The sequence below is a fragment of the Magnolia sinica genome, chromosome 18, assembly GCF_029962835.1.
Source record: "Magnolia sinica isolate HGM2019 chromosome 18, MsV1, whole genome shotgun sequence".
In the NCBI taxonomy this organism is placed as follows: domain Eukaryota; kingdom Viridiplantae; phylum Streptophyta; class Magnoliopsida; order Magnoliales; family Magnoliaceae; genus Magnolia; species Magnolia sinica.
The window spans coordinates 11,126,970-11,271,148 of NC_080590.1; the positions used below are offsets into that span (position 1 = coordinate 11,126,970).

The following is a 144,179-nucleotide window of genomic DNA, read 5'->3' on the forward strand; positions in this document are numbered from 1 at the left end:
GTAGAACAGAGAGAAATTCATTTTATGAACTTACATCTAGGTGGCTTAATTGGAGTGGAAGTCCTCTTGTAATTGTATATTAGGGCTTTATGGCTGTTGGGGTATTCATTCCTTGGTTTTTATGTTTCCTAGGGAATTTTAGAGTTGTCTTAGTATTTCTTAGAGAATGATTAAATTATGTTCGGTTGATGTTACGCCCCGAAATTCGGATGCAAAGTGTGCACTCTCAGACCCAAGTTACAAACCATGACTCATACACAAAGTGTACTTAAAACGATCAATTGTACAATTTATTTGGAGGCACATATTATATGCCCCGTAAGTTCCATCTAAACTCATCTATTTATCATTCACACACAATCATTTAACATTTATATCTACACATTTCCAACATTCACAACCATCACATTCTTTAGTCACAAAATTTTAGCTATTAAATTAACAATCTACCTATTTGGGACCTTATTTAACAATAATTATCCATAATTCCTCAATAAGTAATATCCAATAAAGTTGACTAAAACATCAATAATACCAAAATTTGAGTAAACAATTAATTTAAGATATGAGCTAAAGATTTTAAGTAGCATATGTTCCAATTAATTAATATAGTTATTCTAACGCAGCAAATTCATGTTTAGTTAAATAGGGTCACATTTCCCATGGATCATCCACTAGCTCGGCCTCATTCTCATGTGCTTGTGCCAAGAGTTCTGCCTCGATCACATTTGTATGGTTATTCGTCAACAAACATAAGCTGGCCAGGCCTAGTGAGAAAACCCAACATGGTTCATGCACGTCAAAATTAAAATAGCACAACCTAGAATGCACAGTGGTATAAATGCATATGATGTATGAACGCATCAGATGGGATCATCGTCCATCTGCTTGGGTTGGATAATCGTCAATCCGCATTCACCTCTTGGGTAGGCTTCCACCTTTTGTTAGGCATGAGCATGGCCTGCATTTGGTAATGATTCTATCAAGATCGACATCCTTCTAGGGAGGTATCTCAGGATCAACTATGCATGAATATGCGATGAATGATGTTAGGTTACACCATTCCTTAGATGTTTACATATGCATGTCTCTTTCAGGATATACATTACAGGATATACACATGTGAATCTAACACACAAAATTACCATAATGCAACATATGTGCATACATTATAGATTAACATGTGACCACATTAACGAAATCAAACAACAATTGCGATAGCACATCAAAACAGTACATTAATCAATTAAATGAACATAAACAAAACTTTTTTAATTCCAATAAAATGAAACATGTTGGGATCACTCACCTGAAATTTGGCGACAGTGATTCTGAGATGTTTCAAAATTCAACTAACTCACAAACTCCTAATTACATGGCATAACTAAATCATACTTCCGTTTGAGTAAGTTTACATGGGCGACCTTCCTCTGATCGATCAAGTTTAAGTTTTGGGGTTCACATTAAGGATTACTCATCTAAATTGGATTCCTCTAAATCTCACCCTTAACACAGGGTTTGTGATCATTAATTCTTAATATGGGGCTTACTTGATTAAATCAAAGTGGCCTAAGCATTCCAACATTGTTAGAATGGTCTAGGGTTGTTTAATGCATCATTATTTATATTTTCACAATTTAAGAATATTAAATTTTGAGTTTTGAAACCAGACAGAACCGAATAGTAGCATGCTGATTGAATCGACTCGCATTGATGACATGTCGATCGATTAAGAAAATCTTGAATTATTACCATTTGGTTTCTGGTCACCTTTTGACATTATCAATCGATCGAAGGTCGTCGGTTTTAACTCGGTTTTGATGATTCGACTCAAAATTCTTGGGCATACTATATTTTTTATATTTAAGGATTGATCACTCCTATGGATCAGATTCAAACTGTCAAATTGGCTTCCACAAAATTGATTTAGGGATTAGCCAATATATCATTTAGATTTGGACCATCCAAGATCCATATTCGTTTTATGATATGTTTTGATAATCATATCCTTTGATCAACGTGGCCCACCAGACGATCAGATCCATTTAAGATTTTGAACGATGCTGTAGATATATCTTAAAATCAATGTAGATGGTATGGATCAAATCTAATGCATCTAATGATCTATTATATAATCAAATATACAAATTAACATCTAAGGTTAAATCTGATCGATGTGGCCCATTTGATGGTCAAATCGATTTGAAAATTGGGGCCCTAATATGTTTTGGCCTCAGGGATCACATGATTTATGCAGATTAGATCTGGTACATCCAAATGACCCCACACTAATCTCTACGACATAGAAATTTCACTTGAGATTTATGTCTTTTCATCGTATGCACCAAAAAGAATGATGCAATTAACGTGCGGCCAATCTACCTCGTTCATTGCATAAACCTGGTGAAAATACCTTAGATTAACAAAAATAAACAAATAAGGATACACACAACCTACCAATAAAGAGCTTTTCTCCACAACTGTTTTCTTATGTCTAATGAGAAGGGGAGTTATGATTTCTCGACCCTCGTACATTTGCTTCATATTAAACCCCAAAGAAAAGATAGAGAGAGAGGGAGGACTGTGGAGAAAAGCTCTTAATTGGTAGGTCTTGTGTACCATTCTTTGTTTATTAATATTAATCCAAGCTATTTTTACAAGATCTATGCAATGAACGGGGCGGATTGGCTGCACGTTCATCGCATCGTTCTATTCGGTGCATATAATGAAAAGACATAAATCTCATGCGATATCTCTATCGTAGAGATTCGTGTGGGGCCATCTGGACATACTGGATTTGATTTGCATGGATCAAGTGATCCTTGAGGCCAAAACATACTAGGGCCCCAATTTTCAGATCGATCTGACCATCAGATAAGCCACATCGGTCGAATTTAATCTTAAATGTTACTTCATATATTTGGTTCTATATCGTCAGATCCGATTTGTACCATCTATGTTAAATTATGGATAGATTTATAATGATATCCAAAATATTAGAGGGATCTGATGGCCACACTAATCAATGGAAATGTTATTATCAAAATATGGATTTTGGATGGTTTAGATTTAAACGATCTATTGGCTAATCCCTAAATCGATTTTGTGGAAGCCAATGGATGGTTTGGATCTGATCCATAGGAGTGATCAATCCTTAAATACAAAAAAATAAAGGAAACCCAATAATTTTGATCATCAAAACTGAGTTGAAATCGATGGCCGTTGATCGATTGAGGTTTATTCGATTAAGAATGTTAAAAAGTCTCCAAAGACTAAAAGTCAAAATTCGGGATTTTCTCGATCGAGCGAGCGACCTTCGATCGAACCTTGAACAATCGACAAGTCATCAATGCGAGTCGATTCGATCAGTGGACTGCTGCTTGGTTTTGTCTAGTTTCAAAACACAAAATTTGATATTTTGAAATTATGGAACTATAAAGTAATGATGTATTAAACAATCTTAGATCATCCTTGAACAATCGACAGGTCATCAATGCGAGTCGATTTGATTAGCGGACTGCTGCTTGGTTTTATCTAGTTTCAAAAAACGAAATTTTATATTTTGAAATTATGGAACTATAAAGTTATGATGTATTAAACAATCTTAGATCATCCTAATGACACTGAAATGCTTAGGTCGCTTTTGACTTAATCAAGTGAGCCCCACATTGAGGAATAAGGATCACAAACTTTGTGTTAAGGGTGAGATGTAAATAAATCCATTTTGAATATGTGTAATTCTTCATGTGGACCCTAAATCAGGACTTGAATCAATCAAAGGTGGCCAATCATGTGAACTTAAACGGAAGTATGATTCGATTATGCCATGTAATTAGGGATTTGTAAGTTGATTGAATTAGGTACCATCTCGAAATCATCGTCACCAAATTACAGGTGAGTGATCCCAATGTGTTTCATTTTCATTGGAATTAGAATAGCTTGTTTGAATTTGATGTGATATCTTCATGTTGTTTGATTTTATTAATGTGTTCACATGTTAATCTGCAATGTATGCTTATATGTTGAATTATGGCAATTTTGTAAGTTAGATTCACATGTATATATCTTGAAAAAGACAAACATTTGTAAACTTTTAAGGAGTTGTGAAACCTAACATCATTCATCGCATTACACATTGCGTAGTCAATCTCAGGGGACTTCTTTGGAAGAAATGCTTATCATGGTAAAATCGTTATCAGATGTGGGCTATGCCTATGCCTACCAAAAGATGAAAGCCTACCCAAGGGGTGGATATGGGTTTGCGATTATCCAACCCAAGCAGATGGACGATCATTCCATCTGATGCATTCATACCATTGTGCACTCAATGTTTCGGTACTATTTTAATTTTAATGTGCATGAACCATGTTGGGTTTTCTCACTAGGCTTAGCCACTTATGTTTTATTGATGGAAAAACCGTATAGATGAAAGGGTAACTGATGAGTTGACCTAGGAACAGGAGGATGCCGTTGAACCTGTGAACAATCCACGTGAAACGTGACCCTATTTAATTGAAGATGAACTTGTTGCGTTGGAATTACTAGATTGATTAATTGGAACATGTGCTGCTTAAGATCTCCAACTCCTGTCTCAAATTAATTGTTTACTCAGAATTCGGTATTGTTGATGTTTTAGTTAACTTTTTTAGATATTACTTGTTGAGGAATTATGAATAATTATTGTTAAATAAGGTTCATGGACTGTGTTAATTTAATAGTTAGAATTTTGTGACAAAAGAATATGATGGTTGTGAATGTTGGAAATATGTAGATATAAATGTTAAATAGATGGGTTTAGATGGACTTTAAAGAGCATATAATATGTGCCTCCAAATAAATTGTACAAATGATCATTTTAAGTACATTATATACGAGTCATGGTCCGTAACTCAGGTCTGAGGGTGCACACTCTGTATCTGAATTTCGGGGCATGACAATGCCAAACTACTAGAATTTCATGCTTGGTAAGACCAAGCTCAACCCTCTATTTGAGTATTGGTGACACCTTTTAAGGTCATATTGCTGAACTCTGGGAAAGCAAGCTATATGACAAGTGCATGATTTTTTTATTATTTATTTTAAGGCACAAGTGCATAAGGATAACATAAGCAATAGTCATGTCATGCATGCATTGAGCTCAGGTTAACAAAATTAATGTTGAACGATGAGCAAGGTTTTGATACAATTGTTAGATAAGATGCGACTTGCGAGTCAAGTGGACTGAATCACATAGATCAGTATCTTGTCTCTTACTCTTGATAAGAACAACAATGTAAAGAGATCTGTGTAGGATGTTTTTCTTACAAACCGGTACACCATCTTTTTATTTGTTGCTCAAAAGTGTGCACGGTAAGGAATTCTTAAGGTTATTTGGAGTAATGTCGCTTTTCATTACGGAGGGCTCATTAGGAGGTTTGTTGAGGAGCACTCTTTGGAGACATGGGATAGATCTTGTGGACAATACTTCCGTGTACCATCCTGTTGGGAGATTTAGAGGGAAAGAAACGATGAGTCTTGAGCGGCAAAGTGTCTCCGGTGTCCAAGTAAAAGGATCAAAGATGAAAAAACTCGTTGGGCAATGGCAAAATAGAAATTTTCTGGTAAGAAAATGCGGGGTTTGACATTTCACAGGTGCCTCTCTTTAGCTCAATTTTTAGTGGGAGCTCGAGGGGCCAAGAAGGCTGGGTCCTTTTCTTCCCATCGCGTCCCACTGAAATCTGAGCATTGACGTTGAATTTTGGCAACCGCAGACGACCAACAATGGCTGGATTTCATTCACAAACAAAGGGTTTTACTGCACTATTCATGGCCGCTGTTGCACGTGCCAACCATGGCAGTTTTCATGGGGCACAAGAGGGGTGGGGCATGGAGGAAAGAAGAGGGTCGGATGAAAGACCATCATTATTCTCCATCGTTCCAAGAGTAAGATCATACACAGTCCACAATCTTCCATGACTAGCGGCTTGCTGGTGGATCATGATATCCATCAAGACACAAAAAAGGTTCTTTTCATGGGAAAGGGTTGATACCGCCCTCTCTGCTTAACACATGAGATCCTCCAACCATGCCACAACAAGGTAACACATAACATGCCTTCTCCCAGGAGGGCTATTGCTAAAAAAATGGCGGTCTAAAGGAACACCAACACAATGATGCTGAGCTGCTAGAATTCTATGTTCAATGCAATCGAGCTCAATATTTGAGCACAAGTGGCAACTTTTATGGTTGTATGGCCCGAACTTCGTGAAAGCAAGTTGTATGGTCAGCAAAGAGGGTCACAAGTTCACAAGTACAACACGAAGTCAAGAAATGGTCACATTGTATCGAGCATGTGTTAATAAAACCAATGGTGAATTGAAGAGTGAGGCTTTGATACCAATAGCAAACAAGTGCGATTCCAGCAGGCTATATCACATGAAATTGGGTCTTGTCCATCACCGTTGATAAGAATAACAATGTAAAAACAATGGTTGAGGCACTTAGTTCGCAGTAGACCAAACTCTGCTGGAAAACTCTTTTCAGTCTAATAGGGTCCAGCCGAGGTTTATGACTTGTCTTCTCTGGTGGGATTGAGATATATTTTAGTTGTATTTTCCATGAGCTGAGGTAGTTAACTTTTCTAAATTCTCCTGTATGAGGCAATCTTTGACCATCCTGTGAAATTTCTCCTGTAGCTTCTATTACTTTTTTCGAAGATGATGTTATTTATCAGAAAGAAAAAATATTTAACACCCAACCCACCATTTTTATTGAATTATTCAGAACACACAAAAACTATGGCATATGCAGCAATGCCAGTTTCCATATTTTGAAGCACTACTACTTTTGACATGCAAAATGATTTGCTTGCAAAGAAGTTGAGCTTATCTTTCTTTGGAAAAGCTAAGCATATATCAATTAAAATAGGAAAAAGAAAGAAAAGTCAAGGACATTTAGATGCAGTTACAACTCAAATACTGTTATGGCATCATGTGGAAAAGCAGTCCTCTGTTGTGGTGACACTGATCTAGAATGATCTGATTGAACTAGGTCTCCAGTACTAAGAAATTCAAGCATGAGTTTCTTTCACATTCAATTGCCGTTTATTTAATTTAATATGTAACGGACTGGTTCCTTTTCCCAGATGGAATTGATGGTACGTGAAACGTTTTGCTCCATCCATTTGCTATTTCTGAAGGTGGGCACTTGTCGTATACATTGAAAGTCTTTGTTTGTTATACTTTTATCAGCCTAGAAGAATCTCCTTTCTGCCCACACATACTTCAGAAAACTATCTATAGCATATCTTATGCAAAAACTATATTTACAATTATGTTATTTTTATTCAAGTCACACATTACATCATGCATTATCGACTTAAGATTATAAGGGGAAATATTCACAAACAGAGATGGCTATTAAAAGAAATACTCAAAAGAAGAAGAAGAAAATAGAACCAAGTTTATTATTATTGTTGTTGTTGTTATTGTTATTGTTATTATTTGGGTTTTGATTATGATAAATTAATGGATAGTGGAGTTCTATTCGTCATTGATTTCTCTGCCTGACGAGCTTTTGTATGATTGACCTCTGTATTCTGTTTAGAGCTGGGTCTATCAGGTCCAAGGTGATAGTGAGGACACCTCCTTGACAACATTCTCTATTTCAGATAGAAGGTTTATGTATTTTCCCCAGCCAATATCCCAGATCTTGGAACACCGGTTGGTTTTTCCTTCCTCTCTCTCTCTCTCATGTTTCAAATGGTAAAAGTTGGTTTCATTCTTCTGGAAGAGAAATAATTCTCAACGAGACATTTAAAGAAGTGGGTTTTGTTTATTTTCCACTATTAAGATTCCTTTTCCGCATGTTTGTTGCTGCTTTGGCATCTCTGTTGGTACAGATGGATATATGTGATGAATTGTATGATCTCTGCCAGATAATATGTACATTTCAGGCTTAGAGATTGTCCAAATTGGCCCATGGTGCAGGTTCTGGCTATTGATTAGATTGGCAACACCCCGGAAGATAGTTCTAAACTTGTTAAGCAGTTGCATTGACACTTGTTGGACACGACTCAACAAGACTGTCGAGTTTCAATTTTCATCATGGGTGTTTTGCATATTATCTGCCAATTAATTCATTTATGCTCTAGAATCTGTATAGCATTTACCTTTTCAATATAACATTTCATATATACTTTTAAGTGGTCCACACCACAGAAAAAAATGTCTTGCCATTGATAAATAGCAAAATACAAGTGCTTGCCAATCCACTCAATGAGTGAATGTGGCTGATTTCTGCACAAGGTGATCCTCATGATGGGGCTGACCTATTGGACAGGTTGGATGTCGCAAACAAAAGAAAGTTTGGATGTTATCAACCAGAGAGACCATGACTTGTAGTCCAATCGGTTGGACTTGAGACCAACTCAAATAGAGAAGGTTTCTTTAAGAGTGTCCTCTTTAAAATATTAACCGAATATCAGGTCTTCAAGTTCATCCGACTTGGTCTGATGTGAAATTGACTAATGTTTACGGGTTTTTGAACTATGGCTGGGAGATCCTGTCTGTCTATTTGCAAGCAGCCGTGGGCTTTCAAGCAGGCCATTATGGACTGGCCTTCTGAATTGCTGGATGGACTCCTGCAAGTGGAGGAAGATGTGTGCGCCCGGAATTGTGAATAGGAGTTGTGCTTGACAAATCATCCATTTCTTTCATACATGTGTGGGCATGTGTTGAGCTGAGCAGCCCGATCTTTGGGGCTGGGCATGTTCATGCTGGGTCCCACCTGATGAATGGCCTGGATATTGCAAACGGCCTTCTTGTCCTTGAATGGCCCTGTTTCCGTACATACCTGGAAGAAAGTTAAAAAAAAAAAATGCTTAGAAATTATATTTGCTATATAGCTCTTTGAACATGGCTGCAATCTCCACTTGAACTGAGATAGGTGCTGCTGCAGCGATTGTTGAGACATTTGGGTGGGCCCATGTGGTGGCGGAAGCCCGCCCTGGACCGTTTATCTTTTCCAGGTTCATATCATATTCATTCTATACAGGGTCATCGTATTCCTCACTAGCTTTGTTGTACAATGGTAAATCCTGGTTTTTAATCATGGCGGTAGCTATCTACATTCAACTGGAAAGGATTTCCACCTTAGATGGGTCACAAACCAGGAATTAAACACAAATGATGTCCTAACAACTTGGGAACATTAGGGACGGTGAAGATGAAGAAATAGTGAAACAGTTTGAGAAAAAAGGCCATCAATCAGATATAGTATCGATTGCGGTTACAACTGATTAGTGGTGTAACTATTCTCGTGATTTGGACAGTTTTAATTTGAGTTACATGCAGTCTGCTATTTCTAAATGTTTGTATATGAATGTCATCCTCTTTCAGAGTATAAATTAACCCCCCCAAAAGAGAAAGCGAAAGCGGCTATTTCAACTCGGTCAAGCAACTTGGGTGGTTGGGACTCGTCAATTTATGTTGCTGTATGGTTTGTGATGTCAGCTCGTTCATTTGGGGAGTCCTACTGTGGGACTGCCTTATGGGAGAACACCATAGATTAGGTTTTCTGACTCGTTTACTCGGAACAGCGCATCTGGTCCTGAGTTGAGTTGGAACTCGGGCGAGTTGGAGGGTGACCCGTCCAAGTTGGGTTTATTGGTGAATCGGACTGGACGCCACCGACTTGGATGATTCCAAACACCTGTATTTGGCTAGACACTTCTACTTACGGGATTTTGCCGTACCTACACCTCCACCTACACAAGGGACAGATGAAGATTCTTGGGACACAACTTCAAAATCTGCATGGATAAAGCGTTGCCATCAAAAAGGTGTTGTTGGTTAGACACTTTGAGTGATGTGGGCAAGCACATCCTCCACAAACCATTCCTTTTATCTTTTTCACCATTTCTTTTGTAAAGTTGAAGATCTCACTAAGTATAACTAAACTAGTAATTGATTTTTCTATGTTTTACTAACATAAATAGCCAGCTGTCTACATTCAGAGATGATTAGTCTATTAAAATGGAAGGTCTGGATTTTGTAGCATTGATCATCAGCGTGGGCCTCTCCAGATGGACGATGAGGATTGACTCACCGTACTTGCGGTGGTGAGTGCGGATGCTGTTTGGCTGGTGACTGCAACTCTGTTGGCCCCACCATGAACCCAAGAATGAGGCAGATCCAAACCTCAGGTGGACCACGCCAAAGTAAACACTGGTGATTGAAAGATTACCGTTGAAAACATTTTAAGGGCCACAGAAGTTTTGGATCAAGATGATATTTGTGTTTTCCCTTCATCCTGGTCTGCATGACATTATAAACAGGTTGGATGGCAAATAAACATTAGGGTGGACCTTAGGAAGTTTTTAATGGTTGATGTTTGATCAACACTGTTTTCCTGTGGTGTGGTCCGCCTAAGATTTGGATCTGCCTCATTTTTTGAACCATCCACTAAAATGAGGTGGCAAAATGGGTGGACGGCGTGGATGAAAAGACATACATCATGATGGGGCCACAGAGCTTTGAAACCAGCAAGCTGGCTGGTGTTGGGTTCACTAGCCAAACCGTGTCTGGTGAGTGCAATGTACCAAGCTCGTTCACCGAATCGAAGCAGAAATGTCACCAATCTTTTGGGTTGCCGATGTTATCATTTTTATGCATACAAAGCTGTGTACCAGTGATAGGAAAATGCCATTTCCATGCACGTGTACGAGATCTGAATCGTTCATCTACTTCCATGCACGTGTGCGAGATCTGAATCGTTCATCTACTGTGTCCTACCGTAGATGGGGCGTACCTTGAAAATCGCACTTATCACAGCAACCCTACCCACCCTACGGCGGACTCTTGGCAATTAAAAATGGATGGCTAGGAAAATTTCCAACACGGTCAATGTTCAATGGGCAAAATCCATCAATCAATGGTTGGGATAGTCTGAATGCTATCCACAACAGGATAGAACTATAACAGATGAACAGTCCGGATCTCATTATATATGTGCCGCGTCCGAACGATTTGGTACTCTCTCTCCTTTTGAAAGATTACTCCAGGCCATCCCACGTCTAGCCGTGTATGGGACCCACATCGCTGCATGTTGATTGATGATTTAAACGGTTCATCCAATTGGCATTACCCTGTACGATACGCCTTCCAAAAACAACGATTGAGTGGACATCTTTTTAGTTGAATATGGACCGTTGACTAGTCTGTTTACATTTACAACCATCAATTTTCAGTGCACCAATCACAAGGTTAGGATCGTCAATCAGCGTCATTGACACTATCTTATCCACAACAGTGCCATCACATGGGTGGTTCTGATCATCCGAAGATGTGGGTCCCGTCAACTAACACATGCTTCCATGTGCTCGTGTCAAAGTTCGACCCGAGAATTCGTAGTCACATACGTTTCAAATGTCTACTAATTACCATACGTCCGAGCCGTGCGAGGGGGGCCGTGGTGTGCATTTAGAATCCAAACCGTGCATCTGGTGGACCACACCAACTGGACGTAGACTACTAAAACGATGGGCCCCAGTAATGGACGGATGAGAACCTCAAGACTCCTCTTCCCATGGCATGTCAACGGTGTTTGACATGGGACTACTAAAAGCATAATCACGTAGCGTAAGTTATGGTTAGCAAATTAATAATAATTAATTAGACAATAATAAAGAGCCCTCTCTTCCCTAGGATGTGACCCGTCACGTGACATTCATTGCCTTTCCCACATCCCTCTCTAATCTATTTTTCAAGCCCCTTTACTCACTTTTGTTAGTTATCGCCAGCCCAAAACGACGAGAAAGGGACGTCGTAACACTCCCATGTTAGTTTTCCACACTTTAGAGAATAGTAGTGACTTTTTAAACGCACGAGTGGAGTATTGTTACGGGAATCCAGACCGTCCAAATCACTGATCCAAATGTACGGATGCATTGTAACCAAAAACAATTATGCCCATATGGTTTCACACTTGGACATCCTTGTAATTTTCTTTTAACCATCCAGTTTATAGCCATTAATTGGATGGTTAGGATATCTTGGTTAGTCTGATTTTATCCGCGATGGAATCCAAAATTTACGTGGTTTAGATGGATGGATAGTAGTGCTGCATGTGAGGAGGATGAGTCACCACCATTTTTTAAATGGTGGGCGACTAACTTAAGGTCTACTTCGAAAGGGACTGCTTACAAGGGTTTCTTTTTATTTTTATTAAGGAAGGGCAGAACACTAGAACGGAGGTGGGTGCCATTTCCATCCAATGGGATGTGCACACGTGTCGAGATGTTATAGGATACACGTGAGAGCACCTGCCCGGGTCAGCTGGGGCTCGTAAATGATGGGGAGCTGCCTCCATCCCTGTCCTGACGCAACCCATGTGCCGGAGAGCGCGAGCCGTGTGGTGGGCCCCACATCGCCCTCCCCGCACCGGCAGGGTTATTTACTTCCCGTTCTGAACTGGCTCGTGTTGCTTTCCTCTTGCGTGGCCGGTAGAGGAACCAGGAAACTGCCGGTCGCGGATTGGGTGCTCCCCCTACCAGGACCTAGCTAGCGATGGACAGACCTGTCAGGGGCACTGTGGGGCCCACCGTGATGAATATGTTTTATCCACGCCGTCCATCTATTTTGACAGATCATTTTAAAGGATGAGCCCAAAAAGAAGGTAGATTGAAGGCTCAAGTGGATCACACCACAGGAAGTAGTGAGGATTGAAAGATCACCGTTGAAAACTTCCTGGGGGCACAAAAGTTTTGGATCAAGCTGATATTCATATTTTCCCTTCATACAAGACTACGTGACCTTACGTGCAGGTTGGATGGCAAATAAACATCACGGTGGGCCCTAAGAAGTTTTCAACGGTAGGAATTCAATCCCCACTACTTCCTGATGTGTGGTCCACATGAGCCTTTAATCTTACTCCTCTTAGAGCTCATGACCTAAAATGATTTATCAAAATGGATGGACAGCGTGGATAGTACATATACATTATGATATGCCCACATATCCTCTAACAGGACCGTCCGTCTCTAGCCAGTTCCGGGTGGGGGTAGTACCCAATCCGGGACCGAAACTGCGTCACCTTTAACACATGGCAACGCACCACACGTTCGGATGCAACTTGCTCATGATGTGCGTTCCACCGAGTAGATGTGATTATCGTGTGGGCCACACATTTAAAAACATAATGAAAGATCAAGGGATATGGACTCAACGATGTACATTTGATATGAACGTGTGGCCCACTTCATGATCGGTTCCACCTGATTTTCGGAAAAGGCATCTTCACTTGTGAGATTCACCTGATGAACTGATTGGATTTGGACAGGTGTGCCAAATTACCACTTGTGTAGCTGGAAGCATGCGCATCTAACCTTCTGTACTCCCGCGTAAAAAAAATCAGAAAAGAGAAAACCATCACCGACAGTACAGTTTAGCTTCAACTGGGAGATTACGTATGCTTTAATCACGCTTAAGGAAAAAGTAATTTTATTTCAGGGAAATCATTACATGTGACGTCTCCATTAGACTTCCATGTAATCTACCTTTGATGTCGACAATAAATCAGGACCGTCCATCTAGTGGGCCACTACTATAGATGGCCTCTTACTAAAATCTACAATGATCGAGAAGTTCTATCCATCCGCTAATTGATAGCAACCGTTATTCATCTGAAAATCGTGGGTGAAAGTCATGGATAGAATCACCTTAAACAGGGTGGTTCAGGAGCTTGACACCGATCCATCATCGTGGTCGGTAAACGAGCGTTTGGATTCACCATCGACCCTGCCACGTGTACGGTTAACAGTAGGTTGCATGGACACTCGGTGGAGACGGCTGCACTAAAACATTTCCGTTTGTCTTATTAAAATAGGAAAAGATGAACCGCATGCACGTGTAGAGTGCTTGCCCTCCTGATCGAGGTCACGTGATCCAACGGCTTCAACGGTACGACTTACGAATTACGTATGGTACGTGCAGGTATTTTCAGGTTTTCGAGCAGCTTCTGACTCCGACGTTTGTGTCGTTTGTACGTATTTGTGTTTCATTAAATTTACAAAAATACCCTTCCATGCCTTTTTGTTATCGATAACTGGGAGAGTGCAAAGAGCCATACACTTGCATTCCTCACTGCACGTCTGACATATTTATACCTCAAGCTACACCGTCGGAGACGTGGGTCCCCCAATAGATCGAATAATCAGTGAATTTCAATGGAGCAGATGGATGAAATTATTCAACGAATAAATATCTATATTAACAAGAACTTACGAATTACAGCAAGTCATTTCTAACGGTCTGGATTTAAGCATATGTTAGCCATGTGTATAATTATAATCACTGACTTTATGCGTACACAAAGATTTTTTTTTCATTTGGCATAGAACGGATGGGACTCGGACTCGACAGTACATGTGAGACCCATCATTATATATGTGTTATATCCACACCGTCTATATATTAAGACATGAGCCCAAAAATGAGATATATCTAAAACTCATGTGGGCCACTCCACATAAACATTAGTGATTGAATGCTCGCAATTAAAAAATTCCTAAGGCCCACTATAATATTTATTTTCCATCTAACCTTTTGATTAGGGAGCACTGACACTTAAAGGGAAACACAAATATCAGCTTGATTCAAAACTTCTGTAACTCAAGAAGTTTTTAACGAGGCGTACAGTCACTAATTTTTTCCTTTGGTGTGATCTGCCTTTGATCTGTATCTGCCTCATTTTTAGCTTCCTGCCCTAAAATGATTTGAAAAAGTAGATGGACGGCCTAGATAAAACATACATCATGGTGGGGCTCACATAGCGTTTCTAGCACCCCCGTGGGGGCCAGAGGGATTACTACCGAATCCGAGACGCGATGATAATTTCCACCATTTTCAAAGTTGTGTACAGCCAACCAGGAGCTTTGGACAGCCCGAATTGTGGGCCCCGATGTGGATTTGCATTCGCACCGAAAGCATAGACCGTTTTTACATTTTTAACCATCTTCGGATAAAGGCAGTTGAATTTAGGCTGCCTACCAATTTATCTTGAACCGTCCATTTTGTAGACACAAAGGGAATGGCGGAGGATTCCTTAGGTATGATTTTGAGGCTGTGGTCCTTTCTATACAGTACTTTTAAAAAGAACTCTTGTGAACCATCAATGTAGGCCCACTGTAATTTATGTGTTTTATTCATGTGGTTCATATATTTTTCCAGGTCATTACTGGGCATGAGCTCAAAATAAGGTAGATCCAAAGCTCAAGCAAACTACAACACGAAAAGAAGGGAAAACAGTCCAAAATTTCTTGGGCCCTCTAAACTGGAAATTCAGCTTTGGATCTATTTCAAATTTAGGTTCATGCCTTTAGATAGCTGTAAGAATAGATATACATCAAGGTGAGGTCTACTGAGTTAGCTCAGAGTCCCCAATCAAAGGGATTTTTCTTCTCTTTTTAGATATCTCAGCGCTCATGGCTGAAAGTTTGGATAGGACATTCAGGTTTTGAGCTCCTACAAGTGGGGCTATGAAAACCGTGATGTTGGTGCCTCTACTGTGGATGGCCCACGCACTAAAAATCTCATCCATAGGAAATTTTGTAACTCTTCAATAGGTGGCCCACAAATGAAGGGTTAAGAAAGAAAACATTAAAAAAGTTGATATTCAAACAAGAAATGGCAGATATTAAAAAAATCCCAATCTCTGCATTTATTTTTTTTTTATATCATGGGCTATCCAACGTGAGGCTCATCGTATCAAAGGTTTAGATCACTGAGCCAGGTACCCCACTCATTAAAAAAAAAAAAATCCCAATATTTTGATTTTAACTGTCCATTCCATGTCCGCCAACTGGCATGGAGATGGAATTTGAACTTTAGGAATAGATGCAGATGTGGGCCCAGTAGATTAACGGGAGCAAAGCAGACATACTTTAGGCCAATATCAATGCGATTGGCTGTAGTCAGCGTGTGATAGTGTTGTCCAACTGGCCGGGAGTGATGTGAACTGTGTAGTGAGGAGCTCATTACCCTGTAGCGTGGTGTGGATTTTTTATGGCCTACCATGATGTAGTTGTTTTATCCACACCATCCATCTGTTTTACAGCTCATTTTAGGGCGTGATCACAAAATTGAAGCATAACCAAGCTCAAGTGGACCACACTACAGCAAACAGTGGGAATTGAACGCCTACTGTTGAAAATTTCTTCAGGCCGACGGAAGTTTTGGATCAAGCTGATATTTATATCCTTGCTTCATCTAGGCATGTGTGACCATCTGAGCAGGTTGGATGACAAATAGACGACATTGTGGGCCCTGGAAAGGTTAAGACAGGTGTAGTATCCCAACCGTGGTGACACCCAGATCCATACCTCAAAGTGGCAGATTGAGAGAGATACTCGTCTCAACGCTTAGGTCTTGGTATCGTTTCCCTAGAGGGGGTGGCTGACCGTGCGTATACTGACAAGCTAACCAGTCCCAAAAAAAAAAAAATCAACTGTGGTATGAATTCACTTGGGCTTTGAATATATTTCAATTTTCCACCTGTGGACTAAAAAGAGCTGAAAAAAACGATAGATTATGTGGATAAAACACATCCTATTGAGATTTGTTAATCTCAAATTATAAATTTATAACTTTCAGGATACAAAGAACCTATGTTTGGTTTTGCGTTCAGCAAACATGAAAGAACCACTGGTGAAACTCTGTAAACAAGGGTTTATTGACAGTTCAAAGCTATAAAAGAAAATTCACAAATGAAAATAGAGATACAGAAAGAAGATTAGTTCAGCTGCTTAGACTACTGCACTAGTCTATTTCTTATGAATCTTTTGCTCTTAGCGGTCTCAAGTTCGTATTGAACCTGCTGGCTTGAACAAAGAACACTTAAAGCTTGATGGTTCATATGAGAGAATGAATTGGATTGGTGATAATGATCGAATGAACCAATCAAGATCTGTTTATATAGGCAAGGGTGGCTGCATGTTTTAGTTCAGAGTTATAAACACAAATGATCGTTTCTGATTGTTGGAGAGAAACTAGCCGTTTTTTGACTTTTTTTTTCCATTTGACATATGAGAGATTAGCTGCATGTTAGCTATTTAAACACATTGGCTAGTTGTTTCTATCTGTTAGGCTAGTCACATGCAACAGTTTTTGCATGGTATTGACTGTTACTGCATAAGCAATTACACTGGGCCTCTTAAACGGCTCCGCAACTCATATATAGGGCAGAGAAGTCTCTCTCAGATTTCCCCATAGTACTCCTAAACTCATTTAGCCACTATTGTACTGTGACTTGAGCCTACCTTGCGTCGGTTCACATAAAGTAGCGAGGGAGTGACCCATCTACGATATGATGTACACATGTGAAGTGTAAAGTACCCCACTAACGCCTCTACAACCACACTGCTTCACATGCCCATACCCTCGCATCAAGACCGAGATCGTAACCGTGCGCGCACCAGTGGGAAGCAAGTCTCGATACTCCTCTATCTCAGCAAGCAAATATTAAAGTACTTAACACCCTACTTATAAAGTAGATTTTATATTATCTCGATATCAGATTAATATATATAATATTTTTAAATAAAATTATTTTTCCATAACACATACATCATGGTGAGCCCCATAGAGAGTCTACATCTCCAACTGGCAATGTACTTTAGGACTTGAATTCGATAGTGAACTCTAGAGTGCCACTTCTGTCTTGCTGGAAAAGCTCTATGGGCTGCACCATGATATATGTATTTTATCCATACTGTCCATCCATTTTTCTTGCTCATTTTTGGGCATGAACAAAAAAATTAAAGGTATATTCAAATCTTGGGTGAACCATACCACAAGAAATAGTGTTGATAGAGTGCCAACATTAAAAACTTCCTACTACCCAATGTAATGTTCATTTGTTAACCAACTTGTTGTTTAGGTCACACAAATTTGGATGAAGGGAAAGCATAAATATTATCTTAATCTAAAACTTTTATAGCCTTGAATAAGTTTCAATGGGAGGCGTTCAATTCCAATGGCTTCCTAATGTGTGGTCCATTTGAGCTTTGGATATACTTCAATTTTCTAACTCATGCCCTAAAATACATATATCACGATGGGCTCCACAGAGCTTTTACAGCATTGACTAGTACCGAAGTGGGTAATGGATGGGTCAATAGTAAATCCACGTCTTGCATCAAGATGCGTATGGATATAGTATGGATCCATTCAACGGTATTATAAGCCCCATCCAAGGCCCACTAAAGTTTCCCGGAAGCCTACCTTACACTTAACATGTGACAGTTTACATTGTGAGTTGGACCATTAATTGACATCATCAATGAGCTCATATTATACTCTTATTGTTGTTTATATTTGTTATGGCGCATCTACTCGGACCAATGAAATGCCTTTACGTGTTGGCATTGCATACTAATGATTGAGGCGTCTCAAGAATATCTTTTGACCCCACTTCTTTGGCGACATATCATTTACCAAAAGTAGAATGGCTCAAAGTTATATGCATGTCTGCGGTTGAGAAAAGCAAGACACTACGAGAAAGACACATGATCCACACATGAGTGACACATGTGGTTCATTAGCATGCTCAAAGAGCTGTATAAAGCCCAATCGAGATAGAAAATCTTTTGAAATCTGGATATGCATAGTAGAGTCGTCTCACACAATCATGTTTAAATGGGAAACTTTTCATAGACGATTAATGCTTACATAAGTTCAAGAAGCAAATACTTCTTGAATTATAAACAAAATTAAAGGATGCAAAGAGGAATCCAAGACCAATTGAGATACGATCTAGTAACCTTTAAGGATAAAATATGAATTGGCAAGGAAATATAATACATGCACAACCCTCCTTAGTCCATATAAGGAACACCCGACTAGGAGCTCGAGGCACCAACCAAGCCATGACACAATCCTCAAAAGTTTACATAAGGAGTACTTGACTAAGAGCTTGAGGCACTAACTAAGCCATCACGCAATGCTCCCAAGTCTATATAAGGAGTATCTGATTGAGAGCTTGAGGCACCAACCAAGCCATCACACAACCGTCGTTCCGATCTTAGTTTTAACTTTAATTCCTCCACTTTTATCCAGCCCTGTTGTAGAAAGTCTAGAATTTAACATAGCTTAAATCTGTTATTGTCCAACACCGTCATAGTACAACACTTAAGAATAGTATAAATATCAACATCCTCTATCATTGAATACTTAATCAATCAATTTCATACCTAGAAGGTTTCATTCATGAGATCTTGCTAGCCATTTATCTCAATTGTTTGTTTGGATAGACCATCATATGTATTTACTTTTTATTTTTCTATGCTTATTTTTATGTTATCACCAATTGTACTAATATCCATTTCAAATTAATAAAATCAATAATTTAACCTTTATTTTTAATTTTATTTTTTCATTGTTATTTTATTAAAAAAATCTAAGGACCACAATCAATGTTGAAAGAAACGTCTTTCAACTTACAACAAAAGTATCCCATTCATAAAGATTAACTGTCCTTTTTTAAATTGCTTAATCATTGCACTATGGTTACCGGATAGCCCGGTCAACTTTCGTAAGTCTAATCATATAATTGATTTGATGCTCGGGATCACATGCATTCAATCAAACTTGAGTCAAGTATGACTCTTACATGCCAAATATGATCTTAATCGTGCACATTTGACTGAATTTGGACCGTTTATATGACTCTTATATGCCCAAGTTATTTTAATTGTGCACATTTAACTGAATTTGGGCTATTTATTAACACAGTGGTCTTGTATTTGATTAAACTACAACGGTTGAATGTATGCCTGATTGAACCGCAGTGGTTAATACTCAACGATGAACAAGAAAAAAAAAGGTTAACGGTGTGCGCTCATTTGGGAAAGTGTGCTGGCATGCATGGATTGGTTCTCCTGATCACTTGCTAATTTGATCTCTGGTCAATTCACGTTGTTTTGGGGGGGGAAAAATGTACGGTTGAGATGCTTCATCACATATCAACTAGACGGTTTTACGGAATCTCAGTGAAGAATTGCCTCCTATTTAATGTATCAATGGGCCCGGTGCGGGCCTACATATCAGAATTTCGAATAGAGCTGGCCCGAAACAGTTAAAACTATGGGCCGAGAGCAACCCTAGGCCCGGCCTGTTGGCAGTCCTACAGTCCAATTGGATATGCGGAAATACTTTAGTAGAGCCTTCTCCACCGAGCTTCCGTGTAGCCTAGCCCTTACTACACACAAACTACAAAGCTTATGGACATCTTGACCGTCTATAAGTGGGCCCTTACCTGGATGGTTCACAGTTAAAAGGTCACATTTATCATTCAGTCTCATCCATCTCCTTAAAACTGATGGTAGAAACAGTGATTTTAAGGGTCCTACCGTAAAGAAGGAAAGTAGGTAAAGGAAAGGGTCTCAGTTTGGAGCATCTACGGTGGGACCACTAGAGGAATGGCCACGATTCTCCATCAAATGACAACTGTAGAAGTTTGTTCAAAGCAACAGCGGACACGGCTCCACTGTGTCACTTCGGTTTTTAACTTTCTAGTTTTATCCCTAGGGAAAGCAAAAAATGCCAGCTGGATCCAGCTGGCAATCTTGGACTACGTCAGGAAAAGGTACCAGAGTAACGGAACGGGCCTTGCCGTTACGGCCTGTTCGATATTTGTGAAAAGTAAACGGCGTCCGCAGTAGATGGAGTGGTGCACGTGTGGTCCTGGTTAATGACGTGTCATTTATTAATTGACTGAGGATAAGTAAGCACCGGCACGTTACTGGAAGCCGATCGGGAGTGGATTAGGTGAGACCCCGGCCTCACCCAAGACGGTGCGGCCCCTACCATGAGGTTACCCTGGGGCCTACCTTGTTGTATTTATTATATATCCAAGCTGTCCATCCGTTTTTAAAGATCATTTTAGATGTTATTTCAAAAATGAAGTAGATAAAATTATCAGATGGACCACACTATAAGAAACAGTGGTGATTCGCCATTAATGAACTAAAACATTTTCGGTTCAAGCTGATATTTATTGCTACCCTTCATGGAGGCTTACATGACCTTTTCAACAGATGAATTGTAAATGGATACTACGGAACCATTAAGGTGCACCCTAAGAGATTTTTAATGGTAAGACTGTCAATTACAACTGTTTCTTATGGAATGGTCTATGTGATTATTGGATCTGATTAATTTTTGGTATAATGCACTAAAATGATATGAAGAAACGGATGGACGTATGGATACATAATACATATATCAAAGTGGGCCCTACGTTGATGGCCCTACTGTCGTGGATGCGGCCGGGGTCTCACCTAATCCACTCTCAAGCCGATCTGCCTTATTTTTCTACCCGCGACGCGGATTGCCTGCGGCCCCTACCCCTGACCACATGAAGGTCCTACGTTCGGTATATAGGTGGGGCCACCATGATTTCTGTGGGAGATCCATCCCGTCCATCCGTTTTTGAAAACTCATGATAGAAAATGTTACAAATGATGAAGAAGATGCAATACTCAGGTGGGCCACACTATAGGAAATAGTGGAGATTGAAAGCCCACCATTGAAACATTCATGGGCGACCATGATAATTGTGAGAAATCTAACCTGTTCGTACGTTTCGCCAGCTCATGTTTGAGCATGATCCCAAAAATGACTCAGATCAAAAACTAAAGTGAGCCATGGTGAGGAAAAGTGTGAAAGGAAATCACTACCGTTGAAACATTCTCCGGGTCCACCGTCATGTTAATATACTTTTTATGCCATCCAAACCGTTCATAAGGTCATGAACTGAAAAAACAAAAATATTAGCCTATCCAAAACTTATGTGGCCCCACAAATATTTCAACGGCAGAAATTCAATCCCCTTGTTTTCCTGTTGTGTGCCCCACTTGAGTTTTGGATCTACCTCATTTTTGGGATCATGTCCTCGCATGAGTTTGAAAAACGGATGGACGGTGTGAATCTCTCACAAGCATCATGGTCACCTCCCACCTAGGTTCTCTCAGCAATCCATGTCCTGATCACTCTCAGAACCAGTAATTAAAAAAGAGATCTGATCGAGTGGGTTCAGTGCTCTGAAACCTTCGCTTGCATCTAGTTGCATTTTGGCTCGTTGGAACCTCGATAACCAATCTGTACCGTCCGTTAGGTTCACTGCACTATTTCTCGATTAATGTACAAACACACAGCAATCCGAAGGTTATAACATTTGCAACTGGACCTATCTTCTACGACCAATCTTATCCATCCATTCTCTACATGCCACTTGATTTTTCAGTTTTCATCATCTAATCATGTGAGTTTTCAATGCAGCGTATGAAGAGTAGACTTGACGTAATGGACGATCTGGATAGGTGATGTTGATGCCACCACGTCCTAATGCATGCGCAATTACGGGCGTGGAAAGGTAAGTGCACTTAAGAAACGTACATCATTTCTCGTTAAAAAAAAAAGAGACTGCTGGCATTACAAGAATTCCATTGGATACTAGATTACGCCAGCATGGCAGCTTTGCTTGATGGAGCGTTTGGATGCATATACAATTGAATTGCAATTTCTAATGCGATCACGCAAAAAGTATGAAATGTCATCTTTGTTCGCATTTCTGTTCGGAGTATTAACCAAAGAAAGACGCAATTGAGTGATTTATATGATTCTCAAGGCAGGGTATTAAAGACCATTCTATTTTTCTCATTGCAAAATGTCCAATAAATGTCGTTCAATGGGATGCTCTGGTAATCTAATAAATTTTTGTTCACCCTACGTGTAAGAAACCATAACTTGGGACTGTTTAGCTGACTTTCTTATGAGACACACTTTCACCTCTTAAGCAACTTCTAAGCGCCCGTGTTTCATCTATCACACTCTATCAGAGTATCTAAGCTTAATCACAATAATCCAATTGTCAGATCTCAATGGATGATCATATGGAGTCCACCCAATAGACGTCTTACAACATAAACCTAAAAGCATCACAACTTGTAATGGAAAGATAAAAGGAATTAGTCAATGGCCCATCTTCTCAAGCAGATGTCCAGTAATCAGAGATCAAGATCTTTTGATTGACCTAAATTTGGGATGACGACCTATATAAGGTGGTCCCGCAATTTTGACAGTTTTATTTAAGTTAAAACTCTGTCAGTCGTACGATTTATCGGGTGCCTGCCTGTCAACCATCACACTCTTCCAGATTCCACCTTATTAAAGAAAGGCGGTTACAATCTCTGGGATCACGTTCATAAGTGCATCCGCGTGTACAAGTAGAAGAGCATGTGAAAGGGCTACTGATTTTTAACATGATGGAATGATGTCAAACCAGCATGAAAAATAGATGGACAAGATGAATCATATAAGATGGGTCCAGACAAGGATGTTTAAAATATCGAAATTAATTGTTATAAAATACAAATATATTCCTGAAATACCCTCAACCAAGTTGGAGGATATCTTGTATGGTAATTTGGGTACATTAGCTTCAACACAAAGTAGGATGCGTGGAAGCTTAAAAGGAGATATGAATAGTAAATTCACATACTCTTTTATGCTATCTCTTTGATATGTAATATAAAAATAGGGTGCATGTGGTGGTGTAGCTGATGGCCATGTTACTAAAGGGCGGTAGAATAAGTATATTTCTCGTGAATGAGAGACAGAAAGAAAAGATAGTGATTTCGGTTCCTCCCCTTCTCTCTCTCTCTCTCTCTCTCTCTCTCTCTAATAAAAAATACAGAAACCCAAACTAATTAAATGGGCTTGCCCTGCATGGGCATGTCTACGCCCCCACCTCTTACAAATGAATGACTGAAAGCTCTCTCTCTCTCTCTCTCTCTCTCTCTCTCTCGCCAAGTTTTCGTGTTGTCCGAAACGTAACGGGTTTATTTTTGTTTTTGGTTTTGAAATGTCGTCTGAAATGGAAATGGAAGCGTCATCGGCCTCGTACATGTACGGAAACCCGTCTTCCGACTTGCTGCACATTGACGACCTGTTCGACTTCTCCAATCCAGACATCTTCTTCGATTCCTCTTCCGACGCCTCCTCTTCCCACCACCACCACCCTCCACCTGACTGCTCAGCGGGAATCCGGCCTCTCGCCGGAAATCCTGACACGAACCCCTTCCGCAGCAGCTTTTCCGATGACCTCTGCGTTCCGGTACGCAAAATTAAAAAATCACCGAAATACCCTTCTCTCCTCTGTTTCGGTATTTCTCGTTTATTTATTTGTTTGTTTACTTGTACTTTTGCAGAGTGATGACGTGGCAGAGCTGGAATGGCTGTCGCAATTCGTCGAGGATTCCTTCTCCGACGTGCCCTTCCCAGGCGACGGCAGCTACATCGCCGGAAACGTGATTTCCCGGCCGGACGCGTCAGTTCCCGGCCGCGCGAGGAGCAAGCGGTCAAGAGCTGCGGCAGTGAACAACAGCTGGATTTCGCTGCCGTCAACGGCTGAACCGGACGTGCAACCCCCGGCTGGATTTCCTGAGGCCGGCAAAGGGAAGGGCGGAGCGAGGAGGAGGGAGTTAGTTATCGGCGACGGAGGGATTAGGAAATGCACTCACTGCGCGACAGAGAAGACGCCCCAGTGGCGGACGGGGCCTCTGGGGCCCAAATCTCTGTGTAACGCTTGCGGAGTCCGTTACAAGTCAGGACGGCTCGTGCCGGAGTATCGACCCGCTGCAAGCCCGACTTTCGTGCTGACTCAGCACTCGAACTCTCACAGGAAGGTGATGGAGCTCCGCAGGCAGAAGGAGATGGTAGTCCGGCAGGAGAGCTTCCACGACTTCAAGGTCTGCTGACATGGACGGCGGACAAGTGTCGGCTAGGTAGATGATTTTCTCTTTCTCTAACACCCTTTTTTTTAAATTTTCTCTATATATTTTCGGATTTTTGTTGGACATTTTAGTGAATTTAAATTAGAATATTTCAATGGAAAACATTTTCTTTATTTCTTTTTCTTTTTCTTTTTCTTTTTAGAGAGAGAGAGAGAGAGAGGGGCGTTATGTTTGTGTGATGAGAGTGGCGTTGCACGTGATATGCTGGCAGATGAGGATGAGGACAGAGGAGAGAGGAAAGAATATGCCTGTTTTGCGAGCTCGCACGAGCAGGCCGCATGTGGCAATAAAGCATACGTGTGAAAATTCACTGAGCTTGTTAGGCTCTGGTATACCACACGTCTGTGACGCAAATTCACGTGGTAGGAAAAAGGCAATGCGAAATATATACATTTGAAGAGAGATGATTTGTACTCTGGCAGAGTGTGATCGATGATAAGCGGGCGCATAAAAAGTACTTGGAAATTGGATACGTATCAATCAAGTAATACGAGATAAACTGTCCAAATTAAGGATCCAGTTTTGATTTATCATGAACCCGTTGGATTGGTGGACATTTATTGGACGGTTGTAAATGAAGAACATCCAATGGTCATATTTCAAGCATCCTACTCTGCCAGTGGATCAAATGACTTATTAAAACTTCAACTGAAAAAAGGAAACTGATATCATAGAGCCGTCCGTATCATAGAAATATACAGCTACCTTCTCACCATTCACGTGTCAGGGAAAGCTGTAGATCGGAACCATACACCTTGTGGACCCTACAATGAACGGAAGCGGATTGGTTGGTGTGGGTACGTGTCGTGTGAAGATGAGCGCTGACACTTCTCGATCTCCGAATTGTACGAATGGTTAAAAAGAGATCAAAGTTAAGTGGGACTCACAATGATGTATCATTACATGGGACTCACAATGATGTATTTAATATATCTACACCGTTCATTCATTTGGCGAGATCATTTTAGGTCTTGATCCCAAAACTGAGTAATTTATATAGCTCAAATGGACCACACCACAAATAGAAGTGGGACAGTGATTCTCACCGTTAAAACTTTCCATCCAATCTGTTCATAAGGTCACACAGACTTGGATGAATAGAAAAAACAAATACCATATTTATCCAAAATTTCTGTAACCCCCGAAAGGGTTTCAATGGCAGGGTTCAATCCTCCACTGCTTTTTACAGTGTGGCCACTTGATTTTTGGATCTGTCTTATTTTTCGGCTCAAGACTTCTACGAGCTCACCAAGTGCCTCGTGATGAGACCCACAGGAGTTTCAACACCCGGTCAAGGGTTCCACTAGCGTGAGTGTGTGGGGTGTGCGTGCGTGTGTAAATAATAATAATAATATATATATATATATATAAAAGAGTAAGTAAAAAAAATTAAAAATTAAAAAGACCCACAGAACTTGGTGACGTCAACACATCAGCTAGGTTGCTGGTGTATGGTACATCAGCCAATCCGCTTCCACAATGAACGACTGTGTTTGAAAATTCAGATTGGTGTCCTCTAAATGAAGATTAAATAGCAAAAAGTTGAATGGTTGCAACAGGAGAGGAGAGAGAGAGAGAGAGGGATCACTACGATTAGTGTGATTTTCGAAACATGGGCCATTAAGGCAGGGAGCACTAGGTGGACCGTCGTAGTATTATCGAGCCACGTTTTCACCGTTCACGGCCATGGTTTAAGATATCAGATTGGTGGCCCCTAAATGGACCGTTAACTGAGAAACAGGGGAGTAAGATGAGAGAAAGGGATGGCTAGGATTACCTTGTTAGTGAGATTTCCGAAACATGGGCCATCTGAAGCAGAGAGCACCAAGTGGACAGATCCGATCCACACCTTGTAGACAATAAACAACCGATTGCCTCGCTTAACATGCAAGAAAGATTTTTAAGTTATCCAATTTACCACATTGAACACATTGTAGTGAGTAATAACCATCTTCCTTTTTTTCTGTTGGATTTAGACCGTTCACTGTTCTACATTTAACCATCAATTCGGTAGTCACCAATTTGATGGTTGGGATTGCTTGGTTAGTTTGATTTTTTCTGGGAATTCTCATCCATTGCACCCCTCGTTTTAAAGGTATGAATAGCTGTATATTTGCCACATAGGAGTATGAATCACCACATCCTAGTCATGTACCTCAATGGGCTGATATAATTTCCCGACCAATCACTTTTTCAGGGACCCTTGCCACCCTCAATGGGGTCAGCAGTCCTTTATCAGCCGGTCTGCCGTACCCCCACCCTTTTTCCTTTAAAAAAAGCAGTCAGCCTCAGGCCACCGGTACCCAGAACCAGACGGGTCCCGAACATGGCTCTTCTCCAAATATTCAGATTATCTGATTGCCGGGTCAGACGCATGTATCAACTGTAAAATGAACATTTGAATAATTGTCCAATGGTCCATACTCAATGTACTCAAGTGGCCCATTTGATTTTAAATCAAATTGATCTTTGATGAGAAATATATACAATGTTTACCACATGATGTTCTTGGGATTTTGGACCATAAAATGTCCATGGTTTTGCTTCCATTAGTAAGCAAAGGCCTATGAACTGATTGGATACGGCTAATCTATCTAAGTTAAAATTAAAATTTAAACCGGTTATTAAGAAATTAATCACATTTCTTCAAACACATAAGAAAGTAAAAGAGTTTTTTATATTTGGTGCAAGCATTTTGTACGCCATATCTGTGTAATGGTACCTTCAATGCTTCTAGCGGCAGCCGATCCGGCTCATTGATTTTCTATAATATATTTCTTTGGGTCTTTTTATGTCTTCCATGTTTTGTTGAGCTAACTTTACCAAATGATTGTTTGTCCATCTGAACCATTGTTAAAAGATTCAACGACTTGGCCGTCTCGTTCAGTCCTGAGTTGGTTCGGGGCTCACCCAAGTTGGGTTGTGGTAATTCAAGGTATCGAGCCGAATTAGGTCCCACTGAGTCTGAGTTGACTCGGATGAATCACATTACACGTCCGAGTCTTAAAACCATAATCTCAACTGTTGGGATGACTAGTTCGCCTCTCCCGCCAAACTTCCAAATTGATAGGACTTTGGCTGATAGTTATTTTAGTGTCATTTATTTATTTATTTATTTAAGCATATTCTACCGAGGCACAGTCCAAACACAAAATTTTGTATGATCAATTTAAGAGTTGGTCTACCATTTGGACGGTCCAGATTTGCAGAAAATATCAAGATGTGTTGCTTTAGCTAAGAAGCTTTCAATGTGGCCAATCACTACCACACAATCCATACATCTGTTCACTTATCTGGAGCTGTCCCATCTGTTGAATGGGCCAGATGCTGAAAACTAAATCAGTAGAATGGCTCTTTTAAATTCTCAATATTCTGAAGCCAGGCCGGGTCAGCCATGGCTCAATCAGTTTTTCGGGCTCAGTCTTGGTGCCTGTTGGGGGCCTTGGGCCTTAGATTGTCAGGATGGGCCCAGATGGACTTGCTCGGGACTGACTCTTTGTGGGACCCGTCTAACCATAGCAAGATTACATAGGGATTTCCTCCAATCTTATTTGAATCTCGTGTTATCTTTATAGGGATGAGATTACTGATTTACTGGTGCCATATGGATTGTATGGTTAAATTGATGAACAGTCCAAATTGATGAACAGTCCAATCTTTTGGTCAGGCCTAGTACAACTACCAACCTCTCTTATCCTCAAAGTTTCCAAGAGGAAATTAAACACAAGGACAGCTCAAGAAGGCTAGCCAGGGAGCTTGATGGGCCAGCCCAGCCTTCCGAGTCATCTCCAACCGTCGTTGGAAAACTTTGCTCCTGATAGAAACCGCCTGCTTGGGAACTTGGATTTGGAACCCCCTAGATCCGGAACCCCAAGATTAGAAACCCCCTGGATTTGCAATCCTCCCGGTGTGTTTGGCACCCTGGTGTGTGAATCAACTTTAATCCAAAAGTACCTATCTATTGTATATTTACAGGAGTTTGAATTTAATTACTAAATCAATTTTAATATCTCTAATTAGTGAGATATGTAATTTTTGACACAATAGTTGTGATAAGCCCGCTGAAATATATGTTTTGCCCAAAAATGATGAAATTCCAAGCCTCAAATGGGCCACAATCACAAGATCATGTCTGAGTGATTAACCAATGATTTTTAATCGTTGATTTACATGGACAATGTTTGGACAGTGCTGGACAACATTTGGACGGTGCTGATTTACGTGGACAATGTTTGAACGGTGTTGATCATCATTAGTGGGCCATGTGCCCAATAGAATGATAGTGTATAGTGACGCACATGTTACACCTGCAGCTATTGAAATGATTTTATTTGTAATCCAAGCTCTGAAACGCCTCTGGATTTGAAACCCCGTTTACTTTATGCAGCCAAACAACCGGGGAATTTGAAACGCCCTCCGATCCACGGTGTCTGTTCATTGCTGCCAACAGCACAAAAGACATGCTAGTGGTATTCTTGCGCCTACTACCACTAACCAAGCACCATCCACACCGTTCATGAGGTGCGCTGCCTCATGTTAACCCTGATATAGAGGGCAATCCAAAACTTTGGTGGGCCACACTACAGGGAGCACTTAGGATGGACACCCATCATTAGTTAATGTGGGGTTCACTATGATGTTTACGTGCCATCCAATCCATTCATCTGATGCACGCCACCGAATTGTCACAAAAATTGCAATTCCAAAACTTATGCGGACCACACCACATTAATGTAGAGGTTCCAGGCATGATATTACACTGTTCCCAATGGTGTGGCCTACTTGAAAAGGCAATCCAAATTTCACAAGCTTTGTGTGGCTTGCCCGGTGAGTGGCCCGAGCTCTACTCCTAGCCAGATCATGGGCGAAAGCACATCCTACCTGACGAATAGCCCTGGACCTTGCTGGTTTGCCACAATGGCGAAACCCACCTTGGCATATACTTCCTAAAATTGAACAAAGCAATCTGTACCATATGCATTGCAAATCAGCCGAAAAGGTTGCTGGGGTTTCTCAACATTTCATTATTTTTTTGGGATATTCTAAATGTCTTCTCCTTGTGTATATTCCTGACATATTATGGAAGAGATCCGCATTCATGGGAATCTCGTGATCATTGGAAATCTGACAAACAAGCAAGGATGGAGGTAGAAAGAGGTTGCATTATCAGATTGAAATTCCATAATTAGTAATTTTCGACACCTCTTTAGCAAGAGCTTTCCTTTCCTGCTTGGTGACGGATGCAAGGGAAGAAACCTGCAATCCAGATAACATGGAATGGTATTATATTGATTACCATCAAAGAAACAGAAGCACAAAGATGCAAGTTATTTTTTATTTTTTATTTTTTAATTAACATTTTTTCCTATTTGAAACATCTTGGGTGGTAAACTGAAAATATTGGAGAAATTAATAACCCTCCAGCAACAGCTTCTAGACAATGTTGGCTTGTTGTATAAATGACGTGTATGAATCAAGATCTGCTTTTTCTCCTGATTTCTTCCTATGGTGACTCAAATCATACACCACCCTTTAAATCAAGGATAATAGTATCCTTGACCTGAGGATGTATCCTCTCCGATGTTTTAAAAGCCGGACCAGATACCACATACCAACCCAATCCTAACACACCTTTTCGGGGGCATACAACCGGTCAGTTCCACTCCAATTCATTCTGACCCTAAAATCTAGTTAGTTTAAATTTATTAAAATAAAAGAATAAATAAATAATATGCATTTGGTACAGTGGTTAGGGTTTTACTTTCCAAGCATGGATGGTCAGTAGTAACTTCAACCTGAGACATCACACTCTTATAAGAAAATTGTTGAGCACCTAGGTCAACAGTTTCTAGCCACCCAACTCGTTTTCATAGCCAGTTACAGCCCACCTGGTCTGGGTTTGAAAACACTGATTGTATCCTTGGGTACTGCACTTGAACAAGTGGGTCCATGGTTTGCTGACCACGAACAGTGATTTAATGGTTCCCACAGGTGCTTGGACTATGGCCCAGGACAATCCCAACTCTTCCAGAGGTGACCTGCAAACAAACAGTTGAGAAACAGGGAGGAGGTGACATTCAACTGAAAAGGGGCCAAAGATTGGATGGCTAAGAAATGGGAGGTTTTCTGGGCATGGTCCATCCACTGTGGGCCATCACCAGTCTGGGTCAGTGAACCACAGGCCACATCCTCAAGTTCAGGATCATACAATTCCTCTTAAAATATTAGTGAAAAATCGGAATATCAACATTGCCTGGAATATGATTTTCAGTTAATTGTGACATCAAAGGTAAAAGCTTTTGAAGAAGACCATAAAAAATTTACATTTGTTAAATACCATAACTGACCTGTGATCGGAATCGAGATGCTTCCCTGCTAGGAAGTTCTCCAAGGACATCCTTCAAGCCTAAATGCAACAAAAAGTAATTCTCTGAGAAAATACAGGCCAAACAACTGAACTGAACTAATTCAAATCCGTTCAATGATCAATACTAAGGAATGATTTAATTGCATACCACTTGCTTGTCTTTCAATCTTATAAGATGAATTAATAACACCTTGAATTTGACGTCCTGCTTGTCTGCAATAGAACAGCCAGACTTCTAAGAAGTGAAATTAAATCAACCTAACGCTAAAGAAGGACATCAATGGAGCGGTTTCAACCAGTAGCAACAAACCTAAGTTTCGTCTTGCCCCGCTCCATTTCCTCTTCTGCTCGTGAAGCACGCTCCTGAAAGCAGGTAATATGTATGTAAGCTGACAAGTGTTCGGTCATAATTCAGAAAGGTATGTTTCTTCGCAACTAAAAGGCTAAGGTATAAGAATTCTTAGATATGACATGTTGCACTACACTACAGAACTTTGGAGAACAAACTGTTTTTTTGTGTTACAAGATTTTCAAGAGCCTAAAAACTATTCACTCTGTAATTGTGTTAAATTGAATATAACCATGGTTTAAAATATTTTACAACAATGAATCAACCTGACCAAGCCACATGAGTTCGATGATACCACCCCGACTTAGAACTAATGGAGTTGATCACTGAAGCTGGTATTTAAACCCTGCAAGTATGGTACTCAACCGGGTGATTGGAGCATCAAATCATCCTCTCTATACCAGGCCTCTCATGCTTGGAAGGCGATTGTATCTACTGAGATGTTGTTTCATAGTGGTGTTTCTTTATCTCTCGGAAAGGAAATCAAATTCGCTTTTGGATGGACATTTGGTGTGGAGATAGGCCGTTGCAAAACCTTTTTCCAAGTCTAGCTAATATAGCCTGGGATCAAGGTATTCTGTATCGATAATGGTGGCCGTAACGGTCACCACTATTAACGATACAGGTATCGGCCATAACGGCCGATATGGGGGCGTAACAACCGTTACGACCCCTGTAACAGTTAAAAATTTTTCTTTTTCCTGAAAAATTCTGAAAAAATATCTAGAAAATCAAGAATAATGTAAATATTCTAAATATGTATTCATTTTTTGTTTTGAACATGTTTATGGTAGTGTAATGGTCCACTCTTTGGTGAGAGTGTTGTATTGAGCTGTCTAGTGAATATTTTAATATGCTTATGTCTCAAATGTTTACACATCACAATCAAGCATTAGAAATAGATATCAGAAAAAAAAAAATGCATAAATACTACTTTTTCAATTTTTTGAAAAAAATGGCCTTGGAGCTTCTATTTGCTCAAATCATTTCAATCTACGGTTTTAATCTTAAAAGCTATAGTAAGATGGTCGAAGTATGTTGTAAAATGATCTAGGAGAGTTTTTGGAATAAGAAAAGTGAAAGAAAAGGAGGAGACAAATGAATTTAAATAGGAAAAAAAAAAAAGTGACCGTTATGAGAGTAACGGTCGTTATACCCCGTAACGGCCTTTATGGCCACCGTAACCGCCGATACGGTCTCAAAAAACCAACTGCCCCATTTCACCCCCATATCGCATAACGGTCATGGTCGTTACCTATGCGTATCGGCCTTTACGGGCGTATCGTAACGGATACAGAACACCTTGCCTGGGATCGCCTCATTTATGTTAACCAATGTTATTCCTTGGTCGGATGATCGGTTATTTGGTCTCCACCTTGTTGGAGGAATTTGACGAACGACAAACTTGAAAATTTCATCTGCCTCCTAGATTATTTGAAGCTTGTGTGGCCGCAACCTCTTGAAGATAATTCCATGGTTTGGAAGGTTCAAAAGCTTAGGCATCTCTTTTTGGTCCGGTCTTTTTATAGCGTGATCTCTAAACCATCTTTTTCGTTGCCCTTTTCATATCGATATTGGTCATGCAGGGCTCCTCGGAGGATTGCGGCGCTTGTTTGGCTGTGGGAAGAAAGGGAGTGCTCACTATAGACAACCTCCAAAGAAGGTCCCTTATTCTCCCAAACATTCGTTTGATGTGAATGGGAGATGCAGAGTCGGTTCATCATCTTTTCATCCATTGTCCCTTCGCTAGGAAAGTTTGGAAGCACTTTATTCTTCTTTTTATATATAGCTTGGGTGATGTTGAGGTCAGTTGACCATCTTTTATGGGCTTGGCACGGAGGGGCAGAGGGTGGAGCTTGGAAAATTATTTGGAGGCTCCTCGCAATGAGAATTTTATGGTTTATTTGGAAAGCCCGGAATGGTTGTTGTTTTCAAAACAAGAACTCTTCAGCTGAAGAGGTTATTTTCTTAGTGAAAAAAGTTGTTTTGAAGTGGGCTGCAAATGTAAAGGCAATGAAGTCTGCTGATCTTGCTTCTTGGTTTCTGTCCTAGTTCAGAGTTGTATTCTTCACGTGCCTTTGGCAGGCTTTTCTAATAAATTTCTAGTTCTCTCTCTCTCTCTCTCTCTCTCTCTCTCTCTCTCTCTCTCCAAAAAAAAAGGGAGACCTGCATATTACTTGTTAACAGTTAACCAATCAGAACTGGATTCCTTCTAGATGCCCATGAGATTGCATTAGAGGAACCACTCACCATAATTAACTTAAATGGAAAGGAAAGTACTGAAAATATCTAGTCCTTTCAAATACAGCTTTTCACTTAGCTTCATGAACAAGACCATACCAGTTAATAAAGAATTGCAGGTTCACCCAAGAAGTACATGCATGAAAAATAATCTAGCTACAGTATTCAAGTGTTCCAAGATCCTCTTCTGCTGATTATATAAACCTTCACTTACCAACCTTTGATGCAAGAACTGTTTTGCCATGAGTGCATTCAGTTGAACCAAACATCATGAAATTTCATTATCTTCCATGATTAATCAGTCTAAAGGTGTGTTTGGTTGCACCAAATATCATGAAATTCTCATGATATTTTGCACCAAAATAGACTGATTAATCATTAAAATTTCATGATACTTGGTGCCACCAAATGCACCCTAATTTTGTGCAAAATATCATGAAATTTCATCTTAATTGGTGCGATCAAACACACCCTAAACTAACAGCCATTAGTCAAACAAAGACAGCAGATACTCCATACAGAATACAGAGTTTTGGAGTAATGCTGCACTAAGTCAAATACAAGAACAGAAAGTGCCTGATGCAGCGGCAAAAAGGAAGCACAGCAAGTCTGACAAAAGAATGACAGCTAAATGACCATATCCAGTTCACAAGGAATGCGTCTGGCAGTAAGAAAGAGAACTACAAGCCTCAGACCAGCGGAAGTTCTATGCTGAAGAATCAAAGCTTCCATGTTATATACATTAAGCTAAAAATTTAAATTTAATAATAATAAATAAATAAATAAAACATCAACACCACCACCATAGCCTTCTCCCAACTATTTGGGGTCAGGTTCTCTCACGATTGCATGGCGGAAGTTCGAGGGCCAAGTGCCCCTCTGACATATATAACTTATAGAGGTATCCTTGCTAAACCTCCCATGGAAGTGAAAATGTACACAAGTGCCATAAAATATTGTAAATCAGGACCGGAAATGATTATTAGATACAGTAACAAGGACCGTGAAATGTTATTCAAAGAGCAGTACCTCCAGCACTTTGCTTTCAAACTTCATATTGTCAATTGCTTTTCGCAACTCCTTCACTTTGGCATCAGCTTTGGAAATCAAGGACTACATCCAGAAAGAATATGGATCGTGTTTGGTTATTTAAACAACTGCCTCCAACAATCTATATCAAATGAAGAAACTTCTAGAAAGGAAGATGGATAATACACCACAAAGACTAGTTAACAATTATGTATACATTCTAAAGAATCAAACTAAACATGTAAAGTTGAATGCAATGAGCTTTTGGTGCAATATTGTCTTAGTTTCGTTTGGTAGTTGCTAGGTAGTATAAAATTTCTGATAAAGAAGGAAATTACTTCAGTGTAGGAATTCTGTTGAAGGCAATAAATCCATTGTCTTAGAGGGTATAAAGGAGATTGGATCTTCAACTAAATGAAAATCATGTGTAAATTTTGATCTTTCATTAGAGAATGCAAGTTAAAGATTGCAGAATAAACTTCGGGCACTTGTTCAGTGTACCAGATCAAATATACATACATTACATGTACATGGTCATACACAGATAGATGATGGTGATGGTGATGGTGATACCAGCATTATATTGTACCTGCCTGTCCCCAACGAGGGTAAAGTAGGGTTGATGTATGGTACACAGCCAGTTGTCAAAATTTTCCAAACAACCAGGCGAGGATTCACAAACTGACCCCAAATAGCTGGGACAAGGCTATGACACCAACACACGCACACGTGCGCGCACACACGCACAACTGTGTATATTATGCAGACATAGACACGAGAATTTGGCTACTACACTACAACAACCAAATATCGAATGTTTCATCCATCCATAGTTTTCAAAGTTTTCATGAAATTTACTACATAAACAAGAGAAAGTACATACCACTAGAAGGTTGAAAAGTAAGGCGCGCTGTCTGGTCATGTTCAGCACAACAACTTCCTCATGTGGACAGAGTGTCTTGGATACGAATGATAGGAGATGAGAAAAGGCGGTTTCTAGCGTAGAGTACAAAAAGTAGATACATACAGGTTGCAATCTTAGGATTGAGAATGCAGACAAGTATTTAGGAGTGTAGATCCTGGGCTTGGAGAGCCATTTGTGCAGGTGATAGTTTCTTGAAAATGGAAGTTCAGTTCAGATTAGGATGTGGTGGCAAGATTAGGATATAAAGATCACTTCTATGAAGATTTTCAAGATTGTATTAGGTAATGGAGCTAAGGTTAGAGAGTATTGTAAAGGGTTAAGCAATATCAAGCAACACAGGAACTTCGATTCAGGAGAAAGAAGAAAGATGAGGAATTTAGGGTTGAAGTTGTTGGAAATGCTAGGAGGGGCATACATTCCAGGAGATGGAAAAGATGTTCAAGTTTGAAAATGTGAGTCGTCGGGTGTTCTCCTTTTAGGTCTTCTTATTAGGCATTAGTGGTTGATACTTAATGTCCCAAGTTAGAAATTTTAAAAAAATAATAAAAATAAAAAATAAAAAAAGGGTTATGTGGGCAAAAGTGAAGGCGGAGAAATCATAAAATATCATCCTTGTTCTCAAAGATTCTGTTAAGTAAAAGGCAGGTGATCTATGAAGAAGTTAGAAAATGATGATAAATATTACGTAAAGAAAACAAATAGACAAGAAAATTTTCTAGACTTTGATGCTGTTCCGTCACAAAATCTGCAACAGGCGAAGTGGGAAGCATACATAGGAGAATGTGAAAAAATCCATCTACCAAAATGAATAACACAAACTGAATGTGCAAGTAATACTGTTCACACCTACCTCTTCACTCATGAAGAGTCGCTGTGTGCTATGAAATAAGAAGCGCCTTGGCCCTGCAAGTTAGAAACAGATAAAGGTCATAAAAATGTAAAAGAACTAAATACTATTCACAAAGGATTGCCTGTGGTGCCATTATGGAAAGAAGGGTTGGAATGATATAAATGATATCAGCAATTAACTAGCATGTGCCAAAGCTTGGTCTGAACCAATAAGCATCTCATGTGATGAGTAGCATATCTCGTTTTATGGCACAGAAACAGTTAATGCCATTTGCCACAACCTTCTCTACTGAAACAATTTCCAATTTTAACACACTACCGATGTACAAACAATCAAATGAAGCCATCTCATTGTTATATGCTTCTTTTCACCAAATAAGAAATCGCATTCACACATATATCATTTAAAAAGGGAATTGTTTGTGAGTTGGATATTGGGAAGGCATATATATGATCATGTGGATTGGGATTTCCTTGATTACATGTCAGATCATTTGGGTTGTAGTCAAAAGTAGAGAGGATGGATGCAAACATGTGTCAGGTCGGCAAGGTTTTCAATATTAGTGAATGGATCTCCGAAAGGTTTTTTTCTCAACTTCGAGGGGTTTGAGGCCAGGGGATCCGTTATCTTCATACTTATTTGTGCTAGTGATGGAGGCCTTAAGGTCTACAGAGGTGTCAAAGCATGATTAATATAAGGATTTAAGGTAGACAAATTAGTGTTTCAAGTGCCTATTCTCCAATTTGCCGACGACACAATTTTGCTCTTTGAGGCGGAGGTTATAAAGGTGGATAATATGAGAAAGATTGATGCATGTTTTGAAGCAGTCTCCAGACTAAACGTGAATATAAATGTGTGAGTATTAGGAATTCATTTATCGGTGGAGGAGGTGGAGGAGTTTGCAAATATTTTTGGGTGCCGGCCATGTTCTTTTCCTTCATCATATTAAGGTCTCCCATTATGTATTGGGAAACCAGCTAAACATTTATGGGAGAAGATAGTGGGAAGATTTGAAAGGGAATTATCAAGTTGGACTGGAAAAGAAGACATTTGTCCCTCAGAGGTAGGGTGACGTTGATAAATGCAGTGATGTCAAAATTTCCAGTCTATTTTATGTCATTATGCAGCTATCTAAAATCGATCTTGAATAGTCTTGATAAAATCATAAGAGACTTCCTTTGGCAAGGAGTGGAAGAGAAGAATAAATTTCATCTTGTGAAATGAGATGAGGTGTGTAAGTCTATACAAGAGGGCGGTCTAAGGAAGGGGGATGGATTAGAGCATCGTCTCTATATAAATCATTGGGAATTTGAAAAGTAATATCGGGATTCAAGAATGAGGGACAAGTTTAAGGAGGGGATAGGTTTTTCTTTGGGGGACGGTCAAAGTGCTCGATTTTGAGAAGATGTTTGGTAGGGAGAACAACCACTTCAAGAAATTTTCCCTTGCCTCGTTAGAAACTCGGTGGATTAGAATAATATCAGTTGTAGGTTGTTTGCCTATAGTAGGGAGCGCAGTATGTTGGACCCCACTTTGTAGGAGAAACTTATTGGAAGAAGAAGAGGGATAGATGCTCTTTTTTTTTTTGCTTTTTGTTTTTTGAAAGATAAGATGCTCATTTTGTTTGAAACATTTCAAAAGGCTTCTCCAATGGTGGGAGAGAGACTATAGTGTGGACCAAAGCAAAATCAGGCAAATTTTCAGTAAAATCATTCTACCTTTTTATTCCGAGGGTCTCTTCGGTGAGGCAAATCACCCATGCATCTTGTGTGTGGCACTATAATTTTTTTGGGCTTGGCACGGGGTTAGGCTGGCTAAAGAAGAAGTTGGACTTTGGCAGGTAGCTTTAATGGCTGGCATTTGTTTTTTGTGGGAAGAAAGGAACAATAGATGTTTTCAGAATCAAAGAAGTCGAGCACTGAATGTATTCAAGCAAGCTAAAATGCAACTAAAGGATTGAGTGCAAGCTTTTTAAAGGTGTGGGGATTTTATTTTCCCGTTTCTCTTTGTAATTCTTTCAGGCTTTGGCCTTATATAATAAATTTGTCGCCTTTCAAAAAAAAAAAAAAAGCATATATCATTTAAAAGAGAAATATTTCTGTTCTCGTAATTTGGATCCATAATTATGCTTATGCCAAGGGGACGTGATTGAGTGGCAATAGTATGAATATTGGCCAAGATAACCTCACGTGAACTATTAGGAGTCCGGCTAATGCCTACCACACCTCTACATGACGTGGCTGCACTTGCAACACCAGCACATGTCAGACATCTGACCTGTGCATCAGGTGGATCCAACCTAGTAGATGACCTGGTCCAAAATCAGGTGGGTCCAGTTCCCATGTGCAATGATGATGGCCCACCAGAAATTGTATTATTCTTCTTCTTTGGAATGATACCACCGGAAATTGTCTTCACAGTTGATTGTTATGGGCACAATTATCTACATGGTGGGACCAACCTGATGCATGGCTCAGATGGTCACTTGTATAGGTGCTCGCTGAGAGGTGCCCATGGACTTTTCAGAACTTGAAACATTAGATCCCCAAGCTCCAAACCTGTTGTAATCAGTGTTTGAATTGTCGACGAGAAATCGATAATATCGGCGATATTATCGGTGTCGCTGAACCGGCGATACCGAAACCCCAAGTTTTCGTTTCTCTTCCAAATATCGACGAAATATCAGCGATATTTTCGATTTTATCGAAAAAATAGCTATCGTTCTCCTTATTATTGAAAAAAAAATTGAATTAAATACAAAAAATATATACAAAAAAGATCTCTTACCTTCTTTTTCTCCCGATCTACCCGCGGAAGTGGATTTCGGCTAGATTTAGTGGCAAATCGCTGTTGATAGCTCTGAATTATCCGAGATAAGAAAACCCTTTTAAAAAACCCTTTTCTTTTCTTCAGAGAAAGAGATTTGAAAGCGAACTTGATTTCACCGAGATTTACGGAGATTTCGGTTCGGATTTGAAAAAGAAAAAGATAAATTTCTGGAAAGTTTTTTACGGAAGATGAGATTGATTGCGATTTTCCGGAGAAGAGGAGAGAATTTCGTAAAAACGAAATTTCTCTCACGTCCGGGAGGGGATTAGCTACTAACGGGTTGACTATACTCACAGGCTGAGTCGCGAGCTACTGAAGTGATGTTACCAACTTCTATAGGCCCCACCATGATATATGTTTTGCATCCACACCTTCCATCCATTTGGAGAGATCATTTTAGGGCAATATCCAAAGAACGAGTTAAATCCAAAGATCCAGTGGACCCCAGCACAGAAAACAGTGGGTCAGTGACACCTACCGTTAAAAACTTCTAAAGGCCACAAAAGTTTTAGATCAAGCTGATATTTGTGTTTTCCCTCATTTAATGTCTTTTTTAACTTTTAAACAGGTTGGATTTCAAATAAACATTATAATGGGCCTTAGAATAGTTTCAACGGTGGGAATCACTCTCCCCGTTGTTTTCTTTGGTGGGGTCCACAACAGATTTTTATTTGATTCATTCTTTGGTTCATACCCTAAAATGATATCTAAAAATGGATGAACGGTGTGGATATAACATATACATCATAGTGGGGCCACATAACTTGGTGACGTCACGTCAGTAGCCAACTGGCTACTCAACTTGATAGTACCCATCTAATCCGCGTCCTCTCACACCGCTGTATAGCTGCTGTATACGTAAACAAGTGTTGTGGGTTTGATCACAGGGTATTTGTTATATCTAAACCGTCCATCAAGTTGGCGAGCTCTCTTAAGGCTTGAGACGAAAAATAAAACAGATCTAACTATCAGGTGGACCACACTGCAAAAAGCGGTGGGAGATTGAACGTCTACCATTGAAACCCTTTTTGGGGTCACAAAAGTTTTAGATAAATATGAAATTTGTTTTTATTCTTCATTCAGGTCTTTGTGCCCTTATGAACAGATTGGATGGAAAATAAACGTTATGGTGGGCCCTACATATTTTTTAACGGTGAAAATCATTACCTCTGCTACTATTTGTGGTGTGGTCCAAATGATCTTTGGACATGATTCATTTTTTGGATAATGCTCTTAAATGATCTCTAAAAATAGATGAACGATGTAGATATAATAAATACATCACAATGGGGCCCATGTAACTTTGATCTCCTTTGAACCGTTCGTACAACTTGGAGCTCGAGCAGCGTCAGTGCACGTCTTCGCACTACACGAACCTGCAGCAGCTATATAGCTGGTGTGTGGTACACCAGCCAATCTGCTTCCAATTTTAAGGGAATGGAATGTGCTTCCAATTTAATGGTGGGATTTAATAGCGGTTGTTCCCTTTGATGTGGTCCACTTGAGATTTGGAACTACCTCATTTTTTGGACCATGTACTAAAATGATATGCTGAAATAGATTAATGGAGTTGATTTCTCGCATATATCATGGTGGGCCCACGGAACACTCTCCAATAGCCACCTCGTTATTCACAGCATCATAAAACACATGGGATACGGTGGGTACCACAAAGTCCTTACACCACCTAGAGGACTTGATTTGGCTAGTGACGTTGCCACTGTCAAGATGGCTAATGGTTGGTGCTATGTGGGCCTAATCATGATGTATTTATTTGATCCATGCTGTCCATCTATTTTTTCAGATCATTTTAGATCTTGATCCAAAACATCAGGCATGTATAACTCTCAAGTGGACCACACCACAAGAAATAGTAGCAATTGAATGTCCACCATTAAAAACCTCCCAGGGTTCAATGTAATGTTTATTTGACATCCAACTTGTTAATTAGGTTATACAAACTAGTTTGATACAAAATTTGTGGCCCTTGAGAAGTTTTTAATGGTGTGCATTCAATCAACACTGTCCTGTGATGTGGTTCACTTAAGATTTGGATCTATCTATTTTTTGGGCTTATACCATAAAATGATCTGGAAAATTGAATGGATGCGTCAATATGTCAAACAAGTGTCATATCCAAGCCATCAATCACCAAGTACACCAATATATAGATTCCTTGTCCCAAAAAAGGTGTACTTTTTTAGTTCATTAACTTTTACATGTCCTAATTATTATATGTTAACTGCATTTGTATTATATGAACTCATTTTGATTACAATTGGAGCGATTTCTTATGGCAGCATATGCTTTTTGGGTCCCATTAAATGAAAACTTATTATTTAATGTATTTTTTTTGTAATTTTTTTATTCCTAAATATGCAAATATGTGTATTTAGGCATGCCCTGAAGTTTTACTAAAAAATTCCATCATTTTCCCCATTATTCGTCATTTTTTTTTCGCATTTCCGGTTATCGGCGATATTATCGGCGATAACGATAATATATCTTTATCTCTACTTAGCGAAACTTGTAGCGATACCGACAACTCGAACACTGGTTGTAATACAATAATCAAGGTTTTAAAGGCAAAAGGCAGATTCAAGGCATGCATTCACTGCTAGGCAAGTTGTGAGCTCCAAGGTATGCAGAGGTATAGACACTAGAGAAATTACAAAAGAAATGAAGAATTCTATAAATAGAAGGCACCTGCTAAATAAAATAAATTGTAGATACCGAAATATGAATTATATCTCATGGACTACGATCATGAAATCACTGCCATCGACCAAGCTGCCAACTGCAAAGTAGGCAAGTACAAAAAGCAACTGAACCCTAAAAAATACCAATAAATGGTGCTTGGATTGGCAAATATAGATGCCTAAAAATTTTATAATAGTAAATTGTAACGAACCCACTACTTACCCTCAGTCTTATTGGGGCTAGACCCCTTCGTTAGTTAGGGGTATTTTGAAAAAGGCGGTGGCTCATCCTCCTCACATGTGGCACTGACATAAAGCTATCCAGACCATCCAAATTGTGGGTCTCGTGGAGCATATCTCATAAATCACACAGATGAACCTACCCTAACCCTCCAATTAATGGATATCGAATGGATGTTTTAAATTAAAATAGAGTGAGGTTCAAATTCAAAGGGTTAAAACAAAAAAAAAAAAAAAAAAGCTAATATTATCTTCTCAGTGCAACTTTTCAATCATGCTCCATTGCAAAGTTGGGTCAGCAATTTGGACAGCCTGGATTGCCGTACAACCATGCCATGTTTGCGGTAGAAGAACCACCGCCATTTTTTAAATGAGAACATACAAGTCACGCCTCTCTAATTGATAGCGGCACCCTGTTCTTTCTATTTTGGCAATTTGATACTACAGGTTGTCCTACTGAACTGGCAAAATACAAAGAAGAGCAGATGAAAAATATCAATTTGCAACCGTTATAATGTTCATCATCTTTGAAATTGGCGAATCACAATCCATGCTACAGAGGATCTTGTTGTGCAAACAAAAGAAAGGAGAAAGGAAGAAATCAAAATTCAATTTACAGCATTGAACAATTCCATGAAAAATCTATTGCTCTGCAAATGACAGTTGAATTATACTACAGGAAAACATAAATACAATGAGAAAACAATACAAATGGATAACGGGAAATTACTTTTGAGAATGATAATTCCCAAACCACCAGCGACTCCACACGTGATCGCTGGATGCAAACCCGCAATGATCAGACCCTCTGCGAGAGAGAGAGAGAGAGAGAGAGAGAGAGAGGCAGATGAAGAAGAACAAATATGAAATTACCATTGGAAATTGACAAATTTACAGAACTGCCACTGGGATGTCTGATGACACTACACCATACCTTTTATTTTACCGACAAAGAGATTCTCGTAGGCAGCAAATTCGTCCTTGATAGTTTCCAGACTCTCCTACATACCACATTGCGAATTTTCAACGGCCGAGATTTTTCCGATCGATTGAGAAGTGCTAGATAGAATAATCGGGTTTCTGAGATGTACCAGGGTTTGGTGCAGATGAGCGGACGAAGTGGAATGGATTTGGGAGAGACGGGATCGGGCGGTTTGGAGGGCGGAATCGGCTGTTTCTTCGAGGGTTGCTTTGAGGATCTGATACTGTTGGATTGCGTACTCGATCCATGGCTTTTCTTCCAGAGCCTGTGAGCTGTTTTCTACTCGCGGATACGACGATTTTTCTTCTGGATCGGCAGCAACCGTCGTCATTTTCTTCTTCTCTTCTCTTTCCTGGCTAAAACCCTTCGAGACGTGAGACGAAGCTTTTGCGGACGGAAATGCGAAGCCTGCGCGCGCGTAAACATGACAGGAAGCTTTCCAAGTCCGCACGCGTCTGTCCACCAGTCGGCCACACGATTGGCCCAAAATTCAGGTGGGACAGCTCAGTTTACAAAACAAAATGGACGGCCGAAAAGAAGATTTCGCTGGCCACTGGCCCACTTTGTTGCTGCCATTTGATCAAAGTAGGCCACACGTGTAAGCCAGGTTGAATAGTTCTCCCTGTGAGAGTTGGATGTGCAGGTATGCAGGAGGTTATAATTGAATTGCTGTTATTTTTCGTGCTAATATGGATAGAATAGAGACTGTACCAAGATTCAATTATCCTCCAGGTCATCAATTTGTGGTCAGTTTGTGAATTAGTACCAAATGAGTTCTTTGTATCTTGTGATAATAGTCACGAACATACGCTTTTAAAAACTTTTGTTCCGCCTTGAAATTTGCATGCCCTTGAATGAACTCTGGAATTAATAAGAATATACATATGTACATAATAAGGTTAAATAAATGTCAATTTCATTAGTATTAAATTATATAATCTATTACAATTAATAAAATAATAATCAACAAAATAAATAAAACAAAGGTAAACTAAATTAAAATAAATATCTACAACCAATGTAAGTGGCCAACAGAATGTGATCGGATTGGTATAAATAACTGAATCAGAGTTCAATTGAACATGACCTCGCAACTTAAAGTCAGGAGTATCTACTACTAATCCCAAGGTACTGTGGCGGGAGATGCCATGTATTGGCTACTTGTGTTAGGCTAAATTAATGAAAAAGAAATGAAATATAGATAAACATGTTTGGCATGGGGCTTTAAGTTCTTCTTCGTGTGCTCATTTTTATAGCTTGTGGAGGTAGTAAAAATCCCTCGCTAGGCTTACTTGTTGCTTTTGGATCCTCCATGCTTTCATCATTTTAGGATATAAGAAATCCCTTAATTACTCCAAAAATGGCGACATGAATTTAAAAAAGGCTCTAGTTATATTCGGACTCATTGGCTTCTTGAGTCTTCTTTTTCTTACTTAATCTATTGTAAAGATGTTTGTGGTCCACTAAAGACTGGGCATGGATATGTCAAGATTCAACTAATCAAGACAATTATGTTAAGGGTTGGATTTGGATCAATCCGGACCATTCAACGTGTCTGTTGATGACCCACCTTATCCACTGCGAGGTGTTGGGCAGTCTAGACCGGACCTCATTTAGTATTTTCACCATTCATTGTGTAATGGTTTTGAGTGCTAGAAATGATAGATAGATTGGATCCATCACATCCTAGTCTCCCAAACTCTTGATCCCGATCAAAGTTCGACCTTGGAGGCGCTTGGGAAATTTTTGTCTCTTTTGATCTTTGCATTGTTTGGCAGACTGGATATGTCCAGTACGTTAGCATCAAACAAACTTTCCTTCTCATTCAGCTCTCTCATTCTTTTTGTTCCGATCAAATGATTGCTTAGGATTAGCCTGTGGGATTTTCTCTCCCACTTAGGTTTGGATGTAAGTTGGGTTAGCTTAGACATAAGTCTGATCTACTGATGTTCATAACCATCTCGATTGCAACTACCCCTCCAAAGTCTCTAGGAAGATCCCCCGTTTTAGAATGACTATTAGAGATAGCTTCAACAAGAATATCATTGACAATTTCGTGATAAATCAATTCTCTCAATGGGTCTTTTATGGATGTGCCTTATACGTTGCCTCATAAATGGGAATGTTGATCATGACAATACGGCATGCAATGATTCATATCCCTACGGACATGTGTGAGGATTTGTGCCAACGCATTAATAATGGAATGCATAATACCAAAGGAAAATCAACCAAATATCCTTTCGCGTGAGTACGTCTTCCATGTGTGTCAACCAAATAGTGTCACCATATGAGAGTTTTCTATTGGACTTTAGGATGCCGAAAATGAGTGTAAACACAATAGATATATGGATCCATTTGTTTTTATGTAAAGAACCTACTCCGTCAAACCTAATTGATGCATAGTTATGGGGTTCATCGAGCCGATATTCACATTTAGATTGGATGTTAATTAGAACACATTCTCACATGTTACATTATGATATGTCAGGCCTCTAATTGTTGGATTTGATTTCTTTTCAACGATCCAAGCCGTTTAGTTGATGGGGCTCCCTTAATGGGAGAATTCGTGGGGGGGGGGGGGGAGAGTCATGACACCTTTAGAATAAATATTATAGTCCATAGATTATAGACGGATTATTATGGCCGTCCATGTTCAAAACTAATGAGCCAAATTATACATGAGTTATAATCCAAATTACGAGCTTTTATTAATTTCCATCTACCATACAAATTAAGACGTGTCATGTAGATGGTATGAATCATTGGAAACCTCTGCATCCCTCCTTTCATTTTGCCGGCCACACCTAGCGGCTAATTAAGCCGCTCAACGTGTACAGTATCCGATTTGGATGGATCCTCAGCACAAAATCCATTCATATGGATCATCTTCCAATGATTTGAACCGTTTATATGATGGGCCTCACCCTGAATGGAGATGATAAACAATGAAAGAATTTTTTAAAAGGAATAGTATATTGGAATATCATTTAACTTATTTCCTTTTAACATGGACCATTCCATTAATCGTTGTTTTGTGGGTCGCTATTGAAAAATTATGATATTTTAGTAAAGAAGAGTTCAAAGGCAACTCGCATCAACCGTATACCTCATTAGATGGATGCAAATTGCATACTGACAGCTTCATTAGTGAGGTGACTACTAATAATGTTGTGGGCCCCAACACGAGCATGATTCCCAAAATGAGGGAGATCCAGATCTCAAGTGGACCACACTATTGCCTATTATTTCGACTGCAGTTGCGTGATTAGTGCGGGCATGCCGAAATTGAATGCGTGGCTTAATTCAAACCAAACAACTACGGCCTCAAGCACCAAGATAGGTAAATATATAAAAAATCGACAGCATGTGATCGAGATCTAATAAGATTGGTTACCTATTCAGCCTCCTACACATCATTGCTTACGATGATCAGGCAATTGTCAGAGTATATGGTTCGACCTCTGAAAATAGGTCACACTTATGCCTTCTATACGAAATGACTTTTTTCCCTTCAATATAAGTAAAATAAAAGGAAAATTTTTATAGTCGGACATGGAAAACAATTACATAACACTTATATGGATTGAGAACTTTACTTGATACTTAAATTGAATCCAGCGTATGAGCATAAACTCAAATTACAACTAAAGTTAACAACTATTTAATTGTTGTTACAGATTATGCATTTATATTAAGGAATGTAAATGACAGATGGAAGTAAAGATTACACCAAGGAATGTAAATGACAAACAATTGAAAGATAGATTTGGTTTGGTTTGGTTAGCAGGAAATGATTTTTTTTCAAAATTCATTTGTTATTTATAATCATAACCTGACCATTTGAATTCTTTCCACATTATTGCGGCTGTTATAACCGCTTCAATACTACTGACCCTTTGGAGGATTTTCTTATAACTTGTCACCTAAACAGATAACCATTATAAGTTTCATTGTTGACTCGATCACGTTTTGCTCGCCCTACTATTGCTTTCTATGGATGGCGTGCATTGCTCGATAGACACCATCTGTATACCCGCAAAATCATCTTTGAGTATCGCCACATATTTTAAGTACACAATATAACTCGTATAAAATTATACGTCTCTCTTTAATCAACTCTTACGTGAATGGATAAAAAATAGGGTACAACATTTCTCCCACGTCGCTTCATATTTGGTAAAAATGTGAAAGCGACGTGTGACCCCCTATAAATACGGTCGTTCTGTAGGACACGCAGCAACTCTCATTTTCTTCTCGCTTAATGAGCTCTGCACAACCCTTCATGGACTTCGCACATAGCCAGCATAGCTTCCTCTTTAGTCAGGCATCTCAATAGCATACCATTAGCCCATTTTTGATACAACTCATTATCAACCACGATATAATTGATGACTAATTTTCTCGAATTTATGTTAGCCTTAATTTGTGGGCTCTGAAGATAACTCATAAAAGAGTCTTCAAGTCATATCATTTATCTTGACCTGACATACTTCTGTAATTATCTCTCTTTCAAATACTGAGGGTAAGAATTTCCTTTGCACCATGATTGTCCTTTCGGCTAATCATTTCCATATGTCCATTTCTGCGGCCATCTGCACCATTTCATTGGCATCCATGTTGTGATCTCAAGTTATATACATTAATTGTACCCTCATCGAAGCTATCCAATATCTGGGATATTGAGCCATAATATGGTAATAGTGTTTGGCTGGTGTACTTGAACAATCGTGCCATATAATTTATCAATCACTCTTTATCGTCACGTTTCGCGTGCCTAGTGTCATTAGTTATTCTCAACCAATTATCATAAACTCATATACACCTGATTGTTGGTACATTTGAATTCTAACTGGAATATGAATTATTGTTTATTTCCGTTCGGTGTGGTTAGGATAATCTTAACCCCCGAAGCTTTATGGTTATTTGAGCTATGAAAATCAACTTTCAAGGAGTCAGAGACACATGATACAAGTCTACAACCTTTGAGAAAAGTTAGCCCTTCAATTCAAATGGATGATTGGTCAGTAAATTGGATATAGCCCGACACTTTACAGCTTTTTTTAGTAGGTACTTATGATTAAACTCGTACAGAGCTAAAACTCATTTACCTAATCAGATTATTCAACATATATTTTATTAAATCAGTCATTGCTATTACATTAGCTCTTTCAACCAATAAATAATGCATTAACTTGGTGGCCACAAAGTATAAAAAAAAGCATAACTCATCTACTGTCTAGCATCGTCTCTCGGTATAAAGGAGCATATGTCTAAAATAGTATATTGCTCGCTCTCTTTTATCATCATCCAACTTATAAAGGGTTTCTTTCAAGTCCATGTCTGTTTTATTTTCATTTACTTCATCAAGTGGGCCGATCGTATTGGCCAAATTTACAATACAACCATTGTCATCCTCTTTTAGGCTCTCTTTAAGCCTCTTTACTCCAGTCATGAAATCGGCCGTTCGTTTCTTATTCATAAGTTTAATAGTCATGGGATTTTTTCGATAGTGCAATGTGGAACCGACAAATAAGATACAATGTCCCTCGTTAGGTTATTAACTGGGTGGATCACAGTGGTAATATCTCGCATGACACAATTTATTTATTTATTTACAAATATCCTAATCGGATCTCCATGTTTGTTCCTTCCAATAAAGTGAATCGGTCATACTTCTTCTCCATAGTAGTTGTCTTCATTTGCATTTGATGTAGCCAATAATGGCTTGTAATCGGCCAAAACCAATTCGAATTTACCCTTATTCTATAATATTATAAACCGATGCAAAGACAACAGGATGCACGAAAATGAGTGAATTCAATCTCTTAAGCAGAGAATCATAGCTGGATAAAGTGTTAACCACGAATAATTGAGCCAGCACTCTTTTAGTACCTATGGTTAAGTCAATCGATAATACACCATGTGTATTCGTGACATGCTAACAAAGTTACCGATTGTAACCTCAGATGGGATTAGATCAGCCATAGTTTATTCCAAAATTGGCATGTTGGGAGAATATTAATGACGGCCCCATAGTCAACCAAGATTATGGTGATTGGGCAGCCCTCAATGTGAGCATATATGTACAATGGTTTAAGATATCGAGTCATATCATGGTTGGGCCTTTCAATGGTTACTCGTTCAGATGACATCCCCAACTCTACAGTAATAGTATTTACCCTTGGCTTCTCGCTTACTCTTAGTGTTCCCTCAACCGCATCTTATAAGGACAAGAAGTATGTTGTATTATCACGGGATGACCGATTTTTTCTATGTCACCTACCATCTTATTAGGCTAAGATGGCTTGGCTTGAAAATCGGATGGGAGAGTAAGCATCATGTTACAATCAAACACCACGGGTGGTAATTATACAAAAGTGATCTCTGAACGCAAACATTGCCCCCCCTCTCAAAGTCTTCCCGAGTTGTGTTGCTCCTTATAACCTACATCGAAACTTTCAGCATTCTTATCGGCCATTGAAGTTGCCCCTGTATGCTAAAAAGTGGGTGAAGAAACTTCCAATGCCCCGGTTGTTGCCATTAGCTCCACAATCAACATGTCGTCCTCTGAGAACCACTCACTGTTGAGATAGTCAGACAAGTCGTCACAATTGTTAATGTTGCCCGATTGTGTTGTATCGTTAAGTTGTGTTTTACTTCTTATGACCCAATCATGCACGATATACCTCGAAATTGTTTTGGTCGTGTTTTACGATCAAATGTTCATCTGTTTGAGGGATTCTCAATAATGGACGTGGCTGCATGTTTCTTGACCAAGATGCATTCTTAGTCTCTGTCACTTATTTCTTTTAGCCACCTAACGCTGCTATTAACGACGTTTATAGGTTTGAGTCATTAGTTTAAGGGTGGCAGGGAATTTGGGATGCACGACCATTTTTCAAACTTATTTTTTGAGTTGGTGATGGCTTGGCCATTCATTGACTCATAGTCCTTTATTGAGGTTGGTGGTCACAGGGTAAGAACGCTTTTACGGTCGATATGACTCTCTTGTCTGTTTCCATTGAAATTGCATGCCCGACTTGCCTTGTTGGTCGAGGAGGGGTTTCAACATCTTGGGTCATTCTGGCACATCAACTGCATAATGGCAAGTCTTAATCGTTACATTGCGTAGCTCTCAATTGTTTTGCAAAACCCGCGGTTATTGCATAGGATTAATATCACCTCGATCTCAATCGTCACAATGCATCGTGGTAATGACTAAGACCAAGATAAACCCTTCACCTTGGTCAATCAAAGTTATGCAATTTTATTGTGGTCATTTTGATTTCTAGATTGAGCAGAAACGAATCGATATCTATCAACACTGGGGGTGTACATCGAGTCGAGCTGGCCTCAACTCGACTTGGCTCGGCCACTAGCTGACCTTAGCTCGAACTCGGCTCAGCTCGGCTCGGTTCGGTCAACAGCTTAGGTCAGCTCAGGCCGAGTTCGCCATTGAGGCATTTCCACAAACACCTGAACTGTAACTTCAAAATCCCACTGTTTTACAAGCAGAGGCAATGGTTTTATAGGTATTTTATCAAACACCTTCTAAGCAACATAAAAACCAACAAAACTAAAGAGAAAAAATGGCATTTATTTCATGTACATACCTTCCTGCTTGATTTTACATGGAAAGGTGTTGAGAGGAAGAGGAGAAGCAAGAAAGAGATGGGAATTTGGGGAGGGTTTGCAGGTGTTTTCGTCATTTCTTCTTCCTCGTCTTCTCCGTCATCTGAGAGAGAAGATGGTACGCGAAAAAGAAAACGTAGCAGTCAACTAGGTTTGAGCAGCAGCTTCTCTCCGGTGTTCTCATTTGACGTGATTATATAAATGGTACTGTTACTTCGTATATTTACAATACAGCCATTGCAAGCAAAGGCCTACCAATGGTGAATCAACATGATACTCATGACCTAACTCAAATATTATGCTTGCTTTTATAAATTCATTTAATTTTATGTTGCTACCGGCCACATTTCGTTGAGTTATTTTATCAAATAGTTGGTGACCAACATCAATGGCAAAGTAACCGAGTCACCGAACTGCTTCGATCCGAGTTCGATTCGATCTGGATTCGAGTCGAGCTGGGGCCTGCTCGAACTTAGCTCGAACGCATTTTTGAGCTAAAAAAATCAGCCCGACTTGGCTTCGAACCGAGTCGAATCGAGTGAGCTAACTGAGCTAGCTCGGTTCGTGTACACCCCTAGCCAACATTGCTTCTTCACTCTTCTCCGAGAAATTTGACAGTACATAATCAGTGTTAGCCTGGACAACGTTCTTAAACACAACACACTTATTAGCATATCAAACACCTTATAAGTAACATAAAAACCCAAAAAGAAAAAAGAAAAAAGGTATTTGTTTAATGTACATACCTTGCTTGCCACCGGCCAAACCTTCCTTGCCACCAGCCAAACCTTCCTTGCCATAGCCACATCCCGTTGAGTCATTTTATCAAATAGTTGGTGAGCAACATCAATGGCAAAGTAACCGAGTCACCAAACTGGTTCGATCCGAGTCGAGTCGAGCTGGGGCCTGCTCGAACTCATTTTCGAGCTCGAAAAATCAGCTTGACTTGGCTTGAACTCGGCTTTAAACTGAGTCGAATTGAGTTGAGCGAGCTAATTGAGCTAGCTCGGTTTGTGTACGCCCCCAGAAGTGAGTTCCATTGTGAGTGAGGTATCGATGGTGGCTGAACTATGTTACTGATAAAACTTCATTTGACATTATATTACATTGCCTTAGGTGCTCTTTAGGTGATGATGGTTATCAATCGGTGTACGACTTCGGTTTGCCTAGCCATCAATTTGTTTACAATCTTAATTTGAACACGAAATTGCTTAGCTCGAGCATGTGCCAACTTTTCCCAAGCTCTCCAATATCCTTAAACGTTATGGATACTCAGTTAAACATCCTATAATCCGACCGTTATCTCTTCAAGAGAAGCGGTCCAGGAGGTCAATATCCTTTCCTGGTTGGCGAGACTGAGTATCAAAATAATGTTTAAAATGAATAATTCAGGAACCGTTTGAACCGACACATCATCGATTGGAGGTGGGTTGATGTTAAGGATTCATCCTTGACGATTTAGTTGCTTCTTTCATTCATATTTCATATTGATTGATTCATAATGTCACATAGGTAAGTAAATTAGAGCAAGCGTCTCATCAAACATGTCAAGAAAATGTTACTTTTATTCAAATGGAACAACTATGATCCCCAAGCGTCAAGATACGCAGATACATAAAAAATCAACCGTATATGACCGAGATCTAATAAGATCGCCGCCTATTCAGATATTTGCACAACGTTGCTTAAGACGATTAAACGATTATCAGATGGTGGGGTTTTTAATATGAAAATGAGTCACACCTCTATGCCTTCCGCACGGAATGATTATTTCTCTTTAGTACAGATAAAACAAAGGGAACATTATTATAATCAGCTATAGAGAATAATTATAAAACGCCTATTGGGATGAAGAACTTTGCTTGATACTCGAACTTAATCTAGTGTGTGAGTGTAGACTTAAAGTACAACTAAAGTCAATAACTACTTCTTTACTTTTTTGGATTACATCAAATAGTGTAAATGACAAATAAATGTAAAGATTATATTAAAGAATGTAAATGACAAATAATTGAAAGATAGATTTGGTTTGATTAATACATGGTGATTTCTTTTGTTAAATTCACCATTTAGATTATTTTTATGTTTTACGGTTGCTATAACTGCTTCAACACTATTAACCATTTAGAGCATTTTCTTTTGACCTTACCACTTGTACAGATAGTTGCTCTAAACTTCATTGAAGACTCGATCACATTTTGTTTGGCCACTATTGCTTTATGAATGACACGACATTATCTGATATATGTCGGCTGCATATTCTTTTTAAATATTTCTACATATTTTAAATACATTAAGCAACTCATGTATGCACATGTCTCCGTTTAACTCACTATCAAAGTAACCGGTATCAATGAAGTACAACACACACCACCACAATTTATTTGAGGTTAACATGTAGGGCACACTGTAATGTTTATTTGTAATCGAATGAGGTGATTAGGTCACGTGTACACCTGACTGACGAGAAAACACGAATATCAACTTAATCAAGAACTTTTGTGGCCCGTAAGAAGATTCTAACGGTGAGTGTTTAATCATCACTGTTTCATGGAGTGTAATGGATATGCCTCATTTTTTTAATTTCAACATTAAATGGAATGGAAAAAATGATGGATGGCGTGGATTATACACACAGCATGTTGGGCCCACAGAGCACTGTCGGTAGCCACTCAAGTGTGCAATCCGCCTCCGATCCGGAGATACACACCGACGCAGCCTAACGCACTGTAGCAATCTTCTTTCGCCATGTCCCATCCACTGCGGGCCCCACCGTTCGAACAAGCCGGATCATCACCTTACTCGTGAAGCAATCCGGGCTCCGAACTAAATCCCCAAGAACTATTACTTTATTTGATACTCCAGCTGCGTACTAATCTTCGTAAGCAGGCACCCCAGAAATTGTTCACAAGATATAGATTAACTCACATTAAACCGATCAAATTGCGGGACTTGCTGTCCGTAACACACAATCCTAAAATCAGACGGGTCGAGCAATCCTGACCTCTTAGTTGTGGACACTTTGTTCGTTGAAATAGGATCGTTGGATGTTTTCATTTCTAACCGTCCAACAAATGTCCAGCAATCGGATGGTCGGATGATCGAACAAGCGTATTTCTCTGCTCATGATTAATCTAAACTGGGGCTCAGAATTTGGACAGTTTAGTTATTTAATTACTTGCATTCGACGACTTCAATTTCTAAGCAATTTATGAGTGCCTGCGCATCATCCATCAGCGCTGCCAGAGTATCAAGCTTTTTTCTCCTATTAAAATCGGGTGTCGGGCCGCAAGTCGTCTGCTATCTTCTTCGTCCTCGCGAAGGCAATCCAGTCCTCCAGTCGTTTGAAGAAGAATAATCCTCAAAATCCCCATTCTACCTTTCCCCCAATCGATTCCCTCACAAACCCTAGCTTTTCTGCAACCATGCTTCCCTTCTCTCCCACCATCTCGAACCAGATTCGGTTCCTGCTCCAGAGCTCGAACGATTCCAACTCCGATTCGGTCTACCAAGAACTCCTCCAGGTATTTGATGAAATTCGCCCCTTTTTTCTTCTTCAAAGCCTCCTCCAATCGATCTCCCTCTCTACACAATCGTTGTATTTTTTTTTTTTTTTTTTTCTTTTCTTTTCTGTTTTTGTTTGTGTTGCTGCATCTCATTTATACGCAGTGGTCGTATAAGCTCAACGAACTGCCATCTCCACCTCACGCGTGTTAGAAATGTTCAATGATCAGGACTGTCTGGCCTACCGTGTGGGTGGGCCGCAGGCTAGAAAATTGTAGCAACCGGATAGCTTCGATCATCTTATTGGTGCGAGTGTTGGCAATGTTTTGCCCCTTCCCAATTATTCTGTTCTTATGGGATATGGCCGATCCATATGTTAGCCCACCAAATCAACCATCGTGGCCCATCATATTTAGGGATGCTTCTTGGCATGCGCCATGGAACTCCATGAAGCCATCCTGCATCTTGAAGCCGTCTTCATCTAGAATCTGTCAGCATTTCATGGGGTTTTGGGGGTTTTTGACTGAAAGTTGTGGGTATTGTCTAATATATATCGGGTATTGGTCATGGACGATAACATACCTGATTCTTTGGTCATCAAGATATCTGTATTTGTGCAGCTTCTATGACATGGAAAATCTACACACCCAAATTCACTTTTAACAGTCGTTTTCCCAGATGAAAGGCCCCACCTACTCTGTGTTCTGATATTATATCTTTCTGTTCTGCAGTTTGTTGAATATGGAAGTGAGGGAAGTATTTTATTGCTCCAAGCCTGCTTGGATCAGTTGAATTTGCAGGGTACTGATGCGCAGAGCATGCAGTTGAAACCAGACATACTGTCATCCGTCTTTAGGTACTTAATGGACAGACCGAATTTCACTACAGTGTTCTGCGAAGCACTGAAAAGCACACCAGTGGGTGACGGATTCCTGGGTGACCTCTCAAAAGCACTTCATTTATCAGCATCTGAGAAAATTGCAGTTGGTCTTGCACTGTCAGATTCGGAAAATCTGGATGTTAGAATGAGAGGTGGGTTGAGTTGGTTCGGTTCGGTGTTGGATTTCTCAAGGATCTCTTGTTCTTTGCTACTCTTGTGTGAGGAATGCTACAAGTTTCGGAAGCATCTCCTGTTCTGAGATACTGTTGTGTGAGGAGATGCTACTTGCACACAGCATCTTGCATGTGCCAGACAAGCGCTCTCCACATGCCGACATGGTATACATGTACAAGATCATCAGGAGAATGTATCTTGGCCAGAAATCCGGCCACTCCACTCTTCAGTTGGGCGACACATGTCCAAGAAATGGACACCTATATAAATGATAATCATCCACATTCAATATCCATGTGTGGCCTGATTTTTGGTCTAGTGTACATTTGCCGAAGGAACACCTGATGAATGGACTGGATCTCATGCACATGTTGCATCTGAAAATTAGCATTTGCCAAGGTTGCATAATTTCTTTTACCTTTGTATGCAATCTATATTAATTTCTTATAATGTTTGGGTCTTTCTGGTTCTTCTTTTCCAGGTCAAAACTTCTGCATGGTCCAGATTGAGGAATTATGCGCAAATCCTGCTCCTATTGCTTCTAATGAGCAAATTCAGAATATCATCGTGTTTCTTGATCGCTCTGAGGGCCTTGCCAAGCATGTCGATTCTTTTATAAAGATGCTGTCCTTATTACAGCCCAAAGAGAGGACTCCTATGTTGCTATCTCCGATGCTTATGCATGATTTATCCGAAGTCGACTCATTGAGGTATTTCTTGTTTGTCTTTCCTTTCAAACAATCACCAGGCACTTGATCAAGAGAGATGTGAACGAGACTCACATGAGTGCAGTTGCCTGTGTACTTGGGTCACATGTGCCAGGGTGGCATATCTGCGAGATTGAAGCCCTGCTCACCCAGCGAGCTCCACTGCCCAGATGTGGTGACCAAAAATAAATAGGCCAGTTTGCTCACCTGGTGGCCCTGCAGATATATATTGTATTTGGGCCACTATTGAAATTTTTCTTTTTTGTGCAGTACTTCTTTATGAGTGGTGCACTGATGAGCCACTTGTTTTCACGTCTTTCACGTTGGCAGCGTGCACAAGTCTCGTTAGCCGGGGCTTGGTGATTGAGGATCCATGCTAGAAGCCACTATTTTATCCTCACCGATGTTCACACTGTTTAGTTCTACTCAGTGTCTTAAATATCGACAATATCGGCCGATATATCCCATGATATATCTTGTATCCCACCAGTGTGATACGAAACGCACAAGTAGTGCAATATATCCCACATGTTTGATCTAGTGAGCATTTTCGAATTTCAGTCCTTTTATTTTCTGTAAATCATGTTAAATTAGTGTCAAATTGTTACAAATCCATGATTTTTCATGTTTTGTATGGAAAATCATGAACTGGGAGCTTCGATTTCAAGATTTGGAGGAGATGGGCCGAGTTGTGGAAAATTGAAAAAAAAAAAATCAAAATTTCCTAAGTTCTTGCAAATCGTTTGCAATCTTTGTGTCCAAACATAAAATCAAACATGTATGTAACCTAATCTTGTGATTCTTCTTTTGCTTTCGAGTGTATTGCTTGTGTTTCCACACGTCTTCTTACATTTATAAATTATATGAAGAGACATTGAATATACTTGCATCAATTCAGTTAGACAACGCATAGATTAGGACCCCAATACAAAGAAAACCTATTATGTATACTTGTTTTTTGTAATGTTTTAATTTATAAATGTGTATTGATGTCTTTTTTAACAATCACCGAAGTTCCATTGAAAAATTCAACCAATTTCCCAATGTTTCCCCATGTTTCCAACAACAGCGATACATTCCACGATACAACTGATATATCCCATGTGATAACCAATACGTATCCGTATCCCAAGAATGCGATACGTAACGCGATACCGATATTTCGAACACTGGTTCTACTATTGTTCACTTTCAGTCAGACTGTTTAGTTCTACTACTGCTATCTAATTCATTAATTATTAATTAGTTATTATTTTCTGCAGGCATTTGGATCTCTTCTTTGAATCCAGTGAAGCGGAAAATGATTTTGATGCTGTTCTAGAGGAGATAGAGAAGGAAATGAGCATGGCTGACATTATGATGGAACTAGGATACGGATGTACAGTTAATGCTTCACATTGCAAAGGGATGCTGTCGCTTTTTTCACCTCTGAACGAAGCGACCCTTTCTAGGATACTTGGCACGATTGCACGCACCCATTCTGGTCTTGAGGACAGTCAAAACACGTATTCCACATTCTGCTCTGCTGTTGGTAGCAGTTCAGCTGCTGATTCATCTTGTTTGAACTCCTGGAATGTTGATGTTCTTGTCGATTCAATTAAGCAACTTGTGAGTATTAACGCTGTCATGTTGATATTCCACTTTTCGTTTATATTTTCATTCTCCTGAAGTTGACTATTATAGCCATAATGGGAGAAAGGTCGTGCCTTGTGTATTTTTGTTTCTGATGTTTGTATCTGAAATTCAGGCTCCTGAAACTAATTGGGCACGTGTTATGGAAAACATGGATCATGAGGGGTTCTACTTCCCTGATGAACAATCATTTTCTCTTTTCATGTCCATTTATGCAAATGCTTGCCAGGTATAACTTGTTGTCTGAATACATGTCATTGTATTTGAAACTTTGTTCTTCTGGATACTGTTTGAATAAGTGGAAATGAACCCGTGTAGGACCCATTTCCGCTCCATGCGATCTACGGTTCTGTCTGGAAGAATGCTGAGGGGCAGCTATCTTTTTTAAGATATGCTGTAGCTGCACCACCTGAAATATTTACATTCTCCCATTCTGCGCGGCAGCTGGTATGCTGGTTCGCCTATTCTAATTAATTTCTGTGTTTGACTTCTTTTGGTAGTTCAACTGATTAGCTTGGCCTGCTATTTTGCAGTCATATGCTGATGCCTTGCACGGTAGTAAGCTTCCTAATGGAAATTCAAATCAAGCATGGGCCTGTCTTGATCTTTTAGAGGTGTTATGTCAACTAGCTGAGAGGGGTCATACCACTTCTGTTCGAACAATCCTTGAGCACCCTCTTAAACAGTGTCCTGATCTCTTGATTATGGGGATGGCTCATGTGAATGTATGTTTTGCATCATTGTAGTTTTTCAACTACTTGAATCTTGATTTTTTTTTTAAAATTATTTATTTAAATGTTAGGTGTTGTATGCTGGATTATGAAATTGTGCTTTATGTTGTTGCAGACTGTGTTTAACCTCCTCCAATCTGATGTCTCTTCCGCGGTTTTTCCCATGATAGTTGGAAATGCCATGGGAAGTGGTATAATTCACCATATTTGGAATGTTAATCATAATCTTGTCTTGCGGGGTTTTATTGACTTCCACGAGACTGATCCAGACAATATTAATAGGATTTTGGATGTCTGCCAGGAGCTGAAGGTAAATCTGGTCCAAGTTTAGGCTTATGTACATTTAGATGGATGATAGATACAATTCCTCTTGGGTATATGATGTTTCTCCCAATGGGGCTGTGATTTTTTATTTTAGCTTCTGTTCTCTGTGTACTTTCTCTTGCATTATGGGTATTTATTCCCTTGAGCGGCAACCTAGAACACCTATGACCTACCTCTCAAATTCAGCTGCTACAATCTTCTTCTACATTATGGAGAGGTTGTTCTGAAAACATTTTTTTTTACTTGTAGCTTTCCCTTAGCATTGCGGAAGCCTTGTTTTTGTCTTTGATGTTAATGTGCCGAAATAGTTTAAATTGTTAAAAATTTGATGCAATGGTGACTTCATTTTGCACTTGAGCATTATTGGAACATTTCTTGGAATTTTGATATTCTTGAAAAAAACAACCTTGAAAACACGTTGCCAATGGAAAAGAACATGGAGAGCTTGAACATTAAGCAACTAGAAGTCTAGAAGTAATAACATGTTAGTTAAAACTTATATTGAGAATGTCATTATTGAGGAAATAAAAGGAATAACTAGACTTTGCTATGGTGCGGGCTTCACTGCCCAGTGGTATGCGGAGGCTTATTTTCAAAAGGAGCTCTAACGGTAATCCTGGTCCAGACCTTGAATCCTCATGAGCCTGAGATTAGGGTCTCTTGAAGGAAGGGAATTCAGCTCCATGCTCTATGATGGGGGATTCTTTCCCTTTATTGTAATATTTTTCCTTTTTCTTTTAATTCTTGTCCTTAAACCCCCCCCCCCCCCCCCCCCAAAAAAAAAAACATTTGATGTTATTTTGAAACATGTCCTTTAAATTCAATAGGTTGAGACCTATGTATATTGTTATTTTGAAATATGTTCTCTTAAAATGTAAAAAAGCTTTTTTGTTGAATGGTAAAATGTAGAAGTGCTTAAACATTCATTAGTTAGATACATACATGTCCATGATATTTTGAAAATGCAGTAATTAATGGTCTTATCAGATGCTTGTGGTATTTCCCTTCTTAAAAATAATATGTTTTTATGATTCTTAAACATTCATTAGTTAGTTCTGCTTAAGATTCTTGTGAAAATAATCCTCTTTAAACACTGGTGTTGTGATGTGGTCAAACGTTGATAAGGGGATATGGTTCTTTCACAAGAAGAAAGCTACTGGATATAGAGGTCAAGGATGATCTACCTGGCTGTATTTTGGAGAGTGATTCAGATATTTAAGTTGTTGCCTTGGGTCATGATTGGTTAAAATTTGATATGCCATTTACCTTTTCTGAGCGAAGTTTGCTAATTTTCCTTATCTGACAAAACATTTCATTTCTATGTTAATTTTGTTGTAGAAATAGTCTTCTTGCTTCTTGTCTGCATTTGCTGCTTTTTGTACTTATGTACATGTCATCTCACAGATCTTACAATCAGTATTGGACACGACTCCATTTACATTCAGCATCAAACTGGCTGCAGTTGCTTCTCGTAAGGAACACATAAATCTGGAGCAATGGCTGAATGAAAATCTGAGCACATACAAGGATACTTTTTTTGAGGTGATTCACATGCTTTATTTCATGGCCATTGTATGAATGAACTTGTCCTCAATATATGCTGTATTTCTTTCTTTCTTTCTTTCTTCTTCTTCTTCTTCTTTTATATATATATATAATTTTTTTTTAAAGCTTCTTGAACATGAAAATGTTTAAGAGTCCACTCATGGACATGTCTTTCTTTCTTTTTTCTTTTTTTCCCAGGATTGCCTCAAGTTCTTAAAAGAAATACCTTCTGCAGCAACAAATGATGCATCTGCCAATCCTTTCCAACATTCCAGCTCTGTCATGAATCTTTATCTAGAGACAAGTTCTACTCTTTTGAAGGTTTTGCTTCCAAATTTTCTTTTTCTATTACCTATACACAGCGTCATAGAGAACTATTATGCATATTGTAGTTTACATGAATATTTCACAGGTCCTTCAAGCTCATTCTGGCCAGCTCATCTCCCGCCAACTTTCTGAGGAAGTGAGAAGGTTGCAGGCATCATCTGTGCATGCTAATCCAAGACTGCAAAATGGTGGAGCTACAGATTCATCAACACATGATGCATCATATCCAGATGGCATTGAGACAGAAGCGAACTTATATTTCCATCGAATGTTTTCTGGACAATTATCCATTGATAATATGGTTCAAATGCTTGCCCGTTTTAAGGAATCATCTGAAAAAAGGTTGGTTTGTAAACATGCTATAGATATACAGCTATCCTTCCATCTAACGGTCCATTTCTGCTCCATTTCCACTTGCTGACGTTTCTAATGACTCTAGTCTCCTGTTGTGAGTCCTGTGACTGTTTTTGAACCCCCTCTTGAATGGAATTTGACATGGATTCATTGTGATGGCATTATATCTCCTTTTTGTTGTAATTTTTGTTATGTTGGAAGCCAAGCTTGCTATTTGCATCTTCTCTTCTAATGGTCCATTTCATGTCACTTTGGATCTGTTCTTGTGACTATTATTATCTCACAATATATATGAGGCACTTGCTAGATTGATAATTTTGAATCTACAATGAGGATGAACGTATTCCTTAATAAGTTCCAATGATTTTATACTTAAGTTTGTTGTTGTATTCTCAATGATGTGTCACGCCTCGAAATTCGCGTACAGAGTGTGCACCCTCAGACCCGAGTTTTGAGTCGTTAACTCATACATTGTGTACTTAACTCATTCCATCATACGATTATTCAGAGGCAAAAATTTTCATATTTACATTCTAATTAGGTCCATTCATAATCATTCACACAAAATGATTTAAGCACCAACATTCGTCCATTCTCAACATCCACAAACATTCAATCAACATAAATTAGCATCATTCATCAGTTAATACAGCTTACCAATGAATACTTGCTATATATCTATAACAATTCAATTAAATAAAACTAATCAAATGCTTAAAATCCTATAACTAATACCATAATTCATTATATATGAATTATACTATCTTAACAAGTAAAATTCTAATTAAATAATTAGGAACGGTCCAAATGCGGTCAGTTACTCTTATGATAGATACGGTCACGTCTCACGTGGGTTGTACACCAGTTCAGCCACAACTTCTTGTTCATGCGTCAACTCATCAGCTAATTGCTAATCTGTATAGTTTTTCCATCAATAAAAATATAAGCTGGCCAATCTTAGTGAGAAAACCTAGCATAGTTCATGCTTATTAAAATTAAGATATAATAGAAACAAAGTATGTATAATGATATGAATGCAAATGGTGTATGAATACATTAGATGGGGGGATGATCACTCATCTGCTTGGGTTGGAGATCGTCAACCCGCATCCACTCGTTGGGTAGGCTTCCACCTTTTAGTAGGCTTGGGCATAGTTTGCATCTGGTAACGATCTACCAGGTCGGCATTTCTTCCAAGGAGGGCCCCGAGGATCGACAATGCAATGTGTTTGTATGATGGATGGTATGAGAATACATCATTTTCATAATTGATATAGTTATTTGTCTTGATCAGAACATTCATATGTGAATTTAACGTGCAATTATCATAATTTATGCAATTTATCATAAATTAGCATGTGATTTACTGTAGGATACATTCACAATAATTAAATCAACAATATCGTAACAAAACATTACAATCAGTACATCAATCAATCAAACCATCATAAACAATTTATTTTAATTCCAATGAGCATAGAAACAATGAAATTACTCACCTGGGTCCGCTAGTGAAGAATCCACAAGATGATCAGATTGATTTGAATTCAGAAATCCTATCAATTATATCCACAACATTGTTATTCATTTGGTTATATTACACGGTGGGGCCCGCCTTTGATTATCATCTCAGGTGACTAAACCCTAAAAGACCAAATAATTGAAATAATATGTTAATTAAATTCAATTATCAAAATTTATAAATTTGAAAATTCTATTCATACAACTATCGGTTGATGCCGTCGAATCGATAAAATACATTTTAAGGTACATAGATCGTTGGACGAAATTTAACCAATTTAGACAGATCTACACTCATCATTGCCCACTCCTTGGTCAAACACTAGAGAAGACCCATTGATTTACTAATCTGAACCATTCATATGCTTATTTTCATCTAGATTATAAAATTGAATGGCAAATGATTGATAAGCTATCAGATGATTGAATTATCTAGATTTTTGAGGTCTTAGTATATTTGCCTCTACACATTGGATGAATGGTGTGGATCTAACCACACATACACTGATGACCCATCTTGACCTTCTATACCAAGCGATATAAACACTTGCGTAGAAATATGAGCTTTCTTTATTAAACACTTCTAGATCTAATTAGTGTGGCCCATCCGGTGGTCAAATTGATCTAGAAGTTATGACCCTTGTATATTTTGGCCTTAGAGATCGTATGATCTGTACAGTCATAGATCTAATCTGATTCGATCAGATGCACACAAGTCGATCTCTGTGACAAGAAACCTCGTACGAAATCTTAGCTTTCCATTAACTTTATATCGTATCTACTCATAGATCAATGCAATGAACATATGGCCGTCTATTGCATATATCGAGTCAAATTAAATTAAATGCACAAAAAAATATGAACGAAGGATAATAAACTTATTGGATCTAAGCTCTCTAAAACCATCCCCCCCTTTTTTTTTCTCTCGTCCTTTCTTAGTTGTACGCAGGGTGCCTTTTGGTTAATATTTGATTTAGAGTAGAACTTTTCTTACAACACCTTCCATAAAAGGAATTGCTCATTTGAGAGGTTGAGAGATACAAGGAGAGTTAGAGATATATAAAAGGGAGAATGATTAGAGATAAAGATAAGATAGAAAATAAGGATTAGGTTTGGATAAGAGATAGAGATGAGATACGAAATCTCTCACTCAAATTCAAACTTTTTTTTTTTGCACGGGCGTTACATGATGTAATTCTGAATCCTTGATCTTCATTGCACAATATGTTTTGAAAGATCACAAAAAGAAATGAAATGCGCATTAGAGAGAAATCAAGTGGCTAGTAAAATGTAGAGTTTTCTAGAGAGATACCACACCAACTACCCTTGGACATTAGTTTGTTGCATTCTTGGTGCCTTCTTTTGAAGATACATAGTCCATGTCTTTGTACTTCTTTCCTTAAATGATGAAACAAGAATATGTTCTATCAATGTCCTATTTTAAATTTATGATATGAGATTTGAAATCCAGAATTGTTGGCTAGTTTGTTGGAAACCGTTCAACTGGAAATTTGTGCCTCTAACATATGCTTCTAGGGATGAAGTTCCATTCAAGCAACATCTAATTTCTAGTTGTGAGAAATCCCCAAGGGCTCGTTTGGTTGCTTGTATTTGGAATGCATTGGATTTCAAATCCCAAATACACTGGAATCCAATGCATTTGGATTCCTAAATTGTGTTTGGCCTCTTGTAATTGGAATGCATTGAAATCCAAAGTTTCTGTTTGGTAACCTGTGTTCAGAAAGCATTGGAATCCTGTATTATATTTGTAGACACCTAAAGTTCATTAAATAAATCATCTACAATTTCCCAAAATGGTGTACATGTGTAACATTGTAAATTTATGTAATAAGCCAATCAAAACATACACTTTGGTTAAAATTGAGGCAATTCCAAGCCTCCGGCGGGCTACAAAAGTGGGCCCACAAATGTGCAAATGTCTACTTTTCAATAGGTTCAATAAGTTCTAGGTCAAGGACAATCCATCTAAGGGCCATAGTGATGTGGGCGTGAAATCCACTCCCACCATTAGATGTGTCATTGAACATTACGCCTAGGGCAAAAAATTCAGGGTGACCTATGATTTAAGTGGGCCACACCACAAGAAACATTGGTGATTGAACACCCACCATTCAAAACTTCCTAGGCCCCACTACAATGTTTATTTGCCATCCAACCTATTGATAAGTTCACACGACCTGGATGTAGGGAAAACACAAATATGAGGTTGATCCAAAACTTTTGTGGCCCCCAAGTTTTTAATGGTGGGCATTCAATCCCTACTGTGTGGGTGACTTGAGATTTGGATTTGCTTCATTTTTGGGACCATAACCTAAAATGAGCTGGAAAAATTGATGGGTGACGTGGATATACAACACATACATCAAGGTGCGCCCCATGGTTGATGCACATGCATCAAGTGCAGCAAACTCATAGAATAAGAGTAAAATGAAAAAAAGTTGAAAGATCTAGTCCACCATTGAATTTGGGCCACAATGATATGTACTTGAAATCCACTCCCACCATTAGATGGGTCATCCAACGTTACACCCGGGGCCAAAAATTCAGGCTGACCTGTGATTCAGGTGGGCCACAACAAAGGAAACAGTTGAGAGAGAATTGTCCACCCTTTTTATGAGGCTTACTATGATTATTATAAGAAATTCACTCCAACCATTAGATGCCACACAAATTTAGGTATGGGTCCCAAAAATCAAGCCCTTTCGTGATTGAGGTGGACCACACCAAGGAAAATAGTTTGGAGGGTCTACCTTGGCCTGGACACTGTTTACAATCATCTGGTCCACCTAAATCACGAATGAGGCTGATTTCTGGGCCCTGAGCCTAACATTGGGTGAAGCACCTGGTTGTCAGAGTGAATTTCACATAAACATCTAGGTGGGGCCCACCTGCGCTATGCCACCCATGTCAACCAGATGTTACGACCTCAGGTGCGATATTCCCCTTCCTGAGTTTTGAAGCCGTTGGAGACAGGTGAGTTTGGAATCATAGCATTTTATTGTGATTTCAAATCGTCGCTTTTCAAGGATTTGGAATGCATTGGAATCCAAATCCTGTGCCACCGTTTTGCTGCCAAGAGCAAAAATGTGGGTTTTGGATTTGGAATACACTCAAATACGCTTAAATACAGGCTGCCAAACAACTTGTAATTCAATTTTAAATGCATTTAACAATAGGCAATACTCTAAATGAGCTCTTCTGATGCTAAAGTGCTGAGGTCTTTGGTCAAATAGATGTTTGGATACTCGCATATACTATATTTGAGAATTGGATGCACGTGATTACCTGATGCACGCGGTTTGCGAGTAATTGCATGCATCCACAGGGAACTCGCCTTAAATGGGGTGGGGACACCCTGACGTCATAAAAAATTAAATAAATTGAGAATCGGATAGTTATTTGATTGTTGATTAGGTCAAACCAATCTGATTGGGTGGATACCCCATGTAAATTGACAGGGAGCAATTGATCTATGAGTGCATGATAGCGAATCTATTCGAAGAGTACAAGTTCTTCCCCAAGTATCCAGAAAGGCAGCTTAAAATTGCTGCTGTTCTCTTTGGTAAGATGCTGTTGTAGCGTACTTAAATCTCTAATTTAGCTTAAATTCAGTTTTCTTCTGCAATTCGATTGCCAACGCCTGTATTATTCTTTTGAAAAGAAAGTTCACCCTATTTTCTATCTTCGCTTTCTTTGTCATGGTTCTGAATTTTGTCGCAGGTTCCCTCATAAAGCATCAGCTTGTAACACATCTTACCCTTGGTATTGCCCTTCGTGGTGTTCTGGATGCATTGCGCAAATCTGTTGATTCAAAAGTTAGTATCGATCTTTCTTTTATTTTCATCATCACCATCAAAGTGTTATTCAGCTATTTGGGAGGCTTTGCTCATGTGTAAGTGTTGACTTTTGATGTGGTTGGCGAGCTTTCTACCTGCAGATGTTTGTGTTTGGGGCCAAGGCTTTGGAGCAGTTTGTGGACCGTTTGGTGGAGTGGCCACAGTACTGTAATCATATTTTACAAATATCTCATTTGCGTGGCACCCATACTGAGCTGGTCGCATTCATTGAGCGAGCTCTTGCTCGCATTTCCTCGGGCCAATCTGATGTAAACGGTAACAACAGTGCCCCTCCCGATCAGTACCAAGGCTCTACTCAAGCTACCTTGGAGGAAACTATGGAGGTATAATTTGGAGTTCTTGGACAGAAGTCATGACCTTGGTATAGTTAAGACATTGATAAAATATCTGCATTTTGGTATGGCAAATTCAGCCTTTTTCTGTCTGCATAATTAGTTACACCTACCATGAATTGAAAGTGAAGTGGATAATTTTTATTTTTATTTTTTTGTCATAAACAAACTTTTACATCTTTATCCTCAATTAGCCCGTTTGGATTTGTGGAATCTAAGAAGTAGATTTGGAAAGGAAAACATTGCATTTGAGGAAATCGATGGAAAAGAATCCAACCAAATGTTTGTTTTAGCACACATGATTTCCATGGAAATGTGGAAAGGTCAATTGTAAAAAAGTGAGAGTCGTCTCTTAAAAAACATGGAAGTGAGGATTATTAGGTTTTTGAGGAAATGAAGAACACCTTTTGAGGAAAACCTTGGAAAGGGAAATTGATTTCCATAGCTAACTTTATTTTACCAATGGCGAAAACATCACATCTGAGGAAAACCGTTTCTTTTCCCAGTAGAAAGGAGGATTCCACCTATCCAAACAGGAAGATGAAGCATTGACAAGCAGTAGTGCACCAAATACCTAGAAACTTGTTTAGTGCCACCTTTTGCAACTAGACGTGTATGGCTGTCCACTTTTGCTGATTTATATCAACTTCCCTTATTTTCATTTATCATTTTCTGTGTATAAATTTGGTCATTACATGTTTCTTGTTTCGGTATGGGGATACTCTGAAGTTATTTTTGTGGTTTGATTACTTGTTTAATATTACCATACTAACAGTTACTAGTTTTTTCCCAGGCATCTGAAGCCTCATGGCAGTTGATGGGCTCTGGGATCACACAGGCTGGGCAGCAACTTTTCTCTCCACTGCAGCTGCAACAAGGGCATCAAGGTTTTCTGGATGACCGGCATAAAGCCTCTGGAACTTCTGTTAGCTACATGAAACCTCCTCTATCTTCTGGTGGACAACCATCATTAGGCTCCACAAATGTTGATTTAATCAGTAATCAGAAGGTGTGCTGACAGAGTTTATGGAAATCACCATGCATAGTTGATTTTGCACATCGGCTATGGTTTTTTTTTTTTTACTTTTCCGCTTCTCTATTTTAAATTTTCTTTCTCATGGTCTTGTTGGTGCAGTCAGCTGTTTCACAGTCCTTGCAAGTTTTGTCTTCTCAGCATCCTACCAGTGGTTCAGCTACAGTGCGGTACACTCCTGCCTTTCTGCGCTCATCTCGTGGAATAACATCTCAAGGTATTATCGTGCAATTTTTAATGACTGAAGTTGTCTTATAGTTATGGATGGTCATCTCCTGTATTCATTCTTCTTTTCTCCTTTAATTTATCTGAATGCCTATTCTGCTCCTAATTTCGGTTGGAGTGCTACTTATTGTAGGTATGCCTAGGCAGCACTCATACAGCACAGGTTTTGGAGCTGCTCTGAATATTGAAACACTAATTGCTGCTGCTGGGAGAAGGGATACTCCAATAGAGGTAGATCACCCAAGTACTTCTTTGTATTTTGCAAGGCTGCAACTCTGTTTGGGTCTTCCTGAACCTAGCCTGAACGATTCAGCTGTTAACCCAAACCTTACCCGACCATATCAGCAAAAGCCTGATTGATTTTCATATTCCCCAACCTGAATTTCTGGATGTGGTTAATGAAACTTGATCTAGACCATTGGTGCGAAGGTCCTCACTGTGGATGGCCTTTCTAGATTGGAGTCAGGATATATCGGTTTACAAAAATCTTATGCGAACTCAGTCTGACCTCAGCCAATTAGCTTGGGCCAGTCGGGTTTGGGTTGAGCTGACAAAAGTTGCGTCTCTGTGTTTTTTGGTTACCCTATGCTATTTTACTATTCATGTATTATCTCGATTGTATTTTGAAAATTTTGAGTTTGTTGTTTATTTCGTGCAGGAACCTGCATCAGAGATACAGGACAAGATTTTATTTATGATTAATAATATTTCAGCTTCAAATACGGATGCAAAATCAAAAGAATTTACTGATGTCCTGAAAGAGCAGTACTATCCATGGTTTGCTCAGTATATGGTGATGAAAAGGTGAGAAAAATCTTATGAATAACCTTTGGTTTCATCAGCTGATTTTTACTTTACTGGGACATTATATTTGACAGAGCAAGCATTGAGCCAAATTTTCATGAGCTGTACTTGAAGTTCTTGGAGAAAGTTAATTCAAGATTGTTGAATAAGGAGATTGTCAAAGCTACTTATGAGAATTGCAAGGTGCCTTTGCAAAACTTTTTTGTTGCCCCTGGTTGTCATTGTCACCATACACGTTTTACTTTTTTTTTTTTTTTAAATTTTTTTTATTTAAATGTTTTTCTTTCTGTTTTTAGGTTCTTCTAAGATCAGAGCTTATAAAATCAAGTTCAGAAGAGCGTTCATTACTAAAAAATCTTGGTAGCTGGCTTGGGAAGTTCACGATTGGCAGGAATCAAGCATTAAGAGCCCGGGAAATAGATCCGAAAGAGTTAATAATTGAGGTGATTTTATTTTATTTTAAAAAAAAAATTGATTCAATACTTATCAGCTCTGTGATCCATCATTCTCAAGGCGGAAAAATAATAATCTGTGATCCACTTTGAATTCTGCCCAGTGACTTTGTTTGTCCTGATTCCAAACTTCTCCTAAATAAAAATAGGCTTAGTTGAACCATACCTTTCTCCCCCCACAAAAAAAAAAAAGAAAAAAAAAAAGAAAAAAGAAAAAAACAGAAGATGAATAGAACGGCTGAGTTGAAGATAAACCTAGCGGATTTGATCGTTAATTGATCCACTTGTTTTATTTTTTAAAATTTATTTATTTATTAAATTTTTTTAAATTATTATTTAAACGAAATTGATTAGTTATTCATTGATTCGTAGGGAAAACTTTGAAGTAGACATAACCATACCAACACCCCCTCCCCGCCAAAAAAAGAAGAAGAGAAAACAATTGAGTTGATGATAAACCTAGCTGATTTGATTGTTAATTGATCCGTTTTATAATGAAATTGATTAGTTTTTTTTTTTAATTTAATTTTTTAATTTTTTAATTTTTTACACACGCGCACACACATCCCCACACTCACGCTGTAGTGGGATTTCACCACCTATGGATACTCGAACCCTTGACCGGGTGTTGAAACTCCTGAAATTGATTAGTTATTCATAGTTTCATAGGGAAAACTTTGAAGTAGACAGAACCAGTTCCGAGTGATTCTCAATCTTTTGTTCAAGTTTTTGTTGTGACATAGATCTTCTCCAACTTTTTAGACTTGTGTTGGCCAAATTTCTTTTCAGAAACTGTTTTGCTTTCTGCTTATTGAGGAGCTATAAATGATACTTCTATATGTGGTATTTGTGTAGCTTGTTTGAATGCTTTTCTTTGTTCTCCTAAGTTTGTCATTTTGCCACTAACATTCTGGTATCTGAGGTGGTTGGGAAACCGGTCTGCCCACCAGTTCGCGGTATCCAGGTGCTATTTTTGTGCTATATTTTGTTAGATCTGGAGTTGGTGTCTCGTTCAATGACCTTTCAAAAAGGAAACCGTAATTGGATTTGCAGATCTTTTGTCTATATCATCTTCCTTGGATTAATGGGGGACAAGTGTATCGGCAACCATCATGAACCATTAAAAAGATTTTGTTTAGTAGGGGCTATTGTGGTTACTATTTCAATTGATCCTTGTGAAGAAGTGTTTTACTCATTTGAAACCAGCTGCTTAGAAATATTTAAGGAAGTGTTTGTAGATAAATTAGCTATTAGCATTTCAATTTCTGATGAACTGTCATGTCCTTATTTGGCCAGGCATATGAAAAAGGATTGATGATTGCAGTAATTCCATTTACCTCGAAGGTATAATTGTCTTGAAAGTTTGAGCCAGTTCGCGTTCTCTAGTTTCCACAGGTCTCGGTTTTTAATATGCCAATATTTTCTGCAGATTCTGGAGCCATGCCAAAGTAGTCTTGCTTATCAGCCTCCTAATCCATGGACTATGGGCATCCTTGGTTTGCTTGCTGAGATCTATGCACTACCAAACCTTAAAATGAACCTGAAGTTTGACATTGAGGTATACAAATGCAAAAACATACAAACACCCATTTATGGAGTAGATATGTAGAGGAGATTGATACAATCATGCATATATGTTTCCCGGTTACTTTCCTCTATTTCTTTTGCTGAGTGAATATTGCTCTCTAATCCATTAGATTCTTTTTCCTTTTTGGCATTTTAGGTCCTATTTAAGAATCTTGGCGTCGATATGAAAGATGTAAAACCAACTTCACTTCTCAAAGATCGGGTTAGAGAAATAGAAGGAAATCCTGATTTTTCCAACAAAGACATGGGTGCATCCCAGCCACAAATGGTTGCAGAATCTAACTCTGGAATAATATCTGCTTTGAGTCAAGTTGATCTGCAGCCTGAGCTTACGAATCCATCACACCACAGTGGCCATTCTACTGTACTAACCCAGGTCTGCGTTCATTTGACTTTCCTATTTTGGTACTAAGATCTGCTTGTACATTTATACTGGTATCTGTAACATCGATATGTCCGGCGACTGTAGTATGCTGCCCCTCTTCATCTTGCTTCAAGTGCGCTGGCAGAGGATGACAAGACTGGAACTTTAGGCTTATCTGAACGTCTTCCTTCTAGTCAGGGACTCTCACAGGTTGCTCCATCCCAGTCTCCATTTTCTGGTAGTCAGGTTGGTTGTATACAGTACGTTCTCACGTTGTTTGAGATGTGATTTATTTTGCATGTTTCAGTAAAACTCTGGTTGTTTTGTGTGCAGCTGCCAACATCAATACCAAATTTTGGTACTCAGATTGTTGTCAATCAAAAGCTTAATAATTTGGGCTTGCAGATGCAGTTTCAAAGGTTTGAACTGTCATTTTATCATCTGTTTCTAACTTAGCCTGTCAATTCTCCATCCCTTTCAAGCTTGGTAGGCTTGATAGGTCTTAACAGCCAGTTATTTATGACAGAGTTCTTCCAGTGGCCATGGAGAGGGCCATCAGAGAGATAATAGCTCCTGTTGTTCAGCGGAGTGTTACCATAGCTAGCCGGACAACCAAGGAGATTGTTTTAAAGGTTCATTACTGATCAGTGTGTTTTTCTACCTCTCTCCACATTTTGACCATCCATTTTGTTTCTTAATACTAATCTTTCTAAATGTTATGAATGGCAGGACTATGCTGTGGAGTCGGATGAAAGCCGCATATATAGTGCTGCACATTTAATGGTGGCAAGCCTAGCAGGAAGTCTGGCTCATGTGACATGCAAGGTTCCTTCTTTTCAACCATTATTGTTGGTCAGAGTTCCACAATAAGAAATTCTTGTTCGAATGCAAATCTATAGCTGAGTTTCACAATAAGAAATACTTGTTTGAGAGCAAATCTATGGCCCACTAGATCCCTACGAGAACCACTTTAAGGGTCCATGTGGACGGTGGCATCTCCAATAAAATCAAATAGGGTAGCTTCTATCCGATTTTGTTTTGAGCGAGAGAGGAAACAAAGGAATAGGAAAACTGTGCCTTTTTGAGCATGCTAGCAGTGTTTTAAATATCGACGATATCGGCCGATATATCCCACAATATATCTTGTATCCCACTAGTGCGATACGAAACACACAAGTAGTGCGATATATCCCACATTTTCGATCTAGGGAGCATTTTCGAATTTCAGTCCTTTTATTTTCTGTAAATCATGTTAAATTAGTGTCAAATTGTTACAAATCCATGATTTTTCATGTTTTGTATGAAAAATCATGAATTGGGAGCTTCGATTTCAAGATTTGGAGGAGATGGGCTGAGTTGTGGAAAATTGAAAAAAAAAAATCAAAATTTCCTAATTTCTTGCAAATCGTTTGCGATCTTTGTGTCCAAACATAAAATCAAACATGTATGTAACCTAATCTAGTGATTCTTCTTTTGCTTTCGAGTGTATTGCTTGTGTTTCCACACGTGTTCGTACATTTATAAATTATATGAAGAGACATTGAATATACTTGCATCAATTCAGTTAGACAACACATAGATTAGGACCCCAATACAAAGAAAACCTATTATGTATACTTGTTTTTTGTAATGTTTTAATTTATAAATGTGTATTGATGTCTTTTTTAACAATCACCGAAGTTTCATTGAAAAATTCGACCAATTTCCCAATGTTTCCCCATGTTTCCAACAACAGCGATACATTCCACGATACAACCGATATATCCCATGTGATAACCGATACGTATCCGTATCCCAAGAATGCGATACGTAACGCAATACCGATATTTCGAACACTGCATGCTAGCTAGGGATGTCTAGGGGAATCTGAATACCTTAATTCACTGGATTCAAATTCTTTTCAATGAAAAATCGGAAAGCTGGGATTCAGTTCCTGCATCAATGTGCCCTATGATGTCTAATTAATTATTTGGCAATAGAATGTTAAATTTTTTGTTCTTTCCAATGTTTGGAACTAACGGAACAATTATGGATGTTGCTAGGAACCCCTTCGCATTGCCATGTCAACTCACTTGCGGACTTCAGTTCAGGCTATAAGCATTCCTAGTGATCTTCTTGAACAAGCTGTTCAGCTTGTTACAAATGATAATCTTGATCTGGCTTGTGCTATGATTGAACAAGCTGCAACCGAGAAGGTTAGTGTTCTCTTTCCATTACCTTATGAGTTGTTTTTTGTTTTCTTATGTTATCATCAGTAAATTTTGTTTGCTGAGACATGCATATATATAAGCAATACACACTATAAATCTCTCTCTCTCTCTCTCTCTCTCTCTCTCTGATGCAGGACGGATGATTTAACCTAGAATAATGTAAAGAAATTAAATAACTGATTAATTAGAGCAATGAAAACACAAAGTAAAACTAATCTATCACAAAGTCAAATTCAGCTATGTAACATGTTCAAGTTCAATCTAGACGACAGTCCAACAATGTAGATCCAATAAAATATCAGTTAAATAGAACTATGGAAGGTAGAACTTCCATCTAAGCATAGGTATTAATCACCATTCAAGGGAAGTACTTTGCTTTGTTAGGGTTGGTAGGCTTGGGCTGATTTCGAGGCTTAGGGAATTGGAAAATAGGTTCAGATTTTCAGATTTGGGAGAAATAATGTTTAGGGATTTGGGAATTAGGGTTTGAGGTTTTAGGGATTTATGCTTAGGATTTTAGGAAATTAGGCCTAGGATTTGGGATTTTAGGGATTAGGGTTACGGTAAGGTGTTCCAAAACGGAAACGGGGACCAATTGTTACTGTTATGATATGGGCCGTAACGACTGTTACGGCCCTCGTATCGGCTATTGCGACCCGTTTTTATTTTTTGAAAAAACTATTACAGGACCGTTACAGAACCTTTACGGGTCCGTTACGGGCCGTTATGGTGGGTGGTCCACGGTCATGATGGTCTAATGATCACGATGCTTTGACGATCCAATGATAAAGATCCAACGGTTCAAGTGATGTGAAAACTCGATCCAATGATCTAGGTGTGTCTATCAAGCTCTTATATGCAGCCCATATGCATCTTCCCAATGTGAGGTCTTTCAAGATGTATAACTCGATCCAATGATCTAGATGTGTCCACTCCTATATGTAGCCCATATGCATCTTCCCAATGTGAGGTCTTTCAATATGTATAAAATGCATTTGGGGTCTTCCAAGTGGTTACATATGCGATCTGGGCCTCATATAATGATCATCCAACCTAGTGTTCGAGTTGTCGGTATCGCTACAAGTTTCGCTGGCCAGAGATAAAGATATAATATCGTTATCGCCGATAACCCGAAATTCGGAGAAAAATGCGAAAACATGGAGATAACGGTGAAATTTTTTCATGAAACTTTAGGACATGCCTAAATACACATATTTGCATATTTAGAAATTAAAAATTTGTAAAAAAAATGCATTAAATAATAAGTTTTCATTTAATGGGGCCAAAAAAATATACATTTCCATAAAAAATTACTCTAATAATAACCAAAATAAATTTATCTCAATTTCATGTTGACCACACCGTATGAAACAGTGGTAATAATAATTTCCACCATTGAAATCGGGCCAATGATATTTATTTGTCATCCAAACTGTTCATAAGATCATAGGGATATGGATGAATAAAAAACAAAAATATCAGTTGATACAAAACTTTTGTGGCCCCAAGAATTTTTCAATGCTAAACATTCAATTCACATAGTTTTATGTGGTGTGGTCCACCTAAGCTTTGGATATGCTTCAATTTTTGGCTTGTGCCTTAAAATCATCTAATGAAATGGATGGACTGAGTAGATAAAATACACAATTACAACAGGCCCACTGAGCTTAACTCAGTACGCAGTTCACTTCCGTTCTGGTGCAGTCTGGAAGCGGATTGGTTGGTGTAGATGTCATCAAGTTATGTGGGTCTAATCCTGAGGTATGTGTTATATCCAAACTGTTCATCCGTTTGAAGAGTTCGTCTTAAGCCTTTAGACAAAAAATAAGACAGATATAACTATCAAGTGGACCACACTGCAAAAACCAGTGGGGGATTGAAGGTTTACCATTGAAACCCTTTTTGGGGTCAGGGAAGTTTTGGATTAATATGAAAATTGATTTTCCTCTGCATTTAGATATTTGTGTTTTTATGAACAGATTGGATGCAAAATGAACGTTATGGTGGGCCCTACAAATTTTTTAACAGTGAAAATCATCATCTCCGCTGCTATCTATGGTGTGGTCCATATAATCTTTGGATATGATTCATTTTTTGGTTAATGCTCTAAAATGAACTCTAAATACAGATGAACGGTGTAGATATAATAAATACATCACTGTGGGGCCAATGTAACTTTGATCTCCTTTTAACCATTCGTACAACTCGGAGCTCGAGGAGCGTCAGTGCTCACCTTCGCACGACACGTACCCACAACAACCATATAGCTGGTGTGAGGTACAACAGCCAATCCACTTCTGGTGGATCCCTAACTGTGGGACCCATTATAAAGTATGTACCTTACATCTGCACCTTCCATCATATATGAAGGTTTATTTTAGTACGTGACCCGACAATTGAACCACATTCAAATCTTCAATGGACCACATCACAGGAATTGTGTGAATTGAACGCATATCATTAAAAACTTCCTGGTGGCCACAAATTTTGAATCAAGCTGATATTTATTTTAACCCTCCATCCATGCCTTTTTATATTTACAAAAGGTTTGATGACAAACAAACATCACTGTGGGGCCTAAGAAGGTTTCAACGGTGAAAGTCATTATTCTTATTGTTTCTTGTGGTGTGGTCCACTGGAGCTGTGGATATGATTTAATTTTGGGATTTACCCCTAAAATAAACTAGAAAAATGAATTAACGGCGTGGATAAATCACATACATTCACGGTGGGCCCAGAAACTTTGCTCAGTACGCTGAAGCGCACCATGCGTCGGTTTGCTTCCGTAGTTCTAAAGCATTAAAAAAAAAAAAAAAAACAAAACAAATAAGGGTTTTCGTCTGCGAAGAGGGGTTTTCGGCGAGGGCGGGCGATTTTCGACCGAGGGTTTCGAAGAATCTCCCGAAATCCCTGATTTATCGCCGAAATCATGTATTTGTGAGTCACACGAGACGAGCGCTGTCGATTGCTGCCGACGAGATTCTTTTCTTCCGAGTTCCGATCAACCATCAACCAGGTATTACCGAAATCAAAGGATTTTTTTTTTATTTTTTTCGCCTTTGACCTATTTTGTCGGAAAAAATCCAATATTATCGAAGATATCGCTGATATTTCGCCGATAATCCAGAGAGAAACGAAAAATGGGGGTTTCGATGTCGCTAGTCTAGCGACACCGATATTATCGACATTTCGTCGACAATGCGAACACTGATCCAACCACAGAGATGCTGGCACTGGGGCCATAACTCTCCTCTTCCTCTGGTACCCTCTAAATGGTGCTCAGATGTCCTTATCACTATGTGTGTGTGTCCATTTCATTCCCAATGGCATGCATGAATAATCCTTTGTCTTTGCATTTTCTTTATTTGATATTTTTGGTATGGTATTTATTTGAGAAGATGGATTTGTCAGGAGGTTACGTTACTGGTTAGCTACACGTAACTAGAGGGCTAAAATTAAGGAGGATGAGTATGCTAAAAGCAGAGAAGAAAAACTTGATACCCAAGAGGGAGGAACAAAGCTTCAAATTTATAGATAATCTAGTGGAAGGGCCATTACATGGAGCAAAACTCAACTACAAAAGACAATTTTTTCTGAACAAAATCAAGATGAAAATTGTTAACATGAGTCCTCCCCTTGGCTCTTATATGGACCTCCTGATAGACCAACATTTACACCATAGTTCCTACAAGTGCATATGCCTATTTAGTAGCTACCTTTGGATCATGTGCAATCACAACAAAACCACACAAAATAGCAACAGTCAACAACTAACAACTTTGATAAGCACACAAAATTTAGGGTCCCCAAATTTACCACCCTTACCAAAACATCCGTTTCCCATGTGTGGTTATGAAATAGTATATTGTTTATTCTCAAAAACTTCCTACGTGTGGACTGTTTCGGCCTTATCTCATCCATTGACCATTCACATGTTTTTTTATATTGAAGGTTAAAAAATTGATTTTATTAAAAAAATGCTAGAACAAGATACAACACGACTAAGATCACATGTTCACCCACATAGGTCCAACAAATCTTGCACATGGATGTCCCACTAGCATGTGCTACATCAATTTTGGAAGAATTCACACAGCTCATGACTGCCACTTGGACTTTGCCTACGAACTGCTTGGGTTAGGCAAAATTTATTTAGTTTGGCTGCATATTTTTTCCCATCGTCGTCATCATCACATTTGCCTTATGGGGTTGACTTTTAAATGGTAGGTTGGCAGAAGTTTTTTGCTCATCTGGCCACCGGACATGTTCCCCTTCCCCCTCCCCCCCCCCCCCGATTTACAGTTAGAGATCTCATTAATGTAAATTAAATTGGGTGGCTTATTTCATGTTTGCAAGGGTTGTTTGCCTTAAAATGGGAAAGCTTGGGTCTAAATTAAATTAAATTAAATAATTTTTATTTTTATTTTGTCCCACACGTTTAGTATGATACAAATGATTCCAAAAATACCCATCTTAGTAGAATTTTATATTAATATTGTCTTTAAGATTTGGCATAAAATTGTGCCCAAATATGAGATTCTTACTCTTAAAGACTCATCGTTTTCTTTTTTGAAACGTGATGATGTTTTATTAAAAGAACCAAACCCAGCTCAAGGCAAGGAGATACAATGGCCTGAGATTTTTAAGGAGAAAGCCCAATCAAACACATCTGATTTTGCACTCCAAAACACTTCTGACACCGAGCCGCATTTATCAAAACATTGATTGTTTCTTTACCCCAAATCAGGCCTCCACAGAGCCATGCCTCATTTTCCAAAACTGCCACCATGTGAAGAAAAAAAAACACTTAGTGGTCCCCGGCATCACCCAAGAAGCCTTGAATAAACTGAAGAACCTCTCCCACAGCAATCTCGCAAACAGACAATGGATAAACAAGTGGTCTACCAACTTTGCATCTCTCAAACACATGGGGCACATGTTAGGAATGACCGTAGCCCTCTTTTGAAGGTTGTCAATAGTGAGCACTCTATTCCTTCCAGCCAACCAAGTGAAGGCCACTATCTTTGGAGGAGCGCCATAAAGCCAACCTAAAGCCCGTGTGTTTTGGCCGTTTATCTGACAATGATTGAGGGAGCAACCCATAGCAGGACCAAAGGGAAAACTTGCCTGAATTTTCCGATCTCCACACGTGGTATCCTTCTCTCCAGCTGCAGGACTAATGCCATAAAGCCGATCCTAAATCTGAATGAACTCCTCAGTCTCTTCGTCCGACAGATTCCTCCTGCATGGGGGGCACCACACCGGTTCCCCACTTGAAAGGGAAAACCACTAAGCAATGCAAATAATTCCAGCCATAGCAATCCTAACTAGCATTGGGAACTCATCATGAAGTGGCCCCTCGCCAAGCCATGCATCTCCCTAGAAGCAAATCCTCTCCCTATCTCCAAGTGCGAAACTTACTCCCCGTTTAAACTTGCTAGCTACGCTCTCAATCGCCTTTCAAATCCCAGAACCCCTATATAAAGGTGAGTCTTTAATCAACTGTCCCCCCTCCAACCTGTACTAGGAAGCCACCACTTTCCTCCATAGACTATGATCTTCCGGCCCAATCTCCTAGGCCATTTTCGTATTTCAAATTGGTTACATAATGGCGATTGTAACCGTTACGCCAGAAATGATTTTTTCAAAGAAAATAAAAAGGGTTGTAACAATAGTGGCGGCGGCCATTACAGCCACCATTACCGTTATTGAACACCTTGATTTTTCCAGTAAGGCTAGATTCATCGCCTCCAATCTCCCAAGTCCTAACCCTACACCCCCTTCCCCATCATTGTCACAGCCTTGTATCAGTTATTTGGGATTGGCTTTCTCACAGTAAAGATTGTCAGAAGTACGCTTGGTTTTCCTGTTACAATTCTTTGATCTTGTTGTTTTTTTGAATGATGATTCTTTGATCTTGTTATACTGATTTATACTTGCAGTGCCTCTTTTTTTTCGAGGGTTTTCTATTGAATGTTTTTGCATATTGTGGCAGGCATTGCAAACTATTGATGGAGAAATAGTTCAGTCACTTGCTTTTAGGAGGAAGCAGAGGGAAGGGGTTGGTGCTGCATATTTTGAGGCAAGTACTTACACAAAAGGCCCTTTTGCTTCGGTACCAGAGGCACTTCGCCCCAAGCCTGGTCGCTTGTCCACTACCCAGCAACGAGTATATGAGGTACCTCGTGCCCTGTCCTTGTGATTTAAAGTATTCTTCTGGTTGAATGTGATTTGGTTTTCCCTTTACTTAATTCCACTTTCTTGGTTATCAGGCTTTTGTCAGGTTGCCGTGGCAAAATCAGTCAAGTTCAAATGCTGTACCTTCTGGTCCACCTGGTTCATCTGGAAATCCTGTCAGTTCTGGCATGTCTCGTGTATATGGTTCAACTTCAGGACAGCTGAATTCAAGCATCTACTCAGCTGCACAAGTGGCTTCAGGACTCGGTACAGTTACCCAGCCTTTGGATCTGATTCCCGAAGAGATGGACCCTGCTTCAGCACTTCTTAGGTGTGTTTCTTTCCTACTTCATTCTTCCATCTCGTCCTACCTACTTATGATGACCCCTACCTAACCAACTTGCAATCCTCTCTTTTTAAATTACAGTGCCTCCACAGCTCATGTTGGGGTGACTGATGGTGTTATCCAGCATGGTGCAGAAATCACTTCTGCTGCCCCGTCATTTCCGTCAGCTGTGGCAGTCCCTGAATTGCACTCGGTGGAATCCTCCAGTGCAGCGAAAGTCAGGAATTTTTGTCTCTCTGTTTTTTTTTTTTTTTGGTCAAATTTTATTTTATCTGATGATCTTTATGTTGAGACATTTTCATTTAATATGATTAAAGGAATCAGGGGCTGTTTTACAGTCATTATCCACAACATCTGCTACAGAGCGCCTCGGAAGTGGAACATCAGAACCTTTGTTATCAACAGGAGAGGCACTGGACAAGTATCAGATACTGGCACAGAAGGTACCATGTGCACCCATTGGTACTTCCATCAATTCAGTTTTCATTTCTGAACTGACATCCATTGGGCTCTACTTCTACTTCATATAAGTGATTTTTTTATGCTGCATTTGCATGCCTGTACTAACGTAATCAATCTGGAAAGCATGCTGATTGCTAAACATGCAAATATATGATTGAAGGAGCTACTTATCTTCATTATTTTGAATAGATACAAGCTTGTTGGATAAATACTCGGGAGTTTGTTTTCATCCAGTGAATATGGACAGCTGTTGCATTTCATTTGTATTTTTCTCATTTCATATTTATGTCCTTCCAGCTTCAAATTTTCTTTTCTTTTCCAGCTTCCTCTTGTCTTTTCCATTCACCTATGCTTCATATTGTGGTCCATTTACCTCTATATTCTTTTTATATAATCCTCAGCTTAGTTGGTAATGCACCCCCTTTTCTGATGGGGAGATATCTGGCTCAAGTGCCACCAACATTCTGGTTTTGCTTTGCCTGAACCAATCTGTTATTCTCCAAAAGTTTTTTTCCTTACTGTTCCTTTCATGTTTTCTTTTAGTTGTACTTTTTAAAGGGAAAAAAATCATTTGACATCTTAGTTGATGCTCCTTTTCTTTCAGCTGGAAGCTTTGATTATTAAAGATGCTAGAGATGTGGAAATTCAGGCAAGTATTTCTACTAGAACTTTTTTTTTTTTTTTTTTTTCTTTCCAAAGTTGGGCAAGCTAGGAACTTGAATGAAAATCTATGGTTGTGAATAACTCATATCATTAATCTTGATGCATGTCAATGTGGAAGAAACATGAGTATGCTTCTAGCAGTCAATCTTGGGTATACTTTGTCAAGCCACTCTCCTAATAATGAACTTGTCAGGAACATCTAAGGTTTACACTTTCATGCAGGGAGTCATTGCTGAAGTGCCTGAAATCATACTCAGATGTGTAAGCCGAGACGAAGCTGCATTGGCTGTGGCTCAAAAGGTGTGCTCTCTTGTGCTTTTGAGATTTTGGATTAAAAAATTAAGCATCTGCTTATTGTTGAATTTGTAATTTGTTTGTTATTGTCCAATTATGTTGGTACTTCAGGTGTTTAAAAGTTTATATGAGAACTCATCAAATGGTATCCACATTGCGTCCCATCTGGCAATTCTGGCCACTATTCGGGATGTTTGCAAGCTTGTTGTCAAGGAATTGACGAGTTGGGTATGTCCTTGAGTGACTTGATTTTTGTCCTTATATTAGACGATTATTTTTGCAAAGTTGTTAGCAGCACACTGTGATTTCCAGTTTGCAGTGCCCATATCAAAAAGATCGTGATAGATCGCATGCATTTAGATCATGCCTCTCTATTCCAAAATTTTGTCGATTTGTTTTTTGCAAAATTCATCACCCATTTGGTACATGTTTTTATTTACAAAAATGTTAATTTTAGAGATTATTTACAATCATATATTAACTTCCTTTCTGGTCAAAATCTGATGTTTGTTGTAATAGACCTATGTTCATCAATCAATGCTCATGTTATTAGGGCATGTTTGTATTTGCGGAAATGTTGTGGCCCATCACTAGATGGTCTTTAACCATGTGGCACTCATCTTTAGCTGATCTGGTCCCATTGTTGGTTGTTCCTAACCATGTGTATTTCTGGACATACTGTGGCCCATTGTTAGGTGGTCTTTAACCATGTGGCACTCATCATTAGCTTATCTGGGCCAATGTTTACAATATCGATAATATTGGCTGATATTGTTGGTGTCACATGTGGGCGATGCAGAACCTGCCTGGAATGTATTAATTACCTGATATCGGTCAATGTATCGCAATGTATTGTGAAGGTATTGCATTGTATCGTCGATATCACAAGATATCGGTAATCTTTCCTTTCAAAGAATCCTTCGTATCAACGATATTGTCGGTATCGATAGATATCATCGACACCAAACAGGAACGGTGAGGACTTCCTCCAAAAACCCGTTCTAACTCAATTGTTTTTTTCCACATTTTCCTTAAATCTTCTCTCTTCTAAATAGATTGTAGGTGGATTTTTGTCCATCCTGTGCAATCTTTTGGGCAAGGTGTTCTGTAACGGTAACGGTGGCCGTAATGGCCACCACTGTTACCTTTATGTTACGGGGCATAATGGCTGTTACGGCCCCGTAACAGCCGTTACTGTCTCTCTTATTCATTTTTTTATTTATTGAAAACCCCCCCTGAAAAACCTGTATCTGCCCCGTAATGTTGATTAAAAAGTACGAAAAACTTGTGTTTGTCCCGTAGTAGACCAGTACGGGGCTATTATGGCCTTTATAGGGGACATAACGTGCCGTTAACGGCAATTACAGGTCATTTTTCTCCATAACGGTTGTTTCGGCCGTTACGACCCTATAATGTGTAACGGTTGCCACCGTTACCTTTATGTAACGGCCTTTACGGCACACCATGCTTTTGGGGAAAAACCTAGATTTCAAAGTGGAATCAAGATTTTTATTTTATTTTATTTTATTTTTTTTCCGAATTTGGGGCCGGTTCTCATTCGGTGAGTGTTTTTGCATTTTGATCCATTTTAAATTTTTTGTGTGAATCATATAAAATCTATGTGAAAAGGTTAAAAATTCTTGATTCTTCATGTTTTGCATGAAAAATCAAGGATCTGGACTTTCAATTTAGAAATTTGAGGGTAGGTGGGCCGATTTGGGGGGAAATTTGAAATTTCTCCAAATTCTCCTAAATTGGTTTCATTCTTACACTCCAAATACGAAATCAAACATGTATGAGCCTAGTCTACTTATTCATGAAGTTTTTGTGTTTTTTCAAAAGAAATTAATTTTAATTAAAAATAATAAAAATAAATAATGGTTTTTTTTTAAAAAATTTAAATATCAAAATTTCACCTCTAGTAGCGGTCATTTGAGTCCAATTTCACAGTATTTAGGAGTGTTTGATGAAATCATCATCACATACACTCTAATTTTGAAATTTGAGGGTAGGTGGTCCGATTTGGGGAAAATTCGAATAAGTGGATACACTTTAATTTCAGAGTGTTTGAGGGTAGTTGGTCTAAATTTCTACCTCTTCTTTTGATTTTGAGTGTATTGGTTGTGTTTCTATATATGTATTCTTACATTTATAATAGTTTTAAATTTACTTTGAATATAGTTGCATCAGTTCAGTGAGACAACGCATGGCTTAGGACCCTATACAAGGTAAGCCTATGATACGCAATTTTTTTTTTTTGTAATGTTATGATTTAAAAGTGTGTATTAATGTCTTTTTTAACAATCCCTGAAGTTTTATTAAAAAATTCAACCAATTTCCCAATGTTTCCCCATATTTCCCAAAAAGTGTAATGCATTACCCGATACAAAAGATATATCCCGTGCGATAACCGATTTATATATGTATCCCAATGGTGTAATACATAACACGATACCGATATGGTAAACATTGAAATGGGCCCATTGTTAGTTGTTCCTAACCATGTGTATTTCCATACGGTATGGGTCCCATGGTTCGTTGATCCTGACCATGTGTATTTACATGTAGGGCCCATCGTCAGATGATCTTAATCACATGGGGCCTATTGTCAACCAATCCTAACTATGTTTTCCCATGTGGAGCCATCATGAGATGATTGGGGGGGTGTCTTATTGTTAGTCAATCCTTCCTAACCATGTGTATTTCCATGTGGGCTTATTGTTAGTCGATCCTTCCTAACCATGTGTATTTCCATGTGGGGCCTATTGTTGGATGATCTTAACCATGTGGGGCCATCTATAGTTGGTCCTAACTCCAAACCATGTCGGTCCATCGATAGATAGTCCTAACTATTGGGCCCATCACTTCGATACTCACTAGTGATTCATCATTTTCCTGTGGAAAATATCTTTGCCAAACAACAGAAATGGAGAGGGAATTTTACAGAAAACTACCTACTTAATATACCAAACAATAGAAATGGAAAGGGAATTTTACATAAAACTGCCTACTTAATATAGATTACATAAATTGTAAATGAGATCTGGGGGTTGAAATCCAATAAGTTTGTTTTTTTAGATGCTGAAGGCTTGGCAAGGGCGTTCTGTTATCTTGGAACTTGAGCACTTGGAGGAAAGAGGACAGCTAGTACAATGAGTTTTCTATTTCGGTGGTCCTATCTAAGATGTCTCCTGGCTTCAAGTGGCTTTTTACTGTTGTCTATGGGCCCTGTAAGGCAGTCAACAGATTCCATATTTTGGGAGGAGCTGCGAGTTATCTCTTTGGGAGGAGTTGGCTCATTGTAAGGCCCTTCTGAGATCTACATCTGAGCACATACACATCATTCTTGAGGTCAATACTGAGAGTCCCCCCCTGGTGAACCGTTTAGGTTTGAGCTATGGTGGCTGGAAGTAAGCGGAGGGGTTTTTTGGGTGGGTAAAGGTTGGTAGCACTCCTAAGATTTGGGTACGGAAGGCAGCAAATTACATAGAAGTTGAAGTTGCTTAAAGAAAATCTGAAGATTTGGAAGAGGAATGTTCTAGGCGTTAGCGAGACGGAAAGGGTGGGGGTATCCTAGAGGATATCCATGCCATTGATATTGAAGAGGAGAGGAGAGAGTTAGCCGACGAAGATAAAGTTAGACTCTCGAACCTTTTAGTGGACTCCTCAAACTTCTTAAAGGAGGAGATTAAGTTGAGACAATGGTTGAGGGCCCTTTGGCTGAAAGAATGAGATTAGAACACGCTTTCTTTCAATGTCACCTACTTTAGTTACGAGAAGTCGAGTGGCTCGCGGCTAACCAGAAGCATGAATAACTTTGCTGCTTGGATCTAGTAGTATGAATTGATAAACATCCTCATGTCAGGAGATAAGTTCGCATGGTTTAACGGGAGTAGTCTGACTCTGTCATGCCTAGACAGATTTCTGGTATTGCCGGAATGGATGGTCAGGTTCCAGTTGGCTCATTGTAAGGCCCTTCTAAGACCTACATTTGATCACAGACGCATCATTCTTTGGGTCGATACCGAGAGTTGTGGCCCCAAACCGTTTAGGTTTGAGCTATGGTGGCTGGAAGTAAGCGGAGGGGTTTTTCAGGTTGGTAAAACGTTGGTAGCACTCCTAAGCTATGGGTACGACAAGCACCAGATTGCATAGAAGTTGAAGTTGCTTAAAGAAAATCTGAAGATTTGGAAGAGGGATGTTTTGGGGGTTAGGGAGGTGGAAAGCAGGAAAGGGTGGGTATCCTAGAGGATCTCCATGCTATTAATATTGAAGAGGAGAGGAGAGAGTGAGCCAACAAGGATAAAGTCAAATGCTCAAAACTTTTAGTGGACTACTCAAACTTCTTTAAGGAAGAGATTAAGTGGAGACAATGGTTGAGGGCCCTTTGGATGAAAGAATGAGATAAGAACACACAACTCTTCCCTGGCTTCGCTTCAGCAAGAGCTAGAAACAACATAATTTCTTCCTTTGTTGTGGATGATTCAAGGCTCGAGAAATTAGTATGTAGGGCGATAGTGGGGTACCATGAGAAGCTTCTATCTAAAGAGCATTGGATTAGGCCGAGGCTAGATAATCTTCCTTTTGACAGCCTATCGGTGGATCAAGCTGCTATCTTTGAAAGCTTGGTCTTGGAATTCGAGATTGAGGAGGTGGTGGATAGTTCGGGTAGAGACAAAGCAGCCCGAGTGTCATAAGTGCAAATGTGGTTGCGTTTTCAAAGAATTTTTTGAAGAAGATCATTTACCCCCAGAACTTGGGGCATCTTTCATCGCAATTATCCCTAAAGTTGAAGGGGCTGAAAGTTTTAAAGACTCCAAACCTATTAGCCTTATCACGAGCCTATACAAGATCTTGGCTAAGATCCTTGCCATGAGATTTTGAGGAGTGCTAGGCTGTGTTATTTTAGAAAACCAAGAGGCATCGTGGTAGGTAGACAAATTATGGACAATGCTCCAATAGCCCATGAGTGCATTGACTCTAGATCTAAAAAGAAGAAACCCAGGGTTCTTTGCAAACTAGACATTGAGAAGGCCTATGATAATGTAGAGTGGGAATTCCTTGGCTACATGTTGGATAGGATTGGATGTGGAGAAAAGTGGAGAAGGTGGATCTAGGCTTGTGTTGGGTCTCTTATCTTTTGGGTGCTTGTGAATGGATCCCCAAAAGGCTTCTTCAAGCTATTTGGGTGCCTTCATCAAGGAGACCCGCTCTTCCTTTATATCTTGTTAGTCATAACAGAAGCCTTTATCCGCTAGCTAGCCAAAGGCTAAGAGACTAATCTCATTAATGGCTTCAAGGTGGCTTTGGTGGATCGGGTCTCACATCTTTAGTTTCCAGATGGTATAATTATTTTTTGGACACTGATTCTTTAATGGTAGACAACCAACGCAAAATAGTTGCATGTTTTGAGGCGGTTTCAAGCTTGAGGATCAATATCGGGAAAAGTGAAATGTTTGGGCATTCACCTAGTAGGCTGGCATAGCGTTTAGGTGTAAGGTCGGGTCTTTCCCTTTCACCTATTGGGGCTCCCATTGTGCATAGGGAAGCCTGCTAAGCATCTTTAAGACAAGGTGGTGGAGAGAGTCAAAAGGAAGCTGTCTAAGTGGAAGAGTTGCTCTCTCCCTCTCACACTCCTTCCCTCCTTGGGCAATTGTTTGACCCTAATCAAAGCAGCTCTTTTGGTGCAGGACATGAAAAATAGATATAATGTGCAAGATCTCAGGCTTTAGATCATAATAATTTAGAAACAATCACAATAATTCCACATCCCACATAAAGTCAAGCATTCAACAAGGGGAATCTATGAGGGACCGAGGGTCCAAGCCTACATATGTTAGGGCTGAATCAATTAAAAATTATAGACCAAACAATGCTCAACGGATAGTAGATTCATCCACACATGCAAAAAATTATTTCCCAACCCAAGGGATTCTCACGTTTCAATTCGGGAAAACCTAGGGTTTCAAAAGTTGAATACACCTTGGGGATTTGAGATGATCTAGGGTTAGGGTTATGGAAACAAGGCGAAAGAGGAGTGAAATAGAGATGAGAAGGAACCTGTGATCAGCTTGCACGTGTAGACAACAAACCAGCCTGACGCACTTGCATTGATGGGGGCCCGCACGTGTGTTGGGGCGCGCGAATCTGGAATTGGCTAGGGATGGGCCACCTTCCCTCCAAATTTCAGGCCAAATGGTTGATCGGTTTGAACACGGTGCTCCGCCGAAGTTTCAGCCCTCCTGCAGGGTCAGATTTTGGAAATCTGTTGTAGGGGATAGATCAGCTGCAAACGTGGGTGGATTTGATGAGGGGATGGCTGTAGGAGATGAGGCATATGGAGGGTAAGAGATGGGGGCGATTTGGGATGAGTGTAGCTTCGCACCATGGTAGTTAGCCATTCGAAGAAGGGAATGATTCGTACCCAATTAGGTTTCCACAACTCAGAGAATTAGAGAAGTAGGAAAACGCAGAGTTTTATTAATCATCTTCAATGAAAAAAACCCTACAAGGGGAGAAAAACCTATACCCTAGAAGCCGCACCATGTGCTTATATGATTACTTAAAGATGAAGTAATAAAAAAAACAACTAATCAATGCAATTTAAACCGTTCATGATGTTCGTAATAACGGTAATAAGCAAAACTCAGTCCTAGGTCACCTAGGGTAGTGGGCCACGCTCATGAGATCCAATGATGGGATCCACATGATGATCGGGTGCACCCCAAGGAACCAAAATACAGTCCTCTAACTAGGAGGCCCTCCATAGATGTCATTATCAATCCAGATCGAAGGTGGGGCCATCTTCCTTGCATACGTCCATAAGGGGGGGCGTGCGTGTGCGCGAGATGTCCCCATTAACTCTCCCCAACTGCGAAGATTTCGCTACTGGCAAAACAAAACTCCTGAATCGCTCCAAGATGCCAGGATCAAGTCTTTGAAGCTCCTCAGTGAGCCATGTACTGTCTGAAGCTGGGCGTGACTTCCACTTGATCAAGAACTTTTGAAATCTGTCGTCTGACGTCGATATTATCTGATGGTCCAAAATATCTTCCATCTCTTCTCTAGGTGTGGGAAGGGTAGGTATGAGAGGTAGAGGCTGGGCAGATGGGTCGGGAGGGGGCCATGAATCAAGGGAAAGGTTTGGGGAATCAGGATAGTTAGGTGACAGGTTGGACAATGTATCAGTGGTCCCCTGAAATGCAACTAGATCCTTCACATTGATTGTGGAACTAATTCCCATATAAGGTGGAAGATCTACTACATGCGCATTGAAACCGTTTCGTTTTATAATTTTGAATGGTCCAGCGCTACCCGCGTGTAATTTACGAATGACTCACTGAAGGTATCGCTCTGGCCTGATGTGGACCATCACAGAGTCCCCTACATTGAATTCCTTGAATCGTTTATGTTGGTCAGCAGAAATTTTGTAATGTTCATTGCTAGTATTGATCTTTCGCCTGATTTCTTGATGCAATAAGTGAATGTGATATGCAAAAGACTCTGCAGACTCTGATGGCCTATGGGACAGGGACATAGGGACAAGATCAGGCTTCCTAGGTTTTTAAACCAGTAACGACTTCAAAAGGACTTAAACCTGTAGATCTATTGATAGAGCTATTAAATGCAAACTCGGCGATAGGTAGTGCAGTGTTCCACATCCTAGTGTGCTCCCCCACTAAACACTTGGGCAAATTTTCTAGACTCCTATTGATCACCTCATACAGGTTTGGTATAGTCGCCCCGGGGACTAAATCAATGACTTGCTGTATATCCCTCATAGGGGGGAGCTCATCTGGTAGATCATCGGGAAAGACATCTCATCGGGAAAGACATCTCGAAACTTATTCACTACCGGAATGGCCTCAGTGGGTAACTTTGCACTAGCCTCTGGTGCGCTTTCCTAGACACAAGGGCGTACACCATCGAGTCCGATTCAGTCTCTCGCTCAAAGTCTTTGGTATTTAGAATATGGAGAGGCTTAGACTTGGACTTTGATTCCTCAACCAACCTCGTGTGATAAGAGAAAGGGGGGTATTTTTCCTTAAGAGTTTCTTTCATTTCTCCCCAATGGACTATTGAGGGTTCCCTCAACCTCTTTCTTTCGCTCCACGGTAGCCCAAAATCTCTTTGCTTGGCCCACAAGCTTCATCTTGGCAAATCGGACTCGATGAGCATCCGACATATCGTACCACTCAAAATAGTAGTCCATATCCGTCAACTAATATAGAAAAGCTTTAGGGCCCAAGTGGCCATTAAAAGTAGGGGTCTCTACTCTAACTCTCTTGAGGAGTTGCGCATCTGGGTTATAATGATCATAATGCCCCTCGCGGGGTGGGTGCACGGGTGCGCGCCTATGTCCGTTTCTTTGGCCACCCCCATTCGCTTGTCTATCCTTTGACCACCTGTCCGAGATTGGGCATCTTCCCCATTGGCGGGGTTTGCCCAGGCGGAGGTCTCTAGTTAGGTAATGCGCACATTAAGCTGATCCCAGCGTTGGTCAATACGTTGTTCCAAGCGCCTACCCAAAGACTCAAATTACTGGGTTATGTTGTCCATTGACTCTTGTAATTGCTCCATGTTTAGTGCAGGGTGCAATCCAAAACTGCTACCAGTACGTGTGGGCATACAACTACCCACTCAACTCAAAGGTTCTCTAATGCAACTATATGCGTCTAAATGGGACTAAATGCTCCTATTGGACTATACGAGGGAAACTACGCAACGCTCCGAAAATTCTAGCAACATAACTGTCCAAACAGTTTGTTAATAGAAAATTTAGCAATGAAAATTGGGGAATTTTTGACAATAGAAAATTCAGCAGTCTATGTTGTGAATGATGGATCCTAAACAACCCTATATGATGAAATTTAATGCAAAATAAATGCGAGTAGACTAAACCCTAAACATGCAATGTAATCCCCAATGAAAAACCTAAGCTTTGATGCCAAATTTGATGCGGGACATGAAAATTAGATATGATGTGCAAGATTTCAGGCTTTAGATCATAATAATTTAGAAACAATCACGATAATTCCACATCCCACATAAAGTCAAGCATTCAATAAGGGGAATCTACGAGGGTCTAAGCCTACACATGTTAGGGCTCAAAGGATAGTAGATTCATCCACACATGCAAATGATTATTTCCCAATCTAAGGGATTCTCACGTTTCAATTCGGGAAAACCTAGGGTTTCAAAAGTGGAATAAAACTTGGGGATTTGATATGATCTAGGGTTATAGTTATGGAAATAATGCGAAAGAGGAGTGAAATAAAGACGAGAGGGAACCTGTGATCAGCCCGCACGTGTGAACAACAAACCGTCCTGACGCATGTGCGTGGATGGCGGCCCGCACGTGTGTGGGGCCCATGAATCTGGAATCGGCTAGTGAGGGCCTGGTCGGCCAGAGATGGGCCACATTCCCTCCAAATTTCAGGCCAAACTGATGATCGGTTTGAGCATAGTACTCCGCCAAAGTTTCAGCCCTCCTGTAGAAATTTGCTGTAGGGGAAAGATTAGCTGCAAACGTGAGTGAATTTGATGAGGGGATGGTTGTAGGAGATGAGGAATATGGAGGGTAGGAGATGGGGGCGATTTGAGATGGGTGTGTTTTTACATCACGGTAGTTAGCCCTTTGAAGAAGGGAGGGTTTAACACCCAATTAAGTTTCCACAACTCAAAGAATTAGAGAAGCAGGAAAACACAAAATTTTATTAATCATCTTCAATGAAAAAAACCCTACAAGGGGTTGCCTATTTATAAGAAAAACCTATACCTCAAAAGCCGCGCCATGTGCACATACTATTGCTTAAAGACGAAGTAATAAAAAATAACAACTAATCAATGCAATTTAAACCATTCATGATGTTCCTAATAACAGTAATAAGCAAAACTCATAGTCCTAGGTCACCTAGGGTAGTGGGCCACTCATGAGATCCAATGATGGGATCCACATGATGATCGGGTGCACCCCAAGGAACGAAAACACAGTCCTCTAACTTGGAGGCCTTCCATGGATGTTGTCATCGATCCAGATCGAAGGTGGGGCCCTCTTCCTTGCGTACGTGCGTAAGGGGGTGTGTGTGTGTGAGAGATGTCCCCATCATCTTTCCAACATGCCGCTTTATTTTTCGTCTTTGTTTAATTGTCCGCAAGTAGTGCGGGAAAGGTTGGACAAGTTGAGAAGGGTTTTCTTGTTGAGGGGATTAGAAGACGGCAACAAGTTCCACTTGTTGTGATGGAAGGAGGTGTGTAAGCCGTTGGCCCAAGGTGGCGTGTGATTCCGAAACTTTTGCACTATGAACTAGCCGCTTCTCGGCTAATGGCTATGGCAGTTCAAGATGGAGGAAGGGCACTTCTAGCGCGAGATAATAGCTTGGGAAAGGGGTGGGAGTTCAAGGAGTCCTCTCCTCTCTTTATAGGGCTTCTTGAATTTGGAGATCTAAAGTGGCATTAAGAGGGAAGTTTCGGGAAGAAGTCTTTCTTCATAGGTGATGATGCTTGAATCAGATTTTGGAAGGACTCTTGGTGCGACGACTATCCTTCGCACATTGACTTCCCTAGCTTAGCTAGTCTTGTGATTTTGGAAGAGCTGAAAGTGGTGGATTGTTTCTTTTATAGCAGCTTCTTGGTATGTTGGATGCCCCCTTGTAGGAGGAACCTCTCAGATAGCGAGCTGGAAGAGCTTATGTCCCTCTTCTCCCTCCTCTAGAACGTGTCCCCATCAGGAGGGGTTGAATCTATGTTGTGGACCAATCTTAGCTCAAGGTGGTTCTTTGTTTGTTCTTTTTATAAAAGGCTTTGCCTAGAGATGACAAGCTTAGATGGGGCTCACACTTATCATTTCTAGTTCTATGGAGAGCCTCCTAAGGTTGTTGCTTTCATTTGGTTGGTGGGTAGAAAGTTGTTGATGTACATGTGTTGTTTGCGTAAGCAAAGACGTCGAAACCTTCGACCACCTCATCTTCTGTTCGTTCACTTTCAAGGTGTGGGCATACCTTTTCTCTTTATTCGACATGTTGTGGGTTATATTGGGCTCAGTTATACCTCCTTTGGGCATGGCATGGGGGAGGCGTGACAAGGAATATTAGGGCTTGTTGTCAAATGCGATCGCATATGCGCATACTATGGATCGAATCGCATATGCCATGATGGCATATGCGATCTTGGCAAGTATGCCATGACATACTTTTATATGCGACCAATATGCGATCGCATATTTCCTAATAGGTAGAGTGGAAGCATTTTTTATTTTCTCAATTTGGAGAACTTTTGCCTATAAATAAGCACTCATATCCCCTCAATTTTCACTATTATTTACTCCAAAGCTCTAAATCTCTTACTCTTTCTCTCTTACTTTAATCTCTCTACAATTATTTAAAGTATGTTTATTTTTTGTATTTTATAAGCTTTGCTTCCTTTTTGTAAATTAAGTTGTAAGTCGTTTCAAGTTATCCATTTATCAGTAAAATTTCTTTGTTCGAAGTTTTTAATAATTAATTCTCCTTTAATGTAGCTTGTTGATTGTTTTGTTAAAATTTATATAATATAATATAAGTAATTAAATATATAACTTAATGAAACACTCAAACGATAATGAAATAAGCAAAATAACCCAATCCAACCATGTGTATTAATTAAGCACGTTTTTCCTAATTTTTAAAGAATTTTTAGAATTTTTCTTTTCTTTTTTCAAAATTTTATTATTAAAAAAAAATATGCCATGGCATATGCGATTGTGCGATCGCATATGCGAACAACGTATGCTGATCACATGCGATCGCATATGCGATTTGACAACACTGGGGGGCTATGTGGAATCGAATTTTGCCTGTCGTGTGGCTTTGGTGGTCTCCATTATAGTTTCCGTTTCTAAATGGGTCGCCCTCTTGAAAGTTGATCCTGAATGTGTTGAGTCAGTTCTAGGGTTGTAATCTCTTTGGGTTTCATTCTTTGTATTCTTTATCTCCCTGCTTGCAAGCGGGGCCTTTAATAAAATCCATTATATATATATATATATATATATATATATATATATATATACCATTTTCAAAAATCTTCTCTTGGTGTGGCCCACTTGAATCACAAATGGTCCTATGATTTTTGGGCCGCAGGCCTAAATTTTGGTGTGACATCTAATGGTTAGTGGATTTCATATAATCATCATGGTGGGCCCTGTAAAAATCAAGGGTGGACGTCCCTCTCCCAAATATTTCCTTTGATGTGGTCCACCCGAATACAAGTCAACCTAATTTTTTGGCCCTAGGCATGACCTAGGATTACAAATTAATGGTCGGAGTGGATCTCACATACACATCACGTTGGGCCTTGTAAAAGATCAAGGGTGGGCATCCTATGAAATTCCCTTTTTTAAAATATATTAGTGGAAATGTCTCTTTTATTGGAACAATTGGGAGAGGGACATTGCCCTTGCTTTTTGACGGGGCTCAGTGTGATGTATATGTGAAATCCACTCCGACCATTAGATATGTAATCCCACATTAGGTCCATGGCCAAAAATCAGACTGGACTTGTGATTCAGGTGGGCCATACAAATGGAAATAGTTGGGAGAGACATCCACCCTTAATTTTTACCGAGCCCACCATGATGATTATATGAAATCCACTTCAACCATTAGATGCCACACCAAAATTTAGGCCCAGGCCCATAAGATAGGCTCACCTATGATTTAGGAAGGCCACACCAATGGAAGCAGTTTGGAGGTTGTGTGTTGTCCTGTACACTGTTACCGATCATGTGGTCCACTTGAATCATCGATGGATATTTGTTTTGGGCCTTGGGCCTAATAGGGGGTGTGACGTAGTCACGTAGCTAGTGGTTGAGGTGGATTTCACAAAAACATCACGGTGGGGCTCACTCAAGCCGCCAACTCCTTTGCTTGCCTGGCCAACCTAAGCCGCCATCAATAAATCTAGTGGAAGGTACTCTAATGATAAATACTTAAATTAATGATGTAGCTTATTGAAAACCTTGTTTAAAAAGCTACCAGAATGTAAATTCGTAGGTAGATTTTTGTAAAATTCCCAAATGAAAATTAAGACCAATTTCCATAGGAAAATTTATGTGAAAACAAATAGTTTTCATTTCCACCAACTTACCCGGAAATGCTATTACCACGTATATAACTTTTCACTTTTTTCAATGAATCCAAACAGGCCCTTATGCGCCTTTCTGCTATACTATCCAAGGAACATTTGACCGAATCATTTTCTATAATATATCATCATCATCATCATCATCTAAGCCTTATCCCAATTAATTGAGGCTATCTACATGAATCATGTTCCACCATAATTGGTGCCGCCATTCCACTCATTTTTTATTCTATATGCTAGCTTATTTTTTGTATCATATGCATGCATTATTTAATGATTTTAATTTTGTAGATTCATATTCATACCATTTATTATTTCCAAAAATTTCTACTATGTACTGCACACTACCTTGTTATTGGATTCATGGTATCAAAAAGCAACACGCCATCAGAATAACAAACAAAATATCTATTGTATCCTATCACTAAACAATCCAGTTGATTTCACGCAAGTCAAACGTATGGTGTCTACCTTGAGAAGCCATTTCTGTGTCATCAACATGTCCAAATTGTTGATTTTTGGTTCCATTTTCCCTATGTATATCTATCTTGAGAACATCTGATGGGGATGCCATATCAGCTGGAATATTACTTAAGGCGATATGGGAAGTTGTTACTGAGGGGTGTGTGGGAGGATTCTTTATATATGATGATGAGGTTTGTCCTTTCTGTTACTCAATACAAGTATGATGGAAAAAAAGGTGCTCATGTTGTAATTTCTCTCCTTCTGCAATTTATTTATCCAGCCTATAATCTTGTTCCCCAGGTGATTTATTCAGATGAGGACCGGAAGTTCAACAAAGATATAACTGTTGGCCTTATTCGATCCGAATTACTAAACCTTGCAGAGTACAATGTACATCTAGCAAAACTTATTGATGGGGGAAGGAATAGTATGTATTGGAAATGCACATTTGGAATCAGTGTTAATTATGCTATCGGTTGGTACATTGCTAACAGCTTGCATATCATTTGCAGAAGCTGCCACGGAGTTTGCCATTTCTCTTTTGCAGACGCTGGTGGTTCAGGAACCTGGAGTTAGTGTCTCGGAATTCTACAATGTCATTGATGCATTGGCAAAGGTACATGTGATATCCACTTTCCAGTTGTGATCTATCATTTACCCTCATAAGTATTTAACAATCTCTCTGATCAATAACTGGTTTCATTATGCAGCTTGCTATGAGGCCTGGATCGCCAGAGTCTTTGCAACAATTGGTTGAGATTGCTAGGAATCCCACTGCCAATGCGATGTCTCCAACTGGTTTTACTATTGGCAAGGAAGATAAGGCAAGGCAATCTAGGGACAAAAAGGTACATTGATATCTTGATAGCCTCTTCTGTCCATCGCTTTGACTTTCATCATTTGAAGATATGTGCTGGGTTCTTATGTGGATTGTTGTAATGTTGATTTGGTATATGTTCGAAACAGGTCGCTTCTGGTCGTTCCTTGACTAGCAGGGATGACTATAATACTGAGTCTGCCACACCAGATCCTGCTGGTTTTCGTGATCAGGTTTTTGTGAATGCTATCTTTTTATTTTCAATGTGTTTCTTTTATTGTGATGCTTAGATGTGGAAAACATGCCCAGAAAAAAGGAAATGTAAGAAATGCCTTGTGTCTAGCACATGGATGTCAACAGAAGAATTCTCACAAATTTTTTAAAATTTATTTTTATTTTAACTTTAGTGGTTTTTTATTTTTTTTATTTTTAAAATTTTAAAAATGATAATAAAAATGAAAAATACTATGAAATGAAATTGAAAACTGAAATTAAAAAGCCATGTGAGAATTTCCATTGGAAAATGGTTTATAGACTGGCTGGCTTCTTAAGAATGATGTTTCTTTTCAATGCTGTTTTTTCTCGATAATGCTTATATTCTTGTGTATGAATAAACTGCAGGTTTCTCGTCTGTTTGCTGAGTGGTGTCGGATTTGTGAACTTCCTGGCACTACTGATGTAGCTTATACCCATTATATCTCACAGTTACAACAAAGTGGGTTGCTTAAAGGGGATGATCTCACGGATCGCTTTTTCCGAATCCTCATGGTAAACTTTTTCCATGGTTTTTATTATGTTTCCATGAGAATCCTCCAGACCCTCACAGTTGTTAAGAGTTTTCCTTCTCTTTCTACCTATAATTTCAGGAAATTTCTGTAGCAAATTGTTTGGCCACTGACATGATTAATCCAAGCTCTTTGTCCCTACAAACGCCACAACAAGTCCAGCATATCTCATTTGCTGTTATTGATATGTATGCAAAGCTTGTGGTTTTAGTTATAAAGGTAGCAATCTTCTTCTTCTTCTTCTCTTCTCTCTCTCTTTCTTTTTTTTTTTTTTTTGTGTGTGTGTGTGTGTGTGTGGTTATGGGAAATTTCTTTCAGTTGTAACAAATGTTGCTAGTTACATTAACCTCAGCAGGTGTTTGCTTTAATTAATTCGATGATTTGTAACTTCATTTATCTTTGTTGTTGTTAGTATTGTGCGGTGGACCAGGGAGCAAGTAAAGCGTTTCTTTTGCCCAAGGTTGAAACACACAAGGAAAATTTTTTGTTCTTTTGTTTTTTTTTTTTTTAAATAAATAAAAATAAAATTTATACTTCTGCTTCCATTATGGTTACTTACAGTGTTCTCATTATGACATGTGGCAGATTTTGTCAGTGACTGTGAGAGTTATCCAAAAGGATGCAGAAGAGAAGAAAGCTGCTTTCAGCCCAAGGGCATATTTCAGATTGTTTCTGAACTGGCTTTTGGACCTTGGTTCCCCTGACCCTGTCCTTGATAGTTCCAACTTTCAGGTATGTGTTACTCATGCTTTATGTCATCATTATCTTCTTGCTCCTCATCTTACACAACTGTGGTATCATCAGGTCTTGACAGCATTTGCGAATGCTTTCCATGCATTACAACCTTTGAAAGTTCCCAGTTGGAGGTTCGCATGTTGCTCTTTCTACTACTTTCAATACTTAATACAGCGGATTTGATGAGAATATTGCAAAGTGTCTGGCCCCAAACCTTAATCTGGATGACCCTGAACCATTACCTGCTAGAAGTGTGCATGTCTAGGACCTGCCCTGGTGTTACTATAGGAATCCTATCCTGGCCTCTTATGCCCAATCACATCTTCCTGTTATTGATTTGTGGCCAAATGACTCAATGGTGGGGAATCTTCATTATAACTAGTTTTTTTGCCGTTTTGAAGATTTCATAAGGTTAATCACGTCTCAGGAAATTGTGGAGAATGTGATTAGAATTTAGAAATTGCAATTTTTTAAGTATTCAAGTTCTATAATGTATCTGATCATTCATTAATTCTGCATGAGAAATGTTCTTTCTTTACGTTTTCCTTGGTGAGGTTGGTAATCTGATTGATGTTCTTTCAGCTTTGCATGGCTCGAGTTGGTGAGCCACAGAAGTTTCATGCCAAAATTGCTAACAATCAACTCTCAGAAGGGTTGGCCTTTGGTTCAGCGCCTACTTGTTGACTTGTTCAAATTCATGGAGCCATACTTGAGGAATGCTGAACTTGGGGAATCGGTTTGTCTTGTTATTATCTTTACATTTACTTGTGATCGGTGCAGTAAATGGAATTCCTTACCTTCAAAAAAGAAAAAAGAAAAAAGGAAAAAAAGTATAAAAGAAATCAGTTTTTTTTTTTTTTTTTCCTGGTGGAGTCTGTTATTTTTATCTCTATTATTACTTGTGGGCAGGTTCACTTTCTGTACAAAGGCACTCTAAGGGTCCTGTTGGTACTGCTTCATGATTTCCCGGAGTTCCTTTGTGATTATCATTTCAGCTTCTGTGATGTGATTCCACCCAGTTGCATTCAAATGCGGAATGTTATTCTAAGTGCATTCCCACGAAACATGAGGCTGCCCGATCCTTCTACTCCCAACTTGAAGGTGGCTGCATCACGATTTTGTTTGAACTTCCTAATCAATATTTTATAGTTCTCTATTAAGCTAGCATCTTTCTTCTCTCCTGAATGCAGATTGATTTGCTGGCTGAAATCAGCCAATCACCACGCATTCTCTCTGAGGTTGATGGTGCTCTGAAAGCAAAGCAGATTAAGGCTGACATTGATGAGTATCTCAAGGTATCTTGAGTTGTCATTATTTTTCTCTACCTAACATTGAGAAATTCTCTTATTTTCATATTTACATAGTAAACCATGCTATACTGTTATACAAGTGCATGTTGCAATTATCATAAATTCTTCAGCCATTGTGAGTGTTCCTTTGTTGTGCATCTGTTCTCCCTAGTATGGTGAGTCAGTTGGCTTGGTTGCTGGAAGAAGTTGCAGTGCAACCTTAGTTCTTCCTTTTGTCTGGTTTAAAATGTTCCACCAGTAAGGAGCATGTATTTTTGCTCTCCTGATATGTTCCTGATTTTTGTCTTCCATTGCAATTTCCACAGACAAGGCAACAAGGATCTCCGTTCTTAACAGAGCTGAAGCAGAGACTACTGCTTCCTCAGGGTGAGGCTGCACTGGCTGGGACTCGATACAATGTGCCCCTAATAAACTCCCTTGTGCTTTACGTAGGAATGCAGGTAACTTCTTTTGTGCCGTTGGTGGTTCTTTTATTTATATTATCATCTCCAGGTTTTCAAAAGAGGACAAATTTCAAAACTCCCTATTTTAGACATACCTAGTGCAAGAAGATTGCTGTGAAGTTTTGTAATTGAAAGTAATGCTTCTGAAGTGATGAAGTACCTGCGGTTGTTTTCCCACAAGGCCATGTTTGGAAACCATGGATTCCATGCCTAACAATGGAAACGGAAAGGGGTTTGCCTCTGATACGACGATTTTTGTTTGGATGGCAAAGAAAGGATGGTTTGCACCCAGTAATAATTACACTTTTCCATCCTCAAGAAACTAGTAGAGTATTTTGAGAGGAATATGATATTTCCACTTGCTATCCAAACAAGAACTCAAAATTGGAATCCATGTTTTAATAGCTCTAATGGAAATCATCATTGGATAATTATTGTTTTTTCTTTTCCCCTGGATTCCATATATCCAAACATGCCCTAAGTGGTATTGGTTTTGGAATTAAAATAGATGCTTCTGAACTGATGAATTACCCTCTAGTTTTTTTTTTTTTTTTTCCACCAAAAATCCCCTTCAATGATTTTTCTTTTTAAAAGTTTTTCGAAATTGATGAATAAACTGCAAAAAAAGAGAAACAAAGCCCAAAAAGATCAGCAGAGATGGGTGACCCAACAACACCCACACACAAATAAAATAAGAAGCTACAAATCAAAAGGCCACTGCTCCCTAGAACACTAGGAAGGAATTGTGGCAAAAAAAGATCAACAGCGATGGGTGATCCTCTGGTCACCCTGCCAAGATCGAAAGACGGCTTAGCCAACACCGGTGATCCTCTGGTCACCTGTCCAAGATTGAAAGACTGATAACATTAATTTGCTAGAAGTGTCCTCCCTACACGTTGGCATCAGAACAAATCAAATGTCATTGTGAAATAATGCTAATTGCAGCAGGATGTAGCATCTGTAGCCAGCTGTTATTATTAAATAAGGCTATGATAGCGCTGGTCTTCAACCTTATGGTTATTTACATAGTGGCAATAGTCAAAGATATGATTTTGTAAAATTGTCATGGAACTGTTTTGTTGTACTGGATTTCCACCTAGAAGAAAACAGAACATCTTTTGACTCTTTGAGTTTCGGAGCACTGCAGGCTATCCAGCAACTACAGAGCAAATCTACGCCTCAGCATGTACCTGCACCACCAATGACCCACACTGCTCCCATGGATATATTTTTAGTTGGTGCTGCCATGGATATATTCCAGATCTTGATTGGGGACTTGGATACAGAAGGACGCTATCTTTTCCTCAACGCAGTTGCCAACCAGTTGCGCTATCCAAACAACCATACCCATTACTTCTCCTTTGTCCTTCTCTACTTGTTTGCAGAAGCAACCCAGGTGAGCACTTGCTGTATATTTTGACTCTCTCTCTCTCTCTCTCACTCTACACACATACGTCATGAGAATTCCTTGAATGTGATTCACAGAACAGGAGATTCGTAAAGCTGACCCAAATAATTCTTTTATGATGATAAATAATGAAACCTGGAGGATCTTAAAATTTCATCACTGTCAAAATTAATGGAAGAATGATTGAAGCCCTAACAAATGACAAAACCACCTGACGTTCTCTATCACCACCACCACCACCATAAACTTCACGATCATCATCATTTAAAATCAAATCAAAGGAACACTTTCTTTCTTTCTTTCTTTCTTTCTTTCTTTCTTCTTCTTCTTTTGAGTATTTGTATTATCTGGTGGTGGTTTTTGGTCCTGCATATCTAGAAACTGATGACACTGGTTTGGGTTAGTATCAAATCATGTAGATCAGCTTCTACTGAGTACAACATTCGACAAATTTCTATTTAGCACATCTTTGAAATGTTAAAAGCCTGAATTTCCAAATTAACTGAAGCTTCAGGAGTTTGCATTTTATTTACCTTTTCATGTTTGTCGAAATTCGTTAATTGTTACTAAAATGGCTGATCAATCGTGGAGGATTGAATAAAAATACATCAAACTGCTTTTAAGAAAGAAAGAAAAAACCTGCCTTGAATGCTTACTTGGTGAAGTTTGGCTGTGGCAGGTTGCTTCTTCTTGTAATTCTTAGTTACTGATTATATTCCCGACTGTATATAGTAATGTTGTATGAAACAATTTTGCTTGTTCATTCCAAAAATGAGCATTAACTTATATTTCATTGTTTATAATTCATTTATGGTTGCAGGACATCATCCAGGAGCAAATAACGAGGGTGTTGTTGGAGCGCCTAATTGTCAACCGACCCCATCCCTGGGGTCTTCTCATCACTTTCATTGAACTCATCAAGGTAAATTAAAATAATTGGAACCATCAGTATGCTGAGAATCCAAATGTTGAGTTTTTGTTCTTCTGAGTTGTTGGTATCTTTTTGTTTGTTTGTTTGTTTGTTTTCTGGAACTAGAATCAGTGTCCTCCTTGATTCTAGTCGCATTGTGGGTGATTTATTTTTATTTATTGAAATCAATTGGCTGTGCCTCTGCAGAACCCACGATATAATTTCTGGAATCGGGCATTCACTCACTGTGCGCCTGAGATTGAGAAGCTGTTCGAGTCAGTGTCAAGATCATGTGGGGGCCCAAAAGCTGTGGATGATGGGATGGTTCCAGGTGGGATCACTGACAACAACCATTAAAAATCTTGCAGGATGCTTTTGTAAATCATTTGTTTTATTCATTTATTTTGTAGTTATTTTGTTTGTTGAGCATTACTGTTTGGTCGTGTTTGTAGTTACTCCGTTTGGTTTTATGTCTGTGGTTACATTCAGAGAGTAGATTATGTATGCCAATGGATGGCCTTCTCCACATCAGGCCAGATTTTGCAACTCTTTTGACTGGTGTGAAATGCTTGTTTGGTGCTATATCTAGAAGTGGTCATATGATTTCCATTCATGTTAAAATTATTTGAAACTCTCTTGTATCTGAAAGAAAGTGCTTCTGCAGACCGATGAGCATCCTTTTATGATTTTTTTTTTTTTTGGAAATTTAACTAAGGAGCAGAATTCCCAAATATGGTTTGATTATTCTTTCTTGCAGTGTATCGTTCTTGGACACTCAGAAAATATACCCACCACACAAATCAACTCGATCAAACTGAACTGCCTCAATTTCAGAACCCACACTGAGCCGGAAGTGGATTGCGTGCCGAGTAACTCAGTAAGCCAAGTGTACTGAGTAAATTCTGTGGGGCCCACAGTGATGTATTTTAGCCACTCCGGCCATCCATTTTACTAGATAATTTTAGGCTTGAGCCAAAAATAAAATAAAATGAAGCATATCCAAAGCTCAAGTGGACCGCACCACAGGAAACAATGTAATTTTAGGCTTGAGCCAAAAAAAAAATGAAGCATATCCAAAGCTCAAGTGGAGCACACACCACAGGAAACAATGTGAACTGAACGTATGCTGTTGAAAAATTCATGGGAGCCACAGAAAAGATTTGGATCAAGCTGAAATTTGTTTTTTTTTTTCCCTTCATCCATGTCTGTGTGATCTTGTGAACAGGTTGGATGACAAATAAACATCAGTGGGCCCTAGGAAGGTTTCAACGGTGGAAATCATTATTCCTACCGTCTCATGTGGTGTGGTTCACTTGAGCTTTGGATATGCTTCTCCTAAAATGAGCTGTAAAAACGGATGGACGTAGTGGATAAACCACATACATTCACGCTGGACCTAGCAGAGTTTACTCAGCACCATAAATGCCTACTGAGCAAGCAATCTGATTAAACCTGGAATCGTAGAACAATCCTAACCGCTGATTCCTGGACACACGGCTGCGGAAACAAGACAGGATATTTTTCATTTTAACTGTCCAATGAATATCCACTTTTAACTTATGGTGCGTCTAAATTGGGAACCATAATCTGGCCAATTAAGTTTTGAATTACTTGTTTGCAAGTTTTCACTGCCAACGTTATCTTACTAATTGCATGTGAAGTGCTGATACTTAACCTGATGTCAAGATTCAATGATCATATTAGGTGTGGAACTTTGCTAAGCGTCAGGATTCATTGATCATATTAGGTGTGGAATGCGTATCAAGATCCGCGCCTTCATTGGGGGTGGAATAAATATGACTGCGTTCATCAGGAAGTGCTCACTGTTGAGTTGCCAACTTGCCATATACCAAAAATCAGGGTAGTCTACTCAAGTTAGCCAGTGAAGATCGACTGCGGGGCTTATTTTCTCTGTTACCGTCTATTTTTCTTTTTTCTTGGACAAGTTAAGTCGGCCTGCCTAATCAGCGGGCTGATATATATATATTTTTTGGTTCATGGCGTGTCCCATCTTATGAATGGCTGGAATATCTGACACGTGTGCCTTTTGTCGGGACCTTCGCCACGTGTCAGCCCTCTCATGTGAAGGCCCCTCCTTGAATCACAACCCTTTTGAATTAGTCCTGAAATTCTGTCCAAAAAATTCATGAATAATCCGCAATATTTTCAGTCTCGTAATTTTCTCAAGATATCTTATGGCCGGATGCGAATTTCCTGCATCAACGGGGAACCTGTACAACAAAAAGCTGTGGGGTCCACCGTGATTGTGTTCGACATCCACTCTGTCTATCATTTGTGTCAGCTCATGTTGGTACCTGAGCCCAAAAATTGGGCTGATCCGGAACTCAAAGTGGCCCGCAACACAGAACAGTGGGGATATAAGGACACCCATTGAAACCTTCCTGGGGCACGCCCACCATAACCTGTTCATAAGGTGAGTCTCAGTGTCTCACCATGATGAAGCGAAAAACCAAATATCAACCTGATTGAAAAACTTAGGTGGGTCCCAAAAAGGTTTCGATGATAGGCATCCTGACCCTACTTTTTCTTATGCTGTGGCCCACTTGAGTCCTGGATCAGCCTGATTCTTGGGTTCACGTTATAATGTGACCGTTTCAAATGGATGGCAACCACACATTAAGGTAGACCCACAGCCTTTTATTTTGCGGCTTGTCTTCAGCAGCTATTGTAGGAAATTCTCATACCTTGTGGCCCACCTGGTGAATGGGAAAAGTACACTGGGCGTGATGAAGGGCGCACGCATTGCCTGTGGCCTGCGCATGGGCTTTTGATATAAATAGGTGGCTGTCAATTATTTATAACGAAGAGGTTTTCTAGAATACATTCCCACCTACTGCAATGAGAGACTTTGGCTTTTGAATCTGGGTCACATTCCAATGACCCAGATCCTTTATACGATGAGTCTCACTTTGTATGGTGTATGGACAACCGAAAAAAAAGAAGAAGATACTACATTGGATTACTTCGAGCCTTTGATTAGTTGGCTCTTTTGCTTGAATATGGACGGTCACCGCATTCTGTATATGTTTAAAATTTCAATCTGAGAATTGTTTGGGGCATCCCCATCCAAGAGGAGACGTGAATGGTCTGGGCCATTGAATCAAACCAAAATCCAATTGCTACATTTCCGCCTTATTCTATTGCAACAGGTGAGAATCTATTCGCGCAAAGGGTGTTATTTGATACTCTCTCTTGGTATGATGCTTGATACGCAGGCAGAAATGGTACAGGTGGCACATAACAACTCAAATTAAACTTACTAATTGAGTAATCACCTAAAATTTTGGTTAAACAATCCTAACCTCTTTGATCCGTGAACACCTGTTTTTCCTAATAAGATCATTGGATACTTTTCAATTTAACCGTCCAATAAATGGCCAGAAATTTAATATTTAGATAACCCAATAAAAATCATTTCTTGTTCGAGATTCATCTTAAAATGGTGCCTATAATTCGGACGGTCTAGTTTGAATTACTAACTGCCTGAGTATCATCCATCACACTGACAGAGTATCAGTATCGATTCCCTTGATGAGGTGGCTAACAGTGAAGTGTGAAATGACAGCGGGTGTACTCACAAGCTAACAGGAAAAAAAAAAAAAAAAAAAAACACATCACCAATGAATAAATGTGAATGAATGCAAGCAGACGTGAGTGGACATGTGAATGAATGCCAGCAGACGTGAGTGGACATGCTGACAGCCCCATGGACCAATCGCATGTATGCTGTACTTCTATTTCTGTCGATGCTTTACCTCCATCTTCGGAGCGGATTAGCTGTTACCCGGGTACGTGTGGGCTGATGTTTATTTTTTTGTTTCCTCTTTTTAATATCCCTGACGTTCGTATATTTTTCCATCTTATTTTAGGATACGATCCAATATCCTAAGAAGATCTAAATTTAAGTAGATCATACGACTAGAAACAATAAAAAAATTATTGATAAAAACCTTTTATAAGCCACAAAAGTTTTGTATCAAACTGATCTTTATAGTTTTTACTTTACCCAGATCTTCTTGCCATCATCAATAAGTTGAACGACGAATATATATTAGGACTGGCTCTTTGGAATTTTTATTGGTGAGGCACTCAAACACTACTGTCTCCTGTGGCGTGGTCCACCTGAGATTTGGATACGCTGAATTCGTGGGACTGTCCTACGATGGGCTGGAGGCAAAAAGGATAGACGCGTGGATATACAACACATCATCGATGTGGCCCCCACGGTGAGGGTAACACTCACACCACCGACCCTACTGGCGTGAGTGACGTCACTAAGTTATGTGGGCCCCACTATGATGTATGTTTTGTATCCACACCGTCCATCGATTTAGAGATTTAATTTTAGGGTAATATCCAAAGAATAAGTCAAATCCAAAGCTCTAGTGGACTCCACCACAGAAAACAGTGGGGAGAGTGACGTACCACCATTAAAAACTTCTAAAGGCCACAAAAGATTTCGATCAATCTAGTATTTGTTTTTTTCCCTTCTTTCATGTCTGTGTTAAATTGTGAACAGGTTGGATTTCAAATAAGCATCAAGGTGGGCTTTAGGAAACTTTCAATGGTGGGCATCACTCTCCCCACTATTCTATGTGGTGGGGCCAACTACAGCTTTGGATCTGCCTCATTCTTTGGCTCATGCCCTAAAATGATATCTCCAAATGTATGAACGGTGTGGATACAACACATATATCATAGTGCGCCCAAAGAACTCGGTGACGTCACTTCAGTAGCCAGTCTCGCTACTTATCCTGTCAGTAGCTAATCCGCGTCGAAGACGAACGGTGACGCTCCCGATCCACGAGTTGTACGAACAGTTCAAAGGAAATCAAAATTTTTCACGTCCTCACAATGATGTATTTGTTATATCCACACCGTTCATCCTTTTGGTGAGATCAGTTTATTGCACGAAACAAAAAATGAGTCATATCAAAATCTCAACTCCACCACACCACAAATAGCAGTGGGACAATGATTATCCCCACTATTTCTTGTGATGTGGTTCACTTGAGCTCTGGATATGTTTTGATTTTGGATTCATGCATTATAAGAAGCTTTAAAATGAAAGGAGGGTGTGGATAGTGACGGATTCATCACTGTGGCCCCTTCACGCACTGCCAGGTAAACAAAGTCTCAATGAACGGGGGACGCTTTGTTGGTTAGTGACCCAACACCAGCCAGCCAGCCAGCCAGTCGTCCATCCATTTTTCCAACTTATTTTACATTATGATTTATGAGCCTAAAATGCGTTAATCACCGTACCATAGGAAAATAGTGTTACTGAACATCCACCGTTTAAAACTTATTAATGCCCACTGTAATGTTTATTTGCCATCCAATTCGTTGACGAAGTCACACAAACCTGGATGAAGGGAGCAAACAAATATCAGATTAATAAAAAACTTCAGGTACCCTCAAAAAGTTTTCAACGGTAAGCATTCAATCTTCTACTTTTTCCCATTGTGTGGTCCACCTGAGCCCTCATTTTTGGGCTCATGCATTAAAATAAGCTAGAAAAATGGATAAATGACGTGGATAAAACACAAACATCAGGGCCACGGAACTTTGACATCAGCTGAGCTGGCTGATGCTGTGGTCCCTAGCCAAACCGCGTCCGCTTTAAAACCCCGTGCTTGACACGAGACTCACCCAATACGGTCCGTCCCTTACCGTGGAGTATCATGTATTCATGCCGTCCATCCTTTTTCCACGTCATTTCACGGCATTATTCCAAATTATCAGGTGAACCATACCTTGAGAAATAGTGGTGATTGACCCCTCCACCATTAAAAATTTCTTAATACATACATTAATGTGTATGTAGGTTTTATTTACCATCCAATCTGTTGATAATGATAAGGTCACATGAGCCTGGATGAAGGGGAAAAAATCAGCTTGATCCAAAGCTTTTGTTGCCCATTTAATCGTCAATCACCACTGTTTCTTATGTTATGTTATACTTGATAATTGGATCTTCTTAATTTTTGGAACAATACCCTAAAATGATCTGAAAAAACGGATGGACGGCGTGGATACATAATACATACATCAAGGTGGGCCCCACGGTAACCACATGGTAAAGGCCGCACGGTCTTGGGTGAGACCGGGATCTCATCTCATTCGCTGCCGTGCTTTGAGGTGCGCTCATATGGTACAGTATCACCAGTAGCTGCAGTGGTACGGGATCCGTTTTGGGGTTTACGTCAACTGAGATTCAGATCCACTCAGTCCATCAGAACGATTACCCTCGGCTTTATTGCATGGAGCCACAAAAATCTACATAAATGAAAACTCAGGTGGTCTGTACTACGGTGGAAACAGTAGGTAGAATCCGATGTACGGGATGGATCGGATATGAAGTTTATGTGGTCCCCAGAGAATCTCCGGTACCCCCGGGCTGTGGTGGTACCGTAATGCTTTTAAATCCCCAGCTGTCATCACGTCGGAGGATTCAATGCAAAAGAGAGTCCATTGTTTGTACTTTGTAAAGCCTGCGACTTGCTGTGCCAGACCCAAAAGGAAGGGAGCGGATATATATATATATATATATATATATATATATATATATGAGAAAAGTATCATGCGCTCGACCTCACGAGTCCGTCCCATGAGGTCGAGCTGTGTGGGCCCCACCGTGATGCGTTTCGAACATCTACCCCATCAATCAGATGCACCATTCCACCGTGGGCCTATGTCTCAAAAATAAGTCAATCTGTGACTTTTGTGTGCCACACCACGTACAGAAGTGGGGAGGGGCCATGCACCATTAAAACATTCATAATAATTTTTTGGGCCCACCGAGATGTGGTTTGCAAATCCAGCCCATCCATTATGTGTGTCCCACTTGGATGAGGGTTCAGACTAAGTTTCAGCAGCATTCAAAACTCAGGTGGCCCCACTAAGTGCTTTTATATGTTTTAACAGTGTCTTCACATGATTTTAGATGGTATGGCCCACCTTAGTTCTGGCTGATTTTTGGGATATCCCATAATTTAGAGGAGACCCATCAAATGCACGGTGTTGATGGTCGACACGCATCACGGTGGGGCCCACACAGCTCGAACTCACAGGAGCTTATCATGAGGTCGAGCGCATAGTACCTTTTCTATATATATATATATATATATATATATATATATATATATATATATATATATATATATATTGGAAATGGTACTGTGAGGTTGACCTCATGGGAACTTCCCGTGAGGTCATCCTACGTGATGTGGATCCAAAATCTGAACTGTTCATATGAAGCAGCACCTCGTGAAACCTCCCGAGCCCAACTTTTACTTTGATCTAAAACTTTGATGGCCCATGAAAAATGAAAACAGTTTCCTCCATTGATTTGCATTTCTCTTTGCTATGGCCCACCAGAATTTTAGATCAGGGTGAAAATTTGTCACATGAGGTTTCATGGGATTCTATATCACATGGACCGTTCAGATTAGACTCCCATGACACGTGTGCAAAGGTGCGCACATGCGTAGGTGCGCAGGGGAGCATGACTCTATATATATAGGAAAAGGTACTATGCCCTCCAGTTGATGGGACCGTCCCATGAGGTCGAGCTACGTGGGCTCCATCGTGATGCGTTTCGAACATCTACCCCATCAGTAAGATGCACCATTCCATCGTAGGCCTACACCTCAAAAATCAAGTCAATTCGTGACTTGTGTGGGCCACACCACATACAGAAGTGGGGAGGGGCCGTGCACCATTAAAACATTTATAATTCATTTTTTGGGCCCACCGAGATGTGGTTTGCAAATCCAGCCCATCTATTATGTGTGTCTCACTTGCATGAGGGTTCAGATTAAGTTTCAGCAACATTCAAAACTCAGGTGGGCCCCACCAAGTGCTTTTATATGTTTTAACGATGTTTCACATGATTTTAGATGGTATAGCCCACTTCAGTTCCTTATATAGCTGATTTTTGGGATATCTCATAATTTAGAGGGTACCCATCAAATGCACGGTGTTGATGGTCGACACGCATCACGGTGGGGCCCACACGCTCAACCTCACGGGAGCTAATAGTGAGGTCGAGCGCATGGTACCTTTTCCACACACACACACACACACACACACACACACACACACATATATATATATATATATATATATATATATATATATAAGTTCTTTATTTTTATTTACATTCGCAAATACATTCATCATCCATCCAAGAAAATTGAAACAAGTACTGTCACTCTATGACTAACAGTTGAACATCTAACCCATAGTCAGATGCACCATTCCATCGTGGGCCTAAGTCTCAAAAATCAAGTCAATCCGTGACTTATGTGGGCCACACCACATACAGAAGTGGGGAGGGGCCGTGCACCATTAAAACATTCATAATCAGTTTTTTGGGCCCACTGAGATGTGATTTGTAAATACAGCCCATCCATTATGTGTGTCCCACTTGCATGAGGGTTCAGACCAAGTTTCAGCAGCATTCAAAACTCAGGTGGGCCCCACCAAGTACTTTTATATGTTTTAACGGTGTTTCACATGATTTAAGATGCCATGGCCCACCTGAGTTTCGTATATGGCTGATTTTTGGGATATCCCATAATTTAGAGGGTACCCATCAAATGCACGGTGTTGATAGTCGACACGCATCACGGTGGGGCCCACACAGCTCGACCTTATGGGAGCTAATTGTGAGGTCGAGCACATGGTACCTTTTCCATATATATATATATATGCGCTGCGTGGGGTCCACAGAATTGTCTGTGCCAAATCCATTCCGTTCGTCTGTTTTTAAAGACACGGCAGGACAGGTCTTTAAAATCACTCAGATCCAAAACTCAGGTGGGCCACACCAAACGGAACAGTTGGAATAAAAACGTCCACCGTTGAAACCTTCGTGGAGCCGACTGTTTATATTCCATCCAAACCGTTCACAGGGTTATTATCACCCAGATAAACTGTGGGCACAAAACTCGCTACTGGAGTGACGTCACCAAGTTCCGTGGGCCCATCATGACGTATGTTTTGTATCCACACCTTCCATCCGTTTGGAAAGATAATTTTAGGGCAATATCCAAAGAATGAGTTAAATCCAAAGATCCAGTGGACCCCAGCACAGAAAACAGTGGGGACAGTGACGCCCACCATTAAAAACTTCTAAAGGCCACAAAAGTTTTAGATCAAGCTCGTATTTGTGTTTTCCCTTATCTCATGTCTTTTGTAACTTTTAAACAGGTTGGATTTCAAATAAACATTATGGTGGGCCTTAGGATAGTTTCAACGGTGGGAATCACTCTCCCCACTGTTTTCTGTGGTGGGGTCCACTACATATTTTAATCTGCCTCATTCTTTGGTTCATGCCCTAAAATGATATTTCAAAATGAATGGACGGTGTGGATACAAAACATACATCATAGTGGGGCCCACATAATATGGTGACGTCCTTACATTAGCCGACCACTAGCTACATAAAACCTTAATAAGTAGGATGGTAGCAACCTTTGCCCTGGCATTGATTCCAAGAAGGGCTTGCGTTGATTCCCAAACACACATGCCAAAGATCCGTGGGATCGTGAATCCCACTTCCACCAAATCCCATTTAAACTATGCTGCCAAACAAGAGGGGATTTGAAACTCCTCAAATCCACGGTGCCAAACGACCCCTTACATGTGTGATCTGCCTGATAGTTGAATAGCATAGAGTGATTGGCGAGATTATCTACAGGGTGGGCCCCACCTTATACGTGGCTGGCTCAGATGTCCTGCTCGTATGCAAGGTTGGCACTTGTAGTGGAATGGCTGCGAACGTAACATTTTAAAGTACATTATAAGTGATCTGGATCGTCGAAGTATTGGACCCCACTTCAAAACATTGAACTTTAAAAAGCTGCCTAGCGGATTGTTAATCTCGATGATCATGTGGCCCATATGTTACTTGTAGGCCATTGCAGGGAGGGGCTGGAAGGTGTCCGTGGTATTACTAATCGTTCACCCATGGCGCATGTTAGTAGCGCTTGCTGTTTTCATGTTAAGCAGTACAGACAGGGAAAAGGTGACCGTAACCTAACTATAATTAAAGCACTAATTTCATCTCCTCCGTATGAGCACGTCCGTGATCAATACTACATAACCATGCGTACGGTGCCCACTGGATTTCAGATTACAATGTGCAGCATACGCCAACTTCACACCTGTTGTGCATGTGCTGGACTCGGAAACACTGAACAAATCAATCGAAGTAATATCAATAGTACGAACACATTTAATAAAAAGGCGATTCAAATTTTAAGTGAAAATACCTTCGTTGGAAAAAAATCAAGACACAAATTGGCAATTAATGTATTATAAAAGCGAAATTACAAAAGATGCTACGTTTTACCGATTGGAACCATCCTTGAATCTCCTTTGAAACTTTAGTTATGCCCTTAAACTATCTAGAACCCCTTAAAAAACTCTAATCATCTCCCCAATTTCAATTACACTACTGGAGTAGAAAAAAATCGTGCACTTACGCAACTTTGCATGTGCGCTTAATGGAACCTTCAATGGTATTAATCAATAAACATTGAAGACCAGTTAATGACATTGAAGATTTTTCGATTCCATCGAGTAACAACTTTCAAAACTGTCTAACAATCAAATATGATATATATATATATTTTTTTATTTTGAATTTTTTTGATGGAATTGAGCAGTTTGTCGATGAAATTGTCAGACCCTATTACAAACAGATTTAAGATATTAGACAATAATATTCACTATGTCTTCAATCTTCAGTCTCTATTGTTCCTTTACCAGTACCATCTCTAATTGTCTTCCATTATAACTTCGTCGTCTCTTCTTGTGCATACCCCGTCCTCATTATGGCTTCACCTTTGACCGAAGTGTTGATATAACAATATCAACATTAATGGTTATCCTACCGATGCATAAAGAGTCTTTAAACGACTCGTACGGTTTTGGAAGAGAATTCAACAGAAAACATGCTCAATCTTCATCTTTCAACGTTTTATTCACATCCAACAATTTGCAAACAAGCCTATTGAAGTTACTGATGTGGGCCTTAATGTCAACCCCCCTCAGCCATATGTAGATTGAACAATTGTACTTTTAGATAGAAGCGATTTTCAAGAGACTTCTTCGCATATATGTTCTTTAACTTTGCCCATGTATCAGCTGCAGTATTCTCTCTCATGATATTCGATTGAGATATTGGCATTCTTATCTAACTTGTTCCATTCTTCTTCTTTCATAAATTTCGGTCGCTTTTCAAGGCGTACATTTTTCAATCCCTGCTAAATTAAGATGCCATTTATCTTAACTTTCTATAGTTCAAAGTTATTTTTATTGGAATACTTATCTACATCGAACTTCATGTTATATGCTATTAATACATTACTTTTAAATTCGATTTACTTCACAATGTTAGCTTTGACACTACTTTGTTGGGACTCACTAAAACACACAGATCAGAATCAAGCAAAGTAATAGCAATCATACAAACAAACTTAATAAGAAGACAATCCAAATTTAATATGAAAAAACCCTTGTGTGAGAAAACCACGACATAAAGTGACAAATAATACACTATGAAAGAAAAATTACAAGAGAATAGATCTTACCGATTCGAACAACTTTCAAGTCTCCTTTGAAACCCTAGATATATCCTTGAACCCTTTAAAACACCTTAGAAAACCCTAATCCTCTCCCTAATTCCGATTACACCCGATATATGTACTACCCAACCGGAATAGAAAACAAATCGCACACTTATACAACTCTGCGTGTAAGCTCGATGAGACCATCGGTGGCATCAACAGACATCGAAGACCAGTCAATAACATCGAAGATCCTCTGATGCCATCGAGTACCACCTTTTAAAATTGTCCAACAATCAAATATGATTTTTTCATATTTTCTCATTGGGATCGAGCGGTTTATCATTGGCACCGACAGATCCTATTACATACAGATTTAAGATATTAGACAACAGCATGCTCACAATCCAAGGCATCCGGGATCATAGACCAACCATTTTTGGACATGACCCAAAATCAATTATACAATGTCAATTGTCCGATTAGCAACGATTTGAACCCTTGGTCATGTTTTTCTCTTTTTAACTATATTTTTGGGGAGTGGGTTAGGTGCGGCCCTTGGCTCACCCCAACAAGGTACGGTCTTGACTTTGGGACCTACCTTGATGTATACTAGTGTATCCATGCCATCCATTTTTTGAAGCTCATATTAAGTTATGAGCCCAAAAATAAAGTAGATATAAATCTCAGGTGGACTACACTACAGTAAACAGGTGATTGGCCATTTAAAACTTCCCATGGGTCATAAAAAGTTTGTATTAAGTTGACATTTGCTTTTACCTTCATCGAGTTCTGTGTGACCATATGTAACACTCCGAATTTTCAGGGGCCGTGTAAGAACTTGGCTCCCGAATTCCCAAGTGCCATGGATGCCCTAATGGGCTTCATATTTTAATTACATTTGGATGATCTCATAAACAATGGAGGATTTAGCAAGGTATGAAGCATAAGTACGTCATAAAGTAGTATCAATTGCTACTAAATATAAAAATATCTAAACCACGAATCTAAAATCATCTAAATAGGGAATTAGTCCCACCCATACATGACTCAAATCGACTAGGGCCCTAGTCCATACTCCGCGGTAGCCCGAACTCAAACTAAAAGGATCCGCTGAAAGTCTGGAAGCAGGGAAGCTCCTCTTCTCTATCCTTGCTCACCTCGCTCGGCTCGTCGAGCTCTGCCTCACCTGCATCTAGTAAAGGGTCTGGTTGGTGTTTTAAAACAACGTCCCAAAGTGGGAGTGAGTAACTAACTCAGTGGTTACTATTAGTCTTAAGTTACAACTAGCAGCAATTATATGATGAATTTAATGAAAGACATACATTCACAGATCCCTAAATAGTCTTGTTAATGCATATGCATGTATTATGATATGATGCATGACCTTGTAACAACACTCCCTCGAGCGACTTCGTCTAACGATCGCTCATGACCAACACTCCCTCATTGCGCTTCAACTGCCGAGTCGCCAAATTCTATCTAATACGATGCGTGAATAATGTTAGCCGAGTATTTAGTTAATTCCGTTCATCCAGCAAATTGGAGAAACTGGTACACCCCACGTATCATTGCCCTCAACTAGTTGCGAGGCCAGGATCCCGTGATCCTTGATCCCATTGGGTTCCCCATCCCCGATTTCAAGTATGTGGGCAGTGCTGGGAAGTGGGATCACTCACGGTCACTATCTCCAACGTAGACCGACAGCTCGGATATAGTGTCCCATTCCACCATGCCCAGCTCACGAGACTATAGATCAGTTTTTAGTTGTTATCAGTGGACGTCAGTGGACGAGGGGTATTCCAGGTTCGAAACAGGCGTGAGAAAACATGGTTAACAAGCATGGTTGGTCAGTCAGTGGCCTAGACTACCCAAGTTCAGGCGAGCACGTAACACACGACATCAGGTGTAAGCAACCCATGTAGTCCCACTACTATCGCCCATTCGTGTCCGCTCAAATCAGTCAGTCTGGTCACATGGCAGTCCAACCAATAAGACCACCCTCACAATTCTCAGTTCCTGACTAACCCAGAGAATGAATTGTATTCAATATCACTTTTAAGCGGCTAAGGATTTATCTTCGAGTACAAATGAAATTATGCATACAATACATTAAGCATGGATATTAAGATGAATGCAACTACTGTTAATAGCATAAGTTAATCATGTGTGCGTGTGGTGCCAGATTTCCTAAGAGGCAAAGGATAACACATCACTCATAGTACTAAAATCCAATGAGAAATAAGGCAATCATATATGCTACAGAGAATATCAAGCAAAAATCGGATATGAAATGAACATGCAACACCAATTTCATGCCTAAACGAATTAAAAGCCAATCAAACAACAATTTATCATCGCATACGTGTTGGGTAGACTTATTATGTAGGTTTCTAGTTAGATTTTCTCTAAATTACTCATCCACACCAATCTAACATCCACAATCATTAAATTTATCGTAAAATTGGTACTTGGCCACCTAAGGATAATGGTCCACACCTTAAGAGGAGATTTTCATTCTTTGAGATCTTAAGATTTGGAGATTTGGGTAAAACCACCAATTCCTAAATCGAAATTAAGAAAAACAACATTAATGACTAGAAATCTACACTAGGTTGCTTAATTGAAGGAAAAATATACCATTCTTACCTTCTATTCTTGGCATGGGTGGATTTGGTGGAGGTTTTGTAGTAGCCACCGGTTTGGTTGAAAAAATACCCACCCTACAAGTATCAAGATTCCCTTCACTCACACAAACATTCTCTCCCTTATCTTTCTCTTTATTTTCTCTCCATCTCACTTTCTCTTTCTCTTCTCCTTCACCCAAGGTAGGGCATAAAATTCGTATGGGAGAAGGGGGTGCCCAAATGAGGCCCTTTTATAGTGTCAGATTTGGTATAAATGTTCCCAAGGGTTGAGTTTTTACTATACTAGCCCTATGGGGGGATTTTTCTAACCTTTAAGGCCCACTATGGGGTGTACATATTAATGTACATCGTAGGATAGTTAGCCCTAATGATGATCTACGTATGGACATGATCGGCCCGCCATTTGGATGCGCCGATCGACAGATATGATTAGAAGTCTGTTCAACGATCACCGATGGTCGATTGGGGCTGCGGTTATACGGATATGAGTAGAAAAATATCCTTACTCCACGTGTGAAGTTTGGTCGTAAACCGACGGTCCGAAACCCTCAACTTTACATAAGAGTGGACGACCCAATTGACTTAAGTTTCAGCTTATTCCTTTAGGGTATTTGTACTTCTCATGCACTCGTCCTTTCGCTCAAGTTGAGCGGTTCTGAACACTACCTAGGTCCGACTCCCGCGATGGACGTCGAGCCTAGTAAAACGGACTTTATTCTATAGTTTTGTAACTAGTGGCCCACTAACAAGCGGTCTAGAGCTTGTTCGGAAAATCGGGCCATTTTTGGAAAGAATTAGGTATTGAGATTTCTCGTGGGTAATGATTAGGGTTTAGATTAACTATGTTCATAATGTGACATATTTATAACTATATGTTCATAATGTGACATATTTATAACTAGTGAAAGTGGAGATTTGGTCATGGTTACTCTAAACCGTCGGTTTTAGGCTAACAGAGTAACGGGGTTGATTTGATCTATTAGTCAAGATCCGGGCCTTATCTGACCCGGCTTAGGTTAGATCTGTAAGTTAGTTATGATTGTCTTGATTAGTTAGCGATGGATTGGTTAGATTTGGGCCCTATGTGAGTAAATCATGGGGCTAAATTTGATGTTCAAGTGATCGGGCGGATTCGTTGGCTTTCTACGGTTGATTAATCGGACTTGTGCGGTTCTTTATTGGTACCACCCATGTATAAACTAACATTGAGTGTTAATGGTTAGTAAGTGATAATATAAGTTAATTACATAATATTTTTTTAAAGAATTTTTGAAAATCCAAAACAGTGAAAATTCAGGACGTTACACCATATCAATAGGTTGGATGACAAATAAACATGACGTTAACCTTAACAAGGTTTTAATGGTAGGAATTCAGTTATCAATGTTTCCTGTAGTGCAGTCCAGATGATATTTATATCTACTTAATTTTTTAACTTATGCCCTAAAATGAGCTGGAAGAAAGGATGGGTGACATGTATATACTAAAACTACATCAAAATGGGCCCCATGGCTAAGGCCGCACTTTGTGGGCACAGATTGGGTACCACTCCCACCAAGACCTAGCTATAAACAGATGGTCTTGTGAGTGGATCTGTGTAGCCCACTATAATGTATATTTTTTTTCCACATGGTCTATCCATTTTGACATATCGCTTTAGAGAATGAAGCCAAGAAGAAGGCAAATGGAAAGCTTAAGTGGACCAAACCACGGGAAGCCGTGGGGATTGAAAGCCTAATGTTGAGTTAGTTTTGGATCAAGTTGATTTTTTTAATATATATTTTATTATTATTATTTTGTTTTCTTCTTTGTTTAGGCCTACGTGACCCCTTTTTTTTTGGGTTAACTTGTTAGTACACACTCCACTATTAGCCACCCCCACTAAGGAATTGATACCAAGAGCTCGGTGTTGAAACAAAGGTATCTTCACTCAGGGCCTACATGAGAAAAGTAAGTTGAGAATTACAGAACAATCTCTATAAACTCGAGTGATTTTTGCAGAAAAATCGAGATGTGAAAATTCTAAGATTCATGAATGGTGAGTGGGATTTTCTTCTGGAATCAAGCTTACAGTAAACTTCATAATCAAGTGGAAACTATTAATCCATTAATTAGAATGTTCTAAACATTAAGTTCCATGAGTGTATAGTGTAATCTCGGCTTACGATCATTAAAAGATCCAATCGTTAATTACATGATATCATTGGTAATTAACAACGGAATTCATGGAAACTGAAACCAACACTTTCCTTACAGATTAACTTTTCCTTCTATCAGCCTTTAATTTTTTTTTTTTCTATGAACAGTAATGCTAAGGAAGGGAATCCCAAGGGACTGATACCTGTACGTTATCTGAAACTAAGTAGAACTAGAACTGGACTAAGATGTAATCTAAATCAAATAGAATTTAAGGAATAATTGTGGAATAATTATCGAAAACTTAAACAATTCAAGGAAGGGAAACTGGGGATTCAGAGGATCCACTTGTAGAGATCAGGAAGATCTTATGCCATCACCATGAAAATTAAACTGAACTTCTTTTAATATAGTTTTAAAGAGATAAAAGGTATATGAATTAGAATGGATTCTATCATCAAACCATGCCCAGGAGGCAAAGCAAATAATCGAATTAAACTAATTACCAACCACTCAACAATGCATGAAGGTTAGGAAGGATACCGTCATCCAACCATGCCCATGAGACGATGGTGAACAACAGGGCTTCTTGACGTCATAAACATCAAAAGGAGAGAGAAATACTCAAAGCCATCGCAGATCTATTGTAATTTCACTCGCAACAAACCATTAAAATAAACTACAAGTATTTCTCTTAATTGAACTAAAATCAACATCAATCAGTCTAGCATAAGGCACAGGCATAGAGTCGGTCCCATCACGCCACAAGCTTCCCCTCTTAGCCCCAGCTAAGAGGTTTAGCCACACATAAACATGATTAGGCTAAATCTCAAAAAGAAAAGAAGAAGAAGAAGAAGAAAACATACAAAGAATAGGAAAAACAGACAAACTCTCTCTCATGTGCTTCATGTCCTAGTTGTTCCTCAAAACTCCCCTTTTTCCAGCTCTCCTAGAACGTTTTTATAGCTACTAGGGCCGGTGGAGAAGCTGTCGCAGCAGCTGCACACCCGCAACGAAAGCTTTTTCACAGCAAACTTCGGAGCCTTCAAACTTGCGACTTCCTCGCTCAATTTTCAAAGAAACACCATCCCTTAGAATGTTTTTGAGTGTTCTACATGATGGACGGTTCAGATTTACCATATGATGAAAGATGGTGGGCCACAACCGCCTGGAAATCTGGATTTTTGCGGATGTGCGAAAGCTTCCGCACCTCTTCGCTGTCGTGATCGGTGGGCCCCACAGAGGTATTTTTGGGAAAATCCACCATGTCCATTGGATTAAGGACGAAATTTCAGTAAAGAATGGGTGGGTTTGAACGTCCATTCACGAGGCCTAGAGAAGAAATCACGCCAAAAATTATTTTGAACGTCGTAGGACCGCCTATTTGTGGCCTCTGTATCCCGCACATGTGCATGCATGGGTGTAAAATTTTAGCAAGGTTTTGTAGTATTCGAGCCCCTCTACACGATGGACGGCTTGGATCATTCGAAAAGTTCCTCTGTGGGGCCCACTAACGTCCGTAAAACGGACGCCGTCCGTCCGTTACGCAGCGCAAAAAGCGGCTGCTGCCGTTTTTAGAAACAGACGCGGGTCAGCGCCTACTGACCCGCTGACTCGGTTCGGTGTGCGGCGGGAGTGCACAGTACCGTGCACTTGTAAAGACAGATGGGGTCCCTTATGATGTATATGTAAGATCCAATCCATCCATTTGTTTTGTTAGCTCATTTAATGAGTTGAGCCCAAAATTGAAGCATTTTCAGATACCAGGCGGGCCCCAAATCACTAATTTATGGGTTGATCTGTCTGTTGGGCCACTTTCAGAGGGATCAAATGGCTAAAATTTGACGTGTACGGTTAATTTTTAGTCCTCGAGCCATGTATAAAGTTTCGAGCCAATCGGATGGCGAGAAGCCTATGATCTTGCATTCTGCGCCAATTTCGGGCCTCTTTAACGTGAACGACTTTATTTCCTCGGATCCCTGGTGTGTAATTCCATCGATCTTGGTCCCCTGTAGTCCGTCCCTTGCCTTGGTGCATTCTGAACGTTAAATCCGTGCTTTTAGTATCCCGATCCAGTCCAAGCTCGCAATTACACCTTGCAACACAAACATGATTAAAATGAGCTAGTAAATGGTACTATGTTCATAAATCCAGGCAATAACTGGGTCTGATATGTAATATTTGACCCTCAACAGAGCTCGGTGTTGAAACAAAGGTATCTTCACTCAGGGCCTACATGACCTTATGAACATGTTAGATGACAAATAAACATACTGTTGGGTAACAAGAAGTTTTAAATAATAGGAGTTCAATTCCCACTATTTCATGTGGTGTAGTTTTTATCCTTAGATCTGCTTCATTTTTAGGCTCATGGCCTAAAATGATCATTTAAAATAGATGTACCGCATGCATAAGGAATATAAATCATAGTGGCCCTACAGAACCCCTGGCAGGACCGTGGGCCTATGGGTAGGTCCTCACAGGGGTAGTACCCAAACCGGGGCATCATCAAATCATTCACTTTCTAGTTCAAATGATTTACAGCGAAAGAAGATTGGCTGGTGTACCACACACCACCGACCTGGCTAGCCTGTTCATGTCACTAAGTTGCATGGGTCCCATCATGAGGCAAGGAGATTGAACGTCTACGATTAAATCCCTTCCGAGGGTCACAATAGTTTTGGATCAACATGATATTTGTTTTTCCACTTCATTTAGGTATGTGTGACTTTATGAACATAATAGAAGGAAAATAAATGTTACGGTGGGCCCCATGATTGTTTTAATGGTGAGAATCATTGTCCCCGCCGCTCTTTGCCGAATCTGGCGCCGACAGCCTCCACAGTACCCCATTCTCGGCTCCCAGCACCCATTCTCCTGGTTCTGATCCTAGGATGCTACAAGGAGGATTTTCAACATCAGTTTGATTTATAATAAGCATAACCAAAGGCATAACCCACAAATAACAACCAAAAACTCCACATTTCCACTATGATCAAAAACTTTATAAGTACAATGAGCATAAGGGAAATGCAATGATGATAGACCAAAAGCTCCAAAAGATCAGCCACGCGCCCAAGCCTCAGCCCTGCTGCGATCCTACGTCACTTGCACGCATCTCGTGCATAAGCTTATAAAGCTTAGAAGGTGGTGAAAGTGTATGCTCGAGGTGGTAATGTAGCTATGCAATCGGAGTAATGCGGAACATGCCGATGAATGCTAAGAATCCCATTAGCCGTACAAGGCCATGCGGTGCAAAGAATGATGTCGGCCATACCAAGGCCATGCAATGCGAAATGCAAGTCAAGCATACAAATCCTCATCTAAGTCCACATGTCAATACGGCTCAAATCGGGAATATCACTGGGGTCTAGTACACTCCAAGCCGATTGCCGCCCCATCGCGCGCAATAAGGTGAGTGGAAAAGACCTCACTATCCGCCGCCAATATCGGGCTCGGCTCATCAATAGCGGACCCATTCCTCGAGCTGGTCAGACTCAGCCTAGCATTGCCCCCTACTCTCGGGCGGGTAAGGCCGCACCCCCTTCCAACCGACCACGACACAGTGGAAAGCGCAACCGTCTGGTAATCGGCACTCAGCGCTCATGCATCCACTCGGTCTAGACGTTGGAGCAACCTCCTGGTACCATAAGGGTTTAGGGACTTTCACCCAGGGATATCTATCGCACCCCATGTAGAACAGTATTTCCGGTATCCAATCCTGCCAACCACGATACGTCTGTGGAGGCTACAGCCTGATGTCGCTAGGGCGTACAGTAACCATATCACACAATGCGAATGCATGAATCACACTATCCAGTCATGCAGCAATCCTGCGCGTATCGTGCGCTCATGTAGGGCAACACCCCCTGTACGGGAGCCCCTAAACCATCTGCCCGAAGGCATATGCTATGATCAGGCATTTCTCATATCAAGCATACGTATGATGCATATGATTATGAATCATGGAATTAAACATGTTATATGGGATGGATGATAATCATAACAAGGATGGGCCTAGACGGCATACACACGCACGGGCCTAACAATGGGCCTTAGGGAAAGTCATAATGCGGACATTTAACCACACTATACTTGCAATGTGGACGTCAAACCACCATTGCTCCCAAGGCATAGCCCGACGTAACATCATTACATAAATCACGTTGGGATTACACATTGCAATGGACCTTAGGTATATCCCATTGGGCCTTAAATACATCAAATGGGCCAAATCACATGGGCCTTATATTCATTAAGTGGGCCACATCCATGGGCCGCACCAATGGGCCTTATGTTCATTGCAATGGGCTATAACTCGTGGGCCTTAGAGTGCATCAAATGGGCCTGCTCACATGGGCCTTATATGTATCAAATGGGCCTCGCCAATTGGGCCCCATACGTGCATCAAATGGGCCTACTCACATGGGCCTATAATGTATCAAATGGGCCTCGCCAATTGGGCCCCATACGTGCATCAAATGGGCCTCGACCCATAGGCCCCAATACATTTTAATGGGCCTCGACCCATGGGCCTTATATATAAATCAAAGTGGGCCTCAACCATGGGCCACAAGTAATGAAATGGGCCTCCCACGCCAATAAAAATATATATAATATAGTATATAATATACATACAGTACATATAATATTACATATCATATAATATTATATATATGTGTATATATATATATATATATAAAATATATAAATATACACACGCACGCACCACACACGCACGCACCCACGGGCCCACCGTCCCTGGACGGTGGGGAAAACACAAACATCATAGCTGGCCCCACCTAGCTAGCTTTGAGTAACATACATCACGTGGGCTCCATGTGGGGCCCACCATAATGTTTATATTTCATCCAACCGTTGATGAGGTCCCATGGGCCGGATGAAGGGTGAAAACAAATTTCACCCGGATCCAAAACTGTGGGCGCGAAAAGGGTTTCAAAGGTAGGGGCTCATTCCCACTTTGTTTCCTACGGTGTGGGCCACCCGAGTCTTGGATTAAGCTGATTTTGGGGTGGGCCCATGTCGGGGTGGCCCACCCTATAAACGGTTTAGATGGTTTATAAACATCAAGGTGGGGCCCAGCTACTAGTGGGTGGTCGGATCCTTCCGCCGGACGCGCAGGGCGCCTTTCTTGCGCGACACGGCGGCGATTGCGTGTCTTTGAAATATTTTATTTTATTTTTTATTTTTGTAAGGATTTCGCAGGTGGGGTCCATATCCAGTGAATCCACGCCGTCCGTGTTCTTCCATGGCTCACCACGAGCAGAGTTCAAGTCCAATATCGGACATGTTTTGGCGTATAGGAATTTAGGAAAGGTTTCAATGGTGAAAACCACCATTTGGTAGGGTATGGCCCGCCCTGAAGGTCCGATTAATCCCATCTTTCGGCTCAGCGCCTAAAAGAGGCTTGGGAAAGGAATGGTTGGTGTGGATTGAAGACATTCATCAAGGTGGGGCCTACATGGAAGGGCCACCCCAAAGCTTAGTTAGAAGCTGATATTTGTGTTTATTCCCAGCAGACGTCCAGCGTCCCTGGACGCTGGACTTGGCATATCCGTTGGGGGTGGGACCTGCTTAGGTGGACCACCCTGTGATTGATGGCATGAGCACTACACATATAAGGTGGGCCCCACTTATAAATAGTTTGGATAAAATACCTACCTCATGGTGGGGTCCATTCAAGTGGCCACATAACCTCATTAACATAAAAGAAAAAAATAAAAATAAAATAAATAAAATAAAAAGGGAGAGAGATAGAGAGTGAGGACCGTGTGATGGAGGGACCCCGCACCGTGGGCCCTCCCTTGCACTAAATCATACATCAAGTGGGTCCCGTTACATGTGGACCCATGAAATCGAAATCCAACGGTGAAGATCCCTTCTCCACTAAAATAAATGGTCTAGATGACCCTAAGCATGTAAAGAAATAAACATCATGATGGGGTTCATGGAGAATGGCCCCATCATGGAATGATCATGATGATCCAAATGGGCCATCGGCCACATCTTAGGGTCCAAAGTGAGATCCAACCATTGATCGGTTGGTCTCACTTGGCCCATCTTAAAAAATATGAAAATCTACCCTATCAAGGCACCCACCACTTGATCTTCTAGCTCCCTTGGCTTCCTTAGCTCCTTGTGCTTCTCTTTGATGGAGGAAGATGAAAAATGGATGGTTGAGATGAGAGATCTAAGGATGGGGAGGTGGGCCACACATGAAGCTTGAGAGAAATGGGAGAGGGTCTCATACGTATGGATTTTTGCTTAAGGGAGGGTTTGAAAATGAGAGAGACTTGTAAGGGAGAGAGAGAGAGAGAGAATGATGGGTGATGGAGTGATGGATGGGAGAGAGGGATGGGGGTGTAAGAGATTTTTGACTTTTTTGGCAAAAGTTGTAAGAGAGGTATGGGTTTGTAAGAAACTTTTTGACTTAGGGGTTTGCTTGGGAAAGGGTGAAAGGTGATGTGTACTTGACATGATGGGATTGATGGGATTGATTGATTGATGTGACACCTCGTAGAGATTCTCTCGGGATTCGCACGCGCGGCGTTTCCTCGCACCGAACGCTGGCCCACAACTCCCGACCAGAGCATCGCATCAGCGCGCGAGTCGCGGCATCGAAACCGCGGCGACGATGCGGTCGTTAAGGTATAAGTCCTGAGTTGAATCGTCTCGGGTTGTCGACATGAGAATCCAGGTCGCGCGCAAATACCGGTTAAGGGTCGAAGGTTGCCGAAATTCGACCGGGAATACGGTGGGCCCCATGATTGTTTTAATGGTGAGAATCATTGTCCCCGCCGCTCTTTGTGGTGTGGTCCACTATGGACATGACTCATTTTTGAGCTCATTGATGCGGACACCAGGTCATTCAAAGTATATCAACACAGGAGGCGTGCATTACCCGTGTCAATGTGGTTAGATGACGGATACGAGTCGGGTCTCTAGAGGTTGAAAACCTTACATATGTGTTTATGATATGTGTAAGTTGCTTAGAGGAGATATTTGGACCATTGGATCGCGAGGATAGTGTGATTGGACCGTTGGATCGTCATGACTCACCTTCATTACACCATCTTCACGGCACTATTATCGGGGGCCCATTGGGCATCTTAAATTTACATTTAGTTTATGAACATTTGAGTTAATTAAGTTTTGAGACAGTTTGTGCATAATTTTGTGCGATTTTTTTTTTGAAACTTTTTTTAGTAGTGGTATTTTGGTAATTTCATGTAATTACGAATTTACAAGGATTACTCTAAACCTATAACATGTTATGTGATGTTTTATGAAAAAGAAAAAAGAGTTTTTTGCTTCTGACGATTTTGTCTTCGACTTCCAGTGATTGGAAGAGGGCGTGAGGCCCAGGTAAACGATTTCTCATCGCCTACTTCTTTCTCCTTCTCTCTTTTCTCAAGGTAATCTTTTCTTTAACCTTATTCTCTTCTTTTTCTCCTAAAACCTTTAGATCTAGATGCCAAATCTTGTTTCTTTTTTTTTTTTTTAATCTAAATCATTAGATTTCAAAAGATTTTCATCCCCCACATAAAACCCATCACCCAAATCTAAATCTGAAGAAGAACTACCAATTCTTTTCTGAATTTTTCAGATTTCCCAATCCAGGAAATTTCTATTTTTCTGGATTAGAAAATTCACTTGGATTGTTAGACAGACCTATTGCAAGACGAAAGTTCTATCGTTCGCCGGATCCAACTAAACTCAGATTTTAAGATTCAATACTTCATGTTTGTGATGGTTGGCCATAATCAATACTATATTAACCTTATTTCGTTCTTGTTTTGTGATGTATAAGGCTGATATTTTATTTATTTATTTTTACATTGCATAAATTTGCCCCTTTCATATACCATGCTCATTTAAGGTTGTATTAGGTCATCCTACATCAAATTTTGGTATCAAAGCCAAGTTTCTTGCATTGAGTCGTCTTAGATCGAGTTATCAAGAGTCTAGATATTTATTTATTTATTTCTAGGGTTTCATGCATTGCATATAGAGTCTAGATCTGAAAATTTCATATTTGCACAAAAAAAAGAAAAAAAAAGAGAGTCTAGATCTGAAATTTTTCACATTTGCATCATTGTAAAGGTTAGGATCATCGGTGTCTATAGTCTTGTGTCAAAACAATCTCCTAGAGTTGTGTTTTAAGAAACCTAAGTTGAGTCTTATTGTATATGCTCACTCAGACTGGTGGAGGATTTGGTCTACACCCGATTTTCAATATGGAACAGTTGACTGAGATGCTGAACACGATCAACCAACGTTTGATCGCCATTGAGGCACAATCTAGGAACACGAATACCCGTATGGATCAGATAGAAACATCCCTAAGAGAAATTTTCGACATTGGAGGGGATGAACAGTCTCACGTAGGGGGAGTAGTTGAGGAACAGGTAAGAAATCGTGGTAGAGGTCGTGGAGCACGTGGCCGAGGGGTAGGACATTGAGGGGCATGAAATCCGCAGCCCGCTGTCGAGTATCAAGACTGTTATGATGTTGATGAGAGGGTCTTAAAGAGTGTTAAAGTAGATGCTCCTAGTTTGATGAGCGTCTTGACCCAAAATCATTCCTTGATTAGTTAGTGGACATGAACCATTATTTCGAATGGTATGAGATGTTTGAGAACCGACAAGTGCGGTTTGCGAAAATGAAACTTGTGGGTCAAGCTAAATTATTTTGGACAAATACGGAGCGTAGGATCGAGAGATCAGGAGGTGTCCCAGTCGCGCATTGGGTAGATATGAAGGAGTTATTAAAGAAAAAATATCTTCCTCTCTCTTACCGTCAAAAGCTCCTAGATCAATGGTAAGCATTACACAAAGAATCTATGTCGGTTGCAGATTACATCACAAAATTTGAGAAGTATATGATGCGGTGTGATATTCAGGAGGATCCCTTAGTGATGCTGGCACGTTTCAAGGTGGGTCTTCGCATGGATCTGCAGCGTGAGCTTACGACCCATGCAGTAAGTGACTTGGATCAGGCTTACTAAGTTGTACATGAGTTAAAACTTTACCTAAATTCTCCTGTCACGAGGCGGTTTGAGTCCCGAGACTCTACTGTTAGATCTGGTTTTCAGGGAACCAAACCTAACATTGGAAGTCATCCTAGGGCGCAGGCTAGTGCACCGCCTAAGCCTAAGGATGATAAGGGCAAAGGTGTCCTTGGTGCCAACCCTGACAGTGGTAGTCACTTGAGATGTTATGAGTGTGGAGGTACAGGTCATTTCGCATACCAATGCACGACAAAGACTCGTGGGAAAGCCTTAGTCATAGATGAGTCGAATGAAAATGCGGATGACATGGTGATTATGAAGTTGAGGAATATTACCCAAAGATAGGTGCTAGTGATAATAAAGAAGAAGAACCAGAGACTGCACCACTAGCTGTAGTTAGATGTGCTTTAACGTAGGCCAAAGAAAGTGATGATTGACGCAGAAGCACAATTTTCTATACGTTTATCAAGAGCGGTGACAAAAATTGTAAAGTCATCATGGATAGTGGTAGTTGCACCAACATGGTCTCAGCTAGCACAGTCACTCGTTTGGGTTTGAAGCCCATCCCTCACCCTCAACCTTACAAGGTTTCTTGGGTTGACACGTCTTCTATGCCTATGTCGCAGCAGTGTTTAGTCCCCATCCAAATCGGTTAATATCAAGACATGTTGTGGTGTGATGTTTTACCTATGGATGTAGGTCATATCATTCTAGGGACGCCGTGGTTATACAATAGAGATGTCACGATTTTTGGTCGCTCGAACGTGTGTACATTCACGCATGAGGGCAAGAAAATCAAGATTAATTCGTTGCCATCCAAGAGCCACATGGACAAGGCTAGGGATGTGAAAACGAGTGAGTCAAGGAAGGATGTGAGGAAATCTATTCCGAAGTCTCTACATATCATAAATGTAAAAGAGTTTGAGAAAGAGACAGAGGATGATTTGACGGTGTACACCCTAATGGATATGGAAGTTACACCCGAGGTTTACGTAGAGTTACCCCTTGAGGTGACTTCGGTTCTTGAGGAGTACAGTGATGTATTCCCTAAGGATTTACCAGATGCGCTTCCATCTATGCGGGACATCTAGTATGCCATTGATTTCGTCCTGAGTTTTACTTTACCGAACCTTCCTCATTACAGGATGAATCCTGCAGAGCATGCAGAGTTGCATAGACAGGTAAATGAGCTCCTGCAAAAAGGTTTCATTCGTGAAAGCATGAGTCCGTGTGCTGTACCAGCGTTATTAACGCCAAAGAAAGATGGTACGTGGCGGATGTGTGTGGATAGTAGGGCCATTAATAAGATCACGATCAAGTATCGATTTTCGATACCGAGGCTTGATGATATGTTAGACATGATGGCCAGATCCACCATTTTTTTCAAGATCGACCTCAAGAGCGGGTATCACCAGATACGCATACGCCTAGGAGATGAGTGGAAGACAGCCTTCAAGACGAAGGATGAGTTGTACAAGTGGTTGGTCATACCCTTTGGCTTGACTAATGCACCCAGTACTTTTATGCGTGTGATGACCCAGGTTTTGAGACCCTTTATGGGGAAGTTCTTAATGGTTTATTTTGATGACATACTCATAAATAGTACCACTAAAGAGCTGCATCTCGACCACTTGAGGCAGGTCTGTATTATCCTGAGGGCGGAAAGGTTATGTGCGAACCTTAAAAAATGTTCGTTCTTGTCTAATAGAGTTGTCTTCTTAGGGTTCATAGTGTCGTCTGTGGGGATGCGAGCATATCCATAAAAAGTCAAGGCCATAGTTAACTAGCCTGAATCGTGGAACATACATGAAGTGAGAAGCTTTCATGACTTAGCCATATTTTATCGTCAGTTCATTCGAGGGTTTAACACTATTATGGCTCCCATTAGTGATTGCATTAAAAAGGGAGAGTTCATATGGTCTAAGGCTGCAGTTAAGGCATTCAAAGATATTAAGAGCAAGATGATAAAGGCTCATGTCATGCGTCTTTCAGATTTTTCTAAAGTCTTTGAAGTAACGTGTGATGCTTCAAGCATAGGTATAAGAGGAGTACTAAGCTAAGAGGGTCATCCAGTTGCCTATTTCAGTGAGAAACTGAATGAGGCAAAACAAAAGTATTCCACCCATGACAAAGAATTTTATGTGGTAGTGCAATCGCTACGTCATTGGCGTTATTATCTTCTACCGTAAGAATTTGTCTTGTTTTCTGATCATGAGGCTTTGAGGTATTTGAATTCCCAAAAGAAACTTAACCTAAGGCATGCCAAGTGGGCTGCGTTTCTTTAGGAATATTCATTTGTCCTGAAACATAAAGCCAGGATCGAGAACAAACCAGCCGATGCCCTTAGTAGGAGAGTGACATTGCTCAACTCCTTGAGTGTAGAAGTCGTCGGGTTTGAGCAATTGAAAGACGAGTATCCCATGTGTCCAGATTTTGGGGGAACATACGTGTCACTCTTAGGTGCCCAGCATAGTTCGGGTGAGTTCGTGCTGAAAGATGGTTTCCTTTTCAAAGGAGACCGATTTTGTATTCCCCGCACTTTCCTCTGGAATTTTCTTGTTTGGGAGCTTCATGCTGGAGGTATTTCTGGTCATTTTGGTCGAGATAAGACCATTGCCCTAGTGGAGGATCGATTTTATTGGCCAAGTCTCAAGCGAGACGTAGCCAAAATTTTAGGGCAATGTCGAACATGTCAACTGGCAAAACAGAAGAAGCAGAATACTGGATTGTACACGCCATTGCCAGTACCACACGTACCGTGGCAAGACATCAGTATGGATTTCGTGATTGGACTTCCCAAGACAATTAAAAAGCACCATTCCATTTTTGTGGTCGTAGACCGTTTCTTAAAAATGACTCACTTTCTCCCATATTCTAAAACCTCAGATGCATCCAACATAGCTAAGATTTTCTTTGAGGGGGTGGTTCGATTACATGGTTTGCCTAAGACCATAGTGTCTGACAGGGATGTCCGGTTTACTAGTTATTTTTGGAAGACATTATGGCATATGATGGGTACGAGACTCTAGTTCTCGTCTGCCTACCATCCTCAAACTGATGGCCAAACTGAGGTTGTGAATTCAAGTCTCGGAAATCTACTACGATGTTTGGTGGGTGAACACATTAAAACTTGGGATTTAGTCCTGCCAGTCGCCGAGTTTTCATATAACAGTTCAGTTAATAGGTCTACGGGTATGAGTCCATTCGAGATTTTTAGTGGTTATAAACCTAGACTACCCATAGATTTGTTACTTATGTCAGTCACCCAGTGGACCTCAGAGTCAGCCGATGTATTTTTCCATCACATTCATGAGTTGTATGTAGAGATTAGGAGGCGGATAAATGCTAGTAATGAACAATACAAAATTTCAGCTGACTTACATCGTAGAATTCAAGAATTTAATGAGGGTGATTATATAATGGTTAGGATGAGGCCAGAACGGTTCCCACAAGGTACCGTTAAGAAGTTACAAGAACACAGTGCTGGACCATTTAAGATTCTGAAAAAGATTGGGTCCAATGCATATGTAATAGATCTTCCACCTCGCATGGGGATTAGTTCAACATTTAATGTGGAGGATCTAATGCCTTGTTCAAGCCATCCCATAGACCCTAATTTTGTTCCAAACCATTGACCAAATTTTGAATTTTCTTCTCAACCTACACCACCTATGCCTACTATACCTGAAATAAGAGAAGAAATTGAAGGAATTGTGGATGAGCAAATTGTTTCCACTCGAGACGGTGGATTTCAGAGGTACTTAGTGAAGTGGAAGAACAGACCATCATCCGACTGTATATGGTTGACGGAAACAAAGTTGCAGCGACTAGATCCAGATTTGTTAAAAAAGCACAAGAGTTTTATCTCGCCGGAGTCGAGATCTTCTCAGTCGAGGGGAGTTGATGCGGACACCAGGTCATTCAAAGTATATCAACGCAGGAGGCGTGCATTACCCGTGTCAATGTGGTTAGATGACGGATACGGGTCGGGTCTCTAGAGGTTGAAGACCTTACACTTTTGTTCATGACATGTGTAAGTTGCTTAGAGGAGACATTTGGACCAGTGGATCGCGAGGATGGTGTGATCAGACTGTTAGATCGTCACGGCCCACCTTCATTACACCACCTTCACGGCATTATTGTCGGGGGTCCATCGGGCATCTTAAATTTACATTTAGTGTATGAACATTTGAGTTAATTAAGTTTTGAGACAATTTGTGCACAATTTTGTGCGATTTTTTTTTTTGAAACTTTTTTTTAGTAGTGGTATTTTGGTAATTTCATGTAATTACGAATTTATAAGGGTTGCCCTAAACCCATAGCATGTAATGTGATGTTTTATGAAAAAGAAAAAAAAGTTTTTTTCTTCTGACGATTTCTTCTTCAACTTCCAGTGATTGGAAGAGGGCGTGAGGCCTAGGTAAACGATTTCTCATCCTCTACTTCTTTCTTCTTCTCTCTTTTCTCAATGTAATCTTTTCTTTAACCTCATTCTCTTCTTTTTCTCATAAAACCTTTAGATCTAGAAGCCAAACTTGTTTATTTTTTTTAAATCTAAATCATTAGATCTCAAAAGATTTTCATCCCCCACGTAAAACCCATCACCCAAATCTTAAATTTGAAGAACCACCAATTCTTTTATGAATTTTTCAGATTTCCCAATCCAGGAAATTCCTATTTTCCTGGATTAAAAAATCCACTTGGATCGTTAAACAGACCTATTGCAAGACGAAAGTTCTATCTTTCGCCGGATCCAACTAAACTCAGATTTTAAGATTCAATACTTCATGTTTGTGATGGATGGCTATAATCAATACTATATTAACCTTATTTCGTTCTTGTTTTGTGATGTATAAGGCTGATATTTTATTTGTTTTTTTTACATTGCATAAATCTGCCCCTTTCATATACCATGCTCATTTAAGGTTGTATTAGGTCGTCCTACATCAAAATGTAGATATCCTAAAGGGCTGTAACCTTTTTTTCCTTGGAGCTTAGGCGGTTCGCTTCCTCAACGACCTCGCTCTTCTGTTGAGGTCACTAATTTTTGTGGGTCCCATCATAAAGTGTGTTATATTTGAACCATGTCCATCCATTTGGCGAGCACGTAGTATGGCTTGAGCCGAAAAATAAGATGGATCCAAAGAGCAACTGGACCACAATGCAAAAAGCATTGGGGAATTGAATGTCTACCGTTGAAATCCTTTTGGGATTACATAAATTTTGGATCAATATGATATTTGCTTTTTCTCTTCATCCAAGACTATGTAACCTTATGAATAGATTGGATGGACCCCATGAATGTTTTAATGGTGAGAATCATTGTCCCATTACTATATGTGGTGTGGTTCACTTGAACTTTGGATATGATTTATTTTTGAGCTCATGCTCTAAAATTATCTAGCCAAATGGATGATCAGTGTGAAAATGATAAATTTATCATTGTGAGGCCCGTGTAACTTTGATCTCCTTTGAACTATTGGCACAACTTGGAGCTCGAGGCTGCTTGGTCTTCATACGACACATACCACGCTAGCCTGGTGTGGGGTACACCACCTAATCCACTTCTGTACCACACACTGCCGACCTGGCTAGTGTGTTGACGCCACTAAGTTCCATGGTCCCATCATAAGGTATGTGTTATATCGAAACTGTCCATTCATTTGGCGAGATCTTCGTAACACTTGAGCTGAAAAATAAGATAGATTCAAAGAGCAAGTAGACCATTGCTAAGAGCAGTAGGGGATTGAATGTATACTGGTGAATCGTTTTAGGGTTACAGGAGTTTTGGATCAATATGATATTTGCTTTTCCTCTTCATCCATGTCTATGTGATCTTAACAATTGATAGTGAGAATATTTCATTGGTGAGAATAATGAGCACTCATTTTCAACATGTGCCTGCATTAGCAAGGCCGGTAGTGTGTTGTACACCAGCCTCACTAAATCGGATTGGCAGGTGTACCACACACCATTGACCTGGTTGGTGTGTTGACGTCACCAAGTTTTTGGGTCCCAAACCGTCCATCATATGGTGAGCTCATCATAAGGCTTGAGTTGAAAAGTAAGATGAATGTAGAGAGCAACTGGACCACACAGTAAAAGGTAGTGGGGGATTGAAAGTCTGTCATTGAAACCCTTTTAGGATTGAGGTTTTAGACCAATATGATATTTGTTTTTAGTCTTCGATAAAGTTTGTCTAACACTACGGACAGGTCGGATGGAAAACAAACATCTAGCCTGGCATATAAATGTTATAAGAGTGAGAACTATTGTCCTACTAACACCTGTTATGTGGTCCACTTGAATTTTGATATGACTCATTTTTTGGCTCATGTTCTAAAATGATCTATCGAAATAGAACCGTTGGATACGGTTCGGTTTCGGTTCAAGGGCCCGCAGAACCGAACCAAACCGTTAATCGAACCGTGGACCCGATCCGTTGAACCGTGGCCCAGATCCACACCGTCCATTGTCTTCCTCTTGGAATTTAGACCGTGAATGGTGAGCTTTAATCATATGATGATATGGCCCACCTGAATAATCAAGCCTTAAAAGCAGTCAGACGGCCTTCTTTCGATCGTTGTAGAGATCACGAGGATGTACACGGCTAAGAAAGCTCAACATGGTTTTAATGGATTCTACCTCCTCTACCTGATGAACGGTTCAGATCCATCTCTCCCTGCATGATGGTGGCCCACAACAAAAGAACGGAAGCTCTGTTTTCAACAGAGTCGATGTACGTCGACTCTGTGAAATTTGGTGGCCCACTTACTGAAGTCTTTTGGAAAATCTACTCTGTTCATGAGATTGAGGACGAAAAACCATCAGGAATAGAGTGCTTTTGGAGCAAAATCAGCATGGCCCATGAGCTTATCTACTCCGCTATCCATTTCATGTTCAACGGTCATAATTCTACAACAGCCTACATGGTTTCAGAATGCCACATTGCCAAGGGTTAAATCTCCTTTCTGTACACAATGGACAGTACAGATCGACGATTTAAATGTGGAGTGGGCCACACTGAGAAAATTGCAAAGGGACTGTAGGGGATTTTTTTTTCACCTTTTTTTCTTCTTTTGTTAAATTTTTTAAAAAGTCAGAACCGTGGAACCGATCTGGAACCGAACCGGTTTTCACGGTCCCGTTCTGGTTCGGTTCTAGTGTGCTAACGGTTCGGTTCCGGTTCCAAAAATCTCAGAACTGTTAGGAACGGTTCGATTCCAGTTTTACCCCAGAACCGGACCAAACCGACCCGTGTGCACCCCTAGCTTAATTTGATTACTCTGATCCACTTGAATTTTGATATGACTCATTTTTTGGCTCATGTTCTAAAATGATCTAGCGAAATGATGAATGGTGTTTATATAATAAATTTGTTATTGTTGGGGGGCATGTAACTCTGATATCCTTTGAACCATCAGCGGTGGTCTTCCCACGAAAAGTACTCACGTCAGCCAGTTCCTGATGTATGGCACACCAGCCGATCCGTTTTACCCTTTGAATCGTTTGTACAACTCCTCACAAGGAATCGGCTTTCGCAGTAATGTCACGAGGAAATGCAATGATTCGACTCTTGATACGTCTGTCCGCCGTACTTTTATAGTAATTCGCACCACTTCACTACTAAATAGGGGTGGCAATGGGCTGGGCCCGGAAGGCCACCGTTGCCTACGGGATTTAATACGTCTGTCCGCCGTACTTTTATAGTAATCCCCACCACTCCACTACTAAATTGGGGTGGCAATGGGCTGGGCCTGGAAGGCCACCGTTACGTACGGGATTTATCCACACCATCCATTCATTTTTATGTAAAAAGACTAAAAATAAGTTCCAAGCGTCAAGTGTACCACAGACTGCGTTTTAAACACTTACTGGTGATAACTTTTTAGGGCCGTGAAAGTTTTGGATCAAACTTGATATTCGCATTTTCCCCTCGTTCATTGTATAGGAGCTTATGAAGATTTTGGATGGTAATTAACCATGTGGGCCATTGGAAGGTTTCAACCTGTGTGTTAATTATCTCCTCTGCTTCCCCTGGTGTGGTCCACTTGAGCCTGGGATATGACTCATTTTTGGGTTTCAACCCTAAAATGATACGGGAAAATGGATGTACGGGCGTGTTTCAACCCTAAAATGATACGGGAAAATGGATGTACGGGCGTGTTTGGGCAGTGGGATTAGAAGGGATGGGATTCATCTGGTCCTGTATCAATTCCACTGAAGGATGGAAAAGCTTGGAATTAGATTAGATGAAATTGCATTGGGTCCTGCGCTAATTTCACTCAATGTTAGCAAGTTGTGTAGGTCCCACCATGATGTGTGGGCTATACCCACACCGTCCACCCATTTTTTGAGATTATTTTAGAGCATGGGCCAAAAAATCAGGTAAATCTAAAGCTCAATTGGACCCTACCATAGAAAGCAATGAGGATTGAATACTTACCGTTGAAAACTTCTTTGGGGCCACATAAGTTTTGGATCTACCTCATTTTTAGGCTCATGTCATAAAATGAGGTTATAAAACAAATGAACAGCTTAGATATAACACGTGTGTTATTCTCGGTAATTTCAAATGATGGTGGGTGTATCCATTGAATGTACCACCGTATTAAGCATGGCATTAATCTTATCCCATGACAATAGGGAACAATCCCTACTATGGGTAATAATTATATTTTTTTGAATCTCATCCCACCTAATCCCTTCTAATCCCATCGCCCAAACACGCCCTAAAATCCATACAACACCGTGGCGTCGTCCGTGAGGGCGTGTTTGGCCAGACCAATCCCATGGGATTTGGTGGGATGGAATGGTTTTCAAGGTAACGATGGTTCGTGTGAGTGGTTGTCGGCTAATCCCATGGGATGGAACGAATTCCATCCTGGATGGCTGGCGTGTTGGGGATGTCGGTGGGTTTCGGTGTACACTGTAGATTTGCAACCGAGCGTGTTTGGGATGGCCAAACCAATCCCATGGGACTAGACCTCTGCCGTGGGAACGCCCGCCCACTTCTTGACACAGTGGTCCACCGTACGAGGGAAACGGATTGGTTCCGTGCTATGTTGGCCCCACCATGCTGTTTGTGTCTCATCTATGTTGTCCATCTATTTTTAAACCTCATTTTATAAGATGAGACTCGATCAGAGAGATGGCATCGGGCCTACTGAGGATTGCGCTGTTTTAGCCTCTCTCCATCTTAACTTGTGTTTCTAGGGCCTTTGGTTTTCTCAAGGAATGATACGGTGTATAGTATATACTCTGAACATTGGTGTGCCTCACTCATCATCTTCCACTGCTTTTGATTGGGTCTACACGTCCAACATACACCAATGTTAAGTGTATATGCTGTATACATTCTATCATTCCTTGGTGTTTGGGGTGATTGGTCTTTGCAGATTTTGTGAAGTTGTGCTCCTTCCATTGGATGGAGAATTGGGCGGTTCGGATTTCTGCCCAACTATGAGAGTGTTGTGTGAAAGAGGTATAGCCATTATTTAATTTTAAATGGCGGTGAACGGTCACAGGAACTTAGATGAGGCGTGGGGTATAGCAGTGTATATCTTTTTTTTCTTTTCTTTTTTTTTTTCTTCTAAAATGAGACGAAAACAGAGAGTTGGCGTTGGGAGTTCCACTCCATCCATAAGGATGGTCCTACCTTCTACATGTTTTCCCAAAAATAAAATCTGGTCCAGTCTGCATGTATGCCACAATATTGGAAACTGGGGAATGACTTAGAAACCTTCAACAAAATGTTTCAGTGACATGGATTTGCTTTGCAAACATTGGCTTGAGACCTATGATGCCATGCCGGTGCATGTGTAGTGCATACATGGACTTTATTGAACAAGCATGTGGGCATAACGAAGCTCTCTTTCAAAATAGAGAGATTTAAACGTCTGATCAACTCTTTCAAAATCCACTTCTTCTACCAGACATAATATTCTATAGGATGGGTGGGGCCCATTTCCATGCTATCCAAAACTAGGCTCCATGGTGTTGGTCTGGACTTCCTAGCTTTGCTCGCCATCTATTCCATGGCAACATATTACTTCCATTCAATTCACTTTAATGGTAACTGCATCAATTAAGATAAGTATATCAAATAAATGTGGTAAAGCTACCAGGAATTGCATTCAATGTAACATAGTATCATGGTATGCTTAATTAGTACTGAAATTGTTTACTAGGCAAATCAAGTGACTAAAGTTTGATGACAATATACAGAATAAAAAACACAACTACAATACCCGTTAGCAATGCAGCTAACGTTTCACCCCATGACATGTCGGTATCATCCATTGAAGTCGCTCAAGAAACCACTGTTCGGGTCGTCTGTTGGGTCGACGACCATGACGTCCTCTGGGAGGCGAGCCCATCACTGAAATGGGATGCAGGTGCCTTGATGTGCGGCGATACTATACTTGCCTGAGCAATAGTGCCAGAATGATAACTCTCCCAATAAGCTGCAACTTCTCTCCAGTTTTTGAAGGCCCGGAACCTACTGCCGCTGTATCCTTCTACTTCCAATCGGGCTTCCTCCTAGGAAAGATAAATCCCTGCACGACGACCAACTAGAACAACGTAATATTTTTCCTTCTTCATCTGCAGAAACAAATAACACTCTATCAATTCAGGAGATCGCAATGTGTAATGAAGATAGCAGGAGAATTAAGATATTAGTAGATACACCTGATGTCTGTATCTAATATTGAAGAAATAAATGTCTTATTTACACCGTCCTCGATGGGGCTATTGCATTGCATTGAAAGGAATATTAACACGTACCTTGATCCTTTGTCTAAGACCTGTATTAGAGCTTACATATTTCAAGTTTGTGAATTTAAGATTTGACTAATATCATGAATGTCTACTTGATATGATTATAAGAAAGCATTATAGTTATTGATTGTAAGCAGTTTAATGTCATTCACAAAATGTAAACCTACCAACATCAAAACAACCCAAAACAAAAAAAAGCAATCCACACAAACCAAGCCAAAAAAAAGAAAATCATAAAAAGTATCATCATGGGACAAAGCCCATCAAACAGAACCACTTGCACCATCACCAAACTTATCTCGGAGGGTTTGTTTTAACCAATCGACGCGGCGCTCAGGGCGTAAGCTAACAAAGAAGGATGCCATCTTCTCGTCCCTGCTTAAGAGCTGACCAACTTCAATGAACTCAGAGTTAGTTAGGCCTTGCACCTCTTTGATGACATCCAAAACTTTGCTAGTTCGGTTGACCTCCTTTCCTAGCCCAAAGTCGCGTATAGCGTCCGCAACAGACCTTAGAGAAATGCCAAGTATATCATATGGTCGAGGTGGGCGCTGTCGTTTCCTGGTGCTACTCCCATTCCCACTGCGACCATGATCTGTATCAGATGTGTGAGTGGGAGTGCCGCGATAACATCTATTTTACATGCTCGGTGTGTCTGAGGAAAATTGACCGCGCATGGTCCCTATAGAATCCCCTAACGTATCGTCGGAGAGGTCAACATGATCGTCAAGATCGTCATCTAACTCCGTTCATGTCTTGTTCAGATCTCGAATAATCCTAGATGATGATGCAGCCATTGTCCTTGATCCCTTCACATAACGTCCGGTCGTTTGATCAGAGTCGACGGTAACCCCTAGGTCATCCATTCTCTCGATCCTCTTGCCCCGTAGTCTCACAGTGCGTGGGTGTGACTACAGAAACAGAACACTCCGCATTATTTGAATGTATTCAGATTTATATAATCATAGGTTTGGGTTGAAGCTAATACATGGGATAAACAAATATAGAACTACTAGATTTAATAATACCTTGAGATACTCTTCCCATACTTCATTTGGTGCAGTGACCACCATACGCTCATTGTTCCAGCCGAATTCAATAGCAGCAAGCATGTCCTTGACATCATTGTACTCTCTTTTATGATATCGGATTCTATTTTGTACGTTCTGCCAGGTGACAGGCACCCATGTTTGTCTTGTCACTTGCTCGGCCGCTTCTTGATATGCTTCTCTTTTGAAGACATTATCGGTTTTCCTTCCTAGTGCGATTTGTTTCAACAATGTGTTACATAGAACCTGATCCATTGTAGAGCTCCACTTGCTCTTTGCTGCCTGGAATAGGGGTTCTGCAAGGAATTTGACTGTCTTTTTTCATGGTGAACATCGCGTAGGTAAAGCAGGGGACCGAACGGACGTTTGTATCGGTGTGAATGTATCAGATAGACAAGTGTCCAACATTACACATACACAAAAAATAAACTATTATGTGCCCTGTTATTCAGACAATCAAATCACCCAAGTTCAATGCATAAAGAAAGTCAGAGTGCTTTATGCAAATTATATGGTTGATTAACATGACAATAATAATCCTTACCCACTCCATTTAGTTACAACACGTTTGGTCTAATGTACTTCACATGTAAAGACAGAACTTGCAAAAAGTAATGGTTATCTATTGTGCTATCCTGTCCTACTATTACATTGCGCATCTGCCCACATTCGCTTTGCGATGGCATTGCGCGCCCTAATCCATGCTTCTTTCTTCATTTGATTCGATCGAAATAAATAATGCTGCTCGTCATGCGTGGAGACCTCGGTGGGTGTAGGGTTACACTCCACCTCGCCTACTAATATACCAGCAGCCTGTACATCTTCACCGCACTCAATATCAGATCGTATGAAATTATGTAAGACAAAGCAAGCAATGACAACTTTCACTTGTGTTTCAAATGGATACTGGATCACCGTCTTCAGTATCGAAAATCTACCATTCACTAAGCCAAAACAACATTCAATTGCATTCTGCAACTGGGCATGACGATAATTAAACAACTCCCTCATGTTCGACGGTGATCTGTCAGTTTGATACTCTTGCAAATGGTAACGAACACCATGATAAGGAGTCATAAATCCTGGCGAATGGGCATATCCAGCGTCGACAATGTAATATTTTCCTACACATTAAAACTAATGTTACCTTAAGCATATCAGATTAAACCATTAATTATCAAAATATATTCCAATGCAACAACTATAGTGATCTACCATTTGAGATTGTCAAAAGATCATCGGTTCGAGTCAACGCATTGTGTAGCACCCTCGCGTCTAATGAAGAACCTTCCCAGCCGGCTAGCAGATACAATATCTTCATATCAAATGAGCAGGCTGCAAGAACATTTTGGGACAAAACCTTTTTCCGATTGCGGAAGCTAGCATGATCGGGTGTTGGAACGTGCACTGGAATATGTGTACCGTCAATTGCACCAATACAGTTCTATGATGTGTTACATGTAAATTAAACCAACTGTGTAGTTGTGAATTGATGGATGAAAATAAACAGTAGATTAGCAAAGAGACCTTCGAAAATACTTATACCTAAAAATATGAAGTCCAATTTTGATTTGTTTGAAGGTCGATGGGTGGCTCTTGTTCGGCCTGTTTCACGTAAACAAGGTACAGCGATACCACCGCATCAAGAATGCGATGAAAATACCAGCTTACCATTTCACCCGAGCGAATGAAACGATGCCCTATGACATGATTGTGAACGTTATGGCCCAATTTTGATTTGTTTGGAGGTCGGTGGGTGGCTCTTGTTCGGCCTGTTTCACGTAAACAAGGTACAGCGATACCACCGCATCAAGAATGCGATGAAAATACCAGCTTACCATTTCACCCGAGCGAATGAAACGATGCCCTATGACATGATTGTGAACGTTATGGCCCACTGTGTGAAGAAAAATAATGACTTGTTTTTCAAGACTGACATTCCGAGTATCACGAAGAAGTGCCAATTGCACCAACACAGTCATATATATATAATTTGAATATTAAATTAAAATTTAACTATGAATCAAACCGATTTAATTCGACAATTGTTTCAAGGAATATTTCAAAATTTCAACAATTAAACTAAATAATTAAATAAATTTTAAATAAAAGATCAATTACATAAATGATTAATTTAAGTAATATTACTTTTAAAATTTTGAAATAAAATAACATACAATTAATTGAAAATGTTAAACTTCAAGTTAAGATCACCTACCTTAAAAAATCTGATAATCCGGCCCTATTCCAATCTCTCTCTCTCTCTCGGCCCTACTCCAATCTCTCTCTCTCTCTCTCTCTCTCTCTCTTTTAATTTACAGAGTTTTTTTTTCTCCTTTTGATTCGATTGTTTTTTTTTTTTTTTTAAGGAGGTGAGTAACGAAATGGAAGAGTGGAGAGTGTAGACAGTTTCAAGTGGTGGAAGAGTTCGGTGTCCATTACCATACAAAGAAGGGAGAGAGTGGGTTAGTCACGATGACGTGCTTCCGTACATCACTAGAGAGAATTCATTCTTTTTTTAATAAAAAATAATTTATTTTTAAATATGGTGGGTCCCACTAATAATGTTATAAATCTACTCCGTCCATCATTTTTGCCTGACCATGAGAGTATGCGAGGCCAAAAATGAGGCTGATCCAAAACTCAGGTGGGCCACGAATAAGCGAACAGTGGGGTTGGTTTAAAAAAAAAAATGGGTTGATACTTGAAACTCCCTAGTACAGGGTGTCGCAGGCAATCCGTGTCCTTGTATAACATTAACATTGATTGAGGTTTGGTATCCTTTAATTAGATGTTTACGATTGAAGGAGCAGAATCATTTTAGATGTACGGCTCCATCCAGAGTGGGACCCACATTCATGCCGGTCGGATTACCTGTACGTCACGTGAGAAGGATGAGTCATCACCTTCTTTTGTTAGTACGAAACTCACACAGAAGTCTAGTCCTTGGGCGAGGGCGGTCCAGCAATCACTCTTTTTCAGAAAAAATTAGAAAAGACAGGAGGAGTTGAATAGTTCGGATGTTTCGGAAGGTGATGGCCATGTTCGTTCTTGTTTTTCTGCTTCTACTACGAGTGGTCGCCGACTCAGTAACAGCCCCGGCCGTATTCGTCTTTGGAGATTCGCTATCGGATTCAGGCAACAACAACTACATCCCCACACTCGCCAAATCCAACTACTCTCCCTACGGCATCGATTTCCCTCTGGGCCCCACTGGCCGTTTCTCCAATGGAAAGCTCGCTGTCGACATCATCGGTTAGAGACTCTCTCTCTCTCTCTCTCTCTCACACACACACACACACACACACACACACACACTCTCACACACGCTACACGTACGCATGTATAGGCGTGCATGCGTGGTGCGTTAAGAAGATCGTAACCGTAGGTGATATTATTGATGAAACGTGAAACGTGGCTCGAAAATGACACTGGTGGAAGATCTTAGCCATATGATTCCAACCAAGATTTTGGGAGTGGGCCAATCTTTCTAACCGATTATCTGATGGCCACTGATTGGATAGCTAGGATCATCTGAGTAATGTGATTTTGGCCTGCGTTTCATTAAGAATCGGATCTGTGGTTTGAATGGCCTGAATCGGCACCATGCATGCCTCATGTGGGGTGTATGGATCGAGTATAGACCGGCTTTGAATGAACGGTGATAAATGCACCTTATAGTCACCATCCATAATGGAACACTGATATGCACGTAGTTGGAATACTGATATGCACTTTTGCATGGAGCGGTGGCAATGGGTTGGGTCGGCCGACGGTCAACTGGCCCGTCCTGCTTTTGTGATGGGTTTGGGCCAGTGGACCGTTGGCCGAATGTGGTTGCGTCCGATTACAGTTGTCAAAAGGTTGGCTATACACATGCATTTTAGGGTGAGAAAATGGTAAGTAAAACATGGATATTTCCTCTACTAACAAGAAAATCTTGTGTAATTTGATGCAGCTGAACTGCTGGGTTTGCCTTTCGCACCACCCTTCTCGGACCCATCGATCAGCGGCGTACGGATTCTCCAAGGCATCAACTATGCATCCGGAGCTTCAGGAATTCTCGATGAAACTGGCCAACAATTTGTAAGTTTCACACCCTTGCTGTTACACTTGAGGTGGGCCACACATGCAAGCCCCCCCCCCCCCCCCCCCCCACACACACACACCGTACACATCATACATTGGGAGGCTGTCTGGACAAAGTAAAGTTGCCGGTCACAGGCTGCCTAGATCATGCTGTCAGATACGCTAATTGCATACTTGCTGTCCATCCATTTTGCGAGGCATGATCCCAAAAATGAGGCAAATACAAATCTCAGGTGAACCACACCACAAGAAACAACTGTTCACTGTTACGAATGTTTTGGATCAAACTAATATTTACGTTTTCCCTTCATCGAGGTCTAATAAGTTAGATGATAAATAAACATTACAGTGAGCTTTTGAAAGTTTTTTAGTGGGCATTCAATCACCAATGTGGTGTGATCCTCGTGAGATTTGGATCTATCTTGGATTTGAAATCCTCTTCTTGTGTTTGGCACCGTAGATTGAGATTCAACTTTAATCCAAAAGTAGCTAGCTATTTATATTCGTAGTATATTTGCAGGGGTTTGAATTTAATTAATAAATTAACTTTAATATTTCTAATTAGTGAACTTATATAAGTTTTGACACAATGGTTGTAATAAGCCCACTGGAATATATACTTTGCCAAAAAATGATGAAATTCCAAGTCTTGGATGGGCCACAAGCACAAGATCATGTCTAAGTGAGTAACCAACGATTTTTAATCGTTGATTTACATGGACAATGTTTGGACGGTGCAGATCATCGTATTAAAGTAATTATAGTGATGCAATTGATAATTTAATTATTTTAGGAACCCCCTGGATTGGCAATCCTCTCGATGTGTTTGGCACCTTAGAGTGTGAATCAACTTTAATTCAAAAATACCTATACATGGTATATTTACGGGAGTTTGAATTTAATTATTAAATCAACTTTAATATCCCCAATTGGTGAGATATATAATTTTTGACACTATGGTTGTGATAAGCCCGCTAAAATATATGTTTTGCCTAAAAATGATGAAATTCCAAGTCTCAGATGAACCGCAAGCACAAGATCATGTCCGAGTGACTAACCAACGATTTTTAACCGTTGATTAATATGGACAATGTTTGGATGGTGCTAGACAATATTTGGACGGTGCTGATCTACATGAACAATGTTTGGACGGTGCTGATCATCGTTAGTGGGCCATGTGCCCAGTAGAATGATAGTGTACAGTGACATACATTTATACTTGCAACTATTGAAATGATTTTAGGTGTAATCCAAGCTCTCACCTTGGATTACAAACCCCCTCAAAGAGGGGATTGGGAACCCCCTGGATTGGCAATCCCCAATTGCTTTATGCTGCCAAACAACCAAGGGG

At 40.0% G+C, this 144,179-nt stretch overlaps 5 protein-coding genes across 10 annotated transcripts in view; 3 read left to right on the forward strand and 2 right to left on the reverse strand.

Annotated features, from left to right (window-relative positions):
* The first annotated feature begins 23,595 nt into the window (after nucleotides 1-23,595).
* LOC131233649 (GATA transcription factor 4-like) lies at nucleotides 23,596-26,723 on the forward strand. 2 transcript variants are annotated; one of them, XM_058230438.1, is made up of 3 exons: nucleotides 23,596-24,150; nucleotides 24,245-24,820; nucleotides 26,571-26,723. In XM_058230438.1, the coding sequence occupies exons 1-2, from the start codon at nucleotides 23,899-23,901 to the stop codon at nucleotides 24,791-24,793; spliced, it is 801 nt and encodes a 266-aa protein (XP_058086421.1). In that variant the 5' UTR covers nucleotides 23,596-23,898; the 3' UTR covers nucleotides 24,794-24,820; nucleotides 26,571-26,723. The 2 variants fall into 2 exon arrangements, with proteins under 2 accessions (XP_058086421.1, XP_058086420.1); XM_058230437.1 differs by lacking the exon at nucleotides 26,571-26,723 and having other exon boundaries at nucleotides 23,603-24,150; nucleotides 24,245-24,942.
* Nucleotides 26,724-29,781: 3,058 nt separating this feature from the next.
* On the reverse strand, nucleotides 29,782-43,839 carry LOC131233160 (RGS1-HXK1-interacting protein 1). The gene is made up of 9 exons (XM_058229772.1): nucleotides 43,450-43,839; nucleotides 43,293-43,359; nucleotides 43,089-43,166; nucleotides 36,591-36,643; nucleotides 34,816-34,899; nucleotides 31,507-31,559; nucleotides 31,345-31,409; nucleotides 31,177-31,235; nucleotides 29,782-30,085 (listed from the first exon to the last, which is right to left on the reverse strand). The coding sequence occupies exons 1-9, from the start codon at nucleotides 43,669-43,671 to the stop codon at nucleotides 29,996-29,998; spliced, it is 771 nt and encodes a 256-aa protein (XP_058085755.1). The 5' UTR covers nucleotides 43,672-43,839; the 3' UTR covers nucleotides 29,782-29,995.
* A 10,427-nt stretch (nucleotides 43,840-54,266) lies between these two features.
* Nucleotides 54,267-102,106, forward strand: LOC131232729 (uncharacterized). 5 transcript variants are annotated; one of them, XM_058229176.1, is made up of 51 exons: nucleotides 54,269-54,499; nucleotides 55,211-55,511; nucleotides 56,015-56,243; nucleotides 57,503-57,848; nucleotides 57,988-58,101; nucleotides 58,191-58,319; nucleotides 58,406-58,597; nucleotides 58,719-58,913; nucleotides 60,332-60,469; nucleotides 60,671-60,793; nucleotides 60,885-61,141; nucleotides 66,154-66,257; nucleotides 66,416-66,510; nucleotides 66,633-66,875; nucleotides 67,678-67,893; nucleotides 68,020-68,134; nucleotides 68,276-68,373; nucleotides 68,801-68,946; nucleotides 69,021-69,129; nucleotides 69,243-69,389; nucleotides 70,695-70,742; nucleotides 70,828-70,956; nucleotides 71,122-71,361; nucleotides 71,455-71,595; nucleotides 71,683-71,768; nucleotides 71,876-71,981; nucleotides 72,079-72,174; nucleotides 73,392-73,544; nucleotides 79,555-79,737; nucleotides 79,832-80,067; nucleotides 80,164-80,299; nucleotides 80,400-80,525; nucleotides 81,149-81,197; nucleotides 81,434-81,507; nucleotides 81,613-81,729; nucleotides 95,386-95,512; nucleotides 95,598-95,701; nucleotides 95,796-95,933; nucleotides 96,052-96,135; nucleotides 96,524-96,670; nucleotides 96,769-96,906; nucleotides 97,100-97,147; nucleotides 97,273-97,419; nucleotides 97,492-97,553; nucleotides 98,005-98,158; nucleotides 98,332-98,523; nucleotides 98,613-98,717; nucleotides 99,038-99,172; nucleotides 100,323-100,571; nucleotides 101,404-101,505; nucleotides 101,701-102,106. In XM_058229176.1, exons 1-51 carry the CDS (start codon nucleotides 54,401-54,403, stop codon nucleotides 101,848-101,850), a joined length of 7,398 nt encoding a protein of 2,465 aa, XP_058085159.1. In that variant the 5' UTR covers nucleotides 54,269-54,400; the 3' UTR covers nucleotides 101,851-102,106. The 5 variants fall into 5 exon arrangements, 4 of the variants coding, with proteins under 4 accessions (XP_058085163.1, XP_058085160.1, XP_058085162.1 ...); XM_058229177.1 differs by lacking the exons at nucleotides 97,492-97,553; nucleotides 98,005-98,158 and having other exon boundaries at nucleotides 54,268-54,499; XM_058229179.1 differs by lacking the exons at nucleotides 100,323-100,571; nucleotides 101,404-101,505; nucleotides 101,701-102,106 and having other exon boundaries at nucleotides 54,268-54,499; nucleotides 98,572-98,717.
* A 36,333-nt stretch (nucleotides 102,107-138,439) lies between these two features.
* Nucleotides 138,440-138,994, reverse strand: LOC131233775 (uncharacterized). Its single transcript, XM_058230565.1, has 2 exons — nucleotides 138,719-138,994; nucleotides 138,440-138,601 (listed from the first exon to the last, which is right to left on the reverse strand). Exons 1-2 carry the CDS (start codon nucleotides 138,992-138,994, stop codon nucleotides 138,440-138,442), a joined length of 438 nt encoding a protein of 145 aa, XP_058086548.1.
* Nucleotides 138,995-141,704: 2,710 nt separating this feature from the next.
* LOC131233657 (GDSL esterase/lipase At1g71250-like) overlaps nucleotides 141,705-144,179 on the forward strand; it is a 10,565-nt gene continuing 8,090 nt past the window's right edge. The window contains exons 1-2 of the mRNA XM_058230448.1: nucleotides 141,705-141,994; nucleotides 142,698-142,825. Coding sequence (XP_058086431.1) covers nucleotides 141,760-141,994; nucleotides 142,698-142,825 — 363 coding nt within the window. The 5' untranslated portion in view covers nucleotides 141,705-141,759. The remainder of the gene's footprint in view (nucleotides 141,995-142,697; nucleotides 142,826-144,179) is intronic.

Bases quoted from the DNA above. Each gene is read 5' to 3' on its own strand.
- LOC131233649 (XM_058230438.1), top strand. From the start codon at position 23,899: ATGTCGTCTGAAATGGAAATGGAAGCGTCATCGGCCTCGTACATGTAC. The intron at 24,151-24,244 runs GTACGCAAAATT...GTACTTTTGCAG, and splicing joins CCGATGACCTCTGCGTTCCG to AGTGATGACGTGGCAGAGCT.
- LOC131233160 (XM_058229772.1), bottom strand. From the start codon at position 43,671: ATGACGACGGTTGCTGCCGATCCAGAAGAAAAATCGTCGTATCCGCGA. The intron at 43,167-43,292 runs GTATGGTGTAGT...TCTCTCTCGCAG, and splicing joins CTTTGTCGGTAAAATAAAAG to AGGGTCTGATCATTGCGGGT. The intron at 31,410-31,506 runs GTTTGTTGCTAC...GTTCTATTGCAG, and splicing joins CGGGGCAAGACGAAACTTAG to ACAAGCAGGACGTCAAATTC.
- LOC131232729 (XM_058229176.1), top strand. From the start codon at position 54,401: ATGCTTCCCTTCTCTCCCACCATCTCGAACCAGATTCGGTTCCTGCTC. The intron at 69,130-69,242 runs GTGCCTTTGCAA...TTCTGTTTTTAG, and splicing joins CTACTTATGAGAATTGCAAG to GTTCTTCTAAGATCAGAGCT. The intron at 80,300-80,399 runs GTCAGGAATTTT...ATATGATTAAAG, and splicing joins AATCCTCCAGTGCAGCGAAA to GAATCAGGGGCTGTTTTACA.
- LOC131233775 (XM_058230565.1), bottom strand. From the start codon at position 138,994: ATGGATCAGGTTCTATGTAACACATTGTTGAAACAAATCGCACTAGGA. The intron at 138,602-138,718 runs GTATTATTAAAT...CTGTTTCTGTAG, and splicing joins TATGGGAAGAGTATCTCAAG to TCACACCCACGCACTGTGAG.